General features: G+C 49.7%; 10 protein-coding genes across 26 annotated transcripts in view; 6 read left to right on the forward strand and 4 right to left on the reverse strand.

Moving 5' to 3' along the window:
* Positions 1-983: 983 nt before the first annotated feature.
* Positions 984-9,587, reverse strand: Znf707 (zinc finger protein 707). Of its 2 annotated transcripts, none has more exons than XM_050145309.1 (4): positions 8,874-9,586; positions 4,862-5,021; positions 4,394-4,507; positions 984-3,142 (listed from the first exon to the last, which is right to left on the reverse strand). In XM_050145309.1, the coding sequence occupies exons 2-4, from the start codon at positions 4,893-4,895 to the stop codon at positions 2,295-2,297; spliced, it is 996 nt and encodes a 331-aa protein (XP_050001266.1). In that variant the 5' UTR covers positions 4,896-5,021; positions 8,874-9,586; the 3' UTR covers positions 984-2,294. The 2 variants fall into 2 exon arrangements, with proteins under 2 accessions (XP_050001266.1, XP_050001265.1); XM_050145308.1 differs by having other exon boundaries at positions 987-3,142; positions 4,862-5,018; positions 8,874-9,587.
* A 5,684-nt stretch (positions 9,588-15,271) lies between these two features.
* Znf623 (zinc finger protein 623) lies at positions 15,272-24,091 on the reverse strand. Of its 3 annotated transcripts, none has more exons than XM_050145090.1 (3): positions 23,847-24,091; positions 20,649-20,897; positions 15,272-18,031 (listed from the first exon to the last, which is right to left on the reverse strand). In XM_050145090.1, exon 3 carries the CDS (start codon positions 17,934-17,936, stop codon positions 16,437-16,439), a length of 1,500 nt encoding a protein of 499 aa, XP_050001047.1. In that variant the 5' UTR covers positions 17,937-18,031; positions 20,649-20,897; positions 23,847-24,091; the 3' UTR covers positions 15,272-16,436. The 3 variants fall into 3 exon arrangements, with proteins under 3 accessions (XP_050001047.1, XP_050001045.1, XP_050001046.1); XM_050145088.1 differs by having other exon boundaries at positions 15,272-18,009; positions 23,847-24,090; XM_050145089.1 differs by lacking the exon at positions 20,649-20,897 and having other exon boundaries at positions 15,272-18,009; positions 23,847-24,090.
* Positions 24,092-29,611: 5,520 nt separating this feature from the next.
* Gfus (GDP-L-fucose synthase) lies at positions 29,612-34,859 on the forward strand. Of its 2 annotated transcripts, none has more exons than XM_050145091.1 (11): positions 29,612-29,708; positions 30,381-30,537; positions 30,863-30,977; positions 32,649-32,777; positions 32,864-32,937; positions 33,082-33,215; positions 33,341-33,405; positions 33,660-33,726; positions 33,856-33,935; positions 34,167-34,266; positions 34,536-34,859. In XM_050145091.1, exons 2-11 carry the CDS (start codon positions 30,392-30,394, stop codon positions 34,589-34,591), a joined length of 966 nt encoding a protein of 321 aa, XP_050001048.1. In that variant the 5' UTR covers positions 29,612-29,708; positions 30,381-30,391; the 3' UTR covers positions 34,592-34,859. The 2 variants fall into 2 exon arrangements, with proteins under 2 accessions (XP_050001048.1, XP_050001049.1); XM_050145092.1 differs by having other exon boundaries at positions 29,664-29,774.
* A 4,370-nt stretch (positions 34,860-39,229) lies between these two features.
* Positions 39,230-44,155, forward strand: Pycr3 (pyrroline-5-carboxylate reductase 3). Its single transcript, XM_050145313.1, has 6 exons — positions 39,230-39,394; positions 41,211-41,275; positions 42,033-42,212; positions 42,439-42,651; positions 43,255-43,347; positions 43,507-44,155. The coding sequence occupies exons 1-6, from the start codon at positions 39,304-39,306 to the stop codon at positions 43,687-43,689; spliced, it is 825 nt and encodes a 274-aa protein (XP_050001270.1). The 5' UTR covers positions 39,230-39,303; the 3' UTR covers positions 43,690-44,155.
* A 1,913-nt stretch (positions 44,156-46,068) lies between these two features.
* On the reverse strand, positions 46,069-51,292 carry Tigd5 (tigger transposable element derived 5). The gene has a single exon (XM_050145060.1). It carries the CDS (start codon positions 51,048-51,050, stop codon positions 49,128-49,130), a length of 1,923 nt encoding a protein of 640 aa, XP_050001017.1. The 5' UTR covers positions 51,051-51,292; the 3' UTR covers positions 46,069-49,127.
* On the forward strand, positions 50,477-65,082 carry Eef1d (eukaryotic translation elongation factor 1 delta). Of its 12 annotated transcripts, none has more exons than XM_050145057.1 (8): positions 50,477-50,622; positions 59,323-59,446; positions 59,915-59,986; positions 63,685-63,784; positions 63,862-63,962; positions 64,115-64,336; positions 64,637-64,831; positions 64,980-65,082. In XM_050145057.1, the coding sequence occupies exons 2-8, from the start codon at positions 59,330-59,332 to the stop codon at positions 65,016-65,018; spliced, it is 846 nt and encodes a 281-aa protein (XP_050001014.1). In that variant the 5' UTR covers positions 50,477-50,622; positions 59,323-59,329; the 3' UTR covers positions 65,019-65,082. The 12 variants fall into 12 exon arrangements, with proteins under 12 accessions (XP_050001014.1, XP_050001015.1, XP_050001016.1 ...); XM_050145058.1 differs by having other exon boundaries at positions 50,491-50,622; positions 59,326-59,446; XM_050145056.1 differs by lacking the exon at positions 50,477-50,622 and adding an exon at positions 51,365-51,381.
* Positions 65,083-66,579: 1,497 nt separating this feature from the next.
* Positions 66,580-69,965, forward strand: Naprt (nicotinate phosphoribosyltransferase). Its single transcript, XM_050145254.1, has 13 exons — positions 66,580-66,939; positions 67,078-67,205; positions 67,293-67,375; positions 67,492-67,622; positions 67,708-67,823; positions 68,173-68,369; positions 68,446-68,586; positions 68,876-68,960; positions 69,055-69,135; positions 69,231-69,333; positions 69,410-69,564; positions 69,652-69,759; positions 69,850-69,965. Exons 1-13 carry the CDS (start codon positions 66,720-66,722, stop codon positions 69,910-69,912), a joined length of 1,611 nt encoding a protein of 536 aa, XP_050001211.1. The 5' UTR covers positions 66,580-66,719; the 3' UTR covers positions 69,913-69,965.
* Positions 69,966-70,102: 137 nt separating this feature from the next.
* On the forward strand, positions 70,103-78,630 carry Mroh6 (maestro heat like repeat family member 6). 2 transcript variants are annotated; one of them, XM_050145252.1, is made up of 14 exons: positions 70,103-72,280; positions 72,519-72,671; positions 72,848-73,002; positions 73,568-73,685; positions 73,843-74,027; positions 74,113-74,250; positions 74,381-74,495; positions 74,579-74,722; positions 74,802-74,975; positions 75,210-75,377; positions 75,612-75,731; positions 75,948-76,050; positions 76,144-76,209; positions 76,342-78,630. In XM_050145252.1, the coding sequence occupies exons 1-14, from the start codon at positions 71,993-71,995 to the stop codon at positions 76,569-76,571; spliced, it is 2,157 nt and encodes a 718-aa protein (XP_050001209.1). In that variant the 5' UTR covers positions 70,103-71,992; the 3' UTR covers positions 76,572-78,630. The 2 variants fall into 2 exon arrangements, with proteins under 2 accessions (XP_050001209.1, XP_050001210.1); XM_050145253.1 differs by having other exon boundaries at positions 76,410-78,630.
* Positions 78,631-95,917: 17,287 nt separating this feature from the next.
* Positions 95,918-100,992, forward strand: LOC126503569 (gasdermin-D-like). Its single transcript, XM_050145347.1, is given in 10 exon segments — positions 95,918-96,135; positions 97,961-98,153; positions 98,675-98,840; positions 99,103-99,205; positions 99,400-99,453; positions 99,725-99,802; positions 99,928-100,100; positions 100,175-100,319; positions 100,406-100,479; positions 100,615-100,992. Coding segments are annotated over 10 exon segments (1,443 nt in total). The 5' UTR covers position 95,918; the 3' UTR covers positions 100,855-100,992.
* Positions 100,993-105,190: 4,198 nt separating this feature from the next.
* The window catches only part of LOC126503584 (gasdermin-D-like), an 11,547-nt gene continuing 9,566 nt past the window's right edge, over positions 105,191-107,171 (reverse strand). The window contains 4 exon segments of the mRNA XM_050145368.1: positions 105,191-105,548; positions 105,684-105,757; positions 105,846-105,990; positions 106,065-106,441. Coding sequence (XP_050001325.1) covers positions 105,192-105,548; positions 105,684-105,757; positions 105,846-105,990; positions 106,065-106,441 — 953 coding nt within the window. The 3' untranslated portion in view covers position 105,191.

Consider the following 107,171-nt stretch of genomic DNA (forward strand, 5'->3'; position numbering starts at 1 on the left):
AATCCATCAGCAGTAAATGTATTTCTTAACTGATAATTATTCTTTTTTTTAATATTTATTGATTTATTATGTATACAATATTCTGTCTGTATGCCTGAAGGCCAGAAGAGGGCGCCAGACCTCCCTACAGATGGTTGTGAGCCACCATGTGGTTGCTGGGAATTGAACTCAGGACCTTTGGAAGAGCAGGCAATGCTCTTAACCACTGAGCCATCTCTCCAGCCCCCGATAATTATTCTTATTGTAGATAGTTTAACTGTGTTAGAGCTAAAACTGCTTAGACAAAAAAGTGGGAGATGTGGAATAATCTTTTGTACAGTGAAGATGTGTCTTTGCTAAAGCTCCTTCAGATTAGTTTAATACAGAGCTGAATGGCCAGTAGCTAGGCAGGAGGTTTGGCCCGAGAGAGATGCTAGAGGACATGGATAAAACATAGGAGATGCAAGATGGAAAAAGAGGTAAAAAGTCATGAAGCAAAATGTAGACTAAAAAAGTGGATTAATTTAAGTTATAAGAGCTAGTTGAGGGGCTGGACAGATGGCTCAGTGGTTAAGAGCACTGGCTGCTCTTCCAGAAGCCCCAGGTTCAATTCTCAGCATCCACATGGCAGCTCACAACTGTCTGTAACTCCAGTTCCAGGGAATCTGACACACTCACAACAATACACATAAAATAAAATAAATTATTAAAAAAAGAGCTAGTGGGCTGGAGAGATGGCTCAGTGGTTAAGAGCATTGCCTGCTCTTCTGAAGGTCCTGAGTTCAATTCCCGGCAACCACATGGTGGCTCACAACCATCTGTAATGAGGTCTGGTGCCCTCTTCTGGCCTGCAGACATACAGACAGACAGAATATTATATTCATAATAAATAAATAAATATTAAAAAAATAAAAAAAATAAAAAAAGAGCTAGTGAGACAAGCCTAAACCATAGGCCAAGCTTTCATAATTGTAAGTCTTGTGTCATTTTATGTGAGCTGGTGGCCCAAAGAAAAATCCATTACAGAGGATGCTGTGTCCCCTGGAACTGGCGCTACAGACTAATAGTAGATTGTCATGTGGGTGCTGGTATTTGAACCTGGATTCACTATAAGAGCAGCCAGTGCATTTAATTGCTGAGCTCTCTCTCCAGCCTCCTGGAATTTTTCAAAAGTATAATCTGTTATCAGACCTAGAGATAAAGCTAATGTCATTTACAGTGCTGACAAGTCCTTGGTCCCTTGAACTCCGCTAAATGCAGAGTTGTGCCCATGAGCTCCACCTGGGGAGCTGAAGAACCCTCCTGACTCCATTTTGGAGGCAGGAGCCATTATGCTGTACTTTTAAAAATGAGTTTCTATTTACTGTTGAGAGTTGAGTTGCTCACAGAGCCACAGACTGTGATCGTGTAGTGGGGTCTCATTCCTGAAGGGGCCCAGCTCGGTAGCCATCTCGACAGCCCATGGTCCTGTGCAGACAAACAAGACCAGCGAGAAGCATCCAGCTGCCCCTCCCTGCCCGACACTGGGACAGCTCTATGCACAAAGACAACCACACCTGAAGCAAGGGCTCACCTAAGCTCCCACACGACTGTGAGATAAGTCCCTGGTTATACTTTAATAAAACCAAATAAATAGAACCAAAAATCTGGTATCTCTGCTGGAGACACAGTGTTGGGGATATCTTAACAAACTTCTACTACCCATGTGGTCCTGTCCAGTTCGCAGCTGCTTCCCACACACCCACACACTAGGTTCCCCAGGGTGAATCCCGGTCTTTCTGTTGCCCTTTAATAAAGAAATTCTATGGCCACTTGCTGAGGCTGAAGAGGTTTTGTTTTGTTGTTGTTTTTTTTTTCATTTATTATGTATTTGTTGTGTGTCTGTATGCATACATGGGCTGCAGGAAGTCAGAGAACAACTTACAGCATTTGGTTCTCTCCTCCGACCACATGAGTGCCTGGGAAGCAAACCGTGCCTTTACCCACTGGGCCAGCTTGGCAGCTCCAAAAGTAAGCTTTATTTCTGCTCAAGCCTCAAACCTCCCTTCCACAAACAGGAGACGCGGTGAAAGAGCGAGAAGAGAAAGGAGTTAAAGTGCACACAGGACAAGGGCAAATTTCTCAGCTGACGTGGCCAGAGCTGTCACGGGCTCCGCCTGCATACCGCAGAGATTCCCTTCCCTGTGTCAGTTTCCTGGCAAAACTTCCTCAGACTCAGGGAGCTACAAACGGTTCACTCAAGGACCACATGGCTGCTAGGCGTGAGAACCCCAGCCACAGTTCTTCAGGGAAGGCCCAGCTGCCTCCAGGCGCCTTTATACTTTTCCACGCCTGTGAGTTCTCTGATGCCGCGTGAAAAAGCCCAGGTGGCGGAAGCCCTTCCCACAGTGCTCACACTCATAGAATCTCTTTGCCAGGTGGACCCTCTGGTGGATACTGAAGCTCTTGGGCCACCGGAAGGCCTTCCCACACTCGTCACAGGTGTAGGGCTTCTCCCCGCTGTGAATCCGCTGGTGGTGGCTGAGGTTCTCTTTAGTACGAAAGGCCTTCCCACAGCTGTTGCAGTAGAAAGGCCTCTCTCCAGTGTGAACGCGTTTGTGCCGGAGGAGGTTTGACTTCTGTTTGAAGGCCTTCCCGCAGTCACTGCACACATATGGACTGTGTTCAGTGTGGATCTTGCGATGCTGTGTTAGGCGGTCCTTCCAGTTGAAGGCCTGTCCACACACCTCACAGCCAAAGGGCTTTTCACTTGTGTGATTTCTCTGGTGGCGCAGAAGGTTTGAAACCCAGCGGAACGTCCGGCCACACTCAAAGCACTTAAAGGACCTGGTTCCGGTGTGTACTGTCTGGTGAGCAGCCAGGCGGCTGTAGCAGCTCAGTGCCTTCCCACACGTACTACAGATGAAGGGCTGTCCCCCTGCACCGTTCTTGCACTGCTCTGTGAGGCCTGGTTGCTTCTTGCAGGATTTTCCACACACCTGGTTTTGGAAAGCATCCTGTCCATGCACTTTCTTCCCAGGGGTGGCTCTGGGAAGGTTCACCTTACCCGATGTCAGGACACTCTTCAAGGCAGGCCCTCTCTTGGCTCCTGTCTGTGGATGGGCCCTCTCATGAGCCGAAGCCAGGTCACAGGGTCTCTTAGGATCCACGGACTTTCTGCCTCCTGTGGAAGAACAGACACATTTCAAGGAACTGGGTCAGTGACAAGTCAGCTCACAAAGCAGCTACCCAACCAAAGATGAAGAAAAAGCTATCAAGTGTCAACCAACTCAATCTACTGCAGGAATCAAATGACATGAATTATGAAGAAAATGTGTTCAGTGCATACAGATGAGCTTAAACTAACAAGACTTAAAGTGAACCCAATGTTCACCTGACCCAGATAGTGGAAGACAGGGCCAGGTGCTCCAGCACAAAAGAAACCATAATAGGTTTAAATGGCCCCAAACCCACCAAAAGCCTACTAAGCTTGCATCAGTCCAAGTAACGGACCTTATTCCTACCATGGAAGTGAACCTGGGACAGGCATTCAGAGCTGGCTCTCTGCAAATTAGAACCGTCACCCTATGAGCCATATCTTCCCGCAAACAGAGGCCTGAGGCACTCCCCAGCTGGGGGCTCCACACAATCTGGGGCTCTCCCAGCTTATCTCAAGTACACAAAACCACTTTGTTTCACTTCTGGGAGGATGTGGAGTAAAAAATAAAAACCCAGCACAGAGATATAGCTCAAGAAATGCTTCCCACCGCTCAACTAAGGCCTTGAGTTCTATGCCTATCAAGGCAAAAGAAACAAACAAAAAGACCCTCCGTAGAACCTGAAGGAAAAAGCCAGGTTCTGTCCCAGTTTTACAAATGAGCACACACATGTGAAATAGAGCACCTGCCCCAGTATCACGAACCTGGAACATATCTTCTGCCAAATGGCTGTCACAGTCAGACCGCAGCTGCTCCTAGACTTCCCACAGATAGCACTAGGACACTGCCTCCCTTTCTCCAACACCTCCATTTCCATAGCAACCTCACCACAAGGGTCCATTGGCGCATGTACACGTCCCTCCCATCAGAGCTTCATGGCAGAAATATGCCACTCCTGCACCTCCAAAGTCCCTAACTAAAGTGCTCTGCAGGCGGGAGAGATGACTCAGAGGGTTAGGAGCACTCGTTATTCTTCCAGAGGTCCTGAGTTCAATTTCCAGCAACTCCATGGCAGCTCACAACCATCTATAAGATCTGATGCCCTCTTCTGGCATGCAGGCAGACAGAACACTGTATATATAAGTAAAGAAATAAATAAAGGCACTCAGCATCTACTCTCCCACTGTGTCTGTCTTGGGGTAGGAAAAGTAGCCTTACTCAGTGCCAGGAAATATGGGACGGTCGACCAACACCAGCCCACCCTCCATCTTGCTTACCTGGGCAGACACCTTTTCGTGCTTCTAGAAACTCAAGTCTTTCCCAATCTTCAACCCATGGTTCATCCCACTGTTCCAGGTGAGAAATAAGGTCTGGTCTAGGGCCGCGGTATCCTTTTCAAAAGTGAGAAATGGTATCTGATTTGTGTAAAAGACAACGTTAAAGCCAGGACTCAGACTAGCTCTGGGAAGTACAAGATGACCCCAGCAGCCCGGTCAGCCCTTGTAGATCCCTTGGAGAAGCTGCCTAGAAGTAGGAATGAGGCAGAGAGAGAGGCTTACAGGAGGGAGACGGGAATGTGCATGTATCTATCTGCACACGAGCATACACACACTGACACAAAGCCCAATGTAGTTAGTTCTTTGAGGAAAGAAGTCAGGCTACCCCGAGATGCCCTTGATCAGACGTGGTCCAGGGGTCTTCATACAGGACCCACCAGGCTCCAGAAACTAACATGCAGCCCTTACCCAGTTCGATGAAGTTCCTAAAGTTTTCCAGCATCACGTCCCGGTAGAGGGTCCTCTGTTTGGGGCTGAGACACTCCCACTCCTCCCTGCCGAAGTGCACGGCCACATCTCTGAAAGTCACTGGCAGCTGGTACAAAGATGGCTCCAGGACTGCCTGCTACTGAGAGAGCGTGAGTCAGAGAGAGCATGCTAACAACCCTTACACTGTGCAGGGAGAAGGGGGAGAAGGGGTAGGGCAGGCAAAGAGCTCAGTGACGGTCAATATTCAGAGAATCACCTAGGAGACACAGCCCTGTGGATGTGTTTGTGAGGGAGTTCCCACACAAGTCTAACCAACCCTGAATGTGTGCACGATCATCCCATGGGTGTGGTTCCAGTCTCAGGAAAAGGGAAAGACAGCCGGCTGAGTGCCAGCATTATCTTTGCCTCCCGGCCAAGGATGCAATCTGTCCATCTGCAGCTCCTGGTCCTGCCTCCACGATGGGCTGTGTCCCTTCAAACTGTGAGCCTAAACAGCCTCTTCCTCCCCTGAGCTGCTTCTGTCACAGCAATGAGGAAAGTTACTGACACAGAAAACCTCCTCACTGGGCTGGGCATATAATCCTCTAATTTGTTCTGTGCCATTTGAAAATGAAACAGTTTAATCCCAGCGCTCAGAGGCAGAGGCAATTGGATCTTTGAGTTTGAGGCCAGCCTGGTCTATCTACCCTGCGAGTTCCAGGACAGCCAGAGCTACATAGAAAAACCCTGCCTTGAAAAACAAAAACAAAACAAAACAAACAAACAAATAAATAAATAAATTTAAAAAAAAACAAAAGGGAAGAAAGAAAATGAACCATCATTAGTCACTGTTGTGGTTTGGCTATAGGCACAGCATGACATTCCTTTCAGATCAGCCATGCTGTCAAGAAAGAGAGATAATCTTGATTCTGTAACCAGGACAACAAAACAAACAAGCAGTACAGTAATAAGTAGGTGTGCTGCAATGATTACGAGAGCATTAAACTCTAGTAGGAGGGGAGGCCACCACCCCAAGCTTGCCTGTGATCCTTCTCCTTTCCACTTGATCCGGGGTCCACATAGGGCAACGGTGCTACCCACATTCGGGGTAGATACTTCTGGTACAACTAATCAATTAAGAACATCCCTACCACCACCACCTGGAGGCTCAAGCCTTAATCCCAGTATTTGGGAGGCAGAGGCAGGCAGATCTCTGTGAGTTCGAGGCTAGCCTAGTTTACCAAGCAAGTTTCAGGACAGTCAGGGCTGCAGAGAAGCCCTGTCTTAAAAAAAAAAAAAAGGAAGAAAGAAAGAAAAAGAGGAGAAAAGAAAAAGAAGGGAAGGAAGAAACTCCCCCCCTTGTTGGGTGTGGTGGCTGAGGGATGTAGATCTTTGTGAGCCAAAGGCCAGCCAAGACTACACAGAAAGACTGTCTCAAAATAAACTAAAAAAGAAAAATCCTCAAAGGCATGCCCGAGGCCCACCTTCCAGGTGAGTCTCTCAAGTTGAGAGTTCACATAATCAGCACCTCCTTATCTAGAGTGAAAAGGAAAAGCTACTAAATTTATAGGACAAAGGAGAAAACCAAAACTATAATCAATTTGATTACCTCAACAGATCTAAGGTACTGTCATTTTTAAATACACATGAGCTGGGTATAGTGGTGCACGCCTTTAATCCCAGCATTTGGGAAGCAGAGACAGGTGGATCTTAAGTTCAAAGCCAGCCTGGTCTACATAAGAGGCTCTAGAACATATGTGGGTACAAGTGTCCTCCCACCCCTAAACTCAAAAGATGGACATGCAACTCAAAGGAATAGAATATGATCAGAAATGGAATCCATAAACAGTTACATTGTTTTTCTTTTTCTTTTTTCCCCTCCCAGAGACAGGGTCATGACAGATATTTTATGAGAAAAGCACTGAAGGAAATAAAAAGAAGGGTAATAGCCTGGCGGTGGTGGCGCATACCTTTAATCCCAGCATTTGGGAGGCAAAGGCAGGTGGACCTCTGTGAGTTCAAGGCTATCCTGGCTTGAAAATGTCCCCTCCCCCAAAAAAGAAGAAAGAAAAAAGAAAAAAAGATGGATTATGCTGGTGTGGTGGTGCACACCTCAAATCCCAGGGCTTGGAAGGCAGAGGCCATAGGGTCTGCCAGGCTGGTCTACTGAGCCAGCTCTGGGCCAGCCAAAACCACAAAGACAGACCCTGTCTCTAAACAAATTCTCTTTAAAATTAATTTAAAAATTAAATTGAAAGTTGAGGGGTGGTGGCATGTGTCTTTAATCCCAGCATTCAGGAGGCAGAAGCAGGTGGATCTCTGGGTTTAAGGTCAGCCCGGTCTACAGAGTGAGTTCCAGGACAGCCAGGGCAATGGCTGTTCTCTACAGAGACTCAATCTCAAAACCAAAGAGCTCAAGGCCATGTGTGCTAGTTTCATATCTGCTGATGTGATAAAATTCTGACAAAAAAAAAAACAATTTAGAGAAGGAAGGCATGTCTAGCTTACAATTTCAAGTTATAGTCCATTGCTATGGGGAAGTTGAGGCAGGACTTCAAGACAGCTAGTCACATCAGAGTCAAACGCAGAAGAACGAACAAATAAAACGTTTAGAATTCAATTGCTTTCTCTAATCTCCCAGAGTCCAGGGCCCCAAACCTGTGTCTGCCCATATCAATTAATCAATCAAGGCACACCTAGAGGCCAGCCTAAATTCAAGGATCTCTTCCCGGGCAGTCTTCCCAAACAATTCTACATTGTGTCAAGTTGAGAAAATAATCATTACATCCACTTTGCCAACACAGTTATGTCAAAGTTAGCTCCAGATACTTAAAAAGCAAGCCAAACAAAACAAAACAAAGTTACAAAATTTAATGGAACCAGCAAAATTTAGATTTTTCTGGCTTTAAAAAGGAGTTAGGAAGAGGAAAAGGCAAGCTAGAGAAAATGTTCCTGAAAGATCCCGGAGTTGGGAGACTCTCACTCAAGTCTCGGGATAACATGACACCCTCCCCCCAAGAACTCACGAGAGACCATCCTTGCTGTAATCACACGAGGTTTATTGACAGGAACCAGTGCTCTGGGGCTGAGACTCATATCCCACCCAGAGGTAGAGCAGTTCAACCCTGAGTAGCGGGGAGAAGGGGTATTTAAGGGAAGAAACCACAACCCAAAGGGGGTAGGGAAGGCGTCATTGGAAGATTCCGAAAATACCAGTGATAATCACAAGGGGGTAACTTCCCGTTTCTCAAGATTGTTCTCAAGATTATAATCTAACTTTGTGGTCAGCCAGTTCCTGGAACAAAGTCACTGAACCGGTTAACCTAGATTTTTGGCTCTACTCTTCCTGCTAGGGGGTCTGGATTTATCCTGGTCTTTTATTCCCAATACATCTTTCTGCCAAAGAACGGGTAGTATCCAGAATAAATTCTACAAACTAACGGTAAAAAGAGGAAAACATTATATAAGGGTAAAAGCCGCACTAATCCTAGCACTCAGGAGACAAAGGCAAACGAGTCTGGCACTAGAGGCCAGCCAGACTACAAAAGCAAGAGCACGTCTATAACTGGGAAACTATTTTAAAAGACAGCACAAAAGTTGTGCCTAGGGGCATTCAATCTTTGACACCGCGACGTGACTGGTCAGCTACAAACGCGTTGGTCTGCATTCTTATCTATAAACAACCTGCAAGGCTGCAGGTTGGAAAACACCCGCGAGACCCGAAGCTCGGGGAAATCCGGGTCCTGATAGTGACTGCCAACCACACACTCTGGTTGATAAAACGAGAACACTGCCCCTCATCTGAACACCCGAACTGGTGCCACGAGCCTGGCTGGACTTGAAGACTGAGCGCAGGGGAGCGTGGGAAATCTACCGAAAACAGAGGACTGCAACCCTGGAGGGCAGGAGCCGACAGAGGCCCGAGGGCTGCACGAGCTCCGTGCCAGCGAGCGGAACGAAACCCGAGCGCGAGTGTCGTGGGGATCCAGTGGGCGCGAGGGTCCGTACTCACCGGAGGGTCCTCGCGGTGAGCCCGCCAGGGAAGAGCGCTGCCCCGTCGGAAGCAACACTTGCGCCGAGCCTCCAGAGGAGCAGCGGCAGAGAGGTGCGGGCGCATCTGAAGGGTGCCGAAGTCTGAAGGGTGCCGGGGTCCGGTTGGCTTCAGCGCGAGCGCAGTGTCGCGGAGCAGGGCGGCCCAGAGCTGCACGCCACCGGACGATCGCCGAGCTCCCTGCAGCTCCGGTTGTCAGTTCGGCTGCGCGCCGCCCAGACTTCAACTCACTAGCGGAAATACGCCAGCCAGCGACTGAAACCATTTCCGGCATCTCTAGGAGCCGCGACTCAATGGTGCGCTCCTGATGAGCCCTTGGGAAGGCAGAACTGTACACCGAGCCGTCCGCAGAAGGTCCGCCCTCCTGGAGCCCCGGCTGCTACCGGCGGTCGTGCTTGCTGTGCACCTGGTTGGTGTGCCCCTGTCTCCATCTGAGTGCCCTTGTCCTTCTGGTCCCTCCACCGTGGAGGCTGGGCTGGGCTCTGGCGCTCCTGAACCCTCTAGGAGTTTGTTGTTTTTCAAAGTTTTTCTGTGTTAGCCCTGGCTGTGCTGGAACTCGCTCTGTAGATCAGGCTGGCCTCAAACTCAAGAGATCAGCCTGCTTCTGCCTCCCAAGTGCTGGGTTTAAAGGCATGCGCCACCACGTCCGACTTCTTTTTTTTTTATGATATGTATAATAAAGTATGGTCAAGTACAAGTAATAAAAGTTTCCATTTTAGCCTGTTGAGTGTACCAATAGTGTAGGGACCTGCAGTTTTGCGCTTTGCATGATTGAAAGCACGTTACCATAAAAATCAGAAATGCCCCTGTCCAGGGAACTTTCTTCAGTTCCTCCCCAGCAGCCAGGGTCAACAACGTTGTTTCTTTGGAATTTGTCCTAGGATCTTCTCTACCCCAGGTTTGCCAGGTGCATTCATGTGGTGGCATGGGGCAGGATTGCCACCTCATTCTGTTCACTCACCTGTCAGTGGACACTTGGGGCCACTGTGCTGCTAGATTTAAATCTAAAGACCCAAATTTACTTGTAATTCTAGTTTAGGCAACACTTCATTCCACAAAATAAGATAATCCCACGAACTGAGCAGATGTCTGTTTTACAGAGAGGAAGTTAGAGCTAATGGAAAGAAAGAAAAAGACAGAAACAAGACTGGTCTTGTCAAAATTACTTTCTTCTAAGGCGAGAGACGGACAATTAAAAAAAAAAAAGGCTGGGACACTGGGTTGGTCCAGGTTGCTTTCCTGTAAGGACCAGAGCAGAGCAAACTCCTGTCGTGCTCACGGAAACCCACCCTCTCCCCAAAGGCGAGACAACAGCCTAGTTTCCATTGATTCCTGACAACCGAGTATGGCCTACTCCTTTGCTAAGTCTGGTCAGCTAAGGGCCCAGTGCAGGAGCCTAGTGCCAAACGAGGGCCTCTTGTGGATTTTGTTGAGCAAGGGTGCTGTGTACACAGGTGTATATTACCTGTTTGCATTCACTTCTTTGGGTTATGTACTCAGGAAATAGAATTTCCAGAATTTTCTAGGTTACATGTTAATTCTATGTTTGATTTGCTGAGGAATCAACACACTGTCTCTACATCAGATACACCTGTGCTCGGAGCAGCAGCCCCAAGGGGTTCAGTTCCCCATCCTCAGCAACCATGTAAGTTGCTTTTGGGCTTTTTGTTTTGCTTAAATTGTAATCATACTATTATTATTATTTTGGTTTTTCGAGACAGGGTTTCTCTGTAGCTTTGGAGCCTGTCCTGGAACTAGCTCTTGTAGACCAGGCTGGGCTCGAACTCACAGAGATTTGCCTGCCTCTGCCTCCCGAGTGCTGGGATTTAAAGGCATACACCACCACCGCCTGGCTATTTTATTTTTTAAGGCAAGGTCTCACTATGAAGTGTTGGTTGGCCTGGAATGTGGACCAGGCTGGGATCAAACTCACAGATATCTGCCAACAAGCTATCATTGATAGAAAACAAACACTTCTCATATGTCATATATATACACATATATACATACATATGTTTATATACATACACATATAAACATACATATATAAAATTTCCATTTGAGTGTTGTGTTTTTATTCATTTCCCAATAGCAATGTTTGAAAAGGTTTTAGTTTCATGATTCAATGAGAATACAAAGACGGATTATCCTTTCAATAAAAAATTAGAAGAAAATATTAATGACATAGACAGACTGCAGCATCAAGGGGCTCTGAGGAGCATTGAGGCCTACACGGCAGAGTGGTGTCCTTTTTACAGGTTTCAGAGGGTGGGAAGCAGATTAAGTTTCCTTCTTTGGTTGTGGTTGGCCATTGTTAAAGCTGGTGAGAGAGAGCTGGAGAGATGGCTCAGAGGTTAAGAGCACTGGCTGTTCTTCCAGAGGTCCTGAGTTCAATTCCCAGTAACCACGAGGTGGCTCACAACTATCTATGGTGAGATCTGGTGCCCTCTTCTGGTATGTGTGTACATAATAAATAAATCTAAAAAGGAAAAAAAAAAGATAACAGTTCAAGACTGTCAGGTGACTGGCTCATTTCTCTCATGGTGGTCATACGGATCCCCAAGTGGGGGCATCAAGAATTTAGAGAAACTAATTATTTTACAAACTAATTAAACAAATTATTTTATAAACTAATTAAACAAATTAACAAATTATAAACAAATTAACAAATTATTTTATAAACTAACAGCCAAAGAGGAGGTCTCTGCAGGTGTCAGAAAGAGAAGTAAACCTTCTGAAGGAATGGGCATGAAAACTGACCTCATCAACCTGGAGTAAGACTTCTGATGTAGGCAGTTTATTCCCAACAAATTTTAAACACAGTACAACTTCGGGGCGGGGAGGTTTTCTGGCATAATACAATCTCTAGGGCACAAGAAAGCGTAATTACATTGAAACTTCATTCAGGGTAAATGTCATTTCCCCCAAAGAGATGGGTTTTAGCCAGGTGGTAGTGGTGTACACCTTTAATCCCAGCACTTGGGCTGTACAGAGCTAGTTCCAGGACAGTAGGGGATACACAGAGAAACCATGACCCCCCCCCCAAAAAAAAAGATTTTAAAATTTTATTTAATATGTATGGGTGTTTTCCCTGCATGTATGTCTGTATACCATGTGCGTGGCTTATGCCCAAGGAGCCAGAAAAGGCTGTCAGAACTCGAGTTACAAATGACTGTGAGCCATTATATGAGTGCTGGGAAACGGACCCCAGGTCTTCTGGCAGAGCAGGCAGTGCAGTTAAACTGAACCCTCTGAGCTCAGTTTTTTTGTTTTTGTTTTGGAGACAGGGTTTCTCAGCGTAGTCCTGGAACTCACTCTGTAGATCAGGCTGGCCTCAGATTCAGAGAGATCCGCCTGTCGTTGCCTCCTGAGTACTGGGATCAAAGGCTTGTGCCACCACCGCCCGGCTTCTGAGCTCAGCTTTAACAGGCACACACTCGTGTGGGAATGAATAGGGATTCTTGAAATATGTTAGTTTTTCATGCTGTGGCAACATATCTGAAGTTGACATGAGGATTTGTGTGTGCTCATTTTGGAAGGGTTTATTTAGTCCTCGGAGTTTGCTTCACTGCTGCAGGTCTGTGGGGTGGCAAAACCATCATCATTGATAGCATCATGGCAGCCAGGTAGCAGAGAGACAGTAAAAATGGTGGAGGGGTGTAACTCCCCAACCCCCCACGTCTGCCACTGCCCCCCCCCAGACTGACTTCCCTCTGCCCTAAGACTGACTTTCTCCAAGCCATTCAGATAAAAGGCGGGAGACCCCCGGCCCAGTTCGTGAAAGTTGTTTTCATTTTATCCACTATGTGTATGGGTGTTTTGCCTACATGTATGTGGGTACCACATGCACTTCTGGTGTCCATGGAGGCCAGAAGATAGCATTGGGTCCCCTGGATCTCAAGTTATAGGCAGTTGTGAGCTACCAAGTAGGTGCTGGTAATCAAACCTGGGTCCTCTGGAAGAGGAGCCAGTGCTCTTAACCACTGAGCCACCTCTCCAGCACCTTAGAAAGTGGCTTTGCAAAAACCCTATACAAAGATCAGGCATGGCATCACCCACCTTTAATTCCAGCGTTCAGAAGGCAGGGGCAGGTGAAACTCAGTGGGTTTGAGTCCAATCTAGGCTACACTGTCAAGTCCGTGTCGGCCAGGGTTGCACAGTGAGACTGTCAAAAAACAAACAGTAAAACTAAAGCTATACAAGTTGGGCATGGTAGACCACACCTACAATACACCCGACACCTGCAAGGCTGGCACAGGAACATCACCCCCGGCCAGCTGAGCTACAGAGTAAAACCATCGCAAAACATGAAACAAATCAAAATACCAACAAAATAGAATCCGGAATGGACTGAGCATACCAAGTGTTGGCAAGGACACTCACACACTGGCAGGAACGCAGGGCAGTACAGCACTGAGAGCTGTCAGCGGTTTCTTATAGAGCCAGAAAAGTACTTATTCCCACAGACTGAACATATGCATCCTGCGCTGAAATCCGAATCCCTAAAGCGATGCCATCAAAAGGTGGGGCTTTGGGGAGTGACAGGATTGTAAGTGACCCGGACTTCATGATCGGGACTTCTGCCCTTAGAAGAGGCTAGGGAAATCTCCCTAACACCCTTCTGCTGTGCTAGGCTGCAAGGAGCAGGCACCCACCCACGAATGCCTCACTAGCCCTTGGGTCCCTCAGACTCCAATACTTTGCAAAATGCGTTCCTACTGCCTATAAGCTACGCAGTTGACATTATTTTCTTCCAGTCACCTAAGACTGAGGTACTTATAAAAGTTGTAGTTACCTGAATATACATGTGCAAATGAATGCTTTTACGCAAATGTTCACCGTGGTTTATTCTTGAGCATCCATGCTGGAAACCCAATTTCCATAAGCAAATGGACCAGTGAGTACATGCTGGCCTAGCCGTCCAATGGGACCCTACTTGGCAAAGAGAACTCCAAATGCAAAGCTCCGTGACAGAGTATAAAGACACTTTGGCCACATGCCCAAGTGACCAAAGTCAGACACGAGGGCACCTATCTCAATCCATGTGTGGGTGGTCCTAGGACAAGCAATGCAATTCTACACTCACAGGAAATGGTTACCAGGGTAGGGGTTGGATTGACTCTGGGAAGAGTAAAAGGGGACTTTTTTTTTTTTTTTTGAGGTAAAAGAAATATTCCTTTTCTTGACTGTGGTATTGCAGAGGAACTTCCGAAACAGTAGGAAGTCGATACTACACTGTACTGATTGAAACTCTACTAGCTATGTCACGTGATGGTGAGTTTTCTAAAAAATTAATATCGTGTCCTTTTTAAATTATCTGCCCACTTGAAGTGCCTGGGGTTACTGGAATTTGCTAAAAACTCAAAATTTACCCTCTAGGAAAAAAATTATCTTCATATTGTCTCAAACTAATTGTTGTGACTGATGGTCTTTTCAAGGAATAGAGGCAGAAACGGCACATTTGCTGGCTGAAATCCACCGTGTACGAACCCTGAGCTGCAGGGTGGCCTGTGCTCTGCCCGTCTGTGCAGACACCGTCCCAAATCTCTGCTCTTAGGCTGGCAGATGTCCACTGACTTCTCTGGACAGTTAAAACATTAAGTCTGTGCCGGGCGGTGGTGGCGCATGCCTTTAATCCCAGCACTTGGGAGGCAGAGGCAGGCGGATCTCTGGGAGTTCGAGGCCAGCCTGGTCTACAAGAGCTAGTTCCAGGACAGGCTCCAAAGCTACAAACCCTGTCTCGAAAAACCAAAAATAAAATAAAATCAAGTCTGCTCCGGAGCCTTCCTTGATCTACAGTGCCACTCTTAGCCCCTGATCTGGAGCTCTCACGAGGACTGGTGCCCACTTCGCACACTGCCCTTCGCCAGCACACTCCCCATAGGATGCATGGCACCTTCTTACTCTCATCTTTCAAGACTCTAAAACTATTCCTCAAAGATCTTAATTTCAAACATTTCCAAACGAGTGACGTTAGAAAGAGACAGTCGAGCCTGGAGCTGCTAAAATAGAAAAAGACTGAGGTAAACACGAGGGCCTTGCCCTCAAAGTACAATGGGCAGCTCTGAATGAGGGCCATGGCACACCTGGTGGGTAAGAACCGCGGACAGGAGACGGTCAGCAACTCTAAAGAACAAGTATCAACAGGACTTGGGGAGACAGACCACGCTGATGACAGAAAGAACATCCCCAAACTTAAAAACAGCAATACAGAATGGTAGCAGGTGTTGTAGCACACACCTGCCACCCCAACACTGAGGAGACTGGGGAGGAGGGGCGAGGAGTCTGAGGCCAGTCTGGGCCACACGGTGAGAACCTGTAGACAGTAGACAGATAAAGGATAAGCCAATTACACAGACTTGGGTTTTTGCTTTGTTTATTGTCATGTGCTAGACACTAGGGACATGGGAATCAATGATACACGATCACTGTCCTCAGGGAACGGAGCATGGTGAAAAAGAATTCAAAACTGTGGGATTTCAAAGCAAGTACAGTAGCAGAGGGAAGCACTGAGCAACAGAAGCACAAGCCACAAACCCAGCTCGGTACTAAGGAAGCATTCTGGGGCACGGTGCCTGAGAGAGGCCTCGCAGAATAATCAGGAGCGACTTGGGAGACAGGGGGAGACCCATCAGGACAGGAGTGGGAGCGGCCTGGAGGATGTGGACGGAGGAACACGTCAAAAGCTTTACCAGGAGTCAAACAGTTGAGAAAGCAAAGGCCAGGGACTCAGCCCTATGGCGTGGAGTTTAGTCCCAGACAATAGGGAAGAACCAACTTGCAGTTTTGCATGAGAAAACCCCTTTCTCCAACCTTTCAGAGAAGTAGCCATATCTCTGAAAAGATTTAACTCGACAGTGTGTAACTTTAACGAAAATCTAGAAAATGCTCTAGAGGCTCTCCCTCAGTGTTCAGCTCAAAGCCAGCTGTCCAGTCCCCCTGAAAGACCCGGATAAATTCAGACCCCTCTAGCAGAAAAAGTAGAGCCAAAAAAAATCTAGCAGGGAGAGGAGAACCAAAATCTAGGTTAGCTGGTTCAGTGACTCTGGTCCAGGAACTAGCTAACTTTGAAGTTAGATTATAATCTTGAGAAACAGGGAGTTATCCCCTTGTGATTATCACTGGTATTTTTGGAATTTTCCAATGATGCCCTCCCTACCTCCTTTGGGTTATTGGGTTATGGTTTCTTCCCTTAAATACCCCTTCTCCCAGCTACTCGGGGTCGAACTCTACCCCTGCATGGGAAATGAGTTTCAGCCCCAGAGCACTGGTTCCTGTCCTGTCAATAAACCTCATGTGATTGCAGCAAGGACGGTCTCTCATGAGTTCCTGGGGGGTCGTGTTATCCCGAGACTTGAGTGAGAGTCTCCCCACTCCGGGGGTCTTTCACCTCAGCTTTCCTGACCTGGTGACAGACGACAGACCTAACCACAAGCAGGCTATCTGTGAGTTGGGAAATGTGACAAGCCACATACTAAGTATGCCATTTCCAAGCACCACTTACTGACTCCAAGAGCGACTGTCTCATAAGTGACCTGCATGACACCCCTGATCTGTAGACGCCTCTCCCAAATGAAGGGAGGTCTCGCTCAGGGAAAGATCCTCCTGGTGGACAAGGTCTGGGGGTGGGGTGAGATCTGTTCCATGCTGACCGTACTGACGGAGCTTCTCCTCGGTGTGCGTCTTCTGGTGCTGAAGGAAGTTGGACCTCTGTATAAAGCCTTTCCCACAGTAACTGCACACGTAGGGCTTCTCCCCAGTGTGGACGATCTGATGCAGCAACAGCTTGGAGCTCTGGATGAAGGCTTTCCCGCAGTCTTTGCACTCAAAGGGTCTGTCTCCAGTGTGGATCTTCTGATGCTCAGTGAGGTGGGCCTTCTGCAGGAAAGCCTTCCCACACTCTTTGCACTCGTATACCCGCTCGCCGGTGTGGATTTTCTGGTGTCGTATGAGGTACGAGCTCAGAAAGAAGGCTTTGCCGCATTCGTTACACTCGTAGAGTTTTTCCCCGGTGTGGATCCTCTGGTGCTGAGTGAAGTTGGACGTCTGACTGAAGCGCTTCCCACACTCATTGCACACGTAAGGCCGTTCTCCAGTATGGATTCTCTGATGCTGGATGAGCTTTGAGCTGCGAATAAAGGCCTTCCCACACTCGTGACACTCAAAGGGTCTCTCTCCAGTGTGAATTCTCTGGTGCTCAATGAGGTCCGAACGGTGCCGGAAGGCTTTCCCACAGTCTCTGCATTCATACTGTTTCACCTCTGTGTGGATCTGGTAGTGCCGAATAAGGCTCGAGCTCCGAATGAAAGATTTCCCACACTCGTTACATTCGTAGGGTCTCTCTCCCGTGTGAATTCTCTGATGGCGAATGAGTAAGGAGCTCTGACTGAAGCCTTTCCCACACTCTTTGCACTCAAAAGGCCTCTCTCTGGTGTGGACTCTCTGGTGTCGAAGCAGGTCTGAACTGTGACAAAACGCTTTCCCACACTGTGTACACTTGAACGGCTTGTCGCCGCTGTGTGCACGCTGGTGCTCAACTAGGTCAGCGTAGTGAATGAGGTCTTTCCCACACACGTTGCACACAGAGAGCCTGTCCCCAGCGTGGACTCTCTGGTGTTCGGTGAGGAGGGAGTTTTGACTGAAGCCTTTCCCACAGTGATCACACTGATAAGGCTTCTCCCCCGCGTGAGAAATCGGATGTGGAACTACATTTGAACTGAATGGGAAGCTTCTGCCACCAACACCACAAGAACGGGCCTCCCCTTCTATGAGCTCTCTCTGGAGGATCAGAAGGTTTGAGTTGAGAACAGGGTTTCTTCCTGACTTACTGCATAGCTGGGCTGTCTCTCCTGTTTGGATTTTCCAGTGGGTCACTGTCATCTGTTTGAAACCCCCTTCCTGAGAGGGGGGACTCTCGAGGCTCTGTCTTTCTGGATTCCCCAACAGCGGCACTAACCTTTCTTCATGAAACTCCCCGGGCTCCGAGGCAGAAGGCTCCAGCACTGTAAGTTTGTCAGACATCATATTCTGTGACTTTTCATCCCCAGAAGTTCAGGCTTCGGGAGCACCTTCTTGCCCCCAGCTCCTACAGTAGAATCTGAAATGAGAGAAGAAGATGTCTTTCCCTTTCGTTAACAAGAAGCTGCTGAGCAGGCAGAAGCTCTAAAATTAAACTCCCATGCTAGTGAGAGAGGAAGCCTTTCCTCTGCCCACACTTCGGGCCCTTCACTGTTTCCAACTCTCACCTTGCTCCAACCCATTGAACACATGGGAAGGCTTCTTGGGGCCCCACCTCTCATATATCCAACCCCAGGACAAACAGGCCTGTGCCAGTTAAACAGCACCTCTCTACCTGTCCTGGGCGGGAGACAAAGAGACAGGGATATAGCCAGGGCTCTACTTAAAAATCAAGACATGTAGCCGGGCGGTGGTGGTGCACGCCTTTATCCCAGCACTCGGGAGGCAGAGGCAGGCGGATCTCTGTGAGTTTGAGGCCAGCCTGGGCTACATAGTGAGTTCCAGAACAGGCTCCAAAGCTACTGAGAAACCCCGTCTTGAAAAGCAAACAAACAAGAAAAAAAAAAAAACCAAGACATATAATTCTAAAGATCACGCAAATAACATCCATCACCCCTCCTACCCTCCAGCCTCATCTGTCTTGCCCGCACCCAGTGAGCCGCCATGGTCCACAGTACTGCATTCGCTGTAGGCTATGTGTAATACACAGGGCCTCAGCGCTAGCAGCAATGCGGCATTTCTGGCCTCCAGTGACTGAAGCCAAGAACCCAGCTGGGCTCTCCATACTTCAATCTCTCACCCTTTCGGTAGCCTTATAATCTAGTCCCCTCAATGGAATCCCCTGATGACTGGAATGGCTCCAGAGGCCCCTGTCCTGGGCCTCACTGGCACAATTCTCAACAGTTTATATACTTAGCCCTAAAAATCATTGGGCTCTGTCTCCAAGAGTTGGTCCATTTCAGATAAAAAAAAAAAAACCAGAAATAACAACAGTAAGAAAAACCCTACATCTGTACTGAACATGTATGCACTTTTTTTTTTTTTTTCGAGACAGGGTTTCTCTGTGGCTTTGTCATGTATGCACTTTTTATCTTTTATCTTTTGGTCACTGTCCCTGGAGAACAGACTTACCTAGCTGTCACAATGTATCAGGTATGGTAAGTAGTAGAGATGATTTAAAGGACAGGAGCTGTGAGCAGATGGCACGTAAACATTAACACATTTGTTTTAAAGGCAGGGTCTCGCTATGTGGTACTGGCTGGCCTGGAACTCACTACATGAACCAAGCTTGCCTCAGACTCGCAGAGCTCCACCTGCTTCTGCCTCCCCAGTGCCGAGATTAAGGGTACTGGCAATGCACAACATTTTAAGGAAGAGACTCAAGTAGTTGCAGTGAGAAAAGGTATAAATCCTCTTCATGGAAGTCAGCTGCCCTTTTCTTCCTGTCCCCTGTGTGAGACCCAGCTCTGGCCACCACCAGCCTGGTTTGGATCTGTCTGAACTCTTGCTGACCAAGTGCTTTTTTTTTTTTTTTTTTTTTTTTTTTTTTTTTTTTTTTTTTTTTTTTTTTTTTTTTTTTTTCGAGACAGGGTTTCTCTGTGGTTTTGGAGCCTGTCCTGGAACTAGCTCTGTAGATCAGGCTGGCCTCGAACTCACAGAGATCCACCTGCCTCCAAGTGCCAGGATTAAAGGTGTGCACCACTGCCCGGTCATCCTTTTCTTCTTTTCAAAAGGCCGACAGTGGGGTTGTAGAGATGGCTCAGCAGTTAAGAGTACTTGCTGTTCTTACAGAGGACCCAGGTTCAGTTCCCAGCACACACAACAATGGCAGCCCACAACCGTCTGTAAAGTTCCAGGGGATCTGATGCTATTTTCTGACCTCTGTAGGCACCAGGACCACATATGGTATATATACATATACAGGTAAAACATTCATACACATAAAATAAATATTTAAAATGTCTAGCACTTTTTCTATCCCTCAGCCCTTGCTTCAGTAAGAAAGCAAAGGCAGTGAGACAAGAATGCCCACTTCACCACCTACTTGTGTTTACCTCCCTCTTCTTGAGTCAAGCTAAACTTGGCCTGAGAGATGGTTCTCACCTCCCCTTGCTCTAGACCTCCTCCCATCCATCTCACCCAGCCATCATTCCCTCCCTCTTACACAGAAGCTTCTCTCGCCGTCTAGCCTGCCATTCCAATCAGCATACAGCAATGCTAGCTCTTCCATCCACTTAATTGGGGACAGAATTCCTGGGCTGATATAGTAGGGAACAAGAGAGCCATGACATCTTCTAGGTAGATTATCAAAATCTCATTTAAAAAACTAAACGGCACACACATCAAGTCTCTGCTAATCCGGGGGAACATATACCCTGTCTCACAGAACAAGAATACCAACCTAACTGCCTGGCCTCTATTTCCTCTCCAGCTACCACTCCACCTCTCCAAGGTCACTGAGTTTATTTTTGTATCTCCTTTCTTTCTTAAATATGCCGGGCTCAGGTTATCACAATAGTTTACAGTGTCACTTACTCAGCTCCGCTTCTGCCCGCACCAGACACCCAATGACTTCTTACTCAGGAAGTCATCTTGTCACAGTGCCCCTGGGCAGCCTCTACCAGCTTTCTCATTCACTAACTACCTTCTCCCAGTGTCCGGTGATGACAACGGAGCCTTGCCGTGATCCAGGCAAGACCTCCTCCATCGCTGACCTACCTCAGCAGAGAGATGGTATCTCTGGCTGGAAACAGTTTTTTTCTTCCTGCAGCTGGGCTCTTTTCCAGCTTCCACGTGACTAGTTCTCAACCTGATGCCTTCTCGGGTTTTCAACCCTCAGGTGTCAACCGTCCGGCTTCTGCTAAATCTGCCTCTTCTCCATCAGCTTGCATTGGTTCGGCCAGGACTGTGCATATCCTTGGTTCCCTTTACTTTTATGAATGCCCCACATCCAATCCACCAGCAGACCTGTAGGCCAGACCATTAAATCGTGTTCTGCTCATCTCAAAACTCCAATGCTATTCTCTACTATTATTTCTTAACACGCAAGGGGGGGACAACTGTCTAACCTGTCTCCACTGTTTTCTGAAGAGCCAGCAGGATGACTCTTTAAAAGCATAAACGGAATGGTGACTTCCTGTGTAAAAACCTTCAAGGCTCACCTACATCCCCCCCCACCCCCCCAGCATTCTTCTCCAAGTAGGTAGAATTAGCAGAAACACTTGGGCCACTTACTAGGCATTTGAGCCAGACCTTTCCCACCGCCCCTTCTAAGAGCGAGTTGGGGGGGGGAGGGGGGATGCAAGCTTTAAGCTTCAGAATCCCCGAAGCTACAGCAAGGCAGAGCTTCCAGCCTGCTGCACCGGAGTCAGGCAGCCCAGCCAGCCATGGTGCTCAGAAAGGACCTGTGTCATCTCACGTGTGTGATGACCGAGTGACAGGGAGAAGAGAGAACGTAGATTCGCCAAAATCACTAGCCCAGTCAGGAGCAGAGCGAAGGCTCGGGTTCAGGTCTGTCACTCAGAGTCCACTTCCTGCTTTGAGAGACTTGATTCTTCGTAAATACATGCTGCTCTTATGGGGTGTTTTGCTTAGAGATGGTCAGGGTTAGTACTATGAAGAAATTTGCATGTTGAAACTTAATGTTTGAGAAAAAGGTAAAAATGGACATGTGGTTTCTGGTTTTAGACTTTTACTATTGTCTGTAGCACTAAGGATATTATGCATTATGTAGAACTCAGGGTATTATGCATGCTGGGCAAGTAAGGGTCCTACCAATGAGCTACCCCTCCGCCCCGGATATCATACTTACAATGACGATGCTACCTGGAAACAAGCCTACATCTGTTTCTGTTTACAAGAATAGCTTAAAACCACGTTGCCTCTTTATGACTTTTATAAGTTCTTGCTTTAAGGGAAATCTCTTGAATAAAACATATCTGCTTGAAGAAATGTTCATCTCAAAATCAGCAAATTGGGGGCTTGAGAGATAGCCTGGCAGTTAAGAGCATTCGTTACTCTTCCAGAGGGGGGGGAAATGAAATTTAGGCTCTGGCAATGCTGAAGCTGCGTGGGCAGCTGTATATGGTGGTTCTGTTGAACCTGTTTATATTGGGTTTCACGGTCTAAGTTGATGAGGACGACTGACCAGGTCTCTTCCTCTACTCTTTCAGAGGTCTTGGGTTTAATTCCCGGAACCCACACAGCAGTTCACAACTCTGTAACTCCAGTTCTAGGGGATCCAATGCCCTCTTCTGGCTTCTGAGGGCACCAAGCACAAACGTCACGGAGAGGCTTATGTGCAGACTAAACAGCCATACACATAAAATAAAATAGGAGTAGGAAAACTGGCATAGCTTCAGCTTTGGGAATAGCCAGGCAAGTGGGCCTCAACACCCACCTCCTTAGAAGCCTCTGCCGTTGCGCAGTCAGCTGGGTGCCATGTGGGCAAAGCAGGTTTGTATTATGTTCTCAGAATCATCTGTAAGTTTACCAGAGGCAGCTTACTGGAGGTGGAAAAGAATAGAGCCAGTGGCTGACTGCCCCCTTAGGGCTCCTCGTCCAAACTCTGCCCCTAGTACCTGCACACAGGGTCTCCCACTGACACAAACAAGCTTCTTTTCCAACAAGCCCAGGAGCCTAACAGCAGCCATCTTCCTTCCACAAGCCAAAGAAGCAGTTAGGAGGGCTCTCTGAATTACTTCAAGCCTGCTGCTTCTCTGACATCCCTTCCAACTCCAGATCAGATCATGAGTTTTTCCCAGCTCTGCTCTCTATCACCCCCACCCCAAATTATTCCAGGACCAGGATTCCACCCTCAAAGAACCAGCAGTGTCCAGAGCTTGTGAAGTTTCCCTGTACCTCCCATGAAGTATTGAAACAGATACAATGCTGCATCCACGAAAGGTCTGCTGTCTGCTAAAAAGGAAGTGAGACACCGCCTTAAAAGTCGGTGTGTAAATTGAGCATGGTGGCTCGCTCCTTTAATCCCAGCACTTGGGAGGCAGCGGCAGGTGAAGCCAGCCTGGTTTACAGAGCAAGTTCCAAGACAGCTAGAGCTACACAGAGAAACTCTGTGTCGAAAAACCTAAAACAACAACAACACCCCGCGTGGAGTGGGGGATGGAGGGTGGCGCACTGATTTCTCCGTGAGCAAAAGACAATCATTTCTCTCTTTCATTGGGATGGGTCTCAGGGGAAGGATGTCTTGAGTGCACCGGGTGACTGTGAGTACCGGCTCCTGCAGGAAACTGCTGGAATTTTGAGCCATACTCCTGCTAAAATCCACAGGAAACCTTTAGCGTACTACTCAGGCCCTGGGGACTCCTGGACCACGGTGGGGCAGGATGCAAGGAGGGTTAAATGTTCCGAGCATCATCACAGAGATATCACAGGCGTTGACTCTGTTATGTCATCACTGACTGTGACAGCTTGGCTGACACATGACCCCCACCTGGGAATCCTCCTTCAGGTCGTAAGAAGCTGATTCTGCCCAACACGCACATTATCTGCAACCCCCGAAGCACTGGGGTGCCTGCACTGCATCTCCTCCAGGAGAGACCGAGAGGTCTGACGAAAGGCAGGAGGGCAAGGTCCAAGCAGAACAGCAGATGCGTGCACCTGCACTCAGTTGCATCTGAGCAGCCTGCAAGCGGCCAAACAGAGGCCTGAGCTCTGGGCGCCAAGGATGAGTGTGCAACCCCTAAGGACCTCGATGTCGTAGGGCGACCAGCCCAAGCATCTATCACACCCAGGTCAGCGAGGAAAAACCGCAGGGCTCGGCCCGAACGAAGCAAGGAACTGCGGACACCTGCAAAAATGAAGTGCAGCCAGGCCCGGAACACCAAACCGAATTGCTGAACACCGCTGGCCACTAGCCCGCCCGCCCGCCCGCGCCAACTACGACGCCCCACTCACCCGGAGCCCGGCGGCGAGAGGACGGCGCAGAAGCTTGCAAAGCCGCACCCGGCCGCGCAGCCCCGGGCGACCACAAAGCCCACACCGCCTCTGCACACCCGGGCCGGAAGCAACCCGATGCCCCGCCCGGAGGACATCCGTAGCCGCTCTAGGATGAAAGTGGGGACCCGAGCCTTCTCAGTGCCAGACTTCCGGCCCAGACCACTACGTCCAGCCAGAGGACCCAGTGCGCAGACGCAGCGGTGAGAGGCCTTGTTTGTCCACGTGGGTATGGGGTTAGCGACGATGCCCAGCAGTAGATGTCGCCAGATATCCCTGGAAGAGCTGTGTGTGTGTGTGCACACACGCGTGGTCGAAAGACAGCTTTGAGCCGCTGTGCCTGAGAACATGATCTTAACTTTGTAATAAGCCACTGGAGACTCAGAGTAGTGAAATTAAGGCAGTTTATTTTATGATCTTGCAAAGTTAAGCGTGAGCCTAGAATGCAAGCTGATTGAGGCAGAGAATTTTATTTATTTTTATTGTGCATGTAGTGTTTTGCCTGTGTATGTCTGTGCACCATGTGCGTGCTTGGTGCTCATGGAGTCCGGAAGAGGGCACCAGATCCCCTGGAACTGGAGTTAGATATAGCTGCCATGTGGGCGCGGAAATCGGAAATCGTACCAAGGATTCTTTGGAAGAGCAACTGTAACAATTATCTTTCTGTCTTGCCAGATGGCTCCCAAATAATGGCACAGAGACGTCTTATTAATTATGAAAGCTCAGTGTATAGATTAGGCTTGTTCCTAACTAGCTCTTTTAACAACTAACCCGTTTATAGTAATCTACATTCTTTCACATGGGTTACCGCTCTTCCATCTTGCACCTCCTGTTTCCTCTCCCTGTCTCCTAGTATCCTGTGCGCCTCCGTTCCTCCTCCTCTTCCTTTCTCTCCCTGGAAATCCTTCCTATACTTCCTGCTTAGCTATTAGCTGTTCAGCTTTTTATTACACCAATCACAGCAAATACATCTTCACAAAGTGTAATTTGTAAATAACTTGTAATTTGTAAATATCCCAAACAAGCAATGAGTGTTCTTAACTGCTGAGCCATCTCTCCAGCCCCATGGAGGGTACAATCTTAATAGTCATATGTATTAACAAAAAACTGTGTGGGTTTTATGTCACACACACACACACACACACACACACACACACACCCATAATGAGTTTCTTTGCTGGCTCAGTAAACCAGGTCTAGCCTATTGAAAAACAACAGTTATATTGAGCAAAGCAACTCCCGGGCAGGTTCTCTGCTCCCAGAGATGAAGACCAAAGAAGTTGAATCTCCAAACTAAAACTGGAACATTTTATAGGTTAGATGATGTGTCTGCCACAAGCCATTGGCACCTTTTATTTGTTTGGAGAATCTGTGAGAAATGGGGCTTTCCGATGAGCTGGACAAGGCTCCAATCAAGCAGCTTTCTTTCTGTCTCTCTCTCTCTGAGTAACCCTGACTGCCTTGGAACTTGCTCTGTAGATCACACTGGCCTCAAACTCTCATTCACCTGCTTCTGCCTCCCAAGTGCCGGGGTTAAAGACGTGCGCCACCACGCCCAGTTTATCTCTACATTTTATATCCTGTTTATTTGATATCCTTCTATAGAAGGTCAGACTCATGACCTTACAAGCAAGCTTGGCTGCAGCTTTCTACCCTAAACTTCTAGGTTTTTTTGGGGGGGAGGGGAAGCTTAGCAGAGTTTGGTGCAGTTGTGGGGGAGAGCTAAATTAGCAGGTATAGCAGGGGGCTAGTGTTTTCTGTTCATTTTTATATAGACCTAAACTGGCTTGAGGAACCTTTGAAAATTAAACATTAGGTTTTACTTTTTTTTAAGATTTAGTTGTTTATCAATTATGTATACAGTATTCCGCCTTCATGTATGCCTGCAGGCCAGAAGAGGGCACCAGATCTCATTATACATGGTGTGAGCTACTATGTGTTTGCTGGGAATTGAACTCAGGACCTCTAGAAGAGCAACCAATGCTCTTAACCTCTGTACTGTCTCTCTAGTCCTAGGTTTCGCTTCTAACGTATTGTTTTAGTTAAGAGTTTCTATTGCTGTGATGAAACACGATGACCAAGATACAAGTTGGAGAGGACTATGACTCCATCATAGTCCATCCTTGACAGAAGTCCGAACAGGAACTCAGACAGGGTTAGAGCCTGGAGGTAGGAGAATCTGGCTGATCAGGGGCCATGGAGGGGGGCTGCTTACTGGCTTGCTCAACATGGCTTCCTCAGCCTGCTTTCTTACAGAACCACAGTGGCGTGGGCCTGGGACACCCCCCATTAGTCACATGCCCCACAGGCTTGCATACAGCCCAGTCTTAGGGAGTGTTCTTAATTGAGGTTCCCTCCTCTCAGATGACTTTAGCTTGTGTCAAGTTGACATAAGACTATTCAGCACACGTACTGTTCTAAAAATTGCACAAGCCTACAGAAGGACTGGGTTGACTCCTTCACTGGAGATGTCAGCCCCGCCGTGTGCCAGTGGCCAAGGATACCCCCAATGAAACTCTGCTCCGGTCAACTTTCTGGGGTCCTTTTGTCCCACCTGGATAGAAATGATGTGTTGAGGCAAAAACAAGTTCTTCCAGTATTGACCTTTGAGTACCCAAGGCCTAGGGCTCGCACAGGCAGAACCACTTACCTGTAGCTCCAAGCCCTAAGTGGAATTTAGAAGCCAGAGGTTAAATGTTGTTGGCACTTAGATTAATGCCTTACTGCTCTGCACGGTAACCACCAGTTACCTGGCATTCAGCAACAGCTGCGGTAATCCTCAACATCTAGTAGAAGTGTGTGGTGTCATCGGGCAGCAACTGTTAATATTACACCACCTGAGTCTCAGGCTCCCTGATCCTTAACTCCTACAGAGGCCAGTGTTTCCGTCCTGATGAGCCTGGGAGCTTTGGTCCTTTCAAAGCTTGTCAGCTCCCTACAACTCTGGCAACCAAGGCTATTCCCTACCTCCAGTCTGTCCCAGCCTCTGCTCCCTGCTAATGGCTGCTCTCTGAAACAGTCTAATCTCACTGTCACCACCACCATCGTCCTCGCTACCATTTCCCTGCTCCACAGCTCTTCCTATGACCAGATAAACCTGCTCTACTCATGAATAAAAACAAAAGTAGACAAAAGAAAGACCACTGGAGAGAAGCCTTTAATTGGGCTTCTGGTTAGAGCACAGGAGAGTTTTCACTCAGCTGTCTTGGAAAACAAACAGGTAGCCTGCTCATACAAAAGGATGTTTGAACCAGTTGCAGAAGTATTTAACCTGAACAAAGGATTGTGTGTGTGCTGATTATACTACAGTCCGTGGTGCAAACAAAAACTGCACCAGTCATGGACCTTCTGTTTGACTGCTAAGTAAAGTCTCCCTGTCTGGTCAAGTTGAAAATGGCTGTCAGTGTTCATCAGTGTGGGTCAATATTACACAGGTCAATATTTTTACATTGTATGGCAGCCATACATTGAGCCAGGGTCTCAAGCCATAGGTTGCACCTGAGGTGGTCACCTAGCACTTACAGACAGACTGTCGCCAGGGTCAGGATATGCTAATGTTGTTCTGCTCCCTTTCTTGTAATTATGGGAAGAGGTTTTAATCTAAGCTACATGACAGAGCAGCCAGAGTTGCGGACGTTTAGCCCCGCTACCCCGGAAACAGAATGCTAATGAACTTTCCCCTCAATTTACCTGTGGATATAAAAGCTGTTTTGAAAATAAACGCGGGTGATCTTCAGGATTTAAATGAACTCTGAGACTCCCTTCCGATATTTCTGTGTGAACTGTGTCTCAATTATTCCCGTGCCTCCACGCCAGTCCAGAGAGATAATTTATGTTGGGGTTGGACCCCGACAATCAAGGTGTGTGTGTGTTTATGCATGTGCAGGTGCACATGTGTGCATATGTCTGGCAAGAGGGCAGCCTTGGGTGCTGCTCCTCTGGCACCATCCACACACAAGGAGAAACCTTGTCTCCAAAAACAAAACAAAACACTGTTGTCACAAGTGTAGTTTGGACAGAGAGAGGTTGCTTAGCTGACAGTTCTCCACTCTAGGAAGCTAGGCAATACAATCTAGTACTTGTCAATTAAGGATTCAATTCAGGACCCCCACCCAGTATCTTACTTTATTTACACGAAAAATAAACATTATAAGGAATGATTAGTTGTGAAATATTAGTTGAAGACTAAAATTAGGAAGGGGCTCGTTCAGAAAAAGGGGCTCAGAGGGAGTGGGGGGGTAAAGAAACTGATGAATGTGAATGAAATGAAAATACATCGTATACGACTATTAAATTATCCATCAGTAAATAAGAGATGTTGAAGCATTCCACTCCAGAGAGAGGCTCCTTAAAACTTGGGAAGCAGACAACTCACAGGTCTCAAGAAGTCCCTAAAACCAGATTCATAAATTATATCAGCAACAAGGACAGCTGAGGAGGGGAGACCCGCCCAGCTAACTGCAAATCGTGCAGAGTGCCAGGATTTCAGCTTTCCCAAGTCTTCATCATGCTGGGGTGGGCTCTTTAGTGATGTAACCCCAGTGAACTCACTGGTTCACACAGGTGAAGAGAATTTCACAGAGCAGTGACTGACCTGACTCCTATCCGCTCGCCATTCCTGTTGGAGTTTGCTTCCATCTCTCTGGCCACGCTGGCACTCCTTGAACTCTGCTGCAATCTCTTTAACCCATTGGAGACATCCTGTAGGCTACACGTAGATGGATAGATTCACTGTGTAATGTATTATCTGTAGCCTCAAAGCTAATAATCATAGTAAAGATTGGAATACAGGACCTTGTGTTTGCTTCAGCTTGATATCAAGGGAAGCAGGACTACTTATAATACATATTTATACATACATTTTATGTGTAAATATATACACACATATACATATATGTAGTACATATACATACCCTATATAGACATATAGACATGGATGGATGGATAGATAGATAGATAGATAGATAGATAGATAGATAGATAGATAGATGTGTATGAGGCTTTTTGAGACAGGGTTTCTCTGTGTAACAGACTCGACAACATCTTAAATTATGTTTCATATTAAAAATTTAAACTATCAGCCAAAGGGGCTCGTGCCGGGATTGTAGGAGTTTTTGTTTGTTTGATTCTGATTTTTCCAGACAAGGTCTCTCTATGTAGTAGCCCTGGCTATCCTGGAATTTGTTCTGTAGACCAGGCTGGCCTGGAACTCTCAGAGATCCGCCTGCCTCTGCCTCCTGAGTACTGGGATTAAAGCGTGTGCTACCACAGCCCTGTGGCAGAAGGGATTTTCTTCATTGCTTTAAAATACGCTACTTAGGTAAAAGAACCCGAGTCTTCTGTGAATTCTTGGCTGAAACACACAACTGACCATCTAGAGGCCAGGCAGTGGTGGCGCAAGTCTTTGATCCCAGTATAGACGGGGATCTCAGTGAGTTCGATGCCAGCCTGGTCTGCAGAGCAAGTTCCAGGACATTAGGGCTGTTACACAGAGAAACCCTGTCTCGGAAAAAAAAAAAAAAAAGATATTCCTGGTCAGACCACTCTTGCGTTGCGAGACCGGTATCCGTACAACCATCAGAGTGTGTTTTCGCGGTTCTGGCGGCCTAAGCGGAGCACCCACGCCACGCCCACAGAACTCGGTTTCCCAGAAGGCTGAGGCCCGGAGAACATTTCCCAGAATTACCCGCGCCGCTCCGGTGCATAACCAAGACTTCATTTCCCAGAATTCCCCGGGAGGGCCTCGCCCCCTCCACCTGGACCGCGGGTAGCTGGAGAACTGTGCACCGGAAGCAGCTCTAAGACTGGTGGAACCTGGAGCAGGTGAGAGACTCCTGGGTGGACGCAGCGCTGCAAGCCAGGGACCCCACAGGCTGGTTGGTTGAGGCTGTAAGAGTGCGTCTAGCATAGGAGGTCTTAGTGGGCTTGGGCTGGGTGGCCTGAGAGGTAGTGGACCACTGGGTGTAGGGGCTGGGCCCTTGTTCATCTGGATGGTGGTAGAGCCATGCGACTGGGCCAGAGCCATCCTGCAGGAGCATATTTTCAGCGTCCCGAGGCCTTCCAGCGCCCCAGAAGAACTAGGCTTTCTTAGGCCATAGGCTATCAGCTCAGCACTAGTGGGTACGGGGCTCCAAGCACGGGTACTGCCACTTGTCTGTCTGTATCGGAGAGTGTAGGCTACAAGTAACCGCTGCGATCTTTGCTCGGAACTGCCAGCCCTAATCTTTCAGTCGTAGGGTTGGGGTGTATCTTTCCTCTGCCTAGTAGAGTCATGGTTGGAACCAAGCTACTTTGGTTTGGATAGCAGCCAGCAAGGAACCTGTGGTGCCCAGGGCAAAGGACTTCTTAGGGGAACGGAGCAGGGTGTGCCCGGCAGGCCATGGTTGCTCCTCCTTGGGGGTTTGACTCTGTGCCTGTTGTCCATTGGCTCATGGGGTGGGGTAGGGAGAGCAGCACAGCCTGTATCCTCCTTAGCTCTCACGTTTGTTCCTCCAGGTGCAGCCGCAATGGGTGAGCCCCAGGGATCCATGAGGATCCTCGTGACAGGGGGCTCTGGACTGGTGGGCAAAGCCATCCAGAAGGTGGTCGCAGATGGGGCCGGCTTACCTGGCGAGGAATGGGTGTTTGTCTCCTCCAAAGATGCAGATCTGACGTGAGTTGGAGCCGTATTCAGAGCCAGCCCCTCCTCCTGGTCCCCTCTCCAGGCTCCCTGAGCCTAGCAGGAGCCCTCCTTGAGTCTGTGCCCTCCCTGCCAGGTGACTGACCTGGCTATGATTGCTGGTTATGCTAAGCAAACATCCTCCTATAGTTCCGGGTGCCCACACCCAATGCTGGCTACAGTCCTGAACTTGGCTACTTGTCTCTTTGGCTGCCCTTCTAGCCTTAGACCCATCCAGTTTCTCCACCCACTGCCCAAGTTCCCAATTCCTGATTTCCCTGGGCCTCACCAGGCCCCCTGACATCCTGGCTTCCCTCAGGGATGCAGCACAAACCCGAGCCCTGTTCCAGAAGGTACAGCCCACCCATGTCATCCATCTTGCTGCAATGGTAGGCGGCCTTTTCCGGAATATCAAATACAACTTGGATTTCTGGGTAAGTTGGGATGCTGGGGGCAATAAGCCTTGGGAGCCCAGAGCTTAGGCCCTTGGAACTTCCACAGATTCCCATGAAGTCCTTGAGGACTGGTTTTGCACAGCCCTGGGGTCATTTGGCCAAGTGCTGACCTGCAGGCTTGAGAAGCTGAAAGAGCCAGCATTCCACGCTGTGTAACTGGAGGCAGGTTCCTGCTTACTGAGCCTGCTCGGCTGCCGGATCCTTCAACTCCCAGACTTGGTTCATTCAGCTCCCTGAATCTACCAGCCACTTCTGGATGCTAGAGTGTCTCTAGCATGTGCTTTAGGAAGAAGGGCAAAATATAAGATCTCTGCTTCTGTGAACTGGGCTCCCAAGAGTTGGTCCACCTGCCTCTGGGCAGTGACTTTGTCCTGGCTGGCCTGACTACACACTGCAGTATGGAAAGGTTCCCACTAGATTTGCTCAAGGACTCAGTCACCCAAAGTTCTTCTTGCCCATCCCAGTGTTTTCAGCAAACTGCTTGGTCACTACCTCTTTCCTGTTCTTAGACCAGTATGCCTCCTAACAATTTAGGGACGAGAACTGGAGAGAGGCAAGGCAAGACACTAAGACGTGGCGCTGTGCATGACTCCTCTGTAGTTGGGGAGGGGGTGCTACTTCTTTGTAGTGGGAACCCCACGTACAGTTTCCCTCATCTCTACCAACTGCCCAGCACTCAGTAGCCCTGGAAATGCCATTCTGGCAAGCACACCCAGGCAGGCAGGGCAGGACCTTCCTGTGTCCCTAGAAAATGGCAGCTTCTATAAGGTCAGTGCTGGGAGGCTTAGCCTTGTTCCAGAAGTGCGGTGATGTTTTGTTTGTGCTTTAACAACTAAAGCTTGCTTGAAGATCAGACTGCATAGCTCTGCAAATTCAAGGCCACCCTGGGCTACAGGAGATGGGTCCAATCTGAAAGAGAACCAGAGACAGGCGTGTGATTCCCAAGCACTGGGAATAAAGGTGTGAGCCATCACTGCCTGGTCTCACAGCACAAACAAAATCTCACCACACAGCAGCTCTTCAGATAAATAGGCACAGATAGTGCTCATATCTGAGCTAGGCTATGTTTCCATGTCTCTCCCTGGAGGAACAGGAAGGAGCTTGAGTCGTTCATGGACAGCCTAACTGTAGTTGGTTTTTTAACTCTTTGGGGGCCCGCCACCCAGCTCCTAAATAAATACACGGAGACTTAATCTTACTTATGAATGCCCAACTTAGCTGGGCTTGTTTCTAGCCAGCTTTTCTAACTTAAATTATCCTGTTTCTCTTTAACTATATTTTGCCTCTGGGTTTTTTACGTTTCTTTATTCTGTATATGTTTCTTTCCTTTTTACTCTGTAATTGGCCTCTCGTGTCCTCTCCTCTTCTTGCTTCTTTCCTCTTCTTTTTCTCCTTCTATTTATTCTCTCTCCCTGGCAGCCCCACCTATCCCTCTCCTGCCTAGCTATTGGCCATTTAGCTCTTTATTAGATCAATCAGGTAGTTTAGGCAGGCAAAGTAACACAGCTTTACAGAGTTTTAAAAAATGCAATGCAAAAGAATGCAACATGTCTTTGCATCATTAAACAAATATTCCACAGCATCAATGAATGTAACACATCTTAAACTAATAACCTACAATATCTAACCTACCTGTGCTACCCACTACAGAGGAAGAATGTGCACATCAATGACAATGTCCTGCATTCAGCCTTCGAGGTGGGCACTCGCAAGGTGGTCTCCTGCCTGTCCACCTGTATCTTCCCTGACAAGACCACCTATCCTATTGATGAGACAATGGTGAGGCGCAGGGCCTCCTGGGGCGGGACCTGAGGATGTGGGCGGAGCCAGGTGTGGGTTCTCAGTGTATCTCCTGCTCCTTGTAGATCCACAACGGTCCACCGCACAGCAGCAATTTTGGGTATTCGTACGCCAAGAGGATGATTGACGTGCAGAACAGGTGCTACTTCTTGGTCTTGCCCAGGCCTCCTTGAAGAGGGGAGGATGGACCCCTGGATTAGTGAGGCATGGTCGACGCTGCCTCATTTATACAGTTGCAGAAGGAGCTGGGGACACGAGGTCAGGAAACACTGTGTCTTTGTAGGGCCTACTTCCAGCAGCATGGCTGTACCTTCACCGCTGTCATCCCCACCAATGTCTTCGGGCCTCATGACAACTTCAATATCGAAGATGGCCATGTGCTGCCTGGCCTCATCCATAAGGTGCACCTGGCCAAGAGTGAGTGAAGCTGTCCAGCACACGCCTGGCGCAGGTTACCTGCCTGAAGGGGCCCTGGGCTCAGCTGTGGGGTAGGCGGGGTGTCGGCTCTGGATGCAGAGCTCTGACCCCTGCCCCATCTGTAGGTAATGGTTCAGCCTTGACTGTGTGGGGGACGGGGAAGCCACGGAGGCAGTTCATCTACTCTCTGGTATGTACAAGGGTAGCATGGTCATCCCAGAAGGCTGTGTGGGAAGTGGTGGCATAGGAAACAGTCCTTGAAAAATGCCAAGTCTCCAGGGGTGCAACTTGGGTTCAGTAGGAGAGAGTATAGCCTGGGTGAGGGGCCTTCATCCAGGGTGAACGCTGGCTGTGCCCCCAAAGGAGCAGAAACAGCAGTGCAGCCTCCCCACTAGGGGCATTTGGTACTCACTTGTGGGTTTGACCTAAGTCTCTGACCTCCAGGACCTGGCCCGGCTCTTCATCTGGGTCCTCCGGGAGTACAGTGAGGTGGAGCCCATCATCCTCTCAGGTGGGCACTCTGCAGCTGTCCTTTCCAGCAGGGCAGGACCCGTGTCTACCCTGATGAGTGGGAGCAGACATGCTCCTAAGGGTCTGGACCGGGAGGCCTGACTGACTGCTGGCCTGTGGTTCCCCACAGTGGGCGAGGAAGATGAAGTGTCCATCAAGGAGGCGGCCGAGGCTGTAGTGGAGGCAATGGACTTCTGTGGGGAAGTCACTGTATCCTTTGACTCCAGGGATGGGCTGATGGTGGGGTACTGTGGTGGGGTACTGAGGGGTACTGTGGCTTCCCCTTATCATGGCCAGCACAGCACCATTTTGTTTCTGGTGGTGCTCACCCTGGCAAAAGAAGGGGATCTGCTATGTCCTGGATCTGTTCCAGGAAAAGACAGGTTTCGGGTAGGGCAAATAGGTAGTTTCTTCTGCTATGGCCTTGACCGAGGTGTCCAGTTTGATTCAACAAAGTCAGATGGACAGTATAAGAAGACAGCCAGCAATGGCAAGCTTCGGTCCTACTTGCCCGACTTCCGTTTCACACCTTTCAAGCAAGGTGAGCTGTCCTTCCCAGAACCCTTATCCACCCCAAGCTGTGCTTGCCAGCCCGCTCTGGACTTCCTCCCTGTTCCCTGCAGTGGGCTCAGCCTCCGTGTGAGCCTCCATGTGAGGCCCTGCAGGCTTGGTTACCAAGCCCTCCTCAGAGGCCATATCCACTGCAAAGCTGGGCACTGTAGTTTAGGGTGTGTGGGTGGAGCCTCCTACCTCCGGGGAGGGTGGGGAGGGCGGGTGGTGTCACCACCTCTCATTTGTCTGCCTCTGCAGCTATAAAGGAGACCTGTGCCTGGTTCACCGACAACTATGAGCAGGCCCGGAAGTGAAGCACGGGACAAGCAGGTGCTCAGCTGGCAATGCCCAGTCAGTGGTCACCTCAGATCTTGCCAAGAACTGAGGCTAGCATCCAGCAGCCTAAGCCACGTGCTGGCCTCTGCCAGGTGGCTCCATGCAGCTGTCCGGTAGGGTCCGTGTTTATCCATCCTTGGGGAAAGGCCAGACTAACACTTTGCTTGTCTGCTTCCTCCCCAACCTCTGCATCCATGCTGGTCCTGCTGTCCCTTGTCTAGAAACCAATAAAATGGATTTTCCTAAGCCTGGGCTCAGAAGCTGTGTCCAGCCTTCCCCTCCCCACAACAGAGCCTTCCCAGCTTGTCCAGTCCTGGGGCCCACTGTTCCCGTGTGCTACTTCGCTCCTATGAGCTACTAGGTCCAAGGCAAGAGTCCCCATATGAAGGACCAGAGGATGCAGATGTGGGTGTCAGGTAGCAGGCAGTGTAGGTCAGATGTCAGCAGGCTCAGGTATAGGGCAGGGTACCTTCCTAACAGTCTGAATCTTTTTTTTTTTTCTTTAAAAAAAGGTTTATTTGCCGGGCAATGGTGGCGCACGCCTTTAATCCCAGCACTTGGGAGGCAGAGGCAGGCGGATCTCTGTGAGTTGAGACCAGCCTGGTCTACAGAGCTAGTGCCAGGACAGGCTCCAAAACCACAGAGAAACCCTGTCTCAAAAAAAAAAGGTTTATTTAACTTTTTATTTTATGTGCATTGGTGTGAAGGTGTCAGATCCCCTGCAACTGGATCTTCAGACAGTTGTGAGCTGTCATGTGGGTGCTGGGAATTGAATCCCGGTCCTCTGGAAGAACACCCAGTGCTCTTAACCACTGAGCCATCTCTCCAGCCCCCAACAGTCTGGATCTTATGCTTAGCCCTTCCACTTGTGGTCACACAGACCTCTCTGCCTCAGACTTGAGGACCTTGGTGGATGTCAATTTGGACAGATTCAGTGGGCCATCAGGGGAAACAAGGATGGACCTGCAGGGAGATTGGTGATGGATGATTCACACTTCACTAGGACCCCGGGCCTGGGCTTGTTAGCTCTAGCCACCTGTGTGGTGATATCATGGACTTTTCTATTCTCAATGTCAAGACGGTCAAATCCAAGCCAATTAGGGCAGCACAGGAGGCTCTAAGGGTGCTGCGGGTAGAGGCAGGTCGCTTTGGGATTACTTATCGTAGCTTTTATTTTTATTTTTTTAAATTTATTATTAAGCTCAGTGGTTAGGAGCGCTGATTGCTCTTCCAGAGGACCCGGGTTCAATTCCCAGCACCCACATAGCAGCTCACAACTGTCTGAAGATCCAGTTGCAGGGGATCTGACACCTTCACACCAATGCACATAAAATAAAGTTAAATAAACCATAAAAATATTTAAAAAAAATAAATTTATTTATTAAGTATACAGTGGTCTGCCTGCATATGTCCCTGCAGGCCAGAAGAGGGCACCAGATCTCATTACAGATGGTTGTGAGCCACCTCACCTGTGGTTGCTGGGAATTGAACTCAGGACCTTTATAAGTGCAGCCAGTGCCCTTAACCTCTGAGCCATCTCTCAGCCCGCTTTTATTTTTTGTTTTGTGTTTGTATTTGTTTTTCGAGACAGGGTCTTTCTGTAGGTTTGGAGCCTCTCCTAGAGCAGCTCTGGGTCATTTCTAGGCTCCCATCCTAGATTCCACTTGGCTAAGACTGTTAGGGTTTTTCCTTGTCCATGATGACTGGGACTGGAAGCTACAGGCCCCTCAACTCCTCCCAGTCTTGAAATGGAGCTACCACTGCCCCGAAGACTGGGGAGAGCAGAGGTGAGCATTTATTCCCCAGGCTCAAGAGTCAGCTCCAGGAAGGCAGGAGTAATGATGGGCACCTGTGTAATACGTTATGACTGTCCCAGGTGGTGACTCATGATCACCAGTCACACAGCTGAAGCTGACGATGGGCTGCTGGACTAGTCAGAACTGTTATACATGCATATACAGTGATTTATAGCCTGGCTACAGGATGTGCTCTGGGTAGCCCAGCAATGACTAATACTGGAGAGGCCAAGAATCCAGTAATTGTTCAGTGAGGCAGGATGGATGCCTCAGCAGCGCCAGCCTGGCCTGGAGGCCTCCCAGAGAGTTGCCCGTCTTCTGTGTATTGTGTACATTGGGATCCTAGATGGACTTGGTATCAACACACAGACAAAAAAGATTCCTTCCACGTCCTGTTATCTGGGCTGCCACCACTGCCCTGATTTAGGGCTGGTCTTCCTGCTTCAGATAATCTTAAGAAAACCCTGGGTAGGTTTGCCGGGGAGCTTTTGTTCTAGTCAATTCCAGATGCAGCCAGTGTAGACAACTCGCAGCTCCACGTCCCTCCCCTCAGAAACCACATCCATTCTACCCCACTGCCTTTTCCTCAGGTGATCAGTCTGCCTGCTGCGGTCTCATTGCTTGCTCAGATTTCCTCATCCTAGGCCACCTTCCTATACATTCTGCCTCTCATGTCCCAGAAATGCTAAAGATACCCAATTGTTTTCGGCATTCACTAACCCTTGATGCTCAGCCTGCATCTGAGGCCTTTTGTCTTCCAGCAGGACAGTCCACGGCCTGCCTGGTCTTTCACCCTCTAAAGCAGCATCTGCTGGCCTCTCCGATGTTGTCCTGCCCAGTGTCCCTCTGACTCATGCCTTCCTAGTCTCCTCTGCCCCCACCCCATCTTCAACTTTCTTTTAAACTTATTCCTCTGATGAGAGTCCACGGGGTTGCAGGGGGACCAGGGCATTAAGGATGTACCCCTCCAGCCCCCAGAAAGAGCTGAGCTGATCAGAACCTGCGGGACACTCACACCTGTCTAATGCCCACCATCTGTGCTAACTGCATCATGTCAAGGAGCACACACTCTGTCCTAAGAATCAGAATACCTTGAGCACACTGACTAGGCAGCATGCATTTCCAGCAGGCCAAGTCTCAACCAGGTGCTGTTGGTTGCAGCCCAGAATATGAAAATTCCTTACGATCTTGTTCCTATAAATGTCCCTTATCCCCCACCTGTCCATGGACATTCCTGTAGATTTTTGTCCCTGTGTATAGTAAGGATTCTAAGTTCCCTGTGTCAATCTGCTTTCTACTGTTACTAAGACAACTTGTACCAAGGGGAAGTTTTGTTTAGCTTTAGTCTTTAGCTCCTGGCTTTCCAGGTTTCCATCCACCATCAGGCAGACTCGTGGGAAAGATCAGGGAACAAAGCTCTTCACCTCATGCCATGCAAGAGGAAAGGACTATCCATCACATTCCAGCTGTGGCAGGCAGGGGACACACAAACTTTAACTGTGGGACCTCACAGTCCAAGGACAGCATTGCCCTTGTAAATTTGGTGGTGGAATCCTAAGTACTGTGTTCTATTTTGCCTAATTTTAATACACTAAAAAACAATAACAACAAAAACTTGGGTAGTGGTGGTACATGCACTTAATTCCAGTCCTTGGGGAGGCAAAGGCAGGTGGATCTGAGTTCAAGGCCAGCCTGGTCTACAGAGAAAATTCCAAGACAGCCAGGGCTACCCAGAGAAACCCTGCCTTGAAAAAGCACCAAAAACCAAAAGTCAGCAGCAACTACCTTTACCCAGTTTGTAGGAAAGCTGTGCATACTTTTGACTCGAAGTTACTTCAGTAATAAAAATAAAGTGTAGTAGTTTAGTTGGCACCTTGATCATCTGGTCAAAGTCTTGTGCCTTTGTTCCCCTTTTGTACATAAGCTTGTTTTACCTGCTCTTTCACTTCACCTAAATGACTATAATCTTTAAGAATTGTATGTGGAATTAAATACAGGTAATTATCCCGGTGAAACACTAAAGCAAACAAAACGTTTTTAAAAACAGCTGCGCAGTGAAGGCGCACGCCTTTAGTCCCAGCACTCAGGAGGCAGAGGCAGGTGGATCTCCGAGTTGGAAACCAGCCTGGTCTACAGAGTGAGTTCCAGGACAGTGCCAGGAATGTTACACAGAGAAACCTGGTCTCGAAATACCATCCCTGTCCCCCACCCCCACCCCCCAAAAAGACTTATGCTGGTTGACTGATTAGTTAGTGCTTTTTTTTTTTTAAATGCTTATTTATTATGTATACAATATTCTGTCTGTGTGAATGCCTGCAGGCCAGAAGAGGGCACCAGACCTCATTACAGATGGTTATGAGCCACCATGTGGTTGCTGGGAATTGAACTCAGGGCCTTTGGAAGAGCAGGCAATGCTCTTAACCTCTGAGCCATCTCTCCAGCCCCTAGTTAGCGCTTTCTTTAATCGAGGATCGAACCCAAGGCACACAAAGTGGGCAAGAGCCGTTAAGTACCACCGTACACTCCCAGCCCCATCCTAGGGTGGTTGGAGCTTTCCCTCCAAATCTCTCTGCACGGCTTTTGGGGAGACTCCAGCTTTGGATATTCCAGGTCGAACCAGACATCCTGGTTAGGACTAGCTCTACCACCTTCCTCTCCCTTTTCCCTCAGCAAAGTCGCATGCTGCTTCACCCAGGCTTGAGAAATCCCACCTCAAGCAACAAAACGCAGACCTTAGCGCCCCGCTCCTCCTCTCCCCGCCCCGCCCCGCCCCGAACTCGCCCCTCTCCATCCCCTTGCCTCCCGGAACCCGCCCAGTCGCTTCTGTCCATCAAAACGCCTCTAGTGGGCGGGGCTCGCTGCCGTAGGGACCTGAGACGGCCAGCAGGAGCACGATGGCGGCTGCAGGGTCTGAATCTCTGCGCGTGGGCTTCGTGGGCGCAGGCCGCATGGCGGAGGCCATTGCTAAAGGCCTCATACGAGCAGGTGGGGAGGCGAGGCCTAGTAGGGGGGCTTTACTGTGGGAAGAGCCCTTAAGCCTCGGCGGGAGGGGCACACATGGTTCACCCAAGGGCCAGTGGGGTGAACTCGCCCTGTTCCTGGATGAGAACCCTACGGTAGCCTTCCATCAAGGTTTCCAGGGTCCCTGAGTGAGCCGGTAGCCCTTTTCCCAGGAGGGTGGGTGGGTGGACGAGCCAGGCGTGGTGCGGAGAAAAAAATAGCCCAGCTTATTTTATTTAACACTGATGGTATTGTTGGATGATATTCCTTTAAATGTATTGAATTAAAGAAAATTGCCATTAACTTCATTCGTGACTTCTTTGTGGGGTTTTGCTTGTTTATTTGTCCCCCCCCCTTGTTTTTCGAGACAGGGTTTCTCTGTGTTGCCCTTGCTGTCCTGGATTCCCTTGGTAGACCAGTCTGATCTTAAACTCAGAGATCTGCCTCTGCTTCCCGAGATTAAAGGCATGGTGGGCTCACTTTTGACTTATTTCCTTAACGTGACTGTGATTTTATAGTTCCAGATGTGGCACGAACCAATTTTGTCTTAGATTGGACTGGCTTAATGCCAAGTTAAGTGTCCAACTTCCTGGCCTCCTCCTCCTGTCTCTTACTCTGTTTTCTGTTCATGCATCAACTCACTTTCAGAGGTGGGCAGCTGTGTGGGAGGAAGAGGATTGGCTCTGTGTACTGGAGAGTGTCTGCCAACCCTGGTGTGTCTTCTCTAGAGGCAACAATACCTTGAATGTCAAGGTCACAATGTCTCCACCTGTGCCAGGTGTCTGCAGCCTGCTGGAGGGTGGGTTGAGAAGGGAGGCAAACTTCGCGGCCGAGGACTGCTGGTACACAGCAGGGCTGTCAATACTGGCCTGACTACTGTGCGGTGTTTAGAAGACTTTACGTACAGATTGCAGGTAGAGAAAATTGGTGACCTTTGGCTCCCTGTTTTCGGTTGTACTTCAAAGTCCAGAGCGGCGTGATCATTAGAGAGTGGCTTCCTACAAGTCTCACGGTGTTTACATGTAAAACCTGGCAGTTTACCTGCCTCTTGGTGCTATCCCAACTGTCACTGACATGATTAGCAGCCTCTATGTTCAGGTTGTGGGGTATGCTTCCACCTGGCCCAGTCTTCCTACTTCTACACCCTCCAAAAACATGATTTCCACCAAACAGGCATTTAGTCTCCCCAAAACATCCCAGCACACTTGTCCTGTTGCAAGGGAGCTTCTCCCCTGTCAGGTCTTTATCAGATAAGCTAATTTTTTAAAAAAGGATTATTTTATATGTGTGTTTTGTTTGTGCACTGTGTGTGTGTGCTTGGTGCCTGTGGAGGCCAGAAGAGGGCACTGGCTCCACTGGAGGTGGAGTTATGGATGGTTGTCATCGCCATGTGGGTCTTGGGAACCTATCCCAGGTCATCTTCAAGAGCCGCAAGTATTCTCAGCTGCTGAGTTGTCTCTCCAGACCCTTTACCAGCTATGTCCCTATGCAGGCTGCTGCTCCAGGCCTGATGTTCCTGCAAAGATTTTGCATTTGACCAACAGACCTAAGTGCACCAGTCAGCTGCCCCTTCCCTGAAAGCAGGGACCCATGGGCTCTGTGTCCGGTCAGGATCAGGCAGGTTCCTGGCTCCAGTATCCAACAGCAGTGTTGGCAATGACATTCAAATACAATTCACTTGATTGCCCAGCAGCAAAGACAAGCATCCCTGCTGTGATCCTAGGAGCCTCCGGCTAACAATGGCCTAGGCAAGCTCTTTCCTATTTTCCCAGCCCTCACCAGCTTTTGGCTTTCTATCCAGGCAAAGTGGAAGCAAAGCAAGTGCTGGCCAGTGCACCAACAGACAAGAACCTCTGCCACTTCAGGGTGAGTGGGACTTAGGGGCTTGTCCTTCTGTTTTTTTTTTTTTTTTTTTTTTTTGGTTTTTTNTTTTTCGAGACAGGGTTTCTCTGTGTAGTTTTGGAGCCTGTCCTGGAACTAGCTCTGTAGACCAGGCTGGTCTCGAACTCACAGAGATCCGCCTGCCTCTGCCTCCCAAGTACTGGGATTAAAGGCGTGCGCCACCACCGCCCGGCTAGGGCTTGTCCTTCTGAAGCATTTTCAGGGCCAGGTATGGCTGAAGGTTTGAGATGGCTTGGTTTGTCCTAGAGAAGGAGAGGTCAAAGGCCAGGAAAAACTTCTGGAAGACTAGAGCAGATTGTGTTCCTGTGTAGGGTGGTTGTGGACACTAATTAGGAGGGAAGGTTCCAGGGCTGCAGAGATAGCTCAGTGGTTAAGAGCACTGATTGCTCTTCCAGGGGACCCGGGTTTAACTCCCATCACCTACATGGCAGCTCGCAACTGTCTGTAACTCCAGGATCCAGCACCCTCACATAGATAGTCATACAGGCAAAACAATAAAATAAAAATAAATTTTGGGAGGGAAGGTTCCAGAAGGTAAATCTTGGACTCTGTGAGGCTCAGGGCCATTGGGTTTTTCTTAGGCATTTGAGAGTATGACTGGTACAGACCTTTGTAACGACAGAGGCCTGAGGGAGCCATGGGATGTAGGATGATTGATGGCACACGGGCGGGTAGGATCCCTCCTTACACAGCCTCATTCCTGGCGCTGGTGTCCGTGCAGGCTCTGGGTTGCCAGACCACTCACTCCAACCAGGAAGTGCTGCAGAGCTGTTCACTTATCATCTTTGCCACCAAGCCTCAGGTTCTGCCAGATGTTCTGGCAGAGGTGGCCTCCGTCGTTACCAGTGAGCACATCGTGGTCTCTGTGGCTGCTGGGATCCCTTTGAGCTCGCTGGAGGAGGTGAGTAGTCTGCCTATGAAATAGGCTCTGACAGCCGTGTATGGGAGGCAGATAGCATCCCAGACCACCTCCAGAGGTCGTTAGTTGGCCCACCAGCATTAGGTGGCAGGGGCCGTGTTCTGCCACTGTGCCTGGGAAGTGGGGTCTAGAGACTACATTTAGCTGAGGTGTTTGCCTAGCAAGCCAGGTCTCAAGATACCTGACACTAAGCTCTCTTTTTGTCCAGCTGCTGCCCCCGAAAACACGAGTTTTGCGAGTCTCTCCCAATCTACCTTGCCTAGTCCAGGAGGGGGCCATGGTGATGGCCCGGGGCCACCATGCCAGGAATGACGACGCTAAGCTCCTACAGAACTTGCTGGAGGCCTGCGGGCAGTGCATAGAGGTTCCTGAGTCCTACGTAGATATCCATACCGGCCTCAGTGGCAGTGGTGTGGCCTTTGTGAGTATTGTCTTCCCCCTACCCTCAAAGGCCCTGCTCTCAAGGTCTCAGAGTCAAGCCTTGGGGCCGCAAGTGGTCCATGAGCCACCAGTGAGCTCTGCTGTCTCAGATCATCGTGCTTTGTTGGACCATCAAGGCTGGCCACTTTATCAAACTCTGGGTTTAGGCCTTAGAGCTTCAGGTATCTGTGACCACATTTAGGGCCTTCTTTCTCATGGTTCTGAGCCAGTGGTTCTCAACCTTCCTAATGCTACGACCCTTTAGTACAGTTGTTATGGTGACCCCCAACCATATTGGTTTGTTTTGTTTTGTTTTTTGAGACAGGGTTTCTCTGTGTAGCTTACTATCTCTTGTAGACCAGGCTGGCCTCGAACTCCCAGAGATCCGCCTGCCTCTGCCTCCTGAGTGCTGGGATTAAAAGTCTATATCACCACTACCCAGCAATATCTGTGTTTTCTGATAGTCTTAGGTGACCCCTGTGAAGAGGGTTGTTCAATTCCCAAAGGGGTCGTGACCCACAGGTTGAGAACTAGCCAGGAGCTGTGCCCAGCAGAATGTCCACCTTGACATTTCCCCTTCCCACTCCCAATGCTATTGCTACAGGTGTGCACATTCTCGGAGGCCCTAGCTGAAGGTGCCATCAAGATGGGCATGCCCAGTGCCCTGGCCCACCGCATTGCTGCCCAGACCCTGCTGGTGAGTGAAGGGTTCCTCGGGAGAACGCTGGGAAGGTTGTGCTCAGGAATGTGTGCTATCTCCAGCAAACAGGCAGACACACCTGCAAAGTTCAGACAGGCGGGGGAAACGTGTAGCTGCCCGCCCCCCCCCCAACTCTCCCTTAACTCTTCTCCCCAGGGGACAGCCAAGATGCTGCAGCAGGAAGGGAAGCATCCAGCCCAGCTTCGGACAGATGTGCTCACACCAGCTGGAACCACCATCCATGGGCTTCATGCCCTAGAGAAGGGCGGCCTGCGAGCAGCCGCCATGAGCGCAGTGGAAGCAGCTACCTGTCGAGCTAAGGAGCTCAGCAAGAAGTAAGCAAGGCTCCAGGTGAGACTACAGGTTCCTGGCCCAGCTTCGGCCTCTGAGCGGCAAAACAGCCCCACGGCCATCATCTTCATTAGAGAATCTGTGACTATTTGTTAAAGACCCTCAAGATCAGGTCTGTTGCCTGTGACATTCAATCAAGGAAGCAGGAGGTGCAGAGGGTCATTCGACCCCCAAGTGTGATTCCAGCTCCTCTCTCCTGCACCTCTCAGCCAATTGTAATTGTGTCCTAATTGTACATGGCCTCATGGTCTCAGGGGGTAGATTATGCATCCTGCGGAAGGTGGACTAAAATGCGAGAGGTTTCCATCTTTACAGATATGGGATCATCCTCATCCGTGCTGGCAGGAGGTGTTTTGGTGGTGTGGTTGCTTGGTCACCCACACTCCTGTAAGCAGCACCCCATCCATGCTCTCTAAGTCCAATAAACTCATTGGTGCCCCAAGTTGAACTTTGATTGTGCTTTGGGTTGTCCTTGGTACTCTAAAAGGAGGGGATAAATCTATTTCCTCAGGGAGAGTATCTTCAGCACTGGGTACCAGCCTCCTTGCTTGCCCAGGTTCCCTCTATCTTCCCCTGGTCCCCACCTCTAAGGACAAAGGTTCTCTATCCATCACATAAATGGATATTTCCACTTCCTCTACGCTTGGAAAAAGTGTCCATCTCTGCAGGCTGCTTCGCTGCCACCCGCTCCCAGAACAGCAATAATCCTACTTCTAGAGAGACTTAATAGGCAATGTTGGTTCTCAGGCGCCTGAAAGCTTTTATTATGGGGGTGGGGTGGGATGGGTATTGGAATCTATGAGAGCTGCTAGCAACAAGAGCTGCTGCGGCTGGTCTAGAGCCCTGTCCCTTCTATGCATTTCCGTGGACTGCTCAAAAGCCAGAGGTCAGACTAGTGGAGGATAGGGGTGGGAATGTCACAGGAATAGATGACACTTGCTCTCTCCCTCTCCTTGAAGCCAGATTCTTGGCCCAGAGGAGGAAAGAGTCCCCAGTTGAAGCTGAAGAACTCCCCTTCTCTGAGTGATCGGAAGGTGACATGCCCTTCCATGGTCGAGGAGGAGCTCCTCCAAGGGGTCTCATGCTGCAGAACTATACTGTCCAGCTTATCCTGTGTTCAGGTTGCACCAGTCAAGTGGAAAAGCTGTCCGAGGTTTCAAAGATGGGTCTTAGCTAGCTTTGGAAGACGAGACCCCTGCTTCCAGCTGGACCTAAGCTGACTCTAGGGCAGACAGAGCTTAGTCTGGTACTACAACTACAGGGACTACCCTGGTAGCATGTGACTCTTCAGTAAGTCCATTCCTAGACCAGCAGGTCAGGAAAACCAGCACTTAGGGGAAAGTGAGGCTGTGGGATGGAGGACCAGGGCTCTGAGGCTACTGCACACACAGGGAGTACCTGGTATGGCTCTGGCTCCCAGCACAGGTACCCTCTCCACCAAAACTCTCCTGGTCACTCTGACCCTAAGATGCCAACTCCCTCACGTTTACCCAGCAGCCTCCTGAGATTTGGTGGAAGCATCCATCAGTGTGGCTTGGGGCAGCTCCCACAGTGGCCATCTGCTAGCTGGGTGACACCAGAAAACTATCTATAAAGCAGGCCTAATGGTATTCGTAGGAAGAGGCTGTCTATCCCCAGTCCCACTACTCCAACTCTGCAGCCCTTCCTCCTCTCAGCCCCTTGCCTTTGATGTACCCTTCTCATCCCATTTCCAGGGGGTGGCTCCTCTCAGCCCAGGGCTACCTAACTGGATTCTGGCATTGTCACTCGTCAGAAGGGCCATCCTGAGTCCAGTTCATGCCCTTACTTCCCCATTTGTAAGAATTTACGGAAAAACAGCCCAGCTGCTGTATTTAGACAAAGTGCTACGTGAGCTGACCACTGATAACGAGAAGACAAGCTCCATCCCAGCTGCAGGGTCACTTGCCTGTGTTGTGTGTACACAGACAATCAACTTCCCTGGCTTCTAAGCTATGCTAAGTCCTGGTAGGATGGAGTCCCAGGGTCTGGTATAAGGCAGCCCATCTGCCAAGAGAATCACTGATGGTGAACCAACAGATGTTTCTCTCTGGGATGAGGGCTGGAAAGTGGAACATACCCCTTCATTGCCTAGTCATGGTCCAGAGGTGACAGGCTGGGACCTTTGGGGCCATACGGCTGTGACACTGTCATCCAGGCCTCTTCCTACTGTACGCTGCTCATCCAGCCACAGCTTTCTGAGATAAGAACTAGTAGATGCTCATGGTATTCTTTGTAATCAATACTGTCCCACTTTTGTGCCCTCCTCCTCCTCCCCCACGCTATGGAGTGTTCCAAATCCAAGCATTAGATCCAGTCACAAAAATAAGACTAAACCAGGGTGGCTGATGAAGTTGACCTGTTTCACCTTTATTACACAAGTGCCAGTAGACCGGCTCACCAAGTGACATTAGACCAGCTGGCCAGGTGACCTTAGCTTTGAGCAAGGTTGAGTGTCAGAGAAAGGGCCCTACAATAAAATATGAAACCCACAAGCCCAAGATCCTACTGAGGGCAGCTGATGGGGTCAAGATGCTCTTGTGGGCACATTTAGAAGAGGCCAGACTGCACCGGGTTCCAGCTGGGCTTCCCATAGGCCGTCCTAACTAGGTGTGTAAAGGGCTCAGTCCTCAGAGGACCAGCCTTGAGCTTGAGTTGCTCCCCTCCCCTCCTACCATTTGTTTCACCTACAGCTCGGTCGTTTTCACTTTCCAAGGACATGGACCTTGGGGACGAGGCTGCCTGTGACCACTGCAAGTCCTCAACCCCCAAAGCAGTGGTGGTGGCTCCAACAGAACCCACGCTCACCCATCTTTCTGTGCTGGGTGCCTTCTCCAAACAATCTGTGTATGAATCTAAGGCAGGATCACTAAGCAGAAAAGGCTGCCTATACTTCCCAGGCCAAAGGATCGCTACATTTTGTGGGGAACAGGCAGACCTCTGGGGCAAGAGGCCCAGGATTCCTGCATGATTCCTGGTACATAGCAGGGGGCAATGGCTGCTGAAGAAAGAAACTGCCTTTTCACCCTCCTTACTAGTTACTGCAACTCGGTGCCCACAGGGAGCAGCAGTGACGCACAGATGGGCACACCGAGTGTAAGGCTCTCCTAAGGGGTCATCAGACACTAAAAACAGAAAGGTGAGGTAACTGCACTTCTTCAACACAGCTGCCTGTGGGGCTAAGGCCCCTGTGTAACAGATATGCAGTACTGCAAGCCCCGGAGATATAGGACTTCCTGCTGGGACAAACGGGTACCTGGGCAAAGCAGCCTCCTCCACAACTAGGACCCAGCCACCAGAACCTCTGTCCATAGCATGTAAAAAACAGCAGCATATTCCAGTCTAAAAATTTGCATTTTTTTCTTAAATAGTGCTGTTGTTTGAACCCAGGGCCTCACCTCAGGCATCCTAGCAAGCACCCTAGCATCCCCAGCCTGAGATGACACCTTTGCGCCTTCTCCTGAGTGTCTCAGTTAATGATAGCGTACAGACACAATCCTGACAGGAGCTCTCTGACCCAGTCAGCCCACACCTGCTTGTTTATAGGGCAGTGATATGGGACCATAGCAACCTCCAGGATCTTGGGTCCTCAGACAGCTAGAGGGGCTGGTGAGAGGTCTCACTCCTGAGTCCTAGTCCCTGCCAACCCCAGTTTATCTGGGCCCAGGCCAAAGGAGGAAACACAATAGAAAGGACATAGATAAAGCTGATGGAAAGCTCTCCGATAGAACAGTACAGGTAGCCTAGGCTGGAGCAGCTGCTGACGCTACCCAGGCTGGCTGTAAATCCAAGGCCCAAGCAGGTCTACCTCTCCACAGACTTGGGAGCAGGTCTGTCAAAGCCTGAAGACAGCTCCTAGCCTGGGTACCTGGGTGATATGGAAGCTGCTGGTATAAACACATTAGACTTCTGAAACCCCACCCAAGTTGCTAATGTTGGAGACCCTCTACTGCCCAAGGTCCTCTAGGTCTTTAGGCTTGAGGCCAAGTACATAGGAAACCAGATGGGCTCCAGTGTGTACAGATAGAGATTGCTACCTGAGCCTCCGTTCTCTTGTTCCATGTGTTCTCTCAACTCTTAATATTTACGTAGATTTTTGACTGGGGTGTAGTGCATGTATTCTTGGACTTACATGCAGATCACTTTTGGATACCTCATCCATTTTGGATACTCCATCCATTGCCAAGCTCTTGCCCTTGCCCTTCCCCACATCGTGTTTTCAAGGCTCAGACTATGAGGGAAGAGGTGAAGATAAGGGGCCAGTACTAGGACAGGGGCTCAGAACAGTATTTCTGCAAAGGCAATATTGGCCTTCCCTAAGACACAGGTGCCTCAGCTCTAGACCACCTGGAGCAATCTGAATCCGCAGTTGGACACAGCACCAGAGTTGATTCAAAATCTGGATATTCTTAGAGTCTTTTCTCCAACCTGGGCCATCCAGCAATAGTTCCCCAGCCACACACTTGGCAATGCCAGGAGGTGGATGAGTCTAGGGTCGGGGCTGGTGCAGGAAGAGCCCATGGGTGTACAGAGGTTGACTCAAAGGCACTGTCATGTTCTCAGATGGTTGCAAAGGCTGTCACCTGTTTCCAGGTAGATCAGATAGCCCTAGAGCTAGACAAAGTGGTTGGCAGTTTGTCCTGCCATTGGTCAAGCCACCTGGGTCCAAATCCAAACACTTGCCAACATCAGGAGTGGAAGATCTAATCAGAATGGAGTATTCTGAAGAATCCAAGCAGAACAGAATCAACTATACTTTGCTGCATCCAAAACCTCATGAAGCACTGGGCTTCCATTTCCCTGCATCTCACTCTCTGTGAGTACACCACCCCAGGTCAAGGAACTGGGGCCTAGCCTGAGCTCTGATCTAGCACCACAAGGGCCTTCAGTTATCAGAGCAAGGGTAAGAGAGCCCAGAGACCACCTCACTCTTCCGGCACTCATGGTTCCCTATGAAGAGCATCTTTTAAAACAGGTTTAATGTGTCTTTGCTTGTTTTTAAAACAAAACCAAGTGCTTTCCCACTGAGATGAGGCCAGGCAGCACCGGGGAGGCTGGTGAAACAGAAGCAGCAGCCTCATCCAGTGCACTTGGGGGCAGGGGTAGGGGTGAGCCCCATAGGGGCCAGAACAGGGGTACAGTCAACTGATCTCCAGTAGGTGTTGTGCTTATGGGCCCACATGTGCCTACTCAGCAAAGAGCATTTGCTCCTTTAAACTATTTCCCCAAGATGCTGTGGATCACAGGACAGGGCATCCTTTACCAATGGAACTCCTCCACGCTGTGTTGGGCGTGCACCCCTGGACCTCTACAGTGGACTATACCAGGGAGAAAAGGTGGAAGACGGCAGACTGTGTATGCCCCCCCTCTCCCAGTGCAGCAGGAAAAAGGCCAGTGGGCCCCGGAGGTCACACACCACCATGAGAAGCTCCGGATGAGGGCCCAATGCCTCCAAGCCTCCGTGCCATGGTAATGAGGGAACGTAGCTGCACTAGCCTCACTGGCCCCACTTCTCTAGGATCCTGGCTCTCCAGCCACCTCAGAGCTGTCTCTAGACCCCAAACAGCTTCCCCAGCAGTAGGTACCAACATTCCTCCTTGCTCAGTAGCCTCCTCCTCCTCCTCTCCAGCCCCCACGCTAGAGGGCAGGCTGGCTGGGGATGGAGGGGCTGCAGGAACCACCTCCTCTCTGCAGCCCTCAGGGAGCCCTCCATCATCATCCAGGTGCAGCCACTCTGCCACCTCTTCAGGTGCCAGGCGCTTGTAAGCCAGAGCTGCCAGATGTGTGAGGTCACTGAGCACCCTGCTGCGTTCGGCAGCCTCCTCTACCTGGTGGGCTGGCTGCTGCCCGGGCTCAAAGGCTGCCCTAAGACCCAGCAGCCAGCAGCGCTCTATGCTGCCTGCCTGGACCAGGTCCCATGAGAGGCCAGCCAGGTATAGCATGTCCTTGAGCATGAAGCTTCTCATGAAGTCTAGTGGGGAGCCACTGGCACAAGACACAGCAAGCCTCAGCAGCTCTCGTTTGTACAAATGTTTGAAGGCTGCCACCACACCATGCTCCAGCGGCGCAGGGATGTGCGCTCGGCTGTTGCCCTTGGACAAGAAAAGCACACGAACTGCACCATCAGGTGTCTGCAGCTCCTCTGGGGACCCAAGGAGCTCAGGCTGGCACTGCCTAGGAGTCTCCTCACTCTCTTCCAGGGCGGGCACCTTAGTGGCCCAGCTTGGACAGGGTGGATGGGCCACTAGCAACACCGCCTTCTGTTGCAGACAGCTTCGGCGCAGGTAGCGCTTGACGCCAGGGACGAATTCCTCAAAGAACCAGCCCCGAAGAAGAGGGCGACTGAGCCAGGCATCCGGACTGTAGCGGTAGGAGGCCGGGAACTTGTCCTGGTTGTGGTGACGCAAGCTGGGTGGGTCTGGTAGTTGTCCGATAACTAGTGGCTTCAACTTGTGGCTGCCCGTTAGGTTGGCGGCCAACAGAACTGTCACTCGGTCGCCGGGCCAGCGCCGGCTGCACCCACTAGGCCCGCTGGAGTCCCGAACGCCTGGAGTTGAGGTCTGTTCCGGAAGTAACCTCCAGTACAGACCAGTAACGTTGGCGTTGTAGATCTGTTCGTCACCATAGCCGCCCTCGGAGTGGGGTAGAGTGGCCAGCGCGCGGTCAGGTAAAACTGCGCCGGGTGGCTGTGCAGGCTCCTCCTTGACAGGTGCAGGGCCTGCGGCCGGGAGCTCGGCCTCGCCATAGATGCGCTGGCTGGAGATGCCGTGGCGCTTCTGCCAGCGCCAGAACCAGCCGTGGCTAGCCTTGAAGGTACACTCGGGGCCGTAGATCTGGCGAGCAAAGGCCTCAGCCTGCGCTTGGATGACGGGACCGGACAGCGGCACGCCGTGCTGGCGCAAGGTGAGGAACCACGAATAGACGGCGCGGTCGATCTCCTCCTCATTGGCCAGACGCATCTTCTTGCGCTGCGTGCCCACCTCTCCACCAAGCTGATCCAGAAACCAGCGCAGCTTGGGCTCGTCCTTGAGCCAGCCGCGCAGCGTGCCGCCTGGTACGCCAAAGTCGCGGCACACGCTGGCCTGCCGCTCACCGCCCTTGACGCGCTCGATGGCTTGCAGCTTGTCTTTGATGGAGTAGGCCTTGCGGAAAGTCATTTTTACGGCCACGCGGGGCCGCGGCTCGGGCGCGGTGGGCGGCGGGCGCGCCACGGGACCCTGGCCGGGAGCCGGTGATCGCGGCGACTCAGCAAGGCTTCGGGGCGGAGGAAGACGAGCACGATGAGGGACCGGGTGCAGGGCCGGGCCGGCCGGCGGGCTCGTGGGGTACATGGCGTCAGCGCCAGGGACCACCGGACTAGCCAGCCTGACACCCCGCGCGGGCCGCTCGGGGCGGGGCTCGGGGGCGGGGCTGCCCGGGTCCCTCCCTTTTGTCTCGCCGGCCCTGTCGGGACAGACGCTCTAGTCCCGCCCCCTCTGCCTCGTGGCGCCTGCGCACGGTCTGGACTCGGACGCGTCAGCGGCGCCTGCGCACATTAACTCCGTTTCGTCCCGCCCTAGTCCGGCCGGCTCCACTCTTCATGCCTTGGAGGGGTGCTGCATGTTGGGACGTCCGGTTCTCGGCTGTTTGTAATAACTCCTCGAGTGAAGCGCGGCGCCCGAGGTAGCTGTCCCGTCGTTTCTGCCAAAATGGTTCCTGCATGTATTGTGGTGCATGCTCCGCGGGCGAGGCAGCGCGTGCTCAGGGTTGTGTCCCCCGCCGGGCCTCTTGTGGTCTGTGCCGCTGCGTTTTCCGGGAGCTGCGCGGTCGCCCTCCCTTTCCTTTGCAGTCCTGAGCTTGCAGTTCCAGGTTTTGGTTGCTGCGTCCTTGGCTGGCGTGTGAGTACCACGGGCCCCGCCTCAAGGAGCGCACGTGCGGCGGAGGCTGGAGTGCCCCGGCCCCGGGCCGTTGGGGTTGGCTCCAGTGGATCAGTGAGGGCTACGGGCGGGTGTCTGGTCCTGTGTGGGGCCGGGCCGGTGGCCACATGGTTGCCAGCTTCCTGAGCGCTGCTTCAGGCTGGCCGCGCGGCGGCCTGCCACGGGCATGACTGACACCCTTACCGGGCCGGCGTTTGTCTGCCCCAGCTATTGCCAAGGTCCTAGGACCTTGCGGTTAAGCACCGAGGGCATACCGAGCTCTAAGGCGTAGAGGGAACTTGATTCGGGTGCAGCCTTGTGGAACTTAGGAGGCACACGAACACAGGGGTAGAGAAAAGGCATGTAATGCCGGTCGGCTCAAACGTAACGGGGCCACTTACTGATTTGAACGAGATGATCTGGGCAGTTTTCTCGGGAAAGGGTCGTTGAAGGGCACGGGCTGTTCTTTTTCTAATACATGAGCGCTCTCTCTCCCAGCGTCATGGTTTTCTAGAGTGAAAGGCTACCTCGCAGCAAAAGAACTTGATGAAACTAATGTTGAGATCTGAATGCTTCTGAATTGGCCCCATCACTCAGGAATGATAACTCAGTCTCGACCTCAGGCGGATCCTCATGGATGAAGCAAAAGATGGATGGAACAGGACCACCCGGTGCCCCCTGAGCCAATCCCATGGGGCAGCAGAGTCAAGAGGAAGAAGTCCTCAAAGGGATGAGGCGTCCCCTCCCAGGCTCTGTGGTGGCTAGTTCAGCATGAGCCTCCACGGCAGCGTTGGCCGAGGGAGCCGCTTAGACTTTCTTAACCTGAGATGCGCGCTGCATGGCTTTCTGTCCTTTCAGGGGGAAGCTGGTACAGGGCTAGTTCTCCAGGCTCAGCTTTTGGATAGCTGAGGCTCCAGGGCTTACTGCAAACGAGGCAGAGGTGCATGAGAGGGTTTGATGGTCAGAAAGAGTGGCTCTTGGGGGGCTGTAGGCAGAAGATAGTGGTGTGTGCTTGTTGCAGATTGGAGACATTTCCAGGTACTGGAACATGCCTTGGTCTCCAGCTCCACATGTCACTTAGCACATTGGGGTGGTTACGCCAGTCAGAGCCTTTATTTTCCTTCCTGGGTCTAAGATGTCACACGATCATTCCCTGCCTAAGTATGAGGTTTGGCACAGGTGTTATCAAGTGTAAAGGAAGAGCTAAAAGAGCAAGAGCTGTCTTGACAAGCCCCAGGACCTGTATGTCAGGTCAGGGTACCTCAGGTTGGAACAGAAATAGAACCAACAAACCATGGCATTTGAGGCTGCCTGGGCTTAGGCTGGGCACTAGCCTTTGGGGCTCAAGATAGGCAAACAGCACAGGCCAGTGTTTCTGGAAAGGATTGGGACATCCCGGAGCAGAGAAGCAGGGTGGGAACTTGGGGATGTAGAATTCTCATGGGAGAAAAGACCCAGGGCATTATCACCCCTGTGCCTAGATAAACGGCAGTGTGGCTCCCCCACTGCGTATCTGGTTGTGACTAAAGAGAGAGCCTTTGCTTCGAGTCCTCCACATTCTGAGTGCTACCGGCTGCCCCTTAGGACACCAGCCTCAAGCAGTTCCGATAGGCAGCCCTGATTCACAGACTCAGGCTAGCTGAGCAAGGGAGTGTTGGTGCTGGGGTGTAAGTTGAACCTGCTGGCAGACCCCATTCCCTACCCGCCGTGCTCACGAGGACAGTGAGTATTGGAAGCCCATCAGTGATCTGACCGATGGGGTGACATGCCGATTCAGAACGTCCAGAGGACAGAAGGTGTGGGGCTTAGAGCTCAGAAAGCCAGCCCGGAGGGCAATTTTCTCTATTCTTACCAGCACGTGGAACCCTTCAGATGTTTGCTGTGGGGCACAGCTGTGACATACCTGTTCTCATATTCCTCAGGGTCCAGCCCCCTAGCCAGAAGTGTCCCTGGCAGGAGCCCTGATTAATCCAAATTAGTAGAAGCTATGAGAGTCCTAAACACTTGTGTCCTTTGGAGAGCAGGCTGGCCCTCGGAGGCTACAGCTGGCCAGTTAGCTCTTTGGGCAAGTTCCTTGTGAGTGGGGCTAGGTCTGAGTCCTGGTACTCAGGACCTATAAGGTCTTGTCTTACCACATGAGGTGCCTGTATCCAGGCCCCCCCCCAGAGCTCAGAGATTCTCGTCTCCCACACACAAAGGGTCTTAACTTACCTCTGGTGACCAGTCTTGCTTTCTGGACTCCAGCCTATATCCAGGAGCCAGGGCAAGGGTGTCTGTCTAGGTCCTTTGGCGTGTCTGAGCCTGCTTCTCCGGAAGTTGGCTTTCTTTCCGGTATTTCTGTCTCTTTAGCATGTTTCTGCTGTTGCCTAGATAAAACCTCAGGAGAAAGAAAGGCCTACCCTGTTGTAGGGACACGGGTATTGACAGACTTGAACTTGTGGGGGTTTGAGAAATTCATGGCTGCATGTTCCCAGGCTTTTTCCTGGACAGCTGCGGGTTTGCATATGTGTGTCCTCCAGGAAAGCAATGGAGTTCAGGTATTCCCAGAGTGGGTGCAGACTGGCTAAAGTCCTCGAGCCTGTTGTGCGCCTGTGGGGAAAATAGGATGGGGAAGACCATGTCCTTTGGGAGCCTTTGCTACTTGGGCTGTCTTGGGTTGGCATCCCTACCTGTTTGGTCTCTGTTCCCCCAACCCAGAGATAAGAGACCCAGTATCAGCATGGTCACTGGGCCTTGGTGGCAGCTGAGCCCACAGCTTAGAGCTGTCTGGACCACTTGGTCCCTTGGAGATAGGGCAGTGGGGGAGTGTCCTTGCCAGTGAAGGGAAGCCTTCTTCCCCAGCTAAGGGAGCATCTGTAGGTGCTAGCTTGCCTTATTGCAGGCTGTAGGCACAGGAAAGGACAGGGTGGGAGCAGGTAGCTTCCATGGTGGTTTTTTTGCTTGTCTCCTAGTTATTAGGAACCCAAGAGCTACATATCAGGGGCTAAGGGGAAAGTGCTACCTCTCAATTATGAGGACCAGGTAGCCACCTGGGATTAGATGGTGTGTCTCATTTTATCCTCTGTTGCCATGCCGCCTCGACAAGCAGCTTCTAAAAGGCCACCCAGGCTGCCCAAGCTGCTGTCTGGCATGGGTGGCCTTTCCCACTGCTCTAACCTTGCTGCTTTTCCTTCATGCTGTCCTAGGAGGCCAAAGCAAAAGTAAGTACACCTGTGAAGTGCCCTGTGTCTCCTCCCTTCACCTGAGCCAAGGAACCCCCAGCCATTACCTTGCCCGAGGGAGGCACACCTAGGCAGAGTTGAGCTTGCTAGGACAGGGCAGTGGTGTGATTACCTGTTCTAGTAGCAAGTAGGTACCCATGTGGCCCTGGCACCAAGCAAGTCAGCATACAGCCCTCTGCCCTATGGAGAAGTGGTGGCCTAAGGAAGTATCCAGTCTTAGTGGCCCTGTCCCTTGGAAGTAGCTACATCTGTTGCCTTCAGGAGGGTTCCAACCAAGTCTAAGTTTGGTAGAGAGCCAGTTTAGTGGGCGTTGCCGAAGGGAATGGAGGGTCAACCTAGACCTGTAGCGTTCCATGAGAGCAGAGCAGCGCAGCCTGGGGGACTGGAAACCAGGAGTCAGGTCCTGCTGTGATGGCATGCACTGCCCCCGTGGTGACAGTGGGTGATGTCACAATGCTGTGCCTCCTGGGATCCTGCTCAGTCCCTGTCCCTGCCCCTGCCACTTGGCCTTGGTAAGTGAGGGGGTGGTCTGGAGACCTCTCTACACTGGGTCTCTGTGGCTCCTGGTCCTGGCTCCTCACAGTGGAGAGAGCTTGGGTGGACTGTATTAAAGAACGATAGCTCTAACTTAGAGGTAGGCTCCCGGGCGTGACAATTTGAGTCTTCTGAGGTTCTGAGCATCGGTGAGATTTGGGTAGCTTAACACTCTTCCAGTCAAGTGTTTTGTCGGGTGTATTAGGAAAAGGACCTAGCCGATGATAGGAAGGTTTGCTGTCCAGCCGAAGGGTTCCCTTCCACTGCTCGAGAGCCTGCCAGACGATCAGGGTGTCATACAGACCCACAGCGGCATGGTAGCGGCATCTGTACCCCAGTCCGCAAATTTTGTTGGTTGAGTCCAGACTACAAAGTCTTAGAATGGCTACCCTTCTAGGGCAAAGCAGCACTGGGAGTATTTCTTTACCTGTGGCCTTCTGGGCTGGCTGGTAGAGCCTGGAGCCTGTCTTTTCCATAGTGCCACATTCAGCTTCAGGAGTAGTGGAGGCAAGTCCTCCCTTACGGCTGTTGCTGTGTGCTTCCTGCGCTTCAGAACCAAACCCTGCTGAGGCCCCTGAGGCAAGAGGCCTGTCTACTGATGACCCTTCGGTTCAGATGATTAAGGACCCCTGTTGGTGGGCAGTCAATCCCTGACCCATCCCTGTGAGGTCAGTCAGGCTCACAGAGACACTCTCCCTTTCCCAAGACTCTTGCCCCTGCTCCGGAAAGGCCCACGAGTCTGGACAGGGTTGTTGTGTGGCCAGGGTACGTTTAGGTGACTTTCAGTGATGGGCTACTTGCTGGGCTCCATCCACCTTGACAAGTCCCTGTCAGTGAACTGGAAACATCAGCCACCACTAGGTGTCAGGCTCAGCATATACAAAAGCACAGCCAGTCTTAAGCTTGATTTCAGTAAGCCATGAGTAATTTTACTATACATCTCATGGGATGTGTTTACACTTAAAAAAAGAGAGAGCCTACTGATTGTTTTTATTAAAGCCTACTGTAAATGAGTACAGCTGTTTGTTTTGTTTGGCACCCTATCTGGGGACCCCTTGAGAAAAGGTTCTGCCGAGTTTGGAGGTGTTTAGATCCTTTTCTCAAGCTGTGGGCTTATGGGTTAGCAGAGGCAACAAATGCAATAAGACATGGGTGTATGCCTATATATGTATGCTATTTTGTGTTTACCAATGCTCCTGGTATGGATTTGACGTCCGTGCCCGTGCATGTCATCTGGTCAAGCCCCTTTCGGTGGCTTGCCCTCTCATTTGCCCAGGCCTCCCTGCCCACCCTTACCTACCAGACTGCGGAGGGTGAGGGAGGCAGGTGCCTCTGCCGTGTTGCAACTGCCCTTCTTGTGCTTGCTTTTTAACGCTGCGCCCGAAGATGAGGAGTGGGAAGGCCTCTTGTGCGCTGGAGACCGTCTGGGAGGACAAGCACAAGTATGAGGATGCAGAACGGCGCTTCCATGAGCATGAGGCCACGCGAGCCGCCGCCTCGGTCCAGCAGCTCCTGGCCAAGGTGCCAGCTGTGAACGGGCCCAGCCAGGAGGACACAGAGGACCCCGACGAGGCAGAGGCCCCCCCCACCGACAGCAGGAGTGATCCTAGGAAGAGCCACGAGTGCAAGAAGCCCCTACAGAAAAAGAGGAAGCGCTCCCCCAAGAGTTGGCTTGGCCAGTCAGACCTGGCCCTCGTGGGCCTCTCAGCTGACCACGTATGGCTGGACAAGCCCCTCTTCGACCAGGCAGAAAGCTCCTACCGCCAGAGGCTGGCAGATGTGGCCGCCCAGGCAGCCCAGCCGCCTGCTCTGGCCCTTAGAACCCCCTGTACGCATGGAAGCCATGTGGCCTGCCACCACGTGACCTGGGGGATCTGGGTCAACAAGTCTTGCTTTGATCAGGCTGAGCGGGCTTTTGTGGAGTGGTCTCAGGCCTTGCTGCTGGCGGTAGAGGGGAGCCGCAGGCAGGGGACTCCTGACACAGGCCAGCAGGCTGCTTCTCCTGACCTGGCCTTGGCCTGCCAGCCTTGCCCACCAGCTAATGGCCAGCCTCCTCTGGGCAGCCTGCAAGCACTGGTGCGGGAGGTGTGGCTGGAGAAGCCCCGGTATGATGCAGCTGAAAGGGGCTTCTATGAGGCCCTATTTGATGGCCACCCCCCAGGGAAAGTACGCCTGCAAGAGCGAGCCAGTCAGGCAGAGGGTGCCCGGAGGGGCCGCAGAGACCGTCGGAGTCGCAATGCAGTAGGAAACAAGCGAGCTGGGTCAAAACGGGCTGATGGGGAAGCCCCCTCCTCTCTGCCCTACTGGTACTTCCTACACAAGGACGCAGAGGCCCCCTGGCTCAGCAAGCCTACTTACGACAGTGCTGAGTGCCGCCACCATGCTGCTGAGGCCTTGCGCATAGCCTGGCGCCTAGAAGCTGCCTCCCTGGCTCACCGACCCACGCCCCGTTCTGGTCCATCCATGTCCAGCCTGAGACCCAAGTAGGAAAAATATGGCTACAGGTGTCGGGACTGACCTGGGCTATGAGCATACTAGGGACGGCTGTCTCTAGGCTGGTGTCCCTCGTGCCCCCCTGTGGACCTGACCAGCTTGAATGTAGGGTGGGGTAGGCACCTATAGTGCTCTGCCCTTGAGGGTTACAGAGTTCTCACTTGCTGGTGTTGGTTGGGGAAGGGGTCTACCTGAGGCAAAGCCCCCTATCACGGAGCCCAGAAGACAGATTGTTGGCAGGGTGGGTGGGAAACCTTGTAGCTGGGTCTCTGGCACCTGACAGGTGTTGACACCCACAGCCCAGGCTATAGTGTGTGCTCTTGGATTCCAGGTGGGCCTTAACTGAGAGCTGCACGTGGTTGACAGACTCCAAAGGGTGCTTGTCTTTTACCTCCAGTGGGGAGAGAAACCTACCTTTAGCTCAGAGCCCCCAAGGGGTCTTGCTCCAGTACAAGTGGATGGAATCCTAACAGTGGAATCTGAAGGCCAGGAAAGGCTTTGGGGTCGTAATGTGTGACCATTGGAGGTGGCCCCTAGGCAGATAGGTCTGATGGATAGACATGGAAGAGATATAAGTAACACTAGTGGCAAGGGGAGAATGGGAATGGAACCCAGTGGTCTGCCACTACCTGCCCCTGGGTCAGGGCCCTATTCTTGTTAGAAGGTACTTGTTTGATGATGGCATGAGGCTTCCTACACAGAAAATTGGCAGGGAGAGTGGTTGGTCTGTCATACCTGGTAGGAAGGACGGGCTAGTGAACGGTGGGCTCTGTGGACACTTTGCAGCCCCCAGCTCCCATACTGCTCCAGGTTTAGGATCTCCATGGTGGGACATGACTTGCACAGGCTTAGTGAGCCAGACCCTGATCTAGAACAGCAGTTCTCAGACCCTAGGGCTTTCATTGTACTCTTGATGGTTTTTTCCATCTTAATCAAAACTTAAGTACTAAGAGTACTTACATACTGAAAAAGACAAACATGTTCCATGCTTGTGAACTTGTCTCATTGTTACAAACCTGTTTGGCTGAAGGGTGGGTAGGCGGCTGGCTGCTGATCTTAAGGTTGCTTTTGTGGTCTTGCAGCTGGTTTGGGGTATGGTTGGATTGTGTGTTTAGAAAGTCAGGGCCTGTATGCCTGGTGGTCTGGAGGACTGGCCTAGGGATACCCTCACCCAGGTCCTGGTAGGGAAACCCATTTGGAGGATGGGAGGACTGTTGACTCTGTCTGTGGACGGGGCTTGGTGTTGAACACTGGTCTTAGGCACAGAGAGGCATTTCGTGAGCCAAGCAGGACTGTGAGCTAGCCCAGCATGCCAAAGCCTTCAAGGCACTCCTGTTCATTAACTCTGCCTGGTCCAAGGTTCTCAGGCAGGATAGACCTGGCGCCTGTGGGGAAGGGGAAGCCAGAGGTTGACTGCAACTTGTTTTAGCCACTTACCTGGCCACTTTTTCCCGTCTCAGCAGAAAAATGGCTGCAAACTTTCTAGTGCACGAGAAGATCTGGTTTGACAAGTTCAAATATGACGATGCGGAGAGGAAATTCTATGAGCAGATGAATGGGCCTGTGGCTGCTGGCTCTCGCCAGGTGAGCACTGTGCTTAGGGCTGGCGGAACTGGGTGGGCCAGAAACGTCTTGTTAGGACCAAGGGGCCCTGTTGAAGGGGTCTTCAGAAGGGCCTCGGCTGAACCCTGGGGTGCTTCTGCCCTTGGCCTCTGATCCTAACATGGGACTCACTCTTGCTGCTCCCAGGCGGCTGGGGCCAGCAAGCAGACAGGTGTCTGTGGTGGTGTGTGGCCAGGCCTCAGCTTATATGGCTGCCTGCAGACTTTGTGGTCCTGGCCTCGACTTTCTGCTTTTCACTGTCCTGGGAGCTTTCATTCTGTGTAATGCATTCATCTCCTTGTAATGCATTCTTGCTTTTTGAGTGAGGGTTCTTAGGGATTTTGTTTTTGTGTGTGGGGTTTGTGTGTGTGTGTGTGTGTGCGCGCGTTAAAAACAATTTTTTTTTTAAACCAAAGCAAAAAAGACTAGTTCTTTCTGCACTGTCTGCAGGAGAATGGTGCCAGCGTGATCCTCCGTGACATTGCAAGAGCCAGAGAGAACATCCAGAAATCCCTGGCCGGAGTGAGTACCCGCGACCCATGTACCCATGGGCTCGTGCTCGGCCAAACAGCATGTCTGAGATGTGGTTTTTTTTCAGCCCTTCGGCACTGCTGACTATTTTGGCCTTGGAGCAAGTTAGGGCACAGGGTGAGGTGCTGTGCTCTTGTAGTGTGTGAGTGCTGAGGCCTCCATAACCACACTGCCATGGAAAATGGTCTTGCTCTCTAGACTTTTCCATGTCTCTCTCTCGTGTGTACTGGAGTTACTCTAGCTATTCCTGTGATGCCTGCCATGGGCTGCCTGGGAGGGTGTCATTTTTGTAGGGTGTGGGTTGTAGGCACATGCCTTGCAAGACTGTTCCTTCCTGCTTGCTCCCTTGCTGAAGAAGTGCACATCCCGATCCATTAGACTACTCTTGTTCCTCCGGATTTGGTGGGGCCCTTCCTGGAAAGGGGATAATTATTTAGTGAGGTATGCTAGTCAGCACCATCTTGAACTAAGGCCTGGAAGAGGGCACTCTGCATGGCTTCCAGGGTCTCAGACCAAGGCTGGGTATACCCCATGTAGCTCTAGCATTCTGGACTAGCTGAGGAAGGTGTACCCTTTGATGGCAGGCAGACTTGCCCTGTTTTCTCACTCCAGAGAAGTCAGGCCCTCAGGCTGTCTCTGGAATGGGCTTATGTCCTGGAACAGGTTTTCTGATGGCTCTTTAGTGGGTTACCACAGCCATACTGCTTAAGACAATGTGAATTTGTCATCAGATGGCCCTGAAGGCTGGAGGTTGAAATAGGGCCAGAGGCAATGGAGTTGGGTTCTGAGCGTCCTTTCCTCCCTGCCCCCTCCTCGGGGCAATATTTGTTCTTTGGTTTCTTGTCCTGTCCGCCTCCACTCTCTCTGTGGCCCTCCTGCACCCCATCGTCACAGACTTGTGAACCTACACAGGTAGCTCAGATTCTTGTTTTGTCTTTAAGCCCTGAATCTTGTTTGCCATTTTTGAAAGCATGCTGTGTAAAGCAACAGATTTGTAGTCAGCAGGCATTCCCATTCGAAACAGGGAAATGTAGAAAGGGCCACTGGTCCCAAACAATTTCAGACCCCTGCCAGGCTTCCTGAGTCATCCTTTGTGGCTCATGTGGCCCTGGGATACAGTGCTCACAACAGCACTGTTGAAGCTGAAATTTAAACAGCCTTTCTACCTGTGGAAGGTAGAGATCCTCAGCATTTAAAAAATGTTTTTGTTTCTAATATTCCGCCCTGATCCCCTATTTGGTCTAAATTAGTGGTGGTATTGCTAGTAAATTTTCAAATTCTTGGTATTTTTTTTTAATTTATTTATTATGTATACAAGGTTCTGCCTGTGTGTACATCTGCAGGCTAGAAGAGGGCACCAGATCTCATTACAAATGGTTGTGAGCCACTATGTGGTTGCTGGGAATTGAACTTAGGACCTCTGGAAGAGCAGCCAGTGCTCTTAACCTCTGAGCCATCTCTCCAGGCCCCCTCTTGGTAGTTTTGATCCCATCACATATCTTAGCATATGGCTGTGGGAATTCACAAGTCACGTGCTGGCCTCTGACCTTTCAGGTCCTTACACTTCCACTCTTCCCAAGGCAGCCACTGCTGCCCTCAGCATTTTGCTCTCTTGACAGTGAATTTGTTTTCCTTTGCTCTCTAGAGGGCAAAAAATTTCCCCAGCCATTTGGCCCTAGCTTTTTTTCTGCTCTGCTTTCCTTTTGCTACTTATGGGAGAAAAGAAACTGAGGCCAGCCTGGTTTACAGAGTAAGTTCCAGGACAGGTTCCAAAGAAACCCTGTCTCCCCCTCCCCCCCCCCCCAAAAAAAAAAAAACCCCAGATCTTGGCTGGAATGGGTCTTCCTGGCTAGGTAGTACAATGACAGCACTTGGGAAAGCTGATGCAGGAGGATCGCCACAACTTTGAGATTTGCACTGTAGAACAAGGTCTTTGAAAAACAAAACAAAAATAACCTCAAACCTCCAGCTGCAGATGAAGTTTTCTCACTTAGAAGTCCTGGATACAGAGGGCCTAACCTCCCTACTGTGCCTTCAGGCCTGTGCCCACTACCATCTCTACAGCAGCTTTAGAGGCATCTTGTGGAGCAGAACCAAGGTGTCCATGGGGTCCTTCAGAAGTCTGGAGAAAATCCCCTCTGTCTGGTCATCCCTGCCTCTATTTCTCTCGTCCCCGCTGCCATGCATAGAGCAGTGGTTCTCAGCCCTCCTAATGCTGCAGCCCTTTACCACAGCTCCTTGTGCTGTGGTGCCCTTGGCTGTAAAATTGTCTAATTGCTACTTCATAAATATCTGTTTTCTGACGGTCTTAGGTGACGCCTATGAAAGGGTCACGACCCAGAGGTTGAGAACCACTGATCCAGGCCCATAGTTCCATCTGTTAAATCTGCTTTGCTGTGTAAACTAACGTGGAGATTCAAGTACAGCCATTCCTAGGGCACTAGTCTACCAGATGGTCAGCAATGCACAGCCTTTCAGAAGGTTGCACACCCCTGAGCCCTTCCTGGTCCTGCCTGACTCCTGTTAGTTCACATCCTGTCATCCTCAACCAAACTCATGATCCCACGCACACCCAGTGAAGCTCAGTCTCGGTGAACATGGAGTTAGGGAGGGGGATTTTGTGCTTGGTCCGGCACATTGAGCTTCAGCCCAGAAAACTGAGTCGTTCTCAGCAGCCATTTACTGCCCTGGCTCTGGGCTGCCCCTTGCCAGGTCCTTTCCTTGGTACCAGGCCTGCTGTCTAGCGTGGGAGAGCCCTCAGGTGTTGTGGAAACAGTCCCAGCATCCCAGCCTAGCATACACTCACGTGTTCTAGTCTTGGGAACTGCCTGGCCTTGCTTACAGGTAGACTGAAGGAATCTTCCCTTCCATGCTAGCTGTGCCAAGAATCTAACCATAGGGCTCTGCTGCCACATGCAAGTTTTTAAAAAGAAAGAAAGTCACATTTGTTAGCCCAACTGCTGCTGTGCCATGTGTTTGGCAAGACCTGTGCGTCTGTTGCTCTCGTGTGGAGCAGATTCTGCCTAGCAGATAATAAGAGTGCTCGCCACCCTCCCTCAGAGGACGTCCTACCAGGGCCTGCTCAGATCTGTTTGGGCTAGGACTTGCATGCAACTATTTCTTCGCAGCCAGTAACTCCCACTGTGAATGGAACTAACATGAGAGCATGAAGCTAGACGCATGGGTTTCCTGCACGGGGAGCCTGCCCTGTGCCCTGCTGGGGCCACCTCAGGAGCATGATCACAGGTGCCGGCACCACCTCCATGCTCCTTCTGTCTGGCCTCTCAATTGCTTTCCCCTCCTATTTCTAGCTCAAGGTGATGCTGCCCAAACCCCCTGAGGCCCTGGGCCAAGCCACCCCTGGGACTGTAAGTCCTGCTGCTTTCTCTGTTTGGCTCCCTTGTCCTATCCTCTGCTTGGCTGAGAGTCACAGTGGGCTGTACAGCCATTCCCTGAAGACCACAGGTCTTCCCTGCTCTCCCTAAGCAGAAAGTCTGTTTTGTGGTCCCTTATCTCCCTAGGCCTTCCTGTGTTGCTTCTCCAGCAGTTCCTTGACCAAGTACTGTAGGGGATCCTGTAAAACAGCCTTTGCCAGACCTTCAGCTTGGTCTGGGCTCTGCTTCTGAGTGGCTGTAAGGGAATCCAGAAGCAGGCTAAAATATTAAGACCAGTGTTCCCCTCCTTCGCAGAGCTCGGGCCCTGGGGCCTCCAGTGGACCTGCTGGAGATCATAGTGAGCTCATTGTACGGATTGCCAGTCTAGAAGTGGAGAACCAGAACCTTCGAGGCGGTGAGGGCTTGGGCCTGACAGGTGGGGCTCCAGTTCCAGCCTCTGCTATCTGACTGGTGTCTCCCTTGTGCCCACAGTGGTGCAAGATCTGCAGCAGGCCATTTCCAAGTTGGAGGCCCGGGTAAGCACTCTGGAGAAGAGTTCACCTACTCACCGAGCCACAGCCCCCCAGACCCAGGTGAGTACCCTTCCCGACTTGGGAAGGAGCCTTGGAGTTGTGCTCCTGGCTTCTGCCTCCACCTGTCCACTATCCAGGGCAAGGCTGAACCTCAGGACAGGCTGGCTTCATCTTCCAGAGGGCTAAATGAGTCTCGCCTTCCTCTGTGGCAGCATGTGTCTCCTATGCGTCAAGTGGAGCCCCCAACCAAGAAGGCCGCCACACCAGCAGAGGACGATGAGGACAATGACATTGACCTGTTCGGCAGTGATGAGGAGGAAGAAGACAAGGAGGCGGCCCGACTACGGGAGGAGAGGCTTCGGCAGTATGCAGAGAAGAAAGCCAAGAAGCCCTCACTGGTGGCCAAATCCTCCATCCTCTTGGATGTCAAACCTGTGAGTGGTGGTGGGCCTCTGGGAGGACCAGAAACAGAACCTTATAACTGGAGCTGGAGGCTGGGGTGTTATGTGGCCTGATCACAGCCTCCTAGGTCTTGACGGAAGTTTAAAGACCTTAACATAAGAACAGAAATGTGGAGTGGGGCACATGTAATTTGGGGACTGTTTTTAAGCAAAACTGAATCTTGTATAGTTTGGTGGTGGCGGGGAGAGGGGGGGCATTATGGGCATTCCCTGTGGTATTCTAGAGGTTTCTGAGATGCTCACTCAGCCCTCCCCCTCTCCGTTCTCTCACAGTGGGATGATGAGACAGACATGGCCCAGCTGGAGGCTTGTGTGCGTTCTATCCAGTTGGACGGGTTGGTCTGGGGGGGTTCCAAGCTCGTGCCTGTTGGCTATGGAATCCGGAAGTTGCAGATCCAGTGTGTGGTGGAAGATGACAAAGTGGGCACCGACTTGCTAGAAGAGGAGATCACCAAGTTTGAGGAGCATGTGAGTGGGCATGAGTGCTAGGGTGGGAAGACCAGGTGGATTCTGGGACATTGGCTCCATAGGATCAGATCCCTGTGGATCCACTGTGGAGCCTGAGCAGGTAGGCCTCTAGGCAGTCCGCAGCAACAGGCTTTGTCTCCGTCCACAGGTGCAGAGTGTCGACATCGCAGCTTTCAACAAGATCTGAAAATCGGAGAGTGTGTGGTTCATGTGTGTGAGGACCTGCTGAGATTAAAGACTGAGACCCCGCACTCTGGCTCTGTGGTGTTACTTGATGTGCAATATCAGTGTGCCAAATGTGCCAGGCTCTAGCCATTCTTGCCCAGCCCAGCCCACCTTTTGCCTCTTCAAGCTATTTGAGCCAGAAACAAAATCCATTGGGCCCACATTTGTCCACCCTGTGCCTCTTGTCCCTGCTGTTGTGACCGTGTGGAGTCTACCTAGGCCTGATCTAACATCACTCCTCCCTCCTTACCTCTGGAGGGGCAGTGCAGTTAACTGGAGGGGGGCTGTAGCGCCTGCACTATGGGACGGTATGCAAGCGGGGAACTAGGCTGGAGATTTAAACACAGAGACACGGGGACAAGGGTCATCCTTGAAACAAGAATTCCAACTTTATTGTGCTCCAGGGAAGCTTATATAGGGATCCTTAACTGATAGCCACACCCCAGCTCTTAGGATTTCCAGCTATAAAACCCACCAGAATTCACTCCCCTGCCATAGGAACTCATGAGGGTCTCATGCTCAGAGCAGCTGCAGACACAGGAAACAAGTTGCTTCACTCCAGCAGGCAAAGAAAGTCAAGGGGCCAGGATTCTGCAGCTCCCAATAAGGGGGCCATATCTTTCATGTTCTGGGACGGTTAGAATATGGACAGCCAGATGTACTGTGTGGAATTTTCCCTGCTCATTCCACTGTGGTCAGTGCTTGGGTTTTGGATGAAACAGTGTGGACATCTGGTGAGAGGTGCCAAGTGTGGCTGGTCCCTGCCAGTGCTGTTCATGATCCTTAGCCACGAGGAAGCAATGTGGTCCCTCCCCCTCAAAAGCTTTCCTGTGGAGCCTGGGATGCAGGGTCCAACAAAAGCTGTAACCTGAGGAAGGATGGGGTTTCAATTCCCAGCTCACAACCAGGTGCAATGAACTTCAGCTCCAGGCAATCTGGTGCCCTCTTCTGGCCTCTGAGCTTTAAGTCTGCCTGTAGTACAGAAGCACCCACACTTTTTTCCTTTCTTTCTTTTTGAGAATATATAGCTTGGCTGACCTGGGAATTGTTAGATTGCCCGTGTCAGCTTCCCCAGGGCTGGGATTAAAGACATTCGCTACCACTCTGAACATAAACTATCTTAGGACTTTGACTCACTATGAGCCTGGTAGCTGGGTGGAGCAAACATGCCCCTGACTGGTGCTTGGGTTCCCGACACACCTGAAAGGTAGCTCTGTCCCCTCGATGATGGAGATGCTCACAGTTCTGTAGGTAAGCCTATTTGCCCAGCCCTGCTCTGGGGCAAAAGGCTAGGCTAAAGTACAATCTTATCAAGCACTCCAACCCTGTTAAGTTTGGCTACAATCTTATCAAGCACTCCAACCCTGTTAAGTTTGGCGTTGCTGTTTTGCCTTTGCCCCGGCTAGTTAAGTCCACTGTCCAGTAGGAACCATTCTCAAGGGCAAACAGCAGGGTCAAGGAGGCTGGGGTAGAGGTAGGCTGGTCGCCTACCTTGCTGGTTTGGGTCCCTGCAACTAGCAGTGTTTAGGTGGCTTGCCCCGCCCACTGCTGCCGGGAAAGGCCCGCCTCTGGGTCGGTTAGTTCCCTGGATGAGTGCCCTGGGGGGCGGAGTAGGGCGCCATTAGCCTGGCTTGTCAAGCTGCGTTTACGGTACTGAATTGCGATGGAGAAGGACGGCGAGGGGCGCGATGTGGTGCGGCCACTGCTCACCGACCTCTACCAGGCCACCATGGCGCTGGGCTATTGGCGTGCAGGCCGGGCATGCGAGGCAGCAGAGTTCGAGCTCTTCTTCCGCCACTGTCCGTTTGGAGGCTCCTTTGCCCTGGCCGCCGGTCTGCGGGACTGCCTGTGTTTCCTGCGTGCCTTCTGTCTGCGGGACGCAGGTAGCTCCGCAACCCGCACTGGTACTCCTCCGGCTGGGAGAGAATCCCGCTCCCGTGCCCCTGACCTCTCTCTGAGGGGACCTGCACTTGCCTGGCCAAGTCCTCCCCCAGATCACGTGTATTCTCTCTTCCCCCCAGACGTGCAATTCCTGGCTTCAGTGCTACCCCCAGACACTGACCCTGCGTTCTTTGAGCATCTTCGGAATCTTGACTGCTCTGGGGTGACGGTGCGAGCCCTGCCAGAGGGTTCTCTCGCCTTCCCTGGTGTGAGTGTCCTGCGATCTGGGTGGGTCGATAAAAGGTGGGAGGTGATCCAGGAGGTCCCGCTCTGGAACTAATCACTCGTCCCGCAGGTGCCACTGCTGCAGGTGTCCGGGCCCCTCCTTCTGGTACAGCTGCTGGAGACTCCCCTGCTGTGTCTGGTCAGTTACGCTAGGTGAGCGGAGTTCCTGAGAGATGCAGACAGTCGGAAGCTTGGCGGGGCCCGAGTCGGTACACTGGGGTGACTCTGCAACTCTCACCTGGGCTCTCCTGGCCTGTCACTCTCCACAGCCTCGTAGCCACCAATGCTGCTCGACTTCGCCTAATCGCAGGGCCTGATAAGAGACTGCTGGAGATGGGCTTGCGGCGAGCTCAGGGTCCAGATGGGGGTTTCACGGCCTCCATTTACAGCTACCTGGGCGGTGAGGCCGGGAAAAGGCGTAGGTTGGGGAAGGGAAGGTACCAACATTCCTGGAGTCCCCTAAGCCCGCCTGCCTTTTTACCCAGGATTCAACAGCAGCAGCAACACACTTGCTGGACAACTGAGAGGTGTGCCTGTGGCAGGGACCCTGGCCCATTCCTTTGTCACTTCATTTTCGGGTAGTGAGGTGCCCCCTGACCCGGTTAGTTCTGTTTTATGTTGTGTCAGGGTTCCGTGCAGCCCAGATTGGTCTTGAAATCTTGATCCTCCTACCTCTGTCTCAGTGTGTACAGTGTATATCCATGCTGGGCCCAATCAGTCAGTACCTTTCTCAAGTCAGCTCTACTCTAGAGGACAAGATCTCCAAACCAATTCTTACCCCGGCTAGGGTGGGCTGGCCCCTGCTGTATACGCTGGTGGATTGGCGTAAGGCTGTACTAGAAAGCTGGCATTACATGGCATCACCTTTGTCCTCAGGCCACGATATACTAGCCACTCCCAGGTTTTACACTGTACTCTAGTACCATCTTTTATCTAATCTCTTTCTGCAGATGTTGGCTCCAGCTTCTAGTGAGGGCCCCACAGTGGACCTGGCCGCCAGTGTAAATTTGTGGCTGAAGCGTGTGTGCACCTACCTGGGACTGGAGGTGCAGGAGCCGCATCCAGGGGAACGGGCAGCATTTGTGGCCTATGCTCTGGCTTTTCCCCGGGCTTTCCAGGGCCTGCTAGATTCCTACAGTGTGCGCAGGTGAGGTATGAGCATTCTCTCAGGGTGACCTCGGTAGAGCGACTGAGCTCCTGATCCTGTTTTTTTTTACATGCAGGAGTGGTCTTCCCAACTTCCTGGCAGTAGCCCTGGCATTGGGGGAGCTGGGTTACAGGGCAGTAGGCGTGAGGCTGGACAGCGGTGATCTGCTTCAGCAGGCTCAGGAGATCCGTGGGATCTTTCGAACTGTTGGTGCCGAGTGAGTTCCCCATGAGGGGTGCCGTGTGCCTCCTAGAAACTCCTTGTGGGAGTCCCAAGGAGACGGGATTTGGACAAGAGGGATTGTCTCTCCTATACCAAGACCATGGTCCTATTTCGGGGGCAACTGGAAAAAGCTCTGGGAGGGAGGAGTAGGGTAGGACCACCAGGGGTTCCTAAGAAAAGGGTGAATATAGGCATGGCTGATGGGGAGGGAGGGGTCAAGGAAAGAGGCCAGGGTGAATCAGGAGCACTTAAGTGGGTGCTGCCTGTGAACCCATCACGTACAGGTTCCAGGTGCCCTGGCTGGAATCCGTTCCCATTGCAGTCAGCAACAACATTGATGAGAAGGAGCTAGCACGGCTGGCCCAAAAGGTAGGGTGGAAGAGGGACAGGTGGAGGGTAGTCTAGAGGGCTCCGGCACTCTGCAGGTGGCAGCTGGGCCCACTGTCACCTCCTCTCCCCACAGGGCAGTGAGGTGAACATCATTGGCATTGGCACCAGTGTGGTCACCTGTCCCAAACAGCCTTCTATGGGCTGTGTCTACAAGGTAAAGAGAGTGTTTGGCCCCAGGTAGGGCAAGTCTGGAAGAACATGGATGGCAGGGGACAGGGGTCCAGCTATCTGAACACCCTGCCATTGCAGCTGGTGTCTGTGGGAGGCCAACCTCGAATGAAGCTGACAGAGGACCGCGAGAAGCAAACACTGCCAGGGAGCAAGGCTGCCTTCCGGCTCCTAGGCTCTGACGGTGACTTCCTCTGCTTCCCTTTTGCCCCCTTTCAAGTCTCCAGCTCCTATTTGACATTATTCTTGCTTTTGCTCAGGGCTTTTCCTAATGGACCTACTGCAGTTGGCAGAAGAGCCCCCACCCAAGGCTGGGCAGGAACTCAGGGTTTGGCCCCGAGGGGCTCAGGAGCCCTGCACTGTGAAGCCAGCCCAGGTGGAACCATTGCTGCGACTCTGCCTGCAGCAGGGACAGGTGACCGCCCCTCATCTGCGCCTTCACTTCAGCTGAGCTCTGATCCCGAGCCAGCATCTCTAACCTTCCCTTTCCCCTCCCCTGCAGCTGTGTGAGCCGCTTCCATCTCTGGACGAGTCCAGAACCTTCGCCCAGCAGTCCCTGAGCCGCCTCAACCCAGCTCATAAGCAGCTGCAGAGCCCCCGAGTGTATCCGGTAGGCCTATAGGTGGCCTCCCTGTGTCCCGTGTGCTCCCTGCCCCACCCCCAGCCCCAGCGGCTCAGATCCCTCTATTTCTCTCTGCAGGTTGCACTGTCTGAGAAGCTTCAGGCTCTAGTGGACAGTCTCGGTGCTGGAGGTCCCTTGTAAAGACCACAGGGGTGGCGAACGGCCAGAAATAACATGACTCGCTGTCCCCACAACTTGTCGTGTGTCATTAGTTCACGAATATCTGCTACTCTCTTGACTTCTAGAGCCTTCCAGAGCTGGGCTGGAATTGTGTTGAGGTGGCTCAGGAACTGCTGGGCGAAGGTTCTAGACAGGTCTGCCCAGCATGTGGGAAGGCAGCCATGGGGCTGGACTGTGGAGACCAGGTCTGAGTGGACAGCAGGACCCTACTCTGTTTTGAGGATGTTTCTGTGAAGGCCCTCACCTACTAGAAGGTTGAGATGAGGTGTCAGAGTCGCATAGCCTCAGGCTCCCACATCTACTAAGGGCAATGTCCCCTATCCGTATATCCCCCCCATCTCAAACTTCCCACACCAGCCCTGCATGATCACCTATGATATGTCAATCAGGCCCTGGCTTTGGGGGTGTCAGCTTTTTATTTATTTATCTATCTATTTATTTATTTATTATGTATACAACATTCTGCCTCCATGTACGGATGTACACCAGAGAAGGGCGCCAGATCTCATTACAGATGGTTGTCAGCCACCATGTGGTTGCTGGGAATCGAACTCAGGACCTCTGGAAGAGCAGCCAGTGCTCTTAGCCACTGAGCCATCTCTCCAGCCCCCCAGGGGGTGTCAGCTTTTGACCAAGGAAGGAGGAGAAGATGGAAAAAGCTGAGGTGCTGAGGAGCTGACTCTCTGAGAGCTGGCGTACTCGGGCACAGCAAGTGAAGCAAGGCTGGAGGAACTGCCTGGGAGGGGTGTCTTAGTCACCGTCCTGTTTCTGTGAAGAGACACCATGAACACTGGCAACTCTTGTAAAAGAAAGCACTTCACTGGGGGCTTGCTTACAGTTTCAGAGGTCAATCCATTGTCATCACGCTGAGGAGTGTGGTGACACACAGGCAGACAGTGCTGGAGAAGTAGCTGAGAGTTGTATATAGAAAGAGACACTAGGCTTGGCACGGGCTTTTGAAACGTCAAAGGCCACCCCCAAAGATGCACTTCCTCTAACAAGGTCACACCCACTAATCCTAATTCTTTCAAGTGTGCCACTCCCTGGTCACTAAGCGTGCAGATATGTGAGCCTATGGGGGCCGTTTCTACTCATATCTCCACTGGAGATTCGTGGCTTGGCAGGAAGCAGAGATGGGGCTTGGGTAGCCTGAGGTACATGGTCCTGAAGAGGGTGAATGCCCGGGTGAATGCCCATTCCATGGAATACTTCCACACGCATTTCCGCCTCTCCAAGCAGATTGTCAGACCAGTTCATCCAGCTCCCCTGGCTTAGTTCTGGGCAGTGCCTACAGTGTGCTTGGGTGGAGAGTGGGGATTTAGGACAGAGGTTGGGTCAGCTCTGGGAGCATGAACTTGGAAAGGGATACACCTAGGCACACAGTATACATACACACCGCCTTAGCAGCCATGGGGAAACAGTCTCAGCCGAGGAGTGGAGGACATACAGGGCGTAAGACGTACCACCTCAGAACTGGCAAGGATACAGAGTGGCCCACACCAACAACAGTGGGCACTTGCAAACATCCTTAGGAGGCTTTGCCCCATTTGCTCCACACCCCAAGTACCTTAAGTTCAGAGATGATGACAGTATCCAACCACACCCATTCCCAGGATGTCTGGCTGTGTGACAATACAGGGGCCTAGACCGGCCCCTAGCCCTGTTAGAGCCTCCTCAGAATGATCTCAAACTGCTCCAGAGCCCTCCCCCCAGATAAGAGGGGCAGGGAGTTGGCTAAAGACCTTCCTCCTCTCTACAGTCCACATCTACACGGGCACTGGTGGGCAGAGCCAGTCTTTTTTGCCATTCCACGTAACTCCTGCAGCCTGAGCAGAAACCCCTCACAAGCCCATGCTAGGATACCTCTGTGATTTCCCCAGCCAACCACTGGCACTTGCTCAGACACGCATGCACGTCTATGCCCACGCCACCACGCCTGTCTGTAGGCCCGCCTGTAGGCCCGCCCGGGGCCTGATTCTAGGTCAGATCTAGGCACAACTTCACGGGAAGAGTGGTAGCAGGTGCTGCTGGTGGGAACACCATGGCTGGGGGTGTGTGGGGCCGGGGCCGAGATGGCCCTGTGGGGTCCCTAACTCTGACAGCTCTAGCTGAAGGAATCCGGGCTAACCAGGGGCAGCCTGTGGGACCCTCTTCTACAGGCCCTCAGGCTGAGCCCCTGGAGGTGGTACCTGAGGCTGAGACCTACATTCAAACACTCACCCCTGCCTCTGAGGCCCAGCCTGGGAATGAAGTGCAACCCCCCACGGTGGGCAGTGAGAACTGTTTCCCACAGGATGTCCAGGAGCCAGGCCCTGAGAGACCCTACCAGGTGAGTACTGAGGAGCGACCATGGGTGATGCAAGGTTTGGCTGTCGTTCGCTTAGGCACTGGAAAGACAAGTGGTACTGGAGCTGGGGAAACTACTGAGGGTAAAAGCAGGATGGGAAGACCATAGAGGAAGAGGATGTGTAGCCATCTGAAGGATTAGGAGACTGGAGGGCTAAGAAAGAAAGCTGAGCTAGGCTTGGGGACTTCATAAACTCCATGTTCCATACCCCCTTCCCTAGGCCACCCAGTATTCCTGGGAGGAAGGAGCCTTGGCAGACCTTGCCTTGTATACAGCTGCCTGTTTGGAGGAGGCTGGTTATGCCGGGACCCAGGCAACTGCGCTCACTCTGTCCTCAGCGCTGGAAGCCCAGGGACAACGACTGGAGGACCAGGTTAGCATCCCCCACTCCAACCTAGAGAATCCTACAAGCCTCCCTTCTGGGTAGGAGGAGAAGGCAACCTCAAGCACACTCCCCCTAAAGGCTGCTCTAAGTGGTGCCGTGCAGGCAAGAGTTTCCTTTTGGGTTAAAGGGACCCTGACTACTGACATTTGGTCCCTTTTACCCAGGTCCACAGGCTGGTGCGTGGGCTGCTGGCACAAGTACCTAGCCTGGCAGAGGGGAGACCCCGGCGGGCAGCCCTCCGGGTGCTGAGCGCACTGGCTCTGGAGCATGCGCAGGATGTGGTGTGTGCTCTGCTACCCAGTTCACTACCCCCAGACCGGTAACCTGCCCCGCCCTCCCAGCTGTGCGGCCCCACGCGGCTTCCTTCCCCCTTCCCGCTTGATTGCTTGATCGTAGAATCTGGCCCCTGAAGCACTGGGCTGTAAGGGAGAAGGGCCTCAGAATCCCCTCCCTTGATTGTTGCTGCCGCCCTAACCCATACCCGGGTTTAGTTTAACGCGCGCGCGCACCCCGCCCCCCCTTCCTGCTTTTTCCTGCAGATGTGGGTGGGATAAGAAATCAAGATGGCTTGAGCTTCTGGAAATCTCTGATTCTTTGGGTCATTTATCCCAGAAGTTATCTTAGATTTATTCTCTACAATAATTAAAATAATAGGAGTAGTCGGCAGGTCTGTTTCCCTGTCCCTGACCTAACAGGGCTCAGTGTGGTCCAGATGGCTACTGGCCTCTGGGACTGGTTCTGTTGTAGTCTGCATTCGTTTTTTTCTGGGATGTGGGCCAGTAGGGAGATGGTTTATTTCTGGAGGTTTTTCCTAGAGTCCTAGTGGTAGGCTTCCTTGAGAATTCCACACAACTCCTCCTCACTCGGAGGCCCTTCACCCCCAGGGCAGCCGCTGAGCTGTGGCGAAGCCTGAGCCGGAACCAGCGCGTAAATGGGCAGGTGCTGGTGCAACTGCTGTGGGCACTGAAGGGCGCGGCGGGTCCTGAGCCTGGGGCACTGGCAGTAAGTGGCTCCAGGAGGTGCCATGGGGGGCGTGGCCCAGCCACAAGCAACCAAAGAGTCGCTTTGTGATGGTGGGACTCAAGTCACACTTGTGGGGGATGTCCTGCATGCATCCACATTTGGCAGAGTTCCAAGGGTGGGCTCACTCGATCTGCAGGCCACACGCGCTCTTGGGGAGATGTTGGCAGTCTCTGGCTGCGTGGGAGCCACTCGAGGCTTCTACCCCCACCTGCTGTTAGCATTGGTCACACAGCTGCACGAGCTGGCTCAAGGTGTTCATTCCCCTGAGAGCCCTAAAGTTTGGGAGCCTTTTCACCGAGGGCCACCTCACAGCCATGCCAGGTGAGAAGGTACACTTGGGTGAGTGGGGGATGGGACAGGCCCTTCTTGCCCTCACTGCCCACCGCTCTACTGTTCCCACCTCCAGCTGCACAGTGGAGGCCTTGAAGGCACTGCTCACTGGGGATGGTGGCCGAATGGTGGTTACGTGTATGGAGCAAGCAGGAGGCTGGAGGAGACTGGTAGGAGCCCACACGCACCTGGAGGGTGTCCTGCTGCTGGCCAGGTGAGGAGACACCCCAGGACAACACAACAGGAGAAGGCTCCCGGCTGGCAAGGTGCAGTGGTGGCATAGATGAGGTGGTGGGGATGAGCCCTTCCAAGCGAAGGAAGAGCTCCCTTTTACCCTTCTCCAGTGCCATGGTGGCGCATGCCGATCACCATCTCCGAGGCCTTTTTGCAGACTTGCTTCCTCGGCTAAGAAGCACCAACGAACCGCATCGCCTCACAGCTATGGCCTTCTTTACTGGGGTGAGCCTGCTTCCCTGGAGTGTAGTGAGGGGTGACTGCCTGCCCAGACGCAGAGGTGCACTGACTCTATGCCTCTTGCCTAGCTGTTGCAGAGCCGGCCCACTGCACGGCTCTTACGGGAGGATGTCATCCTGGAGCGGCTTCGAACTTGGCAGTGCGACCCAGAGCCCACCGTGCGCTGGCTAGGCCTACTTGGTCTTGGCCACCTTGCAATGAATCGTGGGAAGGTGCCATTCTGGTAGTGCCGGGCCAGGCGGGTCCTAGGCTGTGTCTGGAAGGGTCCTGCCACGAGTCCTGTCTTTACAGATAAGGCACGTGAACACGCTGCTGCCGGTACTCCTTAGAGCGCTGGGAGAAGGCGACGCGCGGCTCGTGGATGCTGCACTGGGCGCGCTGCGGAGACTGCTGCTGCAGCCGGGAGCACCCGTGAGGCTCCTCAGCTCTGAGCTGCGACCACGCCTCCCGCCGCTACTGGACGACGTGAGCAAAATCCTGCCCTGTGGTCCCATCGTGTCCCGCTTGGAACTGTCTATAGTTGCGCAGTCCCAACCATAGGCTCCCCCTAGAGTGCCCCCCCGCAGTTGCCTGTGGTCCTGCCATCATATCGAAGTTTAATCTGAAGCCCCCTGATCCGTCCCCGGCCCCTCCTTACCCTGCCCTAACCTCCTCTCCCACGCTTTCTGCCTTGAGTTCTGACTGTATTTCCTCATGAAGGCTCGAGACTCCATCCGTGCTTCAGCAGTGGGACTCCTTGGAACGCTGGTGCGGCGGGGTCAGAGAGGGCTCCGGTTGGGGCTTCGGGGACCCCTGAGGAAATTGGTGCTGCAGAGTCTGGTACCGCTGTTGTTGCGCCTACATGACTCCAGCCAGGATGCTGCTGAGGTCAGTGTTCTGTCTCAGCCAGGACTTCTGCTCCAATCTTGTGGCCTTTCTGAAGGTTTTAAGGAAAAAAAGCCCTGGACCTAAAAGTCCTTGAGGTCCTTGTCTTTTTTCCCTTGGGCTGCTATACTAAGCGCCTCACCCTGGACTTTGCCACCCTTTTTTGGCCACAGTCCCGTTTCTTCCTCCACTTTCCATCTTCTGGACCGCTAACCCTGCTTGTTTCCTCCATTCTAGAGCTCAGAGTGGACATTAGCTCGCTGTGACCAGGCCCTTCGATGGGGCCTGCTAGAGGAGATGGTCACTGTGGCTCACTATGACAGCCCCGAGGCTCTAAGCCGTGTCTGCCACCGCCTGGTTAGTAGAGGAAGCACCATGATGGGGAGAAGTCTGCTTCTGCTCCCTCAGGATTCTATAGGCCACTCCCCCTCAAAACAATCTCCACCTGAACTAAATATGACCACCGGGCTCCTGAGGCCTGTCATTCCGTAGCTTTTGTTCATGTGCCTGCTCCAGCCTCTTTCCCAGGAAGGACTGATCCTTCTGCGCTGTCATGAGCATTTGTGTTCCTAGGTTCAGCGATATCCAAGCCATGTCAAGCACTTCCTGAGTCAGACCCAGGGTTACCTGCGGAGCCCACAGGACCCTTTGCGCCGGGCTGCCACTGTGCTCATAGGTGAGGCGGTCTTACCCACGTTGCTAGGGCTCCCAGAGCTGAGCCAGCCTCGTCTAGGGTTGGGCCAGACCTCACTGGTTTGCTTTGGTACAGGCTTCCTCGTCTATCACGCTAGTCCCAGCGGAGTCAGTCAGGACCTGTTGGACTCCCTGTTCCAGGGTGAGGACCGGATGTGCCATGGGGGAGAGTGCTGGAGAGATGGAGGGTGCAGGAGAGGATCGGACAAGATAAAATGGGTGCGGGCCCGCCCCAGGCTCCTCTCGCAGGCATCCTAAGATCCCCTTTATACAGACCTAGGACAGCTGCAGGGTGACCCCGAGTCTGCGGTTTCTGCGGCAGCGCACGTGTCTGCCCAGCAGGTGGCGTTGCTTGCTCGGGCGCAGGTCCGACCACATCGCCCCAGCCTCTTAAGCTTCATCCGCCAGCACTCATACCCTGCAAGGCCCCATCCACTCTATGACGATAGTCCATTCCTACGCCGGAGCCGTGCAAGCCAGTGGAACTGCCCTGAACCTCGGTGAACCGGGCCTGGTATCCAGATGCATAGGCACACACTATCCATGTTGTTACCAATCCCTGCTCCAGCAGATCCGCAGAAGTCTATTCAAGCGTCACCCTGGGCCTGGTGCTGGACACTGGTGCTCACTGCCCTGTAACTACTTTCTATGGGCCCACTGTGTGACAACTGTGTCGCCGACGGCACGTTCCAGTTCCATCTCAAGTCCCCTCTGTAGTCTTGGTCCATCTATTTATTCTCTGCCAGGCCAGTTCTGTCAGCTCCCTGGAGTGTGCCCTCTGCTCTAACTTGGACTTGGCACCTGTCCTGGATAGCATCTGCTTCCCAAGCAAGGGTCTGATGGAGGCACTGAAGTTGATGCCCCCTTCCTAGGGTTCAGTATGCCTAGTCGTGCCTGTCATGGCTCTGCTAGTCATGTCAGTAGCCTGTCACCTCCGTTTCTTCTTCCGCTCTCTATTCCTTACAACTGACCTGGCTTATGTCCCTTATGTCCTTGAGGCTATGTTGTCCAGGGGCATTGACCTGCTCTCCCGTCCATACGTGCTGTCCCTACTCCTTTGGATAACCAATCCATTTCCTACCCACCTGGACAATGGTGTTCTCTAGAAGGTATTTCTAACATCCCTTTGTGCTGGAGAGCCCAAGCCGGGATTGCACCCGTGGGTTGAAACATGGGAAGCAGGCACTCCGCGCCCACCAGACTGTGAATGGGTATGTCATTACCCAAAGTCCTCCTGTACAGGACTCAAATGGGTGGGAAGGCATAGCTGGATAGACAGGAAGAGCCAGCCATAGTTGTGACCTCACCCCTCCAGGCGCTTGGCATAGGCAGCTTCTTCCTCTTAGAATGCCTACCCTGGAATGTCCTCAGGCTGCAGGAAGGCCTCCTCACAAACACAGGATATGCACAGGGTGATAATGAGCAAGGAGCTCTTTCTCCACCCTGGAGTCCCTTTGGGACCCTCTTTACTTAGCATCTACATGGAAAGTGTTCAGAATAAACTTGAATGGCTGGCAGGGGTTGGCCAGATGTCTTAGAAAGTGGCGGGAAGAGCTGGACCCTGCACAGGATCCAGCTTGGCTCGAGGTGAGCAAGGCAGTATGCAGCAAGACTCATGGCAGGGGCCGGGGAGCTGACTCAGTGGTAAAGGGCACTTTGGATGCTATAGTTCCAGCCCCAGGACTACCAGCTTCTCCTGCAGAAAACCCTCCCACTGCAGGTCCAGCAGCTAGGAGCTAGAGTCTGACCTATGCTCTCTCTCTCTTTTTTTTTTTCTTGTGTTGTTTTGTTGTTTTTGAGATAAGGTTTCTCTGTGTTGCCCTGGCTGGCCTGGAACTTGCTAGGTAGACCAGGCTAGCCTCAAACTCATAGAGATCCACCTGCCGCTGCCTTTTCTAGTGCTGGGGTTAAAGGTGTACAACACTACTCTCTGTTTTTGGTGCCCTCCCTTTCCACAGGGGCCTCGTTGCAGGCCCAGTCCATCTCCTGTTTCAGACGCTCTCCTGTGGATCCTTTCCTTGGTGATCTCACTGGATCTCCCACCTGGGCTTTGGGTGTGGTTGGCAAGATCTACCTATGCTCTGCCCTCCAGGACCTAAGGGTCCCGGAAGCCTTGCTGTCATGCAAGGCTTTTTAGGGTCTGGGTTGCTTCCGTACTATTCACCCGGGCTTGCCTTCCAGGAATTTTTCAAGGACTTCTGGGTAAGATGGTTGGCTATTCTGCCTAGTTTTATGTCAACTTGACATAAGCTAGAGTCATTTGAAAGGAGGGAACTTCAATTGAGAAAATGCCTTCTCCATCAGATCCAGCTGAAGGGCATTTTCTTAATTAGCAATTGTTGGGGAAGGGCCCGGCCCATTGTGGGTGGGGCCTTCCCCGGGCGTGTGGTCCTGGGTTCTATGAGAAAGCAGGCTAGACAAGCTGTGATGAGCGAGTCAGTAAGCAGCACCCCTCCATGGTCTCTGCATCAGCTCCTGCCTCCAGCTTCCTGCCCTGTTTGAGTTGCTGCCAGCCCTGACTAAAGACTGTCACCTGGAAGTGTGATCTGAAATAAACCCTGTCCTCCCCAAGTTGCTTTGGTCATGGTTTTTTATCTGATAAGATAATGGCAGAATGGGGACTGCCTTTGAGAGCTGATGAAGAAGAGTCAGAATAAGGAGAGAAAAAAAAAGATTGACAGAAATAGAGAAAAAGCTTCAGAAACCCGCAAAGGGAGTGACATGGTGGCAGAAAACACACATGCCCCACAGAGGAAGATACCTAACACAGGTTCAGCTGCTGGGGTCCTGGCTGGGGGAGGAGGGTACTAAAAAACTATTTCCTAAACATAAAGCAGATAAAAAGCGTGGCAGGCCAACCATTAGGACAAGGCCACCGTGCTCGGGAGCCTCCAATCTGCTTGCAGTGTTTGGTGACAGAACCCATTTCCCTGGCGGATGGTCTGCAGCTGAATGAAATCTCCTTTTGTTGTGCTACTGACTCTGAATGCAGCCATCTTGAGGATCTGGAGTTAAAAACAGAGCTACCCCCACACTTAAGGGAGCACTATACACGGAGAAGGAAGAGAACAAGCCCCAATTACAAGAGCACAAGGGAGAATGCATTTCACGGTAGAACAAAGGACCCCACCAATCCAGTCCAGCAAGCCAGCAATACCCTGATATCAATAGGGAAGAAAAGAACAACAATCCAGCCGATCACAAAACAATAATTTTGATCACAAAGGGTCAAATGAAAGGCATTGGCACACATGTCTCAAAAGCAACCTTAAATGTACACAGGTAAAGTTTACCAGTAAGGAAAGCGACGAGCCAACTGGACTAAAGAACTAGCTCCAGCCATGTATTTTCTCTAAGAAGCACACGTGTTGTTCAAGATGCCCAAGGATGAGAGTTAAGTGGGGGAGGCAAACCATCAAATGAACCTGAGCACAAGCTGGTATGGCTAATACCATAACAGAAGCTTCCAAACGAAATTACACAGAAGGCTACTGGATATTAGTAAGGGGAAACAGCCATCAAGAAGATATTGTAAATATGAACGAAGCAAATGTTGGGTTCCATAGGACAAACACTAGTGGGCATATCAGGTCAGATAGGGCCAGATATATTTCTTAATAGTGGGTGGTTCCATCATCCCACTCTAATCTCTAGAAAGAGCATCCGAACTGATAATCAAAGAAACCTCACAAACTGATAAGAAACCTCACACACTGATTATCAAGGAAGCCTCAGTGTTGGGCTCTACCACAGAGGCAAACGGACTTCACAAATGTTTCACAGAATGACAGACTAGTCCACCCAACAGAAACAGAGCACACACTTGCCTCAGTGCACCAGGGAAACTTCCAGACACAAAAGGATCAAATAGCCTATTGTATCTTACAGAGTATGGTGAAATTAATTAGCAATTAGTAATAGGAAAAACTACAGAAACTGCACAAATACATGGAGACTGAATAGCACCTTTAAGTGGCCAGTGGGTCAAGTCAGGGAAGAAATTGGAATGTTTCTAAAACTAAGTGAAAATAAAGGTGCAAGTTATCAGAATCTTTGGGATGCAGATACAATAAATAAATAAATAGTGTATGTAATTTTTTTTTTCAAGACGGGGTTTCTCAGTGTAACTGTCCTAGCTGTCCTGGAACTTGCTTTGTAGACTAGGCTGGCCTTGAACTCACAGAGATCCGCCTGTCTCTGCCTCCCAAGTACTGGAATTAAAGGCTTGTGCTAGCACCACCCAGCATATGTAATTTTTAAAGAAGATTTATTTATTTATTATATTTATAAGATCTGCCTGCATGTATGCCTGCAGGCTAGAAGAGGACAATAGACCTCATTACAGATGGTTGTGAGCCACCATGTGGTTACTGGAAATTGAACTCAGGACCTCTGGAAGAACAGCCAATGCTCTTAACCTCTGAACCATTTCTCTAGGCCCCCAGCCATCTCTCCAGCCCCCTTATGTAATTTTAAAATAAAAAAAATCCAATCTCAAATAAAAAAATAAAAAAACCCAAAAAATCAGTGAAAAATCCCATTTCCTTTAGCTCCAAAACCGAAAAATATCTTGGTGAAGAAGACACTAGAAGCTGGAAAGATTTCCCATGTTCATTGGTGGGCAGAATTAACATGGTGGAAATGACCGCAATACCAAAAGCAATCTAATCTATAGATTCAACACAGTCCCCAGCAATATGCTGTGACAGTCTCCTAGAAACAGTGATTCTAGAACTCATATGGAAGCACAAGAGAGCCCAAATAGCTAGAGGAATTCTTAGCAGCACTGGAGGTATCACAGGACTGGATCCTAAATTTTCCTACAGAGTCTCTGAAACAAACAGACTCATAGACCGATGGAGTGGAATGGAGGGCCCAGCAGTAAACACACACAGTTACAGGCACCTAAATTTTGATACAACTTTCAAAAACATATATTGGGGGGAAAAGACAGCCCCTTTAACAAATAATTCTGAACAACCTTGACTTCTCCACGTTAAAGAAGAAAATTAAGCCTTGCATGGTTGTGCACATCTTTAATTCCAGCACTCGGGAGACAGAGGCAGGTGAATTTCTGTGAGTTTAAAGCCAGCCCAGTCTACAGAGTGAGTTTCAGGACAGCCAGGGCTACACAGAGAAACTGTCTTGAAAAACAAAACAAGCAAAGAAAAAGAAGGAAAATGACTCTCATTCTAAAAAAGAAACAATTATAGTTGGCTCAAAGATTACATTGTAAGGCCTGAACCTTTGAAAGCCTGAGATGGAGATATTTCAAGATGCAGGCACAGACAAAGATGTTCTGAACAGTTCTCCCAGAGCACAGGAGACAAATCCAAGACTTGACAGCAAAAAAGAAACAATCAGGAGAGAGAAAAGACAGTCTACACAATGGGAAACATACTTGCCAAGGACACATCCAACAACAGATTAATAGCCAGCACATAGAAAGAACTGCAAACTTTAAGATACAAAATATCAAATCATCCAGTCAATAAATGAGCTACTGGGTCTGGAGAGATGGCTCAGAGGTTAAAAGCTCTTCTTGCTCTTCCAGATGATTAGAATTCAGCTCCCTGCACCCATATCAGGGAACTCACAATTGTCTATAACTCTAGCTACAGGAGATCCAACACCCCTTTTTGGCAAGTGCACACATGGCATATACATAAATAAAAATTAATTAACCAAATAGTTCTTAAACAAAATAACACATTGGCAAATAAGTGCTTAAAGAAGTGTTCAACATAGCTGAGCGGTGGTGGTGCACGCCTTTAATCCCAGCTCTCGGGAGACAGAGGCAGGCGGATCTCTGTGAGTTCGGGCCTAGCCTGGGCTATAAGAGCTAGTTCCAAGACAGGCTCCAAAGCTACAGAGAAACCCTGTCTCGAAAAACAAAAAAACAAAACAAAACAAAAAAAAGTGTTCAACAAGCTGGGCAGTGGTGGCACGTGCCTTTAATCTTAATCACAGCATTTAAGAGGCAGAAGCAGGCAGACCTCTGTAAATTTGAGGCCAGTCTGGTCTACAAAGGGAGTTCCAGGACAGCTAGAACTGTTACACAGAGAAACCCTGTCTGGAAAAACAAAAACCAAATAACAACAACAAAAAAAGTGTTCAGCATTCTTAGGTACCAGAGAAAGACAAATTAAAACTTCTTTGAGTGTCTTTCTTTTCCCAGTCAGAATGACAATCATCCAAGAAGCAAATGATGTCCTGGAGAGGCGGCTTCAGATTGCTGAGCTCTTCCAGAGGACCCAGTTTCGTTCTCAGCATCCATGTCAGCTCACAACTGTCTGTAACTCCAGTTCCAGGGGATCTGACAACCTCATACAGACACACATGCGGGCAAAGCACCAATGCACATTAAATAAAACTAAATCATTAAAATAAAAAACGAAACAAAACTACTGTACAATTCCACTAAACCGCTCTTGAGTATATACTGAAATACTATAGGTCACTCAGACATACTTGCACATACATGTTTACCACTGCACTGTTCAATGGCGAGGGAGTGGACTCTACCTGGATGCCCATCAACAGATGAATAAAGAAAATATGGCCGGGAGGTGGTGGTGTATGACTATCATCTCAGCTCTTGGGAGGCAGAGGCAAGCAGATCTCTGTATTCAAGGCCAGCCTGGTTTACAGAGCTAGTTCCAGGACAGCCAGAGCTGAAACCCTACCTCAAGAAGCAAAAAACAAACAAAGCAATAGCAACAAAAGAAAGAATGAATGAATTAAAAGAGGGAGAGGTAGATAGATAGATAGATAGATAGATAGATAGATAGATAGATAGATAGACAGACAGACAGACGGGGGGCAGATATACACAATGGAATTTCATTCAGCCATACAGAACAATGAACTCATGGCACTTGCTGGAAAGATGCAATTGGAAAGCATTATGTTAAGTGAGATAAGCCAAATAAGCCAGATTCAAAAGACCAATAGATATTTCTCTCATAAGCAGAATAATGTCTGTTTAGAGACAAGTCATATGATTAGCCTCCTTTGACTTGGAACTCAATACAAGGCTGGTCTCAAGCTCACAGAGATCTGCCTGTCTGCCTCCTAAATTCTAGGATTAAGAATTCTAGGATTGAGGCGGAAATCTTTTTTTTTCAATAAAAAATTATATTAAAAAAAAAGAATTCTAGGATTAAAGACATGAGTCACAAGCTTTTTATTTTTATTTTCTATTTATGAGTGTGTTTTTTAAAATTTTTTGTTTCATTTTTTTGTTTTCTTAGAGACAGGGTTTCCCTGTGCAGGTCTGGCTGTCCTGGAACTCACTCTGTAGACCAGGCTGGCCTTGAACTCAAAAAGATCCACCGGTTTCTGCCTCCTGAGTGCACCACCACCGCCCAGCCAGTATATGACTGTTTTATTTACAGGTATGTCTATGCATGAATGCTGCCGGTGGAGGTCAGAGGAGGGTGTCAGGTTCCCTGAAACTGGAGTTATAGATAGTTCTAAGTTACAACATGGGTGCTGGGAATCACACCTGGATACTCTTAAAAGAAGGAAGTACTCTTAAGCACTGAGCCATCTCTCCAGCCTGTGTGTGTGGAATTTGTGTGTGTGCCGCATGAGTGTTGCGTGAGTATGTGTCCCATGAGCGTGTGTGTGTGGTGTGTGAGTATGTGAGTATGGGCAGTAGAACCATGAGAAGGGAGGAAGGGGATCTGAGGGAGGTGTGAAACAGGACAGGGCAGTAGTTCTCACCCATCCTAACACTGCAGCCCTTCAAAGCAGTTCCTCATGTTGCTACTTCCTAGCTGTCATTTTGCTACTGTTATGAATCATAGTGTAAGTATCAGTGTTTTCTTAGATGACCTGTGACCCAAAGGTTGAGAACCACTGGGAGAGTCGAAAGCAGAAGTGAGGATTTATTATTACTATTTGGTTTTTCGAGACGGTGTTTCCCTGTAGCTTTGGAGTCTGTCCTGGAACTAGCTCTTGTAGACCAGGCTGATCTCGAACTCACAGAGATCTGCCTGCCTCTGCCTCCTGAGTGCTGGGATTAAAAGCGTGTGCCACCACCGCCTGGCTGGACTATTATGAAGAAGAAAGGAACCAGTAGGAGGGTGCAGAATGCAAGTGGAGCTGGAGAACAACTGGAAACAATGTGTACTGATACACATGCATGGAGATGCCATGATGAAACCCAAGACCCTGTGTGCTAACCTGAGAAATTACAAAGTTCTCAAAGGAGAACAGTGGTCTAGAGAGGGGTTGAACTTCTTCACTGTATGTTCAGGCTAATGGGAGAGGCTTTTCTGCAACATGGACCTCAGATATTTGAGGTTACTCTGTTTCTCTATAATTAATATTTATTTTGCTCTTGGTTTGCTTGATGGTTGTGGTGGTTTGAATCGACTGGTCCCATAGGCTCATATATTTAAAGCTTAGTTGACAGGCAGTGACACTGTTTGAAAGAATTAAAAGGATTAGGAGGTGTGGCCTTGCTGGAGTAGGTTTGGCTTCAATAGAGGGAGTGTGTTACTGGGGGTGGGCTTTGAGGTTTCAAAAGCCCAAGCCAGGCCCAGTGTCCTCCTACCCTCTCTCTGCCTGTGGACCAAGGTGGAGCTCTCAATTGCTTCTCCAGCAGCATGCCTGCCTATCTGCGGCCATACTTCATGTCATGATAATGGACTTCTCAGCAAGCTAAGGCTGTGTAGATGGTATGGCCTCCACCAAGTACAACACACTTCTCCAGGCTGTACATGCTTCCAGGGGTGACCATACACCTTGATAACATCACTTAGGAACATTTCTCCTTAGAGAGAGCATTGATTGGCTATGGAACCTTGTGAGAAATGGACTCCTGCGTGCCATGAGATCTGCTGAATTCCCAGGATCTGCCTGTCGGTAGGTCACATTTGTATGCCTGTGGCACTGTTGCAAAGCACGGCTCTGCTACTTTACCCCTGTGCTGCTGTGGGATGGTCTTTCTGTACCCTGTGAATGTGTGTGTGTGTGTGTGTGTGTGTGTGTAAATATAAGTGTAAAGAGTGCCTGGAGTCATAAACCATATTTTGTTAATTCTCTGGGATTATTCAAGTCTTTGGAATTAATCTTGTATCCTGCTACATTACTGAAGGTGTTTATGAATGGTAGAAGTTCCTTGGTAGAATTTTTGGAGTCGCTTATATAAACTATCATATCATCAGCAAATAGTAAGAGTTTGACTTCTCCTGGAACTAGCTCTGTAGACCAGGCTGGTCTCGAACTCACAGAGATCCACCTGCCTCTGCCTCCCGAGTGCTGGGATTAAAGGCATGCGCCACCACCGCCCGGCTGTCTTCTTTGTTTCTATTTTGTTGATTTCAGCTCTCAATTTCATTATTCCCTGACATCTAGTCCTCCTGGGTGTTACTTCTTTTTGTTCTAGAGTTTTCAAATGTTCTGTTAGCTTACTAGTGTGGGATTTTTCCAGATTCTTTATATGGGCATTTAGTGCAATGAACTTTTCTCTTAACACTGCTTCCATTGTGTCCCCTAAATTTGGGTATGTTGTGTGGTCATTTTCACTGCATTTTAGGAAGTCTTTAATTTCTCCCTTTATTTCTTCCTTGACCCATTGATGATTCAGGTGAGCCTTGTTTAATTTCCATGTTCTTGTGGACTTCCTAGAATTAGTGTTGCTGTTGAATTCTAATTATAAGCCATGGTGATCTGAGAAGATACACGGGGTTACCAGCAGCACAGACACTGAGAGAAACAATTAATAAATGGGACCTCCTAAAACTGAAAAGCTTCTGTAAAGCAAAGGACACAGTCAACAAGGCAAAACGACAGCCTACAGAATGGGAATAGATCTTCACTAATCCCACTACAGACAGAGGGCTGATCTCTAAAATATTCAAAAAACTTAAGAAATTGGACACCAAAAGATCACATAATCCAATAAAAAAAATTGGAGTACAGACCTAAAAAGAGAACTCTCAACAGAGGAATCTAAAATGGCTCAAAGACACTTATGGAAATGTTCAACATCCTTAGTCATCAGAGAAATACAAATCAAAACAACTCTGAGATTCCATCTTACACCTGTAAGAATGGCTAAGATCAAAAACACTGATGACAACTTATGCTGGAGAGGTTGTGGGGAAAAGGGAACACTTCTGTATTGCTGTTGAGAATGAAAGCTGGTACAACCCCTGTGGATGTCAGTGTGGCGATTTCTCAGAAAATTAGGAAACAACCTTCCTCAAGACCCAGTAACACCACTTTTGGGTATATATCCAAAGGATGCTCAATTGTACTAAAAGAACATGTGCTCAACTATGTTCATAGCAGCATTGTTTGTCATAGCCAGAACCTGGAAACAACCTAAATGCCCCTCAATCGAGAATGGATAAGAAAAATGTGGGACATGTACACAATGGAGTACTACACAGCAGAAAAAAATAATGACAGCTTGAATTTTGTAGGAAAATGGATGGAGCCTCTTATTTTGAGTGAGGTAACCCAGACCCAGAAAGACAATTATCACATGTACTCACTCATAGGTGGTTTTTACACATAAAGCAAAGAAAGCCAGCCTACAAACCACAATCCCAGAGAACTTAGACAACATTGTGGATACTAAGAGAGACTTACATAGAACTATTCTACATGGGAAGCAGAAAGTAGAAAAAGACAAGATCTCCTGAGTAAATTGGGAGCATGGGGACCTTGGGGGAGGATTGAAGGGAGGAGGGGAGAGGCAGGGAGGGGAGCAGAGAAAAATGTAGAACTTAATAAATATCAATAAAATAAAAAAATTCCAATTTTTTTGTGTGTGTCTGTTGAGGTTTGCTTTGTTACCGAGTATGTGGTCAGTTTTTGAAAGGTTTCTTGAGGTGCTGGGAAGAAGGTATATTCTATTCTGTTTGGATGGAATGTTCTATAGATGTCTGTGAAGTCCATTTGAGTCATAACATCTGTTAGTTCCCTTATTTCTCTATTAATTTTCTGTCTGACAGACCTGTCCAGTGGTGAGAGCGGAGTGTTGAAGTCTCCCACTACTAGTGTGTGTGGGGTTTAATGTGATTTAAGCTTTAGGAATGTTTCTTCTACATTTGAGGGTGCCCTTGTATTTGGGGCATAGATGTTCATTACTGAGATTTTCTCTTGATGGATTTTTCCTGTGACTAATATGAAATGTCCTTCTTTGTCTCTTTTGATTGATTTTCGTTTGAAGTCTATTTTGTTAGATATCAGGATAGCTACACCTGTGGGCTGAATCCAGCATGAGCATAGCGGAGGCTGGAGTGGCCAAGTTCGCGCCAAAGAAGTGACCGTTAGAAAAAGGCGCAGTTGGCGCGCCAAAGGCATAAGAGCTATGCCAAAAGCGTGATAGTTAGAAAAAGGCACAAAATTCAAAAGAGGTGACATGGCAAATCCCCTGAAGACTGCTCCCAGCCAAGATGGAACTGAAGGGGAGAAAGGGGGAGGAGATCTGACTTAGCCACAAGAAGATGATTGGAGTTAGAGATGGGGTGAGATGACCTAAAGTCCTGATGCCCTTGTGATCCTCGTTAGGAGCTATAGGAGCTGAGGCTCATGGAGAGGTGACTTCTTTTTTTTTAATATTTATTTATTTATTTATTTATTTATTTATTTATTTATTTATTATGTATACAATATTNACGAGACCAAGTGAAACAAATTCACAAAAGTAGAAAAAATTGCTAAGGAAAATACATATAGTTTGGTGTTGGCAAGCTTATGCTTATGTATCAAATCAGATCTGCTACTTGTTTTGAGTTACGGAAGCATAAAGAAAGGTCTTTACATTTCTAAATGGTTGAACGAAAGGATGACCTAATAGTTTATTGGCAAATATTGGTTGTACGTGGTACTGAGTTCCATGAGGACAATTTTTATTATTATATAATGTACATTGAGCATATTCCTCGACCCATCCTTCTACCACCTTCACATGCTAGTTCCTTTTGCTCCTCCAGACAGATTTATTTATTTATTTATTTATTTATTTATTTATTTATTTATTATGTATACAATATTCTGTCTGCATGTATGCCTGCAGGCCAGAAGAGGGCACCAGATCCCATTACGGAATGTTGTGAGCCACCATGTGGTTGCTGGGAATTGAACTTAGGACCTTTGGAAGAGCAGGCAATTCTCTTAACCTCTGAGCCATCACTCCAGCCCGAGAGGTGACTTCTGATGTGATTGGTTAATTTCTCTTCCTCGTCTTCTGGGATTCGTGGGGGTTTGCATTAAAAGTTGCATGTTACAAGGGAATAAATGAGTTTCTGCTTGACTTGACTCTGCTGTATCTGATTGTCTCCAGGATCAGCCAGGGCCAGTCGCAGGCCGTTGGTTCAATACTTTGGCAGGGTCTACAGAGGGACCCCGAATACATCCACTTGTTTCTTAGGTCCATTTGACTGGAAAATATTTCCCAGCCCTTTACTCTGAGGCACTGTCAGTCTTTGAGGTTGAGGTGTATTTCTTGTATGCAGCAGAAGGATGGATTCTGTTTTCATATCCAATCTGTTAGCCTGTGTCTTTTTATAGGTGAGTTGAGATCATTTATATTAAGGGGTTTTAATGACCAGTGTTTGCTAGCTCCTGTTATTTTAGTTTTTGTTGTTGGTGATGTTATTGTGTGTGTTTTTCCCATTTGGGGGATTTTCTGCTGTGTGATCATCTGTTGGCTATGTTTTTGTGGATGTAGCCAACTTCCTTGGGTTGGAGTTTTTACTTCTAGTACTTTGTGTTGGATTGGGTTTGTGGTTAGGTATTGGCTAAATCTGGTTCTTTCATGGAATATCTTTTTTTGTTCATCTATGGTGATTGAAAGTTTTGCTGAGTATAGTAGTCTGGGCTGGCATCTGTGGTCTCTTAATGTTTACATAACGCTTGACCAGGACCTTCTGGCTTTCATTGTTTCCATTGAGAAGTCAGGTGTAATTCTGATAGATCTGCCTTTATATGTTACTTGTCTTTTTTCTTTTGCAGCTCTTAATATTCTTTATCCAGTATGCTTAGTGTTTTGGTTATTATGTGACAAGGGGACTTTTTATTTAATCCAGTCTATTTGGTGTTCTGTGAGCTTCTTATATCTTCATGTGCATATCTTTCTTTACATTGTGAAAGTTTTCTCCTATGATTTTGTTGAATACATTTTCTGTGCCTTTAAGTTGGACTTCTTCTCCCTCTTCTATCCCTATTATTCTTAGGTTTCGTCTTTTCATGGTGTCCCAGATTTCCTGGATTATTTTTGTGTCAAGCTTTTGTTAGATTTAATGTTTTCTTTGACCAATGAGTCTATTTCCTCTATTGTATCTTCAGTGCTTGAGATTCTCTTTTACATCTCTTGTATTCTGCTGCTTATGCTTGCTTTTGTGGTCCCTGACTCCTGCTTGATCCCACAGAGGTCTCTGGCTCAGGCCTGATCCTCCACCTCAGTCCAAAATGGCAATCCTGCATCCATGAATCTCAGAGTGAGACTCACAAAGTCTTTCTTTCTTTCTTTTTTTCTTTCTTTCTTTCTTTCTTTCTTTCTTTCTTTCTTTCTTTTTCTCTTCCTTCCTTCCTTCCTTCCGTTTTTCTTTCTTTTATAAGACAGGGTTTCTCTGTAGTTTTTGGAGCCTGTACTCACATTACCTAATTTTCTACATGTCTTGCTTCTTCAGTGGTTGGTGTCTGTTTCCCAGATTCCTCTCTTCTTCTCCTGTATCTCTCCTTGCATTTCTGGCCTGGCCCTATCCAGTCCTGCTGTAGCCAAAGCAGCTTTTATTTATCAACCAATGAGAAAGACATATTCACAGTGTACAGAAAGACCATCCCATAGCAGCATAGGGGTAAAGTAGCAGAGACATGTTTGCAACAATGCCACAGGCATACAAATGTGACCTACCGACAGGCAGATCCTGGGAATTCAGCAGATCTCATGGCACGCAGGAGTCCATTTCTCACAAGGTTCCATAGCCAATCAATGATCTCTCTAGGGAGAGATGTTCCTAAGTGATGTTGCCAAGGTGTTATGGTCACCCCTGGGAACATGTACAGCCTGGAGAAGTGTGTTGTACTTGGTGGAGGCCACAGCATCTACACAGCCTTAGCTTGCTGAGAAGTGGAAAAAGCAAGAGCACCCCTTCTTCCTGGCATTTCCAGACATGGCAGCTTTCAGATTTACTCACCGGAAGGGACTGAATATCCCACTGTGTCCGGAGCATTGCACCACCGTCGTGAGCACAGTTCTGTTGCTGTGAGGAGACACCATGGCCACAGCAATGCTTATGACATCAAGCATTTAACGGAGCCTTGCTTATAGTTTCAGAAACTCATACCATTATCATGGCATGGAGTATGGTCGCAGATAGTCAGGCATGCTGTTGGAGAAGTAGCTGAGAGATCTATCTTGGTCCACAGGCAGAGAGAGGGTAGGAGGACACTGGGCCTGGCTTGGGCTTTTGAAACCTCAAAGCCCACCCCCAGTAACACACTCCCTCTATTGAAGCCAAACCTTGTCCAGCAAGGCCACACCTCCTAATCCTTTTAATCCTTTCAAACAGTGTCACTGCCTGTCAACTAAGCTTTAAATATACGAGCCTATGAGACCAGTCTATTCAAACCACCACAACCATCAAGAAAACCAAGAGCAAAAAAAAAAAAAAAAAAAGCAAACCAAGAGCAAAATAAATATTAATTATAGAGAAACAGAGTAACCTCAAATATCTGAGGTCCATGTTGCAGAAAAGCCTCTCCCATTAGCCTGAACATACAGTGAAGAAGTTCAACCCCTCTCTAGACCACTGTTCTCCTTTGAGAACTTTGTAATTTCTCAGGTTAGCACACAGGGTCTTGGGTTTCATCATGGCATCTCCATGCATGTGTATCAGTACACATTGTTTCCAGTTGTTCTCCAGCTCCACTTGCATTCTGCACCCTCCTACTGGTTCCTTTCTTCTTCATAATAATCCGGCCAGGTGGTGGCGCATGCCTTTAATCCCAGCACTCAGAAGGCAGAGGAAGTCAGGTCTCTCTGTGTTTGAGGCCAGCCTGGTGTACAGAGCATGTTCTAGGACAGGCTCCACAGCTACACAGACAAATCATGTTTCAGGGGGAAAAAAAAAGGGAAAGCAGAGTTCATCACATCCTGCTGAAAACCCACAAGATAAAGACTGCTTTGCACTCAAAAAGTCACTTCCAGCTGGGTGTGGTGGCTCACTTATTTAATCTCAGTACTCAGGCAATAGTGGCAGGAGGATCTAGTTTGAGGCCAACCTGATCTACATAGTGAGTTCTAGGACAGCCAGGACTACACAAAAAGACCCTGTCTTAAAGAGCACAAACAGAGACCGCTTCCCACTGTCCCTGGGCTAGAGCTGGCCCTCCTGGAGAAGATGGAAATAGGGAGAAGAGTGGGCTGGGCTCATGAGGGCTGGGGTTGCTTGGAAGAACCAGGGGGAGACTGAAGACCTGGCAGGTCAGATGAAGTCCCTTCCTGCAGTGGGCAGCCCTGGCCTGACACAAGTCCCACTGATAGACTCAAACACATGCACTATGCAACTGTGTACCCATAAACACAAATGCATCTATACTTACAGATGTACATGCGTGCACATGCTCATATGGAAGCATGAACACATAAACTAACACATAAACCACATGAGCAAGTGAACATGTACATGCTCATATATCACACACAGATATAAACGCATATACATACAACATACACAGACTGCTTGAGTTTGCTTCCTGTTGCTGAATAAAGCACTCCAACCAAGGGAAGGAAAGGGTTTTTTTATTGATATTTATTGAGCTCTACTCTTTTCTCTGCTCCCCTTCCAGTGTCTCCCCTCCCCCGTTCAGTCCTCCCCCAAGGTCCCCATGCTCCCAATTTACTCAAGAGATCTTGACTTTTTATACTTTCTACTTCCCTTGTAGATTAGATCTATGTAAGTCTCTCAACTGTCTGCATTCTTGTCTAAGTTCTTGGGATTGTGGTTTGTAGACTGGCTTTCTTTGCTTTATGTTTAAAAACCACCTATGAGTGAGTACATGTGATAATTGTCTTTCTGGGTCTGGGTTACCTCACTCAAAATAATGTTTTCTAGCTCCATCCATTTTTCCTGCAAAATTCAAGTTGTCATTATTTTTTTCTGCTGTGTAGTACTCCATTGTGTAAATGTACCACATTTTTCTTATCCCTCGATCGAGGGACATTTAGGTTGTTTCCAGATTCTGGCTATGACAAACAATGCTGCTATGAACATAGTCGAACACATGTTCTTGTGGCATGATTGGGCATCCTTTGGATATATACCCAAAAGTGTTATTATTGGGTCTTGTGGAAGGTTGTTTTCTAATTTTCTGAGAAATCGCAACACTGACATCCAAAGGGGTTGCATTCCCACCAGCAGTGCAGGAGTGTCCCTTTTCCCCACAACCTCTTCAACATAAGTTGTCATCAGTGTTTTTTATTTCGACCATTCTTACAGGTGTAAGATGGAATCTCAGAGTTGTTTTGATTTGTATTTCTCTGATGACTAAGGATGTTGAACATTTCCATAAGTGTCTTTGAGCCATTTTAGATTCCTCTGTTGAGAGTTCTCTGTTTAGGTCTATACTCCATTTTTTTATTATATTATGTGATCTTTTGGTGTCCAATTTCTTGAGTTCTTTGTATATTTTAGAGATCAGCCCTCTGTCTGATGTGGAGGTAGTGAAGATCTTTTCCCTTTCTGTAGGCTGTCGTTTTGGCTTTGTGGACCGTGTCCTTTGCTTTACAGAAGCTTTTCAGTTTCAGGAAGTCCCATATATTAATTGTTTCTCTCAGTGTCTGTGCTACTGGGGTTATATTTAGCAAGTGGTTCCCTGTGCCAATGCGTTCAAGTATACTTCCCACTTTCTTTTCTATAAGGCTGGCTTATTTGATCCATTTGGACTTGAGTTTTGTGCATGGTGATAGATATGGGTCTATTTTCATTTTTCTACATGTTGATATCCAGTTATACCAGCCCCACTTGTTAAATATGTTTTTTTTCTATTTGATATTTTTTGCTTCTTTTTCAAAGATCAGGTGTTCAAAAATGTGTGGATTTATATCCAGGTCTTCTTTCGGTTCCATTGGTCCTCATATGCCAGTACCAGGCTGTTTTAGTACTGTAGCTCTGTAGTAGATTTTGAAGTCAGGGATTGTGATTGCACAGGATTGTTTTGGCTAACCTCAGTTTTTTGCTTTTCCGTATGAAGTTTAGGACCGTTCTTTTGAGGTCTTTGAAGAATTTCGCTGGTAATTTGATGGGCAGGAAAGGCTTTCTTTGGCTGCTATTTGACAGTTCATCTTTGTGGGAAGTCAGCACAAGAACTCAGACAGGAACCAGTAGCAAATACCATGGAGGAATGCTGCTTGCTGGCTTATTCCCTGTCTCACTCCCTGGCCCATATTCCCACAGCTTTCTTATATAGCCCAAGCACACCTATGGATGCCTAGGGATGAAACCACCCACAGGCGGCTGGGTCTTCCCAGATCAGTCATCACTGAATGAGAGGCAGGTGGATCTCAGTAAGTTCAGAGCCAGTCTTGTCTATAGAGTTAGTTTCAGGTCAGTGGGAACTATATAATGAGACTGTGACTCAAAAAAAAAAAAAAACCCAAAAAAACATGTTATTATTGCTCACATCTCCGCCCCTGCCTGATAAAACCTCCAAAACCATTAGGAGTTACTTTCCTTTCTCCCATCCCTTAGACCTAACAGTTACTAACAGATTTGCTCATTGGTTGGGTTTCATACAAAATAACTTGCACAATAATGTGTGGGGTTTTTGTGTGTTTGTTTGCCTTGGTTTTGGTCTGGTTTCATTTGAAAGGTATTCACTCCTCCCAGTTACCATGGCACCCAATGTGGGAAGGTGGGATGATGGAGTTTAGCCAGAAAGCACTTCCTTGCCGAGTGTGTGAGCAGGGCCCAACTGGACAAGGTACTCTACAGAATTACTACTTTTCTTATCTCTGTGTGAGTTGCTGGACAGTCAGATTATTTAAGGGTTATCTGTTTGACCCTTTAAAACGCTGCCCTGGGCACTGGAGAGACGATTCAGTGGTTAAGAGCACCGGCTGAGGAGGAGGCTGGGCTAGACTGCTGTTCCGTTCCGCAGTTCAGGGAGGGAGAGTTCCTGCTGAGGGGACTGGGGCTCAGTTTCCAGCACCCACATATCGTGCACCTGCATACAGTCAGACAAAACACACACATAAAATAAAAAATTTTAAATCTAAAGAAAAGATTTGAAAAGCTCCCATGAACATTGGTGTATATATATCTGTTCAACCTCTTGTTTGCTCTTCAGGCAAATGCTTCAGCTACTGACAACCACAACTAAAGACTGCAGCCCTCTTCACTAACGTCTTAGTTTTGATGTGCACCTAAAAGTCTAATCGCTAGGTCACCTGTAACTAAGCACACACCTGTTTGAAAAACCTGCCAATGTATTTTAAACCAGCCCCCCTGCCGTTTGCACTGTCTGCCTGCCAGAGCCCCAGCTTAGTTTTACTACATTCTCACTACTAATTACTCGGGAGGAAAGCCAGCCCAGTGGCCTTGATGCTATCTAGGTTTGATTTGCATTTCCCAGATAACTAAGGAAGTGCCACGCGGGCGGTCTGTGCAGTTGCTTTCCTCTACAGATCTGTTCGGATCTTTTACAAAGACACAGATGTTTAACAAAGAAAAAGTGTTACACGGTTTTAGGTGCCAGGACCAGATGAAACCAAAGCTCCCAGTTACTGAGAAAGAATGCGTTTCCCGCACCCCGGGTGGGCTCCCCTGCTGAGGAGGAGGCTGGGCCAGACTGCTGTTCCGCAGTTCAGGGAGGAAGAGTTCCTGCTGAGTTGGGGCTGCGGCTTCACAGTTTCACTTTTGTCTCTGGGCGCTGGCCCGAGGCCCCTCCCTGATCCCCAGCGCGTCCTCGCTGCCCTTGGTGGGACCAGACACTTCAGTGGAGGTGAAGATCTGAAGATCCGAGGTGAGCCACCCTGCTACTCAGCCTCCTAGAGTTCGGCTGCCCCTTCTCTGCTTGGTCGGCTCTATGGCCTCGAAGTCTGTCTGTTTGTTGGGTCGGGGATGAAGCCCTTCCCAAAAGCCCCACTATACCAGGCAGCCTGAGCGCACCCTCCCCTCCAGGGCCTAGCCTCTATGAAAGCCACCCACTAGCCCTTAGAGTGGGACCAGCCTGGTTTGGGCTTGAAGCTGGCAAAAACTCTCTAGGCTTCTGGGACTCATGCTGATCCCCTGGCCAACAAGACCTTCCCTGCCCCCTCAAGTGCCTTCTTGGCTCACTCTCCACCATCAGCAGGCCCCAGAAACCCAGTTTTCTAGGGTAGGACCTCCACACTGCACAGTTTGTCTGTCTGTCTGTCCTGGACCTCTTTTGACCTCTGACCAGGAAGGTTCCTCCAGGACATTTGGCTCATGAAGTTGTGCATAAAAGAGAGGAAGCCACTGAGGTCCGGAACACTGACTTTGCTGTGGGCTCCTGTGCCCCAAGTATCCCAGAAGTGGAGGCTTGTGTTCTCTCCCCAGCCTTGGTCCTCAGTCAAGGAGGGCAACAAGGTGCCCTAGACCTTAACAGGTGGCCGAGGGCTACACACAGGAATTGATAATGTGGATAGTATAGGCCTGCTGTAGGCTGCCTCCTCTTCTCTCCCTTGCTCCTGGCTCCAGGGAGAGACAGACAAGAGGGCCACAAACTGAACGCTGTGTCTGTGTTGGTATAGTAGTGAGCCAGAACGACCCAGGACCAGTAAGGCAAGGCCACTTTGAAGGGATGGCCTTCCCAAGTGCTGGAGGCAGCTAAGTATGGACCCATCTCTCTGCCCTCAGGATCATGCCATCGGTCTTTGTGGAAGTGGTTAGGAGCGTGCTCAAAGAGGTGTACCTCAGAGGAGAGCTCATCCCAGTGGACAGCCTTGGCAACTCTACCAGCTTCAGGCCCTAAAGCCTCTTGACCAAGAAACTCTCAAGCTCGTGGTTCTGGAAATCCCGTTATAGGTGTGTCAACCTGTCAATCAAGGACATCCTGGAACCCAATGCTCCAGAACCAGGTATCTCTCTCCCTGCCCCCTTCTTCACCATCCTGAGCCTCCAGGTTGACTAGAAGGGAGTGGGCTAAGCCCAGCCTGCCTTATTACTGGGATCTACAGTTCTGCTCCTCTGGCCCTGCTTCCAGAGGACGGAGTTCTATTTATTTATTTATTTATTTATTTATTTATTTATTTATTTATGTGTGATTACATAGAGATACTTGGTTTTATGCTAAAATTATGACTTTGGTTCTATTTTCATCCTTTATTTCGAATGCAGGGCAACATTCGCTTTAGATTTTTAACTGACAAACATGGTGATAAAAGCACTCAGAATAAGTACGGCCTGTATTTGGAGAGTATGTGACTTTCCAGTTTGGGGGCAGTAGAGAAACAGGTGTAAGACCATCTCCAAAGCAGAAGAGAACACAAACTCAGTGAACCACCAAAGGGTTTGGCTTCCACTCACTAAGGGCACGCAGTGCAGTCCAGGCTAACCATCCATGTTCTTTGTCACAGCAAACCAGAGTCTCCAATTGTTTCAAGTAATTGTAGTACAAGAGAGAACACTACTCCAGACTGACTTATTAGTCTGTTTGGATGACTGTGAAAGGTCCCCCATCCTGAGGTGGCCAAGGTCTTCAGAGAGATTGTGGGAGCAAGGAGCCTTTCATGTGCTCCCAGTTGTGCTACAGCACATAGAGACTGGTCAGTCCTGCAAGGCCACTTGGTGCCATTCCTGGAAGACCTCCTGTACATGTATACAACATTCCCGTCATGGTTCCGGCTGCTATTGTGTTGAGGTCATCTTGTGCACCTTGTGTTTTCTCAATGATAACACCAAATGCACCACAGAGCAAAGCCAGGGCACCTAGAGTATTAGCCCAAAGTGCCCCTTGACGAGTCACCATATTCAAAAGTTGTACATTGGGGCTGGAGAGATGGATCAGAGGTTAAGAGCACTGGCTGCTCTTCCAGAGGTCCTGAGTTCAATTCCCAGCAACCACATGGTGGCTCACAACCATCTGTAATGAGATCTGGCGCCCTCCTCTGGCGTGCGGGCATACATTAAGGCAGAATGTTGTATATATAATAAATAAATAAATCTTAAAAAAAAAAAAGTTGTACATTTCTTGGTTGGACCAGGCCATGCTCTGGGTTTCCTTCAATCCTAGCTGAAGACCTTTCATTGCCCCAAATGCAGCCCCTGTCATGCAACATCCTCCAATGGTAAAGAAAGCTAGCTCAAGTCTGCCTCGGGTTTTGTTGGCATCATTTGGCAAAATGAACTCATCAGTATACTGAACAAGATAGCCTGGATCCACATTTAAGTACAGAGAGAAGGGGTTCATACCAGTTAGCAGAACACCGGCCAAATCAGCACACTAGTTACCCATTCCTGCTCCAAAGAAGCCAGCCAACCTACCAGTGTTTTTTTTTTTTTTTTAATGTATTGATTATGTATACAGCATAAGCCAGCAGGCCAGAAGAGGGCACCAGACCCTGTTACAGATGTCTGTGAGCCACCATGTGGTTGCTGGGAATTGAACTCAGGACCTTTGGAAGAGCAGGCAATGCTCTTAACCACTGAGCCATCTCTCCAGCCCCCACCAGTGGTTTTGTTGCCCTTCCCCTGCCACTGCCTATGATTTGGCAGCAAACTGCAGTAGGCTTCCAACAACCACCACCTCAGGTCGGAGTTGTGTGCTTGGCCTTGGTCCCCACAGCAACAGCCAGAAGACCAGCATTGCTACTGCCACCCTCACAGGCTGAGGAGGACCCACTGCTGCAGAGGAGGCAAGACAGAGGCTAGTGTGATCTAACCTTGTAGCCGGTCTTCCTTCAGAACCAGGATGCTGTGATCGCTTCGGGATCTCCGTTAACGTTGATGGGAACATACAGGGCCAGGTGACACTGACAGACACAGGACACGGGGAGATTTCTGGAGCAGCTGCAGTGTCTAACAGTTGCAATGTCTCCATGAATGTGTGTATACTGCGTGTGGCTCAGAACACCTGGGAGGTCCTGCAGAATGAGAGGTGAGCCCCTTGAAGGGATGGGGGTTCTCTGACCTCGAGCAGCAGATTCTTGCCCAGTCTGTTGGGTACCGGGCATCAGGAAGGTTCTGTTCTGAAGCCGTATCTCTAGGCAATGAGCAAGCGAAGTCCCAGATGGGAGCACTATAAACAATAACATGTCGGGAAAGAGGTCACTTGAGCCAGTAAGCTTCAGTTGCCAGGACTGTACCCTGAGGATCATGATATACAGGCAGGGCCCAAACCCTTGGAATCAGGCTGAGCTGCTATGGGAGAAAAGTGAAGTGGACTTGGATTTATGAATTGGAAAGAACAGAGTCTCTCCACAGGCACATGGGTACCCTGACCCATGTTTGACTTTGTCATACTCCCACAACCTTCTAGACACTGGTGGGAACATCCTGGGAAGGTCTAGTATCCACTCCTGGACTCCTGGACTCCGCAGCCTTTCCATCACACCTGTCATCGGGGTGGTAGGAAGGATGCTAGTCTATGGTGGGCAAGCCCCAGCAATCTCTCTGTAGGTGCCTGCGGCAGCCGGAACACAGAATCCTGCAACAGCTTCGGAGCCGTGGAGATGATGTATTTGTGGTGACAGAGGTGCTGCAGACAGAGGAGGAGGTGCAGGTCACCAAGACCAACAGCAGAAAGGGCTTAGGCAAGTTTGCAGTGCCTGGAGCTTTCTTGCAGGTGTGTGCTAGCCTTAGCCCTTTTCTGGCCTCACTTGAGCACATAGAAATGGCAGGAATCTAAGAACCAGGGAGCAGGATCCCATGCAGAAGCTGGTCTAGGCTCTTCTAAGACCCTTCCAGAAACAACCTACAGCTTCACAGGCCCAGTAAGCTACAACAGCTAAAGCCTGGAGTGGCCACCACCAGTGGCGATCTGACACCAGCACTCACCCACAGTCATTGAGTTACTCTACATCCCTGAGCCTATGTCCATCCTTCAGGGTGAAGGCGGGGGCCAGCTAAGCCGGAAGAAGATGGTGACCATTCCTGCAGGCAGCGTCCTTGCATTCCGGGTCACCAAGTTGCTCATTGACCCTACATGGGGTGAGTGTTGAGGCTAGTCTCTAGAACCCAGACTGTGTATCAGAGAAGCAGGAAATGTGGGAGGCTTCAGCCAGCCAGGGGATGCTGTGTCATCCAGCTGCATGATCTCCCAGACAGGGTGGTCAAGCGTGCCAGGCCTGTGGATGAGGGAGTTGGTGATGTGTTTGTTTTTTTTTTTTTTTTCCTGCTTCCAGACATCCTTCTCTTCCCTGATGAAAAGAAGAGGACCTTTGAGCTACCCCCATCAAGTGAGGCCCCAGACGCTCTGGCCCCACATGTCTCTTAGCTATGAGGTGGTCAGTCTCCTATGGAGATGGACAGTACTCAATTCCCCCCGACTTACATACACAATGGGTAATGTTGCTGGGCCTGTTTAGCCTTTCATCTGCCCTGGGCATTCAACAGTAGGGAAAGGATAGAATTTGGAGGGCCCAGGGAAAATCTCAGCCTTCTGGCATTTGTCAATGGGACCCTACACCACACAGCCCTTCTCCCTTCTACCATCCTCATGCTTTGCAGAGAATGACCAGAGGCGGCTTTCTTTTAGCCTGCTTGCCACACTACGATCTATTGGTGAGCAACACAAGTTCCTTGAAGGTCAGTATCCACTTGTCCACCCTAAGACTCCATGGGATCTGCCTCTTCTCCCTGGATATGACCCTCCTACCCATGTTCGGCAAGATCTCATAGGCATTGGATTGTGCTGCTTTCTGTCCCTCCAGATGGAATCCATGAGGAACAGGTGGCCAGAAAAGACTTCCAAGGCCTGCATGCAGAGGTGAAGGCCGGATACACACAACTGGAGTACTTAGAAATGGAGTTAAGACAACAGCTGCTAATGGACATTGGGAGGATTTTACTTGACCAGCCCAGCATGGAAGCCCTGGAGGCCTCAGTGAGTGACCGGGTTGGAGGTGGGCAGAGCCTGCCCAAGCCTGCACAGCCTCACTTACCTCACCTGTGCCTCAGCTGGGACAGGTCCTGTGCCGTGGTGGACAGGTAGAACCTCTGGATGGCCCAGCAGGTAGCATCCTTGAGTGTCTGATGCTTTCCTCTGGAGAACTGGTGCTGGAACTTGCTGCCCCAATCTTCTACCTGTTGGGAGCATTGACTGGTGAGCAGTCATGGGGGATAGGAAGGGATGATGGGTGCCATATTGGGCATTCCAGAGCCCTCTCAGCAGCCCCCATCTCTCCCCAGTGCTGAGTGAAACCCAGCAACAGCTGCTGGCTAACACTCTGGAGACAAAGGTGCTGACCAAGCAGCTGGAGTTGGTGAGAGGACATGGCATGGGGGATGCCATGGGGCCCTGGGTACTTCCTGAAAGGTTGACAGGATCCAATCCTGCAACCCAGGGGCTCAGGCTGCAGTTCCTCCATCTACAACCTCTTTCCGTCCCCTGCTGATAGGTGGAGCATATCCTGGAATGGAGCTCCCCCTGGCAGAAGCAGAGCTCTGTGGCCCTACCCCCCAGACTCCTTGGGAACAGCTGGCATGAGGAGGCTTCCATCTGGATCTTGCTAGAAGAATGTGGCCTAACGCTGCAGGTGGAAACCCCCCAGGTGTACTGGGAACCAACATCTCAGAGCCCCACATGTGCGCTCTATGCCTCCTTGGCCCTATTGTTAAGTCTCAGCCAGGGACCTTAATAGTCTGCATGGCCCCCCTTCCCCCAGCATCCTCACGTCTTGCTTCAACCCAGGGCAGAATTCAACCACAGGGCTACAATACAAGGAAGCAGGATTAGGAGTTGGAAAAACTCAATAAATATACAAAGAAAAGAATAAGCGGCTGAGTTTGGTTTTTACTGTTGTCTGGTTGGTTTGCTTTGGTTTTTCAAGACAGGGTTTCTCTGTGACACCGTGGCTATCCTGGAATTTTTTTCTGTAGACCAGGCTGGCCTCAAACTTACAGATCTGCCTGCCTCTGCCTCACAAGTGCTGGGCTAAAAGACATGTGCCACCACTGCCCAAATGTGACTGAGTTTTTTGAGGGGCCCTGATCATTGGATCATTTTTGTGGTACGATTGAGCATCTTTTGGATATGTTCTCAAAAGGAGTATTACTGGGTCTTGAGGATATTCTGAGAAATCAACACACTGATATCCAAAGGAGATGTTCTTGTGTGCAGTCCCACCAGGATGGAGGAGTGTTCCCTTTACCACACATCCTCTCCAGCTTAAGTTGTCATCAGTGTTTTAGTACTTAGCCATTCTTACAGGTGTAAGATGAAATCCCAGAGTTGTTTTAATTTGCATTTCTCTGATGACTAAGGATGTTGAGCATTTCCTTAAGTGTCTTTCAGTCATATTAGATTCTCTTTTGAGAGTTCTCTCTTTAGGTCAGTATCCTGTTTTTTAAAATTGAATTATTTGTTCCTTTGATGACTGATTTCGTGAGTTCTTTGTATATTTTGGAGATCAGCCCTTTGTCTGATATGGGGTTGGTGAAGCACTTTTCCCATTCTGTAGGCTGTATTTTTGTCTTGTTGACCACGTCCTTTGCTTTACAGAAGCTTCTCAATTTCAGGAGGTCTGTATATTAATTGTTTCTCTCAGTGTCTGTGCTACTGGGGTTATATTTAGGAAGTAGTCTCCTGTGCCAATGCATTCAAGTGTACTTCCCACTTTCTCTTCTATGAAGTTCAGTGAGGTTGGATTCATGTTGAGGTCTTTTATTCATTTGGTCTTGATTTTTGTACATGGTGATAGATATGGGTCTATTTTCATTCCTCTACATGTTGTTATCTAGCTATGTCAGTACCATTTGTTGAATATGCTTTCTTTTTCGATTTTACAGATTTTTTAAATTTTTGTCAAAAATCAAGAATTCATTGAGGTGTGGATTGATATCCAGGTTTTGATTCAGTTTCATTGGCCCTTCTGTCCGTTTTTATGCTAAAATAAGGCTGTTTTCATTACTGTAGCTCTGTAGTAGTAGAGTTTAAAGTCAGGGATTGTGATGCCTCCAAAAGATGCTTTATTGTACAGGATTGTTTTGGCTATTCTGAGTTTTTTTTTTTTCTATATGAAGATGAGTATTGTTCTTTTGAGGTCTGTGAAGAATTTTCATGGGCAGTGCATTGAATCTGTAGTTTGCTTTTGGTAAGATTGCCTTTTTTACTATGTTAATTCTACCTACCCAAGAGCATGGGAGATCTCTCCACTTTCTGTTACCTTCTTCAATTTCTTTCTTCGAAGATTTAAAGTTCTTGTCATACAGGTCTTCCACTTGTTTGGTTAGAGTTACTTTGAGATATTTTGTATTATTTGTGGCTTTCCTAAAGGGTAATGTTTCTCTGGTTTCTTTCTCAGCCCATTTATCATGTATGTACAGGAGGGCTACTGATTCTTTGGAATTAATCTTGTATTCTGCTATATTACTGAAGGTGTTTATGAATGGTAGAAGTTCCTTGGTAGAATTTTTGGAGTAGCTTATATAAACTATCATATCATCAGCAAATAGTAAGAGTTTGACTTCTTTTCCGATTTGTATCATCTCTATCTCCTTTTGTTGTCTTATTGCTTTAGCTATGACCTCAACAACTATATTGAATAAATATGAATAGAGTGAACAACCTTGTTTTGTTCCTGATATCAGTGGGATTGCTTTGACTTTCTCTCCATTTAGTTTGATGATGGCTGTTGGCTTGCTGCATATTGCCTTCATTATGTTTAGGTATGTTCCTTGTATCCCTGCTGTCTCCAAGACCTTTATCATCAAGGGATGATGTATATTCTCAAAGGCTTTTTTCCACATCTAATGAGATGATCATGTGGGTGTTTTTTTCAGTTTGTTTATATGGTGGATTACATTGACAGATTTTCATATGTTGAACCATCCCTGCATCTCTGAGTTAAAACCTACTTGATCATGGTGGATGACTTTTCTGATGTGTTCTTGGATTCCATTTGTCAGTATTTTATTGAATACTTTTGCATCAGTGTTCATGAGTGAGATTGGTGTGTATCCTTTGAATATCAGCTTGGTGATTTCTCAGAAAATTAGGAAAAAACATACCTCAAGACCCAGCAATACCACTTTTGGGTACATACCCAAAGGATGGTGTATCGTACCACAAAAACATGTCCTCATCTATGTTCGTAGCAGCATTGTTTGTCATAGCCAGAACCTGGAAACAACATAAAAGCCCCTTGACTGAAGAATGGATAAGGAGAATGTAGTACATTTGCACAATGAAGTACTACAAAGTGGAAAAAATAATGACATTCTGAAATTTGAGGTCAAATGTATGGATCTGGAAAACATCATATTGAGTGAGGTAACCCAGACCCAGAAAGACAAATATCATATGTACTCACTCATAAGTGGCTTTTAGACATAAATCAAAGAAAACCAGCCTACAATTCACAATCCCATATATAGCACCAGGGTGACATCAGAGAGATGTCATGGAGTCACCACCACCAGAGACAGACGCGCTGAAACTTTGCTGGTAGGCCACAAACTCGTGGTGATGTACAGATTGCTAAATGGGTTAAACTAAGATATCAGAGTTATCCAATAAGAAGTTAGAGTTAATGGGCCACGCAGTGATTTAATTAATACAGTTTCTGTGTGATTATTTCAGGGCTAAACTAGCCGGGCGGCAGGGACAAACAAGCAGGACCTTCCCAACACCCAGAGAACCTAGACAACAAAGAGGACCCTAAGAGAGACATACATGGATCTAATCTACATGGGAAGTAGAAAAAGACAAGATCTTCTGAGTAAAGCGTGGGGACCATAGAAGAGAATAGAAGTAGAGAGGAGAGAAATGGAGGGGAGCAGAGAAAAAGAAAGAGCTAAATAAAAACAATAAAAAAAGAAAGAACATGAGGTAACACTATGGCCACGTGGCAATACATAAATTAGTAGAGTTAATTTAAATGTAAGAACTAGTTAGGAATAAGCCTGAACCATCTTCTAAACATTTATAATTAATCTAAGTCTGAATGGTTATTCAGGAACTGAGAAGCAAGAGAGAAACCTCCATTTACAGTGTACCCCAAGTCCCCTGAAGCAGAGGGTCATCCTGACCCAAGTACAGACTTTCTCCTAAAATGTTCTGTGCATCTTCTCTAGGGGGTGTGTGTGGGCATGCTGGGGTATGAACACGTCCACACACAGCAGTTGTGTAGCAGTTTCCATGCTTCGAGGAAGTTCCTTAAGACAGGAAATAGGCCAGATTCACTGGGTCCCTCCTTCCCCCAGAGAACAGGAACAATTAAGACTGCAAACAGCCACTCCCAGACAAGCCCAGTTGCCCAGCAGGAGCAGAGACCAAGGAAACTGCCTGGAGGAAAGGAAGTTGAGCTGCCTGGAAAAGGCCCCAATGGAACCACCTAGAAATGTCCCTCCCTGACCTGCTGAGCTGCCTGCAGGCTGTGCAGTGGGATCCAGCTTTCCAGCTTTTATGAGCTGTCACCCGTGCTGGAGGAGCCTTTTGGTATTTCAGCTATCTTGGAGTGAGTTTTCCTCCTGCAGATAATCTCTTACCAATATTCCTGAGAGTGATCCCAATAAAATTAGTAGGTTTCACCAGGTTGGATTTGATGGCATTCCTGTTTGGTCTGTTGTTGATTCTCTAGCTGGGTAAGTAGACATTTGCTCACGTCTTCCTGGGAAAAGTCTGTCTCACTGCAGGGCAGGCTCACTTTGGCCTCACAGGTTGGCAGGAGTGAGGGGAAGGCACTCACATGTATCTTGCTTCTGTGTGGGCACAACCACCCCTACCCATCATACCAATGATCAGGGCCCCTCAAAAAACTCAGTCACATTTGGGCAGTGGTGGCACATGTCTTTTAGCCCAGCACTTGTGAGGCAGAGGCAGGCAGATCTGTAAGTTTGAGGCCAGCCTGGTCTACAGAAAAAAATTCCAGGATAGCCACGGTGTCACAGAGAAACCCTGTCTTGAAAAACCAAAGCAAACCAACCAGACAACAGTAAAAACCAAACTCAGCCGCTTATTCTTTTCTTTGTATATTTATTGAGTTTTTCCAACTCCTAATCCTGCTTCCTTGTATTGTAGCCCTGTGGTTGAATTCTGCCCTCGCTTGAAGCAGGACATGAGGATGCTGGGGGAAGGGAGGCATGCAGACTTGTAAGGTCCCTGGCTGAGACTTGACAATAGAGCCAGGGAGGCATAGAGGGCACAAGTGGGGCCCTGAGATGTTGGTTCCCAGTGCACCTGGGGGGTGTCCACCTGCAGTGTTAGGCCACATTCTTCTAGCAAGATCCAGATGGGAGCCTCCTCATGCCAGCTGTTTCCAAATAGTCTGGAGGGTAGGACCACAGAGCTCTGCTTCTGCCATGGGGAGCTCTTTTCCAGGATATGCTCCACCTATCGGCAAGGGACAGAAAGAGGTTGTAGATGGAGGAACTGCAGCCTGAGCCCCTGGGTTGCAGGATTGGATCCTGTCAACCTTTCAGGAAGTACCCAGGGCCCCATGGCATCCCCCATGCCATGTCCTCTAACCAACTAAAGCTGCTTGGACAGCACCATTGTCTCCAGAGTGTTAGCCAGCAGCTGTTGCTGGGTTTCACTCAGCACTGGGGAGAGATGGGGGCTGCTAAGAAGGCTCTGGAATGCCCAATATGGCACCCATCATCCTTTCCTGTCCCCCAGTTGACCGCTCACCAGTCAGTGCTCCCAACAGGTAGAAGATGGAGGCAGCGAATTCCAGCATCAATTTTCCAGAGGAAAGCATCAGACACTTGAGGATGCTACCTGCTGGGCCATCCAGAGGTTCCACCTCTTCACCAATGCACAGGGCCTGTTCCAGCTGAGGCACAGTTTAGGTAAGTGAGGCTGTGCAGGCTTGGGCAGGCCCTGCCCACCTTCAACCCGCTCACTCACTGAGGCCTCCAGGGTTTCCATGTTGGGCTGGTCATGTAAAATCCTCCCAATGTCCATTAGCAGCTGTTGTCTTAACTCCATTTCTAAGTCCCCCAGTTGTGTGCATCCAGCCTTCACTTCTGCATGCAGGCCTTGGAAGTCTTTTCTGACCACCTGTTCCTCATTGATTTCATCTGGAGGGACAAAGGGCTCTCCCAACTTATACCTATGAGGTCTTGGGGAACCCTGGGTAGGTGGGTCAAATCTAGAGATCTGATTCGCAAGCTGTGGAGCCTCAGGGTCGACATGTCGACACTGCGCATAAACTTCCATAGGTTCCAAATGCTTAGGTTGTAGTATAGCAAGCAGGCTAAAGGAACGCTGTCTCTGGTCATACTCTGTAAGACATGAGGATGGGAGAAAGGGGAAGCACTGTTTTGTGTTGGGTCCTAGTGATCACTTACAAATGCCAGAAGGCTGAGATTTTCCCTGGGCCCTCCCAATTCTATCCTTTCCCTACTATTTGCAGCCCAGGGCAGATGAAAGTCTAAACAGGCCCAGCAACATTACCCATTGTGTATGTGAGTCGGGGGGAATGGGGGACTGTCCATCTCCATAGGAGACTGACCACCTCATAGCTAAGGGATGTGTAGGGCCAGAGCGTCTGGGGCCTCACTTGATGGGGGCAGCTCAAAGGTCCTCTTCTTTTCATCAGGGAAGAGAAGGATGTCTGGAAGCAGGAAAAAAAAAAACATTACCAACTCCCTCATCCACAGGGATCCTGGGACCTCGTGAGGGACTGCCCCTATCACCCACATATCAGTCCCTGGCACGCCTGACCACCCTGTCTGGGAGATCATGCAGCCCGATGACACAGCATCTCCTGGCTGGCTGAAGCCTCCCAGATTTTCTGCTTCTCTGACACACAGTCTGGGTTCTAGAGACAGGCCCTCAACACTCACCCCATGTAGGGTCAATGAGCAACTTGGTGACCCGGAATGCAAGGACGCTGCCTGCAGGAATGGTCACCATCTTCTTCCGGCTTAGCTGGCCCCCGCCTTCACCCTGAAGGATGGACATAGGCTCAGGGATGTAGAGTAACTCAATGACTGTGGGTGAGTGCTGGTG

The sequence above is a fragment of the Alexandromys fortis genome, unplaced genomic scaffold, assembly GCF_014885135.2.
Source record: "Alexandromys fortis isolate MF-2015 unplaced genomic scaffold, M_Fortis_MF-2015_v1.1 scaffold_2_1_26212458, whole genome shotgun sequence".
Taxonomy (NCBI): Eukaryota; Metazoa; Chordata; class Mammalia; order Rodentia; family Cricetidae; genus Alexandromys; species Alexandromys fortis.

Bases quoted from the DNA above. Each gene is read 5' to 3' on its own strand.
- Eef1d (XM_050145048.1), top strand. From the start codon at position 56,756: ATGAGGAGTGGGAAGGCCTCTTGTGCGCTGGAGACCGTCTGGGAGGAC. The intron at 59,987-63,684 runs GTGAGTACCCGC...CCTCCTTCGCAG, and splicing joins TCCAGAAATCCCTGGCCGGA to AGCTCGGGCCCTGGGGCCTC. The intron at 63,963-64,114 runs GTGAGTACCCTT...CCTCTGTGGCAG, and splicing joins CCACAGCCCCCCAGACCCAG to CATGTGTCTCCTATGCGTCA.
- Znf707 (XM_050145308.1), bottom strand. From the start codon at position 8,978: ATGCGCCCGCACCTCTCTGCCGCTGCTCCTCTGGAGGCTCGGCGCAAG. The intron at 5,019-8,873 runs GTGAGTACGGAC...CTCTCTCAGTAG, and splicing joins CTCACCGCGAGGACCCTCCG to CAGGCAGTCCTGGAGCCATC. The intron at 3,143-4,393 runs GTAAGCAAGATG...GTTCTTCCACAG, and splicing joins ACGAAAAGGTGTCTGCCCAG to GAGGCAGAAAGTCCGTGGAT.
- Naprt (XM_050145254.1), top strand. From the start codon at position 66,720: ATGGAGAAGGACGGCGAGGGGCGCGATGTGGTGCGGCCACTGCTCACC. The intron at 67,376-67,491 runs GTGAGCGGAGTT...CACTCTCCACAG, and splicing joins TGTCTGGTCAGTTACGCTAG to CCTCGTAGCCACCAATGCTG. The intron at 69,136-69,230 runs GTAAAGAGAGTG...CTGCCATTGCAG, and splicing joins CTATGGGCTGTGTCTACAAG to CTGGTGTCTGTGGGAGGCCA.
- Pycr3 (XM_050145313.1), top strand. From the start codon at position 39,304: ATGGCGGCTGCAGGGTCTGAATCTCTGCGCGTGGGCTTCGTGGGCGCA. The intron at 39,395-41,210 runs GTGGGGAGGCGA...CTTTCTATCCAG, and splicing joins TAAAGGCCTCATACGAGCAG to GCAAAGTGGAAGCAAAGCAA. The intron at 43,348-43,506 runs GTGAGTGAAGGG...TCTTCTCCCCAG, and splicing joins TTGCTGCCCAGACCCTGCTG to GGGACAGCCAAGATGCTGCA.
- Znf623 (XM_050145090.1), bottom strand. From the start codon at position 17,936: ATGATGTCTGACAAACTTACAGTGCTGGAGCCTTCTGCCTCGGAGCCC.
- Tigd5 (XM_050145060.1), bottom strand. From the start codon at position 51,050: ATGTACCCCACGAGCCCGCCGGCCGGCCCGGCCCTGCACCCGGTCCCT.
- Gfus (XM_050145091.1), top strand. From the start codon at position 30,392: ATGGGTGAGCCCCAGGGATCCATGAGGATCCTCGTGACAGGGGGCTCT. The intron at 30,538-30,862 runs GTGAGTTGGAGC...GGCTTCCCTCAG, and splicing joins TCCAAAGATGCAGATCTGAC to GGATGCAGCACAAACCCGAG. The intron at 34,267-34,535 runs GTGAGCTGTCCT...CTGCCTCTGCAG, and splicing joins TTTCACACCTTTCAAGCAAG to CTATAAAGGAGACCTGTGCC.
- Mroh6 (XM_050145252.1), top strand. From the start codon at position 71,993: ATGGCTGGGGGTGTGTGGGGCCGGGGCCGAGATGGCCCTGTGGGGTCC. The intron at 72,281-72,518 runs GTGAGTACTGAG...CCCCTTCCCTAG, and splicing joins GCCCTGAGAGACCCTACCAG to GCCACCCAGTATTCCTGGGA. The intron at 76,210-76,341 runs GTGAGGACCGGA...CCCTTTATACAG, and splicing joins GTTGGACTCCCTGTTCCAGG to ACCTAGGACAGCTGCAGGGT.